General features: G+C 52.0%; 3 protein-coding genes across 3 annotated transcripts; 2 read left to right on the plus strand and 1 right to left on the minus strand.

Moving 5' to 3' along the window:
- Positions 1-1,337: 1,337 nt before the first annotated feature.
- On the plus strand, positions 1,338-30,025 carry LOC144946465 (protein TBATA-like). Its single transcript, XM_078875357.1, has 10 exons — positions 1,338-1,484; positions 8,136-8,198; positions 20,170-20,492; positions 21,189-21,443; positions 22,637-22,722; positions 23,230-23,394; positions 25,782-25,863; positions 26,808-26,952; positions 27,734-27,783; positions 28,822-30,025. The coding sequence occupies exons 1-10, from the start codon at positions 1,366-1,368 to the stop codon at positions 29,136-29,138; spliced, it is 1,605 nt and encodes a 534-aa protein (XP_078731483.1). The 5' UTR covers positions 1,338-1,365; the 3' UTR covers positions 29,139-30,025.
- Positions 30,026-31,519: 1,494 nt separating this feature from the next.
- Positions 31,520-46,169, minus strand: TRMT10A (tRNA methyltransferase 10A). The gene is made up of 8 exons (XM_078875368.1): positions 45,997-46,169; positions 44,282-44,377; positions 43,864-43,996; positions 42,005-42,218; positions 40,270-40,344; positions 39,285-39,434; positions 37,681-37,786; positions 31,520-35,070 (listed from the first exon to the last, which is right to left on the minus strand). Exons 2-8 carry the CDS (start codon positions 44,367-44,369, stop codon positions 34,583-34,585), a joined length of 1,254 nt encoding a protein of 417 aa, XP_078731494.1. The 5' UTR covers positions 44,370-44,377; positions 45,997-46,169; the 3' UTR covers positions 31,520-34,582.
- Positions 46,170-46,293: 124 nt separating this feature from the next.
- On the plus strand, positions 46,294-80,783 carry LOC144946593 (microsomal triglyceride transfer protein large subunit-like). The gene is given in 20 exon segments (XM_078875608.1): positions 46,294-46,335; positions 46,338-46,426; positions 49,692-49,867; positions 54,229-54,461; positions 56,440-56,586; positions 60,362-60,469; positions 63,014-63,136; positions 65,385-65,524; positions 66,924-67,080; positions 68,873-69,030; positions 70,085-70,259; positions 71,462-71,569; positions 72,273-72,509; positions 73,532-73,803; positions 75,559-75,656; positions 76,630-76,754; positions 77,445-77,774; positions 78,133-78,257; positions 79,825-79,995; positions 80,543-80,783. Coding segments are annotated over 20 exon segments (3,198 nt in total). The 3' UTR covers positions 80,727-80,783.
- Positions 80,784-103,130: the final 22,347 nt, after the last annotated feature.

Here is a 103,130-nt window from a genome sequence, read left to right on the forward strand (position 1 = left end):
ACGTGAAGTGACAGGAGGAGGTCACGGGACAGACCCAGCAGGTGCCATGGGTTGGCTGACTGAGATAACTGGCCTATGCACCAGCTGTGCCCCCTTCTGTCCCAACTTGCTGTGAGCGTCACTCTTCTGCCCTCCGTTGTTGTTGGAGGGCGACTGCCTTCAACTGACCAGCAGCGTCCTTCATGAGCCTCCTCCATACACATACACGCAGGTCACTCACATATACACACACACGTCTCACAGTTTATACAGGAAGACAACTGTTGTAAGAACACTGGAATTGACACCGTAAACCATGGGGTATTGTCGGTATAAACTGAGCTAAAGTTCCAGAGTGACCGTCTCTTCGCTTCACAATCTGTACATAAGCGTACCATACCGTTTATCTAAACTAAACAATTTTTTATTTTACTCTAAACGCGTGATGTTGATTCTAAATTTGACCATGGAGAGAGATACACGCAAACTACAAATATACAGGCTTCGTCAGGGTCGGGATCGAACCCACGACCTTCTGTATACCAGGTGAGGTAGTTAACATCTCGCCACCTTCCCTTGAGTTCATAGCCGTGCAGCGGCGTCAATATGTCATCGTGTTTATGTTCAAAAATTCGGGTGGTGATAAATATAACCATGATCATCCATTGCCGATCCACTGCTGGATAAAAAACTTCCCAACACTACCTTGATCATCATCATCCCAATCACCAGTGAGTGTATTTCCATTGCTGGATGAATGAATACCTTCAAAGTATCTCAAACGATGATGAAAATAATCACAATCAAAAAATGTTCAACCATCATCGCGATCATGAGTTTATTGTCATGGCCATCATCATCATCATCATTCTTCAATCAATAAAAATAATAAAACATGATTCTTCTTAAATCGTTCATTATTTAGTAAGTATTACATCACCAGCACGGTAATAATAACGCTAGTAACTTTCCGGTACGATGTATGACAAATGAACGAGTGTGGTGCCCTCTTGTCTCCCCGTGTCTGCACGAGACTCGTCGTGTGCGCTGCAGTTAAAAGTGGTGGGGAGCGGTGGCGCAGTGGTTAGCGCGCTGCGCTACGAATCGGGCGACTCCAGCTCGATTCTCGCTCACGGCCAACACTAGTGACGATTATCTGAACCGGTCCTAGGTAGACTCAGCCTTAAAACGAGTACCCGGTGCGGCGTCGGTAACTTCAGCACCGATGTGGTGCCGGCTGCCCACCGGTCTGGTAGAGGCTACACGGGTACCTTTGTCTTTGTGTGCTGCTACCGCTGCTGTATGGGGCACGGGTTCCCGTGGTGACCTAGGCGCGCACACACAAACGCGCCGCCCCCTCGCCCCCCTCTTAAATGCGGCTGCAGAATGAGAGGTTTGGAGGGTGGGGGGAGTCGTGACACGGATCGAACCGGTAGAGGCCAAGGTGAGCGGCGCCTGTGGCCGCTCGTGACGCTTCTCCCCGTCGCGACATCTCTCCTTTACAGGTGAGTTACACGCACGTGGGTTTTTTTACGGGGGGGGGGGGCGCGGGTTTTCGGAGCCCCCCCCCCATCCAAATTTCTTGGGTAGGAGCATTCATGCTCACCCTCCCCCCCCCCCCCTTTCTTGATACTTGGCCCCCCTCCGCCTCCAATCGGTAACGGGAGCGGAGGAGACGCGGTGGTTTTCGCGTCCTGCGTCTGCGAACCCGGCAAACCGAGGTTCGATTCCCGGCTACGGCCAATTGCGGCGGTGGTGGCGGCTGATATCTGACGCGGGTCCTGGGTTCTCAGTGAGCCAGACTCAGCCTTAAACTAGGGCGCTGTGATTGACAAACGAGACGGCGAACACCAGCACTGGGGGAGACAAAGGCGGTCGGGCGTTGTGCTGGCTACACCGCCCTCAATGTGCGCTGTTTTATAGCCATAATAACTTAATAGGCACTCGCTAACCGCACTTGGCCCACCAGTCTAAATGTGTATCGTTAAGCGGGTTGTGAGCACTACCAACAAACCCCCTCGTACCCATTTTGGCCAAACAACTTACCTCCTTAATCACTATGGGTATGCGGACGTATTTATGTGTATGTAGTAGCCTGTGTGTGTATCTTTGTGTGTGTGTATTTGTGTGTGTGTCTTTGTTTGTGCTGTGTGTCTTGTGAATGTATGTATTGTGTATGCACGAATGAACATGTATATTTGTATGCATATGTGCGTTGTATGAATTGTATAATGTATGTGTTTTGTGTTTGCGCAGTGGGTTTTGTGTTTGAGCCGTGGGTACGTGTTGTGTGTATATTCCCTGTTTATGTATGTGTTGTGCGTGTGTGTTGGTGCGTGTAGCCTATGTGTATAGTATATAGGTCTACGTTCTGTGTATGCATGTGCGTTGTGTGCTTATGTGTTGTGTGCTGTGTGTGGTTGCGTGTGTGTAATGGGGAGCGGTGGTGCAGTGGATAGCACGCTGCGCTACGACCCGAGTTCATTTCCCGCTCACAGTCACCATCAGTGGCCTCTCCTAGGTCGACTCAGCCTCAAATTAGTACTTAATGCGATGAGTAAACATCGCCACTCGGGAGACAAAAGCGGCCGGGCGTGGTGCTGGCCACCCAACCCCCTTCATGTGCCGTGCCGGCCTTCATAGGTGTTACTCGCTAACAGCCCTTGCCCTCAAAATTTGTCAAAGCTAGACGGGTGATCTTTGCCCTGTACACAGCACTGTGTGTTTTGTAGGTGTGTAGTGGATGCATAAATGCGCGCACGTTTGACCTCAGTTTAATGGTCTCAATAGGCGCTTGCCAACAACACGCGCCCCAAACAACCCTCGATTGACTTTCGTTGGGGGTTGTCCGTGTGGCCTTGTGTGTATTGCGCCGCGCGTGGATTTGTGTGGCTGTTGGTGTGACAGGCAACGCCGTGCCGATGATCTTCGGAAGAAGGCGAATGCTGCACGCGATGTACATTGTTTCGTGCCATTCTCTACAGGATTGCATCTCCTGGGAAACTTGGATTTGGAAGGGTAGTTACGCGGCGAGAGATTCAATGTTGTTTACAGGGACTCCTCTACTTACGAACGAGTTAGGTTCCACAGGTCTGTTCATAAGTCGATTTGTTCGTAAGTCCAACTTTACTCCTGTCGATTGCAAACACGGTGTACGGCGTGGACACTAAACACGGGGAATGGCTTTAAAGTTGTATAATCTTCTGTAGATGTAGATGTCCACTGGTTCTTCACGTTCTGCAGATGTAGATGCCACCTGGTTCTTCATGTTCTGCAGATGTAGATGCCACTGGTTCTTCACGCTCTGCGGATGTAGATGCCACTGGTTCTTCACGCTCTGTAGATGTAGATGCCACCTGGTTCTTCACGTTCTGTAGATGTAGATGCCACCTGGTTCTTCATGTTCTGTAGATGTAGATGCCACCACCGCCATCTATTGCGCGGCGGTTAAAATTACGACTCTCGGTCCAAATAGGCGGTTGGACATACGTATCAGGTTTGTTCGTGTCTCTGAAAGTTCGTAAGTAGATTGTTCGTAAGTAGAAGAGTTCCCGTACAGAGATTAAAAAGCCCATTCCTCACCTGTCATTCCATATTTGATGACCATTGACAGGCCACCACAATTTACCTACAACCAAATCTCACGGAATGCGCCAGGTCTCGTAAGAGATCTAAAGCTAATCAGGGGGTGCGCCTAGGCATGCGCTTGAATGACCGTGTTATGCATGGGGGCATTACCCAGTAAACGTGGAACCTTGGGGCAACGTTGGCATTTTAACGTTGGCTCAACGTTGGGATATTTACTGGGTATGTGCGCGCGTGTAAGCGTGTTTGTGCATTTGTGTGGGTAGTGTAGCGGTTAGCGCGCTGCGCTACGAACCCGGCGACCCGTGTTCGATTCACGTTCACGGCCAACATCAGTGACGATTATTATCTGAACCGGTCCTGGTCTTCCCCTAGGTCGGCTCAGCCTCAAATGAGTACCTGGGTGCGGTGTGTAAACTTCACCACTCGGGGTACAAAGGCGGCCGGTCGTGGTGTTGGCCACCCACCCCCTCGTGTGCCTTGCCGGCCTTCATAGGTGCTCGGCTAACAGCGCTTGCCCCAACAGTCTGTTAAGGCTACACGGGGGGATCTTTGTCTTTATCTCTGAGTTGCCAACAGCGAGCGTTGCCAACTTTGACACGGATCAAACCCCCGGACCGATTTACAGAACAAAGGGGATGACACTTCCCAGACTACCCGGGTAAACCCAGGACAGGTGGTAACCCCCCCTCCCCCTATTGATGGCACTCGTACGACACGAAGGGCGACCATCGCCATTGTGCTTGTGTGTGCTTGCGTGTGCGAGGATGCAAAACAACGGAGGCGGATCGCCGAAACCCAAACAACGCGCACGGCCGACGCACAGCCCACTTCCGTCTACCAACATTTGTCTTCGCAGACATTTGGTGACTCGCTGTTGTCCACCGTGATGCACGCACTTCGCGTGCACAATACGTGACGCGCGTGTGTGCACGCGTCACGTGCACGTGGTGGAATGGTCACAGCACAATGGCCTTTTTGCGAGCCAAAGGGTTGTCGTTTTCAATTCCATCTCTAGCCCCTGCGCGGTAGTTAAAACGCAACTGGGCGAATTTCTTAAACCAGGCCGCCTTATTGTAGCTCGTGCGCGGGGCTTCTCAGCGCTCCGCTCCTCGTCTGCCAACCTCACCCCTCCAATGTGTGCAGGCATATATACAAGAGTCAGTAGATACTAGTGTAGAGTCAGTAGATACTACTGTAGAGTCAGTAGATACTACTGTAGAGTCAGTAGATATTACTGTAGAGTCAATAAATATTACTATAGAGTCAGTAGATACTACTATATAGTCAGTAGTTACCACTATAAAGTCAGTAGATACTACTGCAGAGTCAGTAGATACTACTATAGAGTCAGTAGTTACCACTATAGAGTCAGTAGATACTACTATAGAGTCAGTAGATACTACTATAGAGTCAGTAGATACTACTGTAGAGTCAGATACTACTGTAGAGTCAGTAGATACTACTGTAGAGTCAGTAGATACGATTGAAGAGTCAGTAGATACTACTATAGAGTCAGTAGATACTACTGTAGAGTCAGTAGATACTACTGTAGAGTCAGTAGATACTACTGTAGAGTCAGTAGATACTACTATAGAGTCAGTAGATACTACTGAAGAGTCAGTAGATACTACTGTAGAGTCAGTAGATACTACTATAGAGTCAGTAGTTACCACTATAGAGTCAGTAGACACTACTGCAGAGTCAGTAGATACTACTATAGAGTCAGTAGTTACCATTATAGAGTCAGTAGATACTACTATAGAGTCAGTAGATACTACTGTAGAGTCAGATACTACTGTAGAGTCAGTAGATACTACTGTAGAGTCAGTAGATACTACTGAAGAGTCAGTAGATACTACTGTAGAGTCACTAGATGCTAGTGTAGAGTCAGTAGATACTACTGTAGAGTCAGTAGATATTACTGTAGAGTCAGTAGATACTACTGTAGAGTCAGTAGATATTACTGTAGAGTCAGTAGATACTACTATAGAGTCAGAAGTTACCACTATAGAGTCAGTAGATACTCCTGTAGAGTCAGTAGATACTACTGTAGAGTCAGTAGATACGATTGAAGAGTCAGTAGATACTACTATAGAGTCAGTAGATACTACTGTAGAGTCAGTAGATACTACTGAAGAGTCAGTAGATACTACTGTAGAGTCAGTAGATACTACTATAGAGTCAGTAGATACTACTGTAGAGTCAGTAGATACTACTATAGAGTCAGTAGATACTACTGTAGAGTCAGAAACTACTGTAGAGTCAGTAGATACCAGAGGTGGGACAAAGTCATTGTTATGCAAGTCCAAGTCGAGTCGCAAGTCATCAAATTCATGACTCGAGTCTGACTCGAGTCCAAGTCACATGACTCGAGTCCACATCTCATAGGTGGGACAAAGTCATTGTTATGCAAGTCCAAGTCGAGTCGCAAGTCATCAAATTCATGACTCGAGTCTGACTCGAGTCCAAGTCACATGACTCGAGTCCACATCTCATAGGTGGGACAAAGTCATTGTTATGCAAGTCCAAGTCGAGTCGCAAGTCATCAAATTCATGACTCGAGTCTGACTCGAGTCCAAGTCACATGACTCGAGTCCACACCTCTGCTAGATACTACTGTAGAGTCAGTAGATACGATTGAAGAGTCAGTAGATACTACTATAGAGTCAGTATATACTACTGTAGAGTCAGTAGATACTACTATAGAGTCAGTAGATACTACTGTAGAGTCAGTAGATACTACTGAAGAGTCAGTAGATACTACTGTAGAGTCAGTAGATACTACTGTACAGTCAGTAGATACTAATATAGAGTCAGTAGATACTACTATAGAGTCAGTAGATACTAATAAAGAGTCAGTAGATACTACTATAGAGTCAGATACTACTATAGAGTCAGTAGCTACTACTATGGAGTCAGTAGATAGTACTAAAAAGTCAGTAGATACTACTACAGAGTCAGTAGATATTACTAAAGAGTCAGTAGATAGTACTAAAGAGTCATATATACTACTATAGAGTCAGTATATACTACTATAGAGTCAGTAGATACTACTATAGAGTCAGTAGACACTACTACAGAGTCAGTAGATAGTACTAAAGAGTCATATATACTACTATAGAGTCAGTAGATACTACTATAGAGTCAGTAGATACTACTATAGAGTCAGTAGATATTACTATAGAGTCAGTAGATAATACTGTAGAGTCAGTAGATACTACTATAGAGTCAGTAGATAATACTGTAGAGTCAGTAGATACTACTATAGAGTCAGTAGATACTACTATAGAGTCAGTAGCTACTACTATGGAGTCAGTAGATACTACTATAGAGTCAGTAGATACTACTATAGAGTCAGTAGATACTACTATAGAGTCATATATACTACTATAGAGTCAGTAGATACTACTATAGAGTCAGTAGATACTACTATAGAGTCCTGTTGGATCAACTTTTTACATCCACATCTGGAGCGGGGGTCCATTTAAAAAAAAACTACTCTTTGACTCAGTCCTTGTGAAAGGCTCTTATAATTTAGTTGACGGACGAACGGAACGTCGGGCTTTATTAATAGACCCCCCCCCACCCCGCTCCACACCGCCTCTGGCCACCCAACAGTACACATCGGTTCACCGCAGCCAGTCGACGATCAACAGGTCGCGTGCGGTGGGGTAAAGCGTGGGCACTTCCATCGTGGCAGGGTGCATACCAAGTAGACGTACCCTCAACAGGGGCTCTTTCTCGCCTAGACCCTTTGGTGTGGGTCAGAGGTCGCAACCGGGTACCCGATACCCGTACCCTACACGATACCCGGCTACCCGTACCCGGTCAGGTACGGGTACGGGTACCCGTTTGCGACCCTGGTGCGGCCGGGTACGGGTACGGGTAAGGAATCAAAACCCGTTTGCGACCTCTGGTGTGGGTAGAAAAGTAAGGAGGCACTGCAGGGCACATTGATGGGGACACGCGGCTTCGGTTCTCAGATGTGGAGTGCCGGGTCCAGAATAATTTTTCTGGATGAGGATTCGCCCCCACGCCACTGAAAGGTTGTGGGGGTTATGTGACCATACTTCCCCTCGCTGGGCAGTGCGGGTTGGTGAAAGCAGGGGGAGCACAGTCGTGCCAGCATAGAAGTAAAACTGGAGCCTGGTTGATGCTCAGATGTGGTGACCTGCACCGCGGCTTGCCAGGTGTTGTAGGTGTGCACTTGCGCGGACGCGTGATCTCAGAAGATGGCAGTGGCTGGGTGGGGGGTGGGAGGGGTGGGGCTGGGTGGGGAGGGGCTGGTCACCCCGTGGTGCCCTTATAAAACTCAACGTTTAACCTACTCACGCCGGCTTGTGCCCGCCCTCACAGTCGGGCATATTTGCGGAATACACCACGCCGCCGTTGACCCTGCCCATTGAGCGAGCAACCGAACGTTCCTACCAGCTCCCTCCGCAAGGAATGTGTTTCACCATGCCTGACACATTTCAATTACAGCGAATGCACATCGCTTGAGCTTCCAGATCTCTACGAGAACGAATGGATTTCACCGCGGCTGACATAGATCTCAATGTTCCCCGCAGCTCTCAACCTCTCAGGGCCACAGTGATGTCTGCAGACGTTGCAGCCGCGCTCATGAAAACCGAGTGAGTATTGCTGATGATGCTGCTGATGATGCTGCTGCTGATGATGATGATGATGCTGCTGATGATGCTGCTGATGATGCTGCTGATGATGCTGCTGATGATGCTGCTGATGATGCTGCTGCTGATGCTGCTGATGATGCTGCTGATGATGCTGCTGATGATGCTGCTGATGATGCTGCTGATGATGCTGCTGATTGATGATGCTGCTTGTGCCTATCGATGCGAATGATTATGCAATCGTTGTGCTGTTGATACTCGCTACTGTCGCTATCACCGACGCTGCCTCTGTCGCCGTTCACGCCGTTCGTTTATTATTCTAATCAATGTTGACATTGATTTTGCCTTTACGTAATGTGTTATATTGTGGCACCGCGTGTGTTTTATTGCGCTGAATTCTATTCGCTTCATTGCCACACTTTGTTTGTTTGGTTGGTTGCTTTTGGCATTTTTTTGGTGACCCCCACGTGGCTCCTGCAATTGAGACTCATCCTGGTCTCTCGATTCCTCGCCTGGTTACAACAAATCTACAGGTGGTATGAATGATTCACCGTGGCAGCGAGATGCCACGTAGGTGTGCAGGAGGTCGTGGGTTCGATCCCGACCCTGACGCCTGCTGCTGTATATTTGGAGTTTGCGTGTCTCTCATCATCATCACTGTGGCTAGGAAATGTTAGCTACCTCGCCTGGTGTGCAGGAGGTCGTGGGTTCGATTCCGACCCTGACGCCTGCTGCTGTATATTTGGAGTTTGCGTGTCTCTCATCATCATCACTGTGGCTAGGAAATGTTAGCTACCTCGCCTGGTGTGCAGGAGGTCGTGGGTTCGATCCTGACACCTGCTGTATATTTGTAGTTTGCGTGTCTCTCTCCCCGTGGTCGCCTGGATTTTTCTTCGGGTCCTCCGTTTTTTCCACCTCCTTATTTAGAATCGTGCGTTTAGAGTATTTGGCTGCTATAAATTTCCACACGATAAGCCACTTCGTTCGTGCGCAAGTCGTTTCTGACAAAAAAAATAGCTATACAGCTCAGTGGGCCTCTACCTGGTAAAATAAAATTAAGTTTTAGTGTATTGCCTCACACTCTTTGGTTCTTTCGGTAAAGTCACGTAGGTAGATCGTAGGTAGGTTCTAGATCGTAGGTAGGTTCTACCTACGCGACTTTACCGAAAGAACCAACGAGTATGAAGCAATACACTAAAACGTAATTTTATTATGGATTCCTGCAGTCACGAAAGCTTCAAATCTGAATTGCATCAGCTGCTGTTTGTTCCCATCAATGCGACTGCTGCGGCTGCTGCTGCTGCTTTAGTAGCTGCGCGTGATGACGTTGCTGCCACCGCTGTGTTTGCTGCTGCGGTTGTGCCGCTGCTGTTGCTGCTGCTACTGTTGCTGTTGTTGCTGTTACTGTTAATGATTATGCTCCCATTGCAACTGCTTCTGCTACTGTTAATGATGATGCTGCCATTGCAACTGCTGCTACTGTTGCGGCTGCTTCTGCTACTGCTGCTGCTACTTTTAATGATGATGCTGACATTGCAGCTGCTGCTACTGCTTCTGCGACTGCTGTTGCTACCGTGCCTGCGTCAGGCGCGGCTAAACGCGTGCAGGAGGCATCACAGCCTTTACTGATGATTCATGTAGCGCAGGAGGATGGGAACTCGGTGGTGTAGTCGCCTGGTGGGTGGGCGAGTACAAGTTCCACCCCCCTCCCAATGTGGACAATCTTTTGCCCCTCCTGTGTGCTGTCCCGTTCTCTTCGTCGAGTTTTCGGATCGTGTCTCGCGTCGTTCGCCACGATTACCCGACGTGCGGCGAAAACCAATTCGGTTCTTGCGGGAGGCTCCTAGAGCGTGGAGCGAAACGTCGGACACGGGCGGACGAAAACAGGCCGGAGAAGGTTAGATGGCTGGACATCTGTGGATACTGGACATCTGTGGAAAAAATAGCTTTATAGCTCATCGGATTCCTCCAGATTAAATGAAAATTCGGATTCTGGAACCCATTTTCTGCAAGGTCCGATGCCTCAAGTTCAAGTTAATTTATTAGGTGTAGCCCTGTGAGCCATTCGGCTCTTGAATCGGGTGCAACCGCAACAAACAAAAAACAAAAACACGAACAAAAAACATCTTAAAGTGACTATGTAACTGAGTGCAAACAGAAAATTCAAGAAAAGACAGCAAAATATTGCAGACAAAACACCGTACACCAACGCTGTGTGCAAAAATCCCAGTGGGATGCCTCTATTCGGCCACCGCTGAACTCTGCCCGGTATTTTGAGGACACGCTGTGAGTAGGTAGACCGAGGGGGGGGCAGGGCTCTCGTTTGAACACCAAAAAAAACAAACAACGTGGCTCGTGCCCATGAAAGTCACCGCCGGCTGCGCTGACTTCCACGAAGGTTTATTGACTCTGTGGGCGCGCTCGGTGCTCGGAGTACGCCGCAGAGAGAGAGAGAGCGAGCGAGAAGCCGTGACCCATCTTTGCTGAGAGCAGAAGAAAAAACCGACCGCACACAGACCTCCTCATCCTGTGCAAGCCGCAGCCTGCGCGTCCTCACGGCGAAATACCTCTCGCTCCCGCAAAAAAAGTTTAGTGGGGGCGCAAGCCGAAGGGTGGGCGGCTCATTAGCAGCGGAGGGCCCTTAACGGCTCCGTTGCCGTGGAAAACGTTACTTAAGGACGCGCGCTAAGACAACTTGCAGCGGACGTGTGAATTCCTGCGGAATTGTAAACTCTGCCACGGTCTACGGGACACGGTTTCTCATTCCCGTCACTCTGCGCTCGTTCTTTAATTCTATCCCGGGTTTTTGTTACGGATTTTTTTTAAAATATACATAACTCCTTCCAGGACACCGTTCGAATTTCAATCTGCCGCTACGCCGCGGGCTTTCTTCTTTGCGTTGTATTAGTGCCGCACGTCGATTTCGGGTCGCGGCCGCGTGTTAATTGGGCCCTATGGACGACGCTGGGCAGCTTCTTGTGGGTGGTGGGGCGTGGGGACGTTGGGTTTTTTTTCTTTCAGGAAATTAATTCGGCTTTGCGAAGAAGCTGCAGGTACGCGGAGCGAAACGTCGGTACGTCGTGCCAAATAATTCGCGGCGCAATACTAAAGTCCACCGGAGAGAGCTATGATTAGAAGTTTAGCGAGCCGCAACATATATCTTTTTTTATATCACTGAAGCCTTTGCACGTGGATTAGCGGATCACAAGAGATGTTTTGAAACTCTCATGCCCACTGGGGTGCAAGGTGGCCTGAATATGGGACACGTTTTGCAGGGTGTAGGAGGGGAGGGCAAGCGATTTCAGGGTTCGGAATAGCACGTGGCGTGGATGTGTTGTAGTTGTGACGAGGAAGAGGAGGTTGTGATGGGTGGGACACGTGGTGAGCGGGGTGGTGGTGGAGGAGGGCAGGGCAGGTCACCCAGACGGGCATCGGCCTGGCACCCAGAGGTCGGCGACTCGTGTGAAGAGAAGACCTAAACTCAGTTGGTGGTGATAAGAGTTTAAAAAAACTATTCGGTATCGACCCAGTCCCAGGTCATCATCGTTTTAATAACCATTTGCCTGCAACCGTAGCAGCATACATTCACACGATCTCATCATATCTTGGGGGCTCTAAGCAAGCTTGAGCCTGGTTCGTGCTTGGATGGGTAATCACCAGGGCTAGCCAGTCATTGCAGTTGTGGGACGACGACCAATGGTAACGAGACGTCCGTGCCCCGATTAGCACGGCGCAAACGAAGTTCAACATACGTACATGCATACGGAGTGTTACCCCCTCGTCTGCGTTAGTGGCTTTACTCGGAGTCTCTGGTTTCCGCTCAAACGAAGCCTGACACACGCAAACCTTACTAATTGGTTGTGTCGGGTGGTGGCGGGTTTAACGACACATTTATATATTTACGCGTTATAACCAAAAGCACCTACACGATGGAGCCTGACACACATTGAAAGCATCGAGCAAACATCTCAACGCGACAGGACTATCCTGAGAAATACGTAATATTAAAAAAAAAACTTTTTTAAAAACACGCTTTTATGAAATGTACGAGTAATGGAAGAACTCCACGACTCCAGCAAGTGGCCCCGAAGCTTGCCATAACGTAAGGGACCGTGGCCAATTACAGCCAACGTCAGTTGAGCGTGGACAATTAGACCCAAGCCGAAACATGACATATAAAAAATAATGTTTATTTTGTTATTTTTTATGATAAAATATAGTATTGTCATACTCTTAGGATTTTTCGGTAAAGTCACGAAAAAAACCTAAGAGTATGAACCCTTGCAGTCACGAAAGCTTCAAATCTAGAATTATAGTATTGTCATCAGTGTGACATAAGTATACCAAGTTTGCAGTCGATACCACATTGGGAAGTGGGTTAAAATTGAATTACAAGATTTGAGGATACAACAACGACAACAACAACGATAACAACAACAACAACAACAGACAGAGTGAGTTAAATGAAAGCGTGTAAACAGAGTTCTGAGACTGGGGGACACTTTTCTCCCGCAGTGCGTGGACTCATCATTATGAGCGGCAGCATCAGCGGCTGAAGTCACCCAACTATCATCACGATGAGCAACTTGAGCACAAAGTCATTATCCCTCCATGTCCCCGCAGCGTTAACACGGCTTTGACAATTATTCGAGGTCAGTAACGTCCGCCGTTGTGTTTCAATGATTACGACCAAATCTTGTCCTCGTCACAGCAACGTGGAATGTCCCCTCTGCCGGTTTAACAGAGATGCCACGGCCCAACGCTCCACGGAGCGTGGCCCTGAGAGGTTGTCAACTCTGAACGACGCTTCCCCCGTGTGTCCCGGTGCCCTCCCCCCACCACCACCCCCAGGCCCCTGGTTGGAATAGCCGGCATCGCTTGTGCGGGTAACGTGAGATGGCACGGGGGGGGGGGCAGGTTGCCCGTGGGAACGTCGAGTCCCCAGGGTGAGACACAGAAGCGGTTCCACGGGCGTTGGGTCGTGGCCACGTGGGGGGGGGAGTGCGGAGGTGCAGCTCACTCACAGAACCTGTCCCCAACAGGGCTGTTGAAAGGCTACACCGGGGATCTTTATCTTTGGTGGCGTGGCGGTAAGCGCGCTGCGCTGCCAATCTGGAGACCCGAGTTCGATGTCCCGCTCACGGACGACACCTGTGACGATTATGTGAACCGGTCATGGGCCTCCCCTAGGTCGACTCAGCCTCAAATGAGTACCTGGTGAAGGTGTGTAAACATCGACACTGGGGAGACAAAGGCAGCCGAGCGTGGTGCTGGCCACCTAACCCTTTGTGCGCCGTGCCGTGCCGGCCTTCATAGGGGGCTCGCTAACAGAACTTGCCCTTAAAGTATGTTGAGGCTATGCGGGGGATCTTTGTTTTTGGTGGTGTAGCGGCGAGCGCGCTAATCTACGAACCTGGCGGGACGAGTTCGATTCCCGCTCACGGAAAATGCCAGTGACGATTTCATGAACAGGTCTTGGGCCTCCCCTAGGTCGACTCAGCCTCAAATGGATACCTGTTACAGTTGGTAACACATCAGTCACCCACCCGTCCACCCTCCCGTGTGCCGTGCCGCCTGCATAGGTGTTCGCTCACAGTACTTGTCCCAAAAGTCTGTTAAGACTATACGCGGGGATCTTTGTCTGTGTGCGTGCGAGGAGCTGTGGTGCAGCGGTTAGCGCTGGGAACCAGGGAGACCTAAGTTACTGGGGGGGCGGGGGGGGGGGCATTCATCCAGCAGTAGATAGACCGTGGCTCATAGCCAACAACGGTGATGGCGGCGATGCAATTCCCTGACATGGTTTGCCGTCACCTCCGATTCATTCAAAGAGGAACACAAAAGGCGACAGGCCGTGTCTGGAGCCACTGATCCTCAACAGACCTCACTCACATCCACCTCCCCATGGCTCCCACCTCTTCCTTAACCCCCAACCCCCACTCATCTCCACCCTCCGACTCCCACCACCCACCCCCAACTCAAGCCTCGGTTGCCCAGACAGCCCCGGGGCAACTGTAGTCAACAACAACGTGGGGTTAGCAAAGAACACAAACACGCGACGAGCATGCTAATCGTGCGCGCGCGCGTGTGCGGTGTGAAGGGCGTACTTGGTCCCGTCATAGCAACGTGGCCGGGTTGACGTGGGAACGGGCGTATCGAGTGGCCGCTTAGAAAAAGAAAAGAAATAACATCGCCGTTAGTCATGGTCAATCCACTGCTGGATGAAAGGTTCTGCCCAGGCCGACGTCAACTTCTCGCGTTGTCGGAACGATTCAACGCCAGCACACGAGATGATTTGATGTCTTCGTTGGACATTAACCCTGTACGCATTCCAATCCCTTGCTTGCTGTATGTATACATGTACGTTGAACTTCTTTCGCACCGTACGTAGCCAATCGTGATAATCAGAGGTGAGGGCAAGGGCGAAAAGCTGAAGACAAAGAGCAGTTGTAAAGAAATGAGTTTTCAATCAAAATGTAAACTTGCATAGCTCCAGTGGCTTTCAGTTCACCACCACTGTGGCTGTACGTACGTTGAACTTCTTTCGCACCGTACGTAGCCAACCATGCTAATCGGAGGTGCGGGGGAAGGACAAAACAAACAAACACAAAAAACACTCTTAAAGAAATGCGTTTTCAATCTACGTGATTTTAAAGTGGATAGATAAAGTGGTTTCCTAATGTCGGAAGGAAGAGCGTTCCAGACGGCCGCAGAAGCGCGCGACGCAGTGGCCATTCTGTGTTCGATGGCTCGACAAAAGTCGCTGTGATGTTGCCCGCGTGGTGGTTGATGCTCCTTAACGACATCGGCAGTCTGCCGCCGTTGTCATTCTTGACCGGTTCCTGCGAAATGAAGTCCACTCACTTTTCTCATCATTGCCCCAATCCGCGCGGTCTCCCTCCGTCTTTCAGTCGAATTCCAAGCATGCGTCTCCCCCTGTTTCGTGACTCACTTTCGAGTTTTGGTTTAATTACATGGTTTTTTTGCATACATTCCGCGCAAACATTCTAAGTGTAACCTTTTGGCAGACTCAGGGGTGGCTTTCCTGCATAAATGAGCGGCATTCAATGATTACCAATCTAAAATGATCGTCATGTTAACGTCTTGTGTATTTGATGCATTTGATGCTGATGGAGACATCGGAACACAAATACAAAGTAAGATCCCCCGTATAGCCTTCATAGATTGCCAGGGCAAGTGCAGTTATCGAGCACCTATGAAGGCCGGCGCGGTACACGAGGCTGTCCCAAGAAACGTACAACGTTGGGCTAACGTTGACTAAACGTCATCCAACGCTGGGGCCATGCTGAATGTTCGCTGGGGTGGTGTTCCGAGCACAGCAGCAGCAGCAGCAGAAGATGTCTCCCCACTGCTCGCGTTTACACACCGCACCAGGTACTCGTTTAGGTGCGGATGTGATCAGGGGAGGTACTGAATCCCTCTAAATCATCACTCGCCCATTGATGTTAGCCGCAGCTAGGAATCAACATCAGCTCTTTTACTTTCGGTGCGGCTGCTGGTTCAGCTGCAGATCAACGGCTACAACTTCACGTTCAGTTGGCCAAGCACAGACAACCGCGTCAGGAGTTAGCGGAGTAGTGGTATAATCGTGGCCGCGATGTCTCCTTTTTCGTAAAAATAATAGAAATAAAATTTCTTATTTTATTTCTATTATTTTTTTCAATTATTTTCTTTTTTACCTACGTGACTTAACCGAAAAACCTAAAAAGTATGAATCCTTGCAAGTCACGAAAGCTTCAAATCTAGAATCCTTCTTCGTATTTGTGAATCCGTGCATTGGGTCGTAATACTCGGTTACAGTTTGTTCTGGGCGACCAATGTATGTGGAGCGCGTTACAGGAACGCGCTGAAGCCAAACAAATCACCGACGACTTCGCTTGCATTACGAACAGAAGAGATCGGCAAACACGGGGCGAACCGTGGACGGACCGTGGTGGTGTGTGGGCTGGCGAGGTCTGGGCTCTCTATGGCTTCATACTTTTTGTTTTTTTCGGTAAAGTCACGTAGGTAAATAATAAAATAAAATAAATGAAAACACCAGCGATCGTTCTCTCGCTGTGGTTGTCCCCACGTGATGACGGACGCTTGTGTTGCGCCCGAAACGTCGTGATTTTAGTAGTAGGTTTTTACCCTTTAAACTGGTACAAAACTGACACCTTTATACAAGGCATCATGCTTGCAATAACCGCAACACAAGTAGTCAAAATGTTAACAAAAAGAAACAACTCCGATAATGGTAATGATATGCACTGTTCTTTAAGTCATTACCATTATCAGAGTTGTTTCTTTTTGTTTGCATTTTGACTGCTTGTGTTGCGGTTATTGCAAACATGAGGCCTTGTATAAAGGTGTCAGTTTTGTACCAGTTTAAAGGGTAAAAACCTACTACTATATTTTGCCACTGGTAAAGGAGGTCTCATAGTGTCGTGATTTTATTTAGTTATTTTCATTAATTTTATTTTTTACCTACGTGACTTCACCGAAAAAACCCCAAAGAGTATGAATCCTTGCAGTCACGACAGCTTCAAATCTCTATGGCTTGGTGGAGGGGGGAGGTGGGGTGCGGGAGGTTGCCGTCTCGCGTTGTTGAATCAGAGGCGTCAACGCCTGGCCCGGTCGCTTTGTCTCTGCCAATGGGGCGCCGGCGATGGATGTGCAATAAATATTTGTCCGCGCCAGGCGAGCGAAAGAGAGAAAGCCGCCACATTGACAGCGGCGAGTGAATGAATGCGACCACCGCAACGGCGATTGACGGAGAACGAGAAACGCGAAGCTGGGATAATAACAATAATTCAAATGGATAATTGCGCATTCCATCCTACGATCCCAAACTGCGCAACGCGTGAAAAGCAGGAAACACAAACAGAACCCAGGGACAACCGACCGAACTAAATAGGGAAGACCGCTTTCAAGAGATGGGGGTTTCAAAGCAGACTTGAATCTTTACTCTTTGGTTCTTTGGGTAAAGTCACGTAGGTATAAAATAAAATAAATCACGACGAAAGTTTAAAATCAAGATCAGTCTTGAATCTATCTACCGACTTTGATTGCCCTGATTTCAAGTGGCGAAGCGTTCCATAGCTTGGAATGCGCGTGGCTCGTTCAGCTCACCCCCTCCACTCCGCCCTGGGCATTCAACAAGCAGGGATTGTTTCATTCGGGACAAAGTCAAAGTCATTGGAATTACATGTCAATCTGCTGTTGTTATCACTTTCATTCACTCTCACAGAGATCTGTTAAAGAAGACTCACTAGGCCCCGAGCCGTGTTAGACTGACCTCCGGCAGAGATAGATATCTGGTATCTGGGTACAATCGTGCCGAGGCTGCCCTCGGTAGCGAGATGTCAACTAGTAGCCGCAGTGCAACGAATAGAATGCATCCACTACATGCCTGTCAACCCCTTCTCAGTGCCCCTAGCTTATTACAGACCAATTCAGACCTTATTGGTCACGCCGTGCCCTTTATACATCTCAACGTTCATCCTACAAAGTCCCATCACAAGGGAGAAACACAAACAAATAGTCAAAAATCTAAAAGAATCCCGTATTGAAACGGCTGTACGCCGTATGGACCTAATTTCCCTGTACAAGAATACGAGTAAACCGTGTGGATTGACAGCTATGATCACTGTTACACATTGTTACATTGCTTTTATGGCTTAATTTTGGTGATTTCGAAAAGTTTTTTGGTTTGGCCATGTTTGTTTGTTGTAGTACGGAGTTAGACTGATGGCCTTAATCTAAGTTGTCTTGTAGTTGTTGTTGTTGTTTGACTTGCATCCCACTGGGATTTTTGCACACAACGTTGGTGTACGGTGCTTTTTGTGGAATATTTTGCTGTCTTTTCCTGGATTTTCTGTTTGCAAATAGTCACATAGTCACTTTAAGATGTTTTCTTGTTCATGTTTTTGTTTAATGGTTTTGTTTTTTGTTTGTTGCGGTTGCACCCGATTCAAGAGCCGAATGGCTCACAGGGTTATACCAAATAAATGGAATTGAAAAACACTGGAACTATGCCACTCTTATACCTCCACGTCCAATTCTATACCTCTTCGTGGTTGGGGTGGGGGGGTCGCTGAGCCTCTTAACCAGTACGTGGGGCTGTGCAATTGCACTGCCTGCAACGTTGGGTTAACGTTAGCTGGAACTGTTACCCCAACATTGGCCCCAGCAGCATTCCATGTTTTGCTGGGCCTCCAGTGTAAACGTGCATTCATAATATAGGTAATTTTTTTGGGGTTAGATCGTGTAAATATAAATGTGTCGTTAAACCCGCCACCACCCGACACAGCCAATTAGTAAGGTTTGTCACGTAAACAGAACGTGCCAATTAGTTACTACTTCAGCGCACTGGTGTGTTGGAGAGTAAATCCACAACATTTACAATCTGAGTACAGTGACGTTTCGCTGGTAATTACATCCAGCACCATCGGGCGATTTTGGCAAAAAAAAACCTCACCACACTCGTCAATGACGTGTTGGCCTTAAAAGCAAAACAAAAAACGAAGTTTATTGACGTTAGATTTTTTAGGCAGTGTCATTGAACAATACGGTGGATTTTTCCCTTGCTAATTATTTTCGGAATGGACTCAAAAGGTCACGGAACCGATGGTGGAATCCAGTTCAATTTCAGTCGCGGTTGAACCCTTTGGCTCCGAGAAGCAGCAGCAGTTTGACAAATCTCACTAATTGGCCGCGTCGGGTGGCGGCGCGTTTAACGACGCATTGACATCCACGCGATCTAATCCCCTCCACCACCCCCCCCCCCAAAAAAAAAACCACCTTACTATTATGGATAACATTGGTCGTGAAAGACTACGTGGTTAACGGTTGCAAAGAAACCCTTGGGCCAACGTTGTTCGCTGTGTGGTCGGAACCGGCAATCCCCTCCCCAGCAGCGTTGGTCCAACAACGTTCCGCGGGCAATTGACCTCGGTCAAATCAAGATTGACCTCGGTCAAATCAATATTGACCTCGGTCAAATCAATATTGACCTCGGTCAAATCAATATTGACCTCGGTCAAATCAATATTGACCTCGGTCAAATCAATATTGACCTTGATGAAATCAAGATTGACCTCGGCCAAATCAAGATTGACCTCGGCCAAATCAATATTGACCTCGGCCAAATCAAGATTGACCTCGGCCAAATCAAGATTGACCTCGGCCAAATCACGATCGACCTCGGCCAAATCAAGATCGACCTCGGCGAATCGAGTGCGGAGGCGGTGGCGCGTAACCGGAGTGCGCTCACAGCGCGAAACCCATGCGCGCGAGCGTGGGAGGGGTGGGTGGGTGGGCACACTCCGTACCGTGTGTGGGGTGCGAGGAGGCGAGTTGCGTGTTTTGTGTGTGTGGTTGTTGTGGTTGTTGTTGTTGTTTCACTCCGGGGACCGACTCTACGCACGGCGAGTTGCTCCCACGGGTATATTTCTTAAGCTCCTTCTGGCCGGTCACGGGCGCTCTTAATTTGTAGTCGACGGCGATCCGAGGCGAGAGGGAGCCCACAATGCCCTAATTCGGGACACAATGATGGGGCTTTTATTGTTGTTGCAAGATGACTGGCCAGCATGCAGGAATTGGGTCATGTTACTCTCTCTCTCTCTCTGCTGAAGCCAATTCCGAGTTGTTTTTGTTGATGAAACCCGATTTAAGATGTTTTGGCTCACCAGGGTACTTCAACATAAACAGAACTGGATTGAAGCAGTGACGTCAGCAAGGAATTGCAGCGCTTTACCACCACCACATTTGCTTTACACTGGACCCACGTGTTTACTGATCGAGTTGCTGTTCTAAAGCAGCTGGGGTGGGCAGCTCTCGTGAGCTCCGTCGCTTGGAGGACCCTTCCAACAGCAGTGTCGTGATGAGGCCATTGCAGGGCTGCGCCTTCGTCGGCATAGTCCGTACCCTACTCAGCTGTCTCTCCCCCCCCCCTCTCTCTTTGCGCGCGTGCAAGGCTCTTTAAGTCCGAGGGGAAGGGAGCGGGCACCGAGAGAGGCGGACTGCCTCGCCCTTGTTCGGACACCTTCAGACCTCCTCGGGAGAGCAGATCCCAGCAGCAGCAGCAGCGGCGGCACCAGCAGCAGGAGCAGCAGCAGGAGCAGCAGCAGCAGGGAGTGGTGATGGCTCGCAAGGCGGCGGCGTCTGCGCCCCCCGCTGTGCCGGCTCCTCTGAGCCCGCGTCCCGCCACTCGGAGCTCGGCGCGGTTCGGCAACTTGAGCCAACACTCGTTCTTCTCCCGGCACAACCCTCACCCGCAACGCGTGCGGCACATCCGAGGTGGGGGTGGTGGTGGGGGTGGTGGTGGTGGGGGTGGTGGTGGTGGGTTATGCCACCACTGGGTCGGGGAGCGGCGGTGGCGCAGCGGGTAGCGCGCTGCGCTACGAACCCGGCGCCAGCCCCACGTGCGCCGTGCCAGCTTAGTAGTGGGTACTGGCTGGCAGCACTTGCCCCGACGGTCTACACAGCGAGACAGGGGAATGCCCGCACGTGTGTGGTGTGTGTGTGTGTTGAGCATGGCTAGGTGTGCGTCTACTTGCTCGTTTGTGTGTGCGTGTGTCTGCGAGGAGCGGTGGCGCAGCGGTTAGCGCTACGCTGCGTTACAAACCGGGCAACCGGAGCTCGATTCCCACTCACGGCCAACAACACCAGTGGCGACTATCTGAACCGGTCCTGCGCCTCCTATAGGTTGACTCAGCCTCAAATGAGTACCTGATGCAGTGGTGTGTAAATATCGCCACTGGGGAGACAAAGGCGGCCGGGCGTGGCGTTGGCCACTCACCTCGTGTGCCGAGGCGGCCTTCATAGGTGCTGCTCGCTGACAGCACTTTCCCCAACAGTCTGTTAAAGGCTACACGGGGTATCGTTGTCTTTGCCCTTTGAAGTAGGGCTATCGCTTGACGACTCCAGCTTGACGTCTCCATCCTTCTCCCTCTTCCCCCCCCCCACCTCGCCTTGCCCCTTACTGCGGGCCAGGTCTCAACGACGTGCCCATCTGCTCCGTGAACGACGAAGGCTTCGTGTCGAGCGCTCGCTACAGCCTCTCGCTGAGCCCCCTGCGCGCCCTGCTGCTGCGCTGCGGCCTCTCGGCGTCGTCCCCGGGGTCACCCGCCGGCCTCGGCCCCCTGCCCTTCGCCCTGCCCTTCCCGGCCACCCCCTCGTCCCTGCAGCAGCAGCAGCACGGCGGTGGTGGCGGTGGCGAACGCGGGTCCGTGCCGCGTGTGGGGCCTGGTACGTGGTGGTGCTGATGGTGGTGATGGTGCTGCTGCTGGTGGTGGTGATGCTGGTGCTGATGGTGGTGATGGTGCTGATGGTGGTGCTGATGGTGGTGGTGATGGCGCTGATGGTGGTGGTGATGGTGCTGATTGTGGTGCTGATGGTACTTATGGTGGTGGTGATGGCGCTGATGGTGATGGTGCTGATGGTGGTACTGGTGGTGGTGATGGTGGTGGCAATGGTGCTGCTGCTGCTGCTGGTGATCGTGGTGAAGATGGTGGGAGTAGGTGGTAGTGCAAGTATTTGCCTGCTATACATTTCCACGCGACGATGAGCCACTTCGTTGAGCTAACATTAGTGATAGCCAGGTCGCTTCTGAAAAAGAGCTGTATAGCTCAGTGGGCCTTACCTGGTCAAATACAAATAGATGATGTTGGTGGAGCGGTGGTGGTGGTAGTGATTATGGTGTTGACAGAGAGCACAAGGCCACCACTAGCTGAGCACGTGGTAGACCGACACGATTTGTGAACCCGTGCTCTCTGGCCTCTGCCTGCCTCGTACTCCCAACAATTCCCACTACCTCTTTTTGGTTCTTTCGGTAAAGTCACGTAGAAGGGAAATAATAAAATAATAAAAATAAAACATCATAAAATAATTCTCACGACGTTTCGGCCACAACCAGGTCTGTTGCGTTGTGGCCGAAACGTCGTGAGAATTATTTTATTATGTTTTATTATTATTATTTTATTATTTCCCTTCTACGTGACTTTACCGAAAGAACCAAGAAGATGAATCCCTGCAGTCACGAGAGCTTTAAATCGAAATTCCCACTACGTCGCACTCCCATCGTGCGAAAAATAAATAAAAGTGCGAAGGTTCAACGACTGCGTCGGTCGGCCACGCGCTCTGCCACCGGAAACCTCAGCCTCATTTTCCCTACATGACTTCACGTTCCTTGTCATTAACTTCACGTGTCAAGCGAAACACGAGTCGCCACCTTCCAAAGAATTCGCTCGCCCACCGCCTCGGCCCGACGGGCGTTAGCCGGCGACGGACGACCGCGCTCAGATCGCCCGGGTTCACAATCAGGATCTCCGTTCAGGCCGCTTTGAAACCCGATGAGCTGTGAAGCTCTTTGTCGCAAGACGTATCAGCAATGGGCGGGGGCGATTAACGGGTGTCGCTCTCCCCCCCCACCCCCCGTCCAGTGTCTCTCACGGACGCGTGGAGAGACGAACTGCGGGAGCTCACGGAGCGAGCTGGCTTCCTGGCGCGGCGGGAGAAGAAACCGCAGGTGCGACTTTCTGCAGCGAGAGGGAGCAACGCGCTCGGCGCACAGACAGCCCGCTTGCCTGACACGGCTTCTCCACTGGCACAACCGAGCCGTGCCAGGGCCGTACCCGAGCCAACTCGACGCGGCTCAGGAGGCGCCCAGGGTGGAGCGGGGCATGGCCCGGTGGCAGGGTGTGGTAGAGTGGGGCAGGCTGTGGTTGGGTGGGGCAGGCTGTGGTGAGGTGGGGCAGGGTGTGGTAGGGTTGTGGCAGCTTGTGGCTGGATGTGGTGGTGTGGGTGGGGTAGGGTGTGGCAGGGTATGGTGGGGTGGGGTAGGGTGTGGCAGGGTGGTACAGGGTGGGGCAGGGTGTGTGGTGTGTCAAGGTGAGGCACGGTGGGGCGGTAGGGGGAACGCAAGAATGACAGCTTGCGCCGGGCACCAAAAGCCTCCCTCTACATTAGGCTAACAACTTTTTGTTTCTGCAACCTTCCCCACCCATCCCCCCCCCCCGTTGTGTTTCGGCAACAGCAGCCGGAGGGTCCGGCCCTGAGACCGGGGACTCGCTACTCCCTCGCCACCGGTCGCATTGTCCCGCCACCCAGCCGCGCCGCGTCCCGCACCCCGGGACGCCTCTCCTCCCGCAACGGGGCGCGCGACCTCGCCGCCCACGGTGACCCCGACCACGAGCTCCTGGTGAGGGTCAACGGCACCGGAGACTCGGAGGTTCTGACAAGTGGAGGGCGGGGGGGTGGGAGATTCCCGGGACAAAGGACGGAAGGTCCAACCGCTCGCGCCACCGGCGCTTTGGTTTGTTTGTCCTTGCTACCGCGCCTCCGATTGGCACGGTGGGCGACGTACGGTGCGAAAGAAGTTCAATACACTATACGTACAGTACATACCAGCCAGATAAACAACTTTAATTCATCGTCATCGTCGTCATCGTCAGGCGCGACCAGGTGCTAGGTGGATCGTTACCATCGCCAGGACCTCAATCCAGGAAGTGGATTGATCATGGCTGATGATGATTACGCCCGGCTCACTCTCATCCTCACCTCGCGGCCCCCCCCCTCCCCCCCCAGTAAACATAAACATGCAAACGTTGGGCCGACGTCGAGCCAACGTCAGTCCAAAACATCAACCAACGTCTTGGGCCGACGTTTGCGTGTTTTACTCGGGTCCCCACGCGGGGGGGGGTCCTCGAGAACGCGCGGCGACGTTTTAATGACCGAGCGGTCGGGCGCGCAATGTCCAGCGTCTCTCCCCGCCCGGTCAGTAAATCGCTTCGTTAGAGAGGCCCACCCGTCTGACCCCGCGGGCGGTAAATATCCCCGCGGCGCCTTTGTCCAACCGACGCGGCGCTGTGTTTGCCGAGCTCGAACGTGCCGGCCGTCGTCGCCAAATGCGGTGAATGAAAATCCGCCGAGGCCAATGGGCACAAGCCGGTAGATTTACCGCGTGAAGATCTATTTTGTACTGCCAGACTTTCTCAAGTACAGGGGGTGCTTAAAAAAAAATGTAAGCTAACTCGTTGGTAAGTAGAGGAGTCACTGTATGTTGAACTGCTTTCTGAGCGTACGAAGCCAATCGTGCCAATCGGAGGTGCGGGCGGGGGACACACAAACTAAACGCAAATAAAAATTAACCCGTAAAAACAAAGTTTTTCACTATAAATCCTTTATATGCGTGGCATCGGTTTTATTTTATTATTAATTTCTGTTTTTCTTGAGTAAGAGTTTCATTTTTATCACATTGGTATTTTAAAATATGAAATTATTTTTTTCCTTAAAAGTGTAAAATTTTGGAAAAATGTTTTCACGAAAATAAATTGTCACGTACAACGATTCTGTGTGCAAAATGTCAGCTCGATTGCATCACGGGAAGTGGGTTAAAAAACGACTGAAAGATTTGCACGGTCGTAAGCGCGCAAGCAAGCAAGTGAACTTAATATAAAGGATTTAAAAAAATGAAACCTAACTCGTTCGTAAGTAGAGGAGTCACTGTATGTTGAACTTTTTTCTGACCGTACGTAGCCCATACTCTTAGGTTTTTTTCGGTAAAGTCACGTAGGTAAAAATAACAATAAATAATAATGAAAATAATAATAGAAATAAAATAAAAAATCACGACGTTTCGGAGGCAACACAAGTCTCCGTCATCAGGTGGGACCGTCACAGCCAGATTTACTGTATCAAGTGAGGAGAAATCCAAGAGGCAAGCTCTTAAATACGAGTTTAAGGGGGGAGGGAAGGGGGAGGGGCTTATCTGAATGTGGTAGCCAATGAATGGAACGGTGGAGGGGGGGCGGGGCTAGAAGGGAACAATTGGTGCACCTCAACTCGGGGTTGTGGCCGGTCTTAGCTGACAAATCCAAATTCAAAATAGCAGCGCTGTTAAACGCTGGGGATGTCAACACTCGGTAAAGTAGAATAGTACCTGTCAAATAAGACGGTACACATATGTGTAGTTAAATCTTTTTTACATGGTTAATAACATCTTCAGCTTCTTGGTTCTTTCGGTAAAGTCACTGTGACTTTACCGAAAGAACCAAGAAGATGAATCCCTGCAGTCACGAAAGCTTTAAATCGAAAAATAATAACATCTTTCCAATGATTACTCAGTTTGTACCCATCATCACGGTTGAAGTTATGTCTATGCTTGTATATCTGGATGGCTTCGTGTACAAATCGTGCTAATCGGAGGTGCGGGGGGGGGGACACACACACAAACTAAACACAAAAAGCAGTTTTACATCGATTACAAATCTCCAAAACGATCTGTGATATACCACGGCTGTCTAGAAAATTGATGGGTGGTTGTGAGGGGTGATGGGGTAATTCTGATAACGGTGTCATTCTGGATAGAACAGCACAATCACATGAATGGAGTATAATTCGAGGTATAACAGTACAATGACTGTGGTGTAATTCCTGGAATTACGGTGTAATCGACCGGTTTTCAAAAACGTCAACTCGGTGTGTGACTTTCGATGAACAGCGGTGTCAAAATCTGCTGTCACGTTCTGGTAAAGGCGGTGCTAGTTTGGTGATATAACGGCGTGTGCGTGTGCTCTATTCCTACAGGTGCTGGAACTGCTGTGTCAGATCCTGCAAACCGACTCCATCTCAGCCGTGAAGGAGTGGCTGCTGGCGGCTGGGCCACGCGGTGAGTCCACAATCGCGACCGACTTACAAACTCGCTGTCCCACCGTGGTCGAAGTCGTCCATGCATTCTAGATTTGAAGCTCTCACTTGATACAGCTGTCGTGCTGTGACGGTTCCACCTGAAGACGGAAGCTTGTGTTGCCTCCGAAACGTCGTGATTTTAATTGTTATTTTATTTTACTTTTATTTTACTTTTATTAATTACATTTTTTTACCTACGTGACTTTACCGAAAAAACCTAAGAATATCGTCCATGCAGTTGGACTATTGCTCTCCGTTATTTCTGTCCGTCGGTCCGTCCGAAACGCGGGGGGACGCGATGACCCTTTGTAAAGATTGCGCGCTGCCAACGAAGCTTTTGCGTGATGTTGCGTCACCATTATTGGGTTTGTCCTACGGGGGGAAAAAAACGGCCAAATCGTTGCCCAAATCTCGGGAGGCAAGGACCAGTCCTGCTGTCCCTTGGGGGACCGTGGATGACGTCCGTCAGGGTTTGGCTCTTGAGGTGTCTGAGTCCAATTCTGGACCCGCAGATCTTTGGGCTGGGGGGGGGGTGACCACGTGACATCCCAGGTGGAAGTGCGATCTGTGGTGCCGGGGGTCGGCTTCTCTTTTTCTTTCCTTCTCTTGGCGGCGAACCACTTTCCGACGAGACGTCGGGACATCGGGTCTCGAAGTGGATACATTGGCGACACCGCCTGGCTCCTCCGTCTTCGTGACACTGCTGCCTCGTGAATCGCCGATTGAAAACTCATTTCTGTACAACTGCTCCAAATGTGTTCGGCTTGCCGTCCTTCCCCCGCACCTCCACAATCGGCACGTTCGGCCACGTAATAGCCGCGAAAGGAGTTCAACGCACGCACGGTACATGAACGAGGTCGGCCGCGGGAGCCGACTGGTTGGGAGAGCAGCGTGTGTGTGTGCGCTGCCGTGCGTGTCCCGCAGAGAAGGACCTCGTGCTGGCCATGATTCGCATCGCGCTGGAGGATGAGGCGGCACCGCAGCCCCCCGCGCCGCACGTGGACCCCAGGCCCGACTCGCACGGCTCCCTGCGCAAGACGCCGCGGAGCAGGATGGGAAATCGCTCCAGGTGGAGAGGCTTCGCACGCGTGTTTAAAGTGTCTCGTAGAGCGGTGGTGCAGCGGTGAGCGCGCCGCGCCACGAACCCGGCGACCTGAGCTCGATTCTCGCTCGCCGTCAATAACCAGTGACGATTATCTGAGCCGGTTCTGGGTCTCCCGTAGGTCAACTCGGCCTTAAATGAGTACCTGTTTTGTAAACATAAGACAGAGGCGGCCGGGCGTCATGCTGGCCATCAACCCCCTCGTGTGCCGTATCGGCTTTCATAGGCGCTCGCTTACAACACTCGCCCCAAGATTTTTGGCTTTGCGTGCGAGGGTGATTGTGTGCCGTGTGCGTCACGGTTGGCGAGATGTTATCTACCTCGCCTGGTATGCAGGAGGTCCTGGGTTCAATCCAGACCCTGGCGCCTGCTGTATATTTATATTCGGAGTTTGCGGTGTCTCTCTCCCTGTGGTCGCGTAGATTTTTGTTCTCCGGGTCCTCCGGTTTTCCCTCCACATTCATACACGTGCGTTGAGGAATATTTGGCTGCTATGAATGTCCACATGATAAGCCACTGAATTGGGCTATCACTTGTGATAGCCAGATCGCTTCTGAAAAAAGAGCGACGTAGCTCAGTGAGCCTTACCCGGTTTAATTAAAAGTTAACTTGCCTTCATCTCAGAACGGGAACTGGTTAATGGCTATGCCGGGGATCTTCTGTCTTCGCGTGCGAGAGCGATCGACCGCGTGCCCGCGTTATCTGCCGCCACGAGACGCCACAACTGACGCCGCGACTCTCGTTGCAGGTCCGTCGAGGCCCACGTTCCAGAGTCGATCCCCGAGGAGGAGGAACCAGGTTCTCCGTGGCAATTTGCACATCGCTGACCGCATGAACACTGACGCTTCACGATGCTGACCCTTGCACGTCATTACACTCCGGGCTGCCCATCCAGCGCGGCTCTCGCGACGTCAAACCGTCCGGCAGTCACGGCTGCAAGTGACCCTCGCTAAAGGGTCCTTTTGGCAGAGCTCCTGAAACACACACACACTTGAAACGTGCTTGTACCCTTCACCGAACCACCTTTCCACTCATTCATTGGCTGAATACATAATTCGTTTGGACGAATTCTCCCGATTAGCACGGTTGGCTTTGCATTCATACGTAGAGCATTGCCGGATGAAGCTCGTGCGGGGCCTGTAGCATATGTTATAAAGGGGCCCTAAATAAAAAAAAAACACTTAAATTATAAAAAGCACTAATTTGTAACTTGCGTAGTAAATAATTGTGTTTTTTCATTTGCTATATAGCCAGATAATACGACAAATCGCTAAACTTAAACACCCAGTAGTTCATAAAAGTTGAAGGCGGTATAGTACTATAGTAATAGAGCAAGTGCAGAATCACTGAACCGGAATTGATAGCTTGAAAGCATTTAGCGTGGGGCCCTTGAAAGTGCTGGACCCATAGCTACATATGTAGCTACTTTTGCTACGAGGATATAATCCGGCACTGACGTAGAGGGCTGCAGAGCTTGGGCAATTGCCGGCTCGGGCTCGCTGCCTGGCTGTTGTCTTCCTTGTCTCCGATTCCTCGGCGAGTGTGAGACGCACAATTTGCACGAACGGCGCCACGAAATATAAAACGAAAAACGATGATTAAGGCTTGAATCATTCATGCAGTTTGCAAACCAGCGTGCCACCGCTCCACCCCTTCCTATTGTAGGTCAGCGTGAATGACAATTCTGGTGATTGCATTTATTTCTTTAATCACCGTTGCTTCCTCGGTTCATTGAATTGTTGCTCAACCAAAGGCGGGAACCCTTTGAGATGTTTTTTTTGACCGAGGATTTCTCCGGTCCGTCCCTCCGTTTCTTTGTCACTGACGACGATGCAGAGAGAGTCGGCGATGCCGAGGTGCTCACGATCCAGAGGTCCTCGTCGGCCGACGACATCACACGCTCCGCCGCCTCCAGGCCCCGAGCGCCGCGGGCCTCCGCCGGGCCTACGGGCGCCGCCCGTGCGGCCGAGCCGGACGTCGCGCCGGCCTCGGCGTCGGCCAAACCACGCAGCGGCAGGAAGACGGAGCAGCAGCAGCACCAGCTGGCTGCCGCACCTGCAGATGCTAAGCTCCGATACACCAAGACCCCTTACACGCCCGGCGAAAGCGCGCAAAGACCTGCCCAGCCCAAGCACAGCGCAGCTCAGATGTGATGGAGTGTGCGGGGGGGGGGAGTGGTGGCGCAGCGGTTAGCGCTACGCTGCGCTACGAACCCCGGCGACCCGAGTTCGATTCCCGCTCATGGCCAAAACAGCACCGGTGTCGATTATCTGAACCGGTCCTGGGCCTCTCCCCAGATCGGCTCAGCCTCAAATGAGTACCTGGTGCGGTGTGTAAACATCGCCACTAGGGAGACAAAGGCGGCCGGGCGTGGTGCTGGCCACCCACCCCCTTCGTGCGCCGTGCCGACCTTCGTAGGTGCTCGCTCAACAGCACTTGCCCCAGCAGTCTATTAAGGCTACACGGGTGGATCTTTGTCTTTGTGTGTGTCAAGAGCTTCGTACGACAAAATTCCACCAGGCACGGACTCCGAGCCGTCAATGACGTGTTGGCAACCACCGACTGTCCGTCTGTGTAAAACACCGATGCTTGCCGGTCAGGAGAGAGGAAATCCACGGTTTGGTTGAGAAGCGGGAAGCCGGCCCGTGCCTGTCGGCTTGTTCGGCGAATCGGCTCAGGTGTGTGTGTGTGTGTGAGAGAGATCGTTACCGTGGTCGCCAGGTGAGATAATTCCGTTGCCAGCGGTAACTACGTGTACGCGCGCGCAGGCAAAACGTCAGTGGTGCCGGTTTTCTCTCGGAAGCAAACATCTGCAGAAAAAAAAGAGGGTCGCAATCCACCCATCACTGCACAATTATAAAACGGGACCTTTTTGTCAGTATCAAAGTATGACAAAATAAGAATAGGTTTTACACTTTCTGGCTATCAACAGGTGTAAACCTACACCAGTAAAATTTTGACTTAATTTTTTTAATTTACATATTGTGCAGTATTACAAAATTAGAAAAGGTTTTATTTTTTTCTGGCAATAAAACAGGTGTAAAGCAGGTGTTTTATTGCCAGAAAGGGTAAAACGTATTCTTATTTTTTCATACCGCACAATATATCAATAAAAATTAAGTCAAAATTTTACTGATGTAGGTTTAAAAATGTTTTTTTTTAAATTGAGTCTCTACTTAATGAATCGCACTTCCGTGCGATAACCTTTTTCTGACGAGCCGGTCAGCTCATGATTGAATCTTTTCTGCGGCATAAAACCGGCACCACTAAATTATTGTAACGTCCGGCGATTACCGACACACGGCGTGGACTCTGAAGAAAGCGACGTACATTCAAAAAGTAGTTCCACTTAGGCGCGTTAATATTTGTTGTTTTAACCTTAGGTCGCGCAAAGCGAGCAAATGTGCTCGATGCGCTTGGGCGTCTCTCGACTATTTGAAACATCGAAAGACGTTTCCGCTTTTTAAGGCATCTTGATAGTTTTTTTTGTTTGTTTTCAAGGTCAATTCACGACCTCTTTGGAATGCGCCAAAAAAAAAAATAGGTCCCCGTGTGCGCACCACTCCAAAGTGCTTTCTTTAGCTGAGCTTGGCATTTTCAAAACGTAAAAACTAGCTGGCAAGAGACAACCCTTCGTTAACTTGGCAGAAACATTTCGGATAGCTCGCGATATGATGATATCCCTTGCTCAGAAGCCTGTTGCGTGAATACTCTTTGGTTCTTTCGGTAAAGTCACGTAGGTAGAAAATAAAATAAATCACGACGTTTCGATTGGCAACACAAGCAATCATCATCAGGTGGGAAAACCACAGCAAAAAAAAATTCTTGCTGAGGTTTTGCCAAAAAAAGTATTGCTGTGGTTTTCCCACCTGATGATGATTGCTTGTGTTGCCAATCGAAACGTCGTGATTTATTTTATTTTCTACCTCCGTGACTTTATCGAAAGAACCGAAGAGTGTGGATTCCTGCAGTCACGAAAGCTTCAAATCTACTGTTGCGTGAATTTAACTGTAAAACTCGAGAGGCAATGCCAGTTTTTGGTGCTTGCGTGGAAGTGCTTCTGACCCTAACTCCCCCCCCCTCTTAACCCAGTTGCAATGAAATGTACTCGTGGCAGATGCATACAGAGCACAAATTCAATATCAGCTGACATGCAGCATTATGAGTTTAAACAACATATAAGTTGAACTCCGTTGTGTCTCCACATACAAAAGCTTTTTTTTGAGCCCATACCAATATTACCAAACCGCAACTGTTTGAACAAACTCCGGACCGGTTTTGACCCTTCTGGGAATCATCAGCCGCGAAGTGCCCCGCTAAACAAACGCTGCCCGATTACCAGATGCTCTCTTTGGCAGGAGCGCTCCCGTCTAACCAAACCGAACAGGAACTCAAACAACTCGCCACGCATTGCCGTGGGGCTTTGTGGGAGGTAAAGCCTCTCGACACGGCCCCGCATGGTGGGAGGAGGGGGGCCGATTGCGCCCGCCCTGTCGAGGATTCCCAGGCTCAAGCCACGGTGGCGACGATGAGCTTCGTTGGTCGGAATTTGATGGATGCGCTGGGCCACGTAGAAGCCACGCGCGCCTTGGTGAACGTGACAGCCTTGTCGGGTGGCGAAGGGTTAACGGCGACGGCATAAAGCCACCAGCACCACCACGTGGCCCTAACCCAAAACAACAATTATGGATACTGGGGAAGAAACGAGTGGAAAATCGATGTTTTATTCAAAGTCTCTGTTGGTCTCCCACCGATCTTATTACCGCTCGATTACGTGTCCCGGCACTTCTTCGCTGTTGTCTAAAGGGCCGTCGCTCTTGCGGTTATCCGACCGCCCATTGAGAGGAACCCTCGAGCGGGCTAGTTGAATCCAGCAGGCTATCTGGAAATGGATCACCCCCCCCGTGTTTTTTTTTTCCGCGGGATACGCTCATTTGCCGTACGGTTGAAAATATCGGCGGAGAAAGAGAGGTTTCTTGCAGAGGCGTGCAAAGTTGTGTTTTGGGTCAAAAGAAGCTGCAAATACCGTACAAATTGTATTTTCTAAGCAAGCAGATGTCAGAAGCAATTTTTTGCAGACGTAAATTCAAAGTAGGTTTTATTTGCAATGGAATATTCACGTGTCAAACTTCACCGTGTGTCGGCAGATGTTCTATATCTGCTTAATAAAAACAAACGGCATTCGCAACTTTACGTGTGACTTTTGTTCCCCCCCAACTTTTATCCCGATTTGTGCCATCGGTGTCGCGTCACGTGATGGAGACCCCATTCGGAACTCTCTTAGAGCAGTGGGTCACTCCGCGTTGGGAGGGAGAGTGGCCCGCAGGAGTGGATATCGCAAAAAACACTTTCGAGATCCCTCCCAGGTGTGCACAGTAAGGGGAGGGGGGGGGGGCAACGTTTTTCCTCCCACCCTCCTAGAGAGAACATTCCTTGCATTACGGAAGGCCTCCGATATTTTAAATTTTATTTCTCAGAGCAGCAACAAATTAAAATTTGACGATTCTTTTCGCGCGATCATTGGTGACCACCAGGCCGAGACCATCAAAAAGCACTTCACGTGAGAACCGGTCTAACTCGCCGTGCGCGGTTGCAACCCAAGGATCTCGGTAGCCGCCTGGCGACCTCTTCGTATGCCGCAATTTAAAAATAAAATTCAAGCTAAAATAAATACAAAACTTTCGTAAAACATTTCACTCGCACTTCTCCAAGAAGACGCAACCTGCAGGCATGGGTGGCCCCGTGGACGTGTCAGACGCTGCGGTGAGCCCCGTGAATTGTTCACGATGGTCTCCGTCACAGCCTTTACCCCCCCCCCTTCGCCCTCCCGTCTACTCTCCCATCGCCGATTTGGCCGGAGGTTGGAGTTCCGGCCTCGTCGATTTGTTCTGTTGCCACTCGCACCGATCAGGCCACCGTCCGCACCTCCTAGCAATGCTCGCCTACGATTAATTCTGCCGGATTTCCCGTGTCGCGACTTTCCCGTCTCGCTAGATTCACGTCGTCGTCCACCGTCTCTGGGGAATTCGACCCGTCTCCTAAGGCCTCCGATTAGCACGGTTGGCTACGAACGGTGTGAAAGAATCTTCTTGGTTCTTTCGGTAAAGTCACGTAGAAGGGAAGTTGTGGCCAAAACGTCGTGAGAATTATTTTATTATGTTTTATTTGTATTATTTTATTACTTCCATTCTACGTGACTTTACCGAAAGAACCAAGAAGATGAATCCCTGCAGTCACGAAAGCTTTAAATCGAAAAGGTGCGAAAGAAGTTCAGCATACATACACGTACATTGATAAGCGAGGGCAACTTGAGAGCAATTTACAGTCTCAATAGTCACCAGCAAGTTTCTGCACCATTTGAATGATTAATGATATCTAACAGCCTTTATCAATCCACTGCTGAATGACAGCATTCCCTACACTGTGTTGGTTATGGGAGTTGATTGACCATACTTTACCACACCGGTAAAAAGAGCACGGTGAAGGGTGCGCGGTAGGAAAGGGAGGCCTCGAACCGGTGAAGATGTCACGTGGCACCTATGTTCGGTCACTTGTGCACTTACCACTGTGCCTTGGGTGCGCAACAGGGATAGCAACCTCCAATCATATCACGGGCACAGGTTATGCGGCGACCCTGGGGGTTTCTGTGCTTTGCAGACCAATCGCCGTCCATACAAAACACATTTTCAACAAACTCCCTTTTCATTGGCTGGAAAGAAATCCGTCGGCTCACCGCCACTGTCGCACCACCAAAGTGGCCACGGTCGCTCACAATGAATGCGCTGACCGGTGACGATTGCTAGCAACGGTTGCCCTAAAATTGCCCGAGCGCAGGGATGGGGGGGGGGAGCCTTTCCTTAACGAGGGCCGAAAAAGGACCGTCGAGTAACTTTGGCAAGGCGACCACACATCGGCACGCACCTTTGCCAGTTGCTCGGAAATAACGCAAACAACGTACGCGGGCTCCTCGGCCCGACCGTAACGAGGGTGGCGACGCCCTGCGCCCGCTCCCCTCTCGCCAACGCGGTGCCCATGTGGTGTCGCGGCTCCGCAGCAGACAAACACGCGGCCGCGGCGGCGGTGATGGGACACGGAGCGCCTGCGCGGCTGTTTTGCAGTCGTAGGCCTTGGCCCACGTGGTCCCGGGGGCGAATAAATGAAGCCGCGGGGGGCTGTGTATCGTAGGTTCCCCGCCCAGCCCTGCCAGAGTGCGTCACGCGGCCTTTATAGATTCAAGGAGCTTCAAGTCACCATATTGATGAGGTTTTCCTTGTTGCTGAGTTCACCCCGAACCTGCCCTCCGCCCCCTCCTTCCACGTTGACGGCATCTCTCCTCTCTGGATGCACGGCATCTCCCAATGCTGCCGAGGCCTTTTCTCGTGGATTTACAGAGCTTCTCATCGCTGGATGCACACCGCATCTGTCTGTCATCCCAGACATTCACATCCCACCTCCAGATATTACCGAGTCTCTATTCTTCACATTCGACCGGTCTTCCACTTCTATATTAATTTGATCTCCAATCTCAGGATTTAGATAATTTCCTACTTCCATATCCACATTCACTGCATCTCCAATCTCCAACGAGTCTCCCTGTTTATACATTCACCGAGTCTCTCTTTTCCAGATTCACCGCATCATCTCCCATCTCTGGACGCAACGAGTCTCGTATCTCCGCATTCACCGATTCTTTCTTCTCCGGATTCACGTCTGGATCTCCCCTAACAGGATTCACCGGGTCCCCCATCTCAGGATTCACCGATTTGCTCTTGCCCAAATCCATTCCATCCCCCATCTCCAGACCGAACGAGTCTCCCGTTTCCAAATTCACCGATTCTCTCCTCTCGGGATTCACCCCGGGACCTCCCGTCTCCGCGGCGTCTCCTCCGTCGTCTCGGCAATGGCGCTCGCGGTCCTCGACGACGACGGCGGCGGCGGTGGCGCCACGGCAACCGTTCTCGTCGCTCGTTGCCGGCGGAGAGGCCTTGTGGGTAATGGGGACGACCTGCTTGCGGTCCGGCAGCACGCGGAGGAAGGCGCCGCGCCAGTCCCCCAGGTCGAGGTACGCGAGGATGATCTCGAACACTGAGAGCGGCCGGCCGGGTGGTGTGGGGGGGGTAGTGGAGAGAGCAGGAAAACACAAGGAAGAAAAAATCACACGCATCGTCTTAACGATTCCCAATGACGGCGTCCGTCTTCGGACAGAGTGTTTAATTAACGGCGGAGAAGCTGACGGGTGCTGTCAGGACAAATGCAATTTGCATGCATTCACAAAGTAGACAAAAGCGTTTTCTACTTAGCTCTGGTTTCTTACGGCCAAGTTTTGGGAGACCCTTTCATCAATGTGGTCGGTTTTCAATCGGCTACATGCCTATAACAGTAACACAACTGTGTCACTGTTGACGTATGCACGTATATATTTTTGCAGAATCTTTTCATCAAATTGTATTGTCAGCAGAGGGGAGTGTGGAAAAACCGATTGCTGTACTACACTCCTATGGCTCTCCCTGTACTCAGCGGTCTGGTGAAGTATGGTCAAAACCCCCTTTGACCAGCATGGCATTTGGGAGGCCTTCATCCAGCAGTGGATTTACAGAGGCTCCACACGTACATTTCGCGTGGACGAGAAACATGGACGTGTATGTATGCATGTTGAATCTTTTGCACTGTACGTGGCTTAACCGTGATAATCGGAGGAGCGGGTGAAGGACGACCATTAGTGCCTTCTTCAACCTCAGCTGGAAAGCGTTTAGAAATGATTTAAATTCAGATCCTTCTGGGCCAACTGTTGTGAGTGAGCACCCATGAAGGGCAGAACAATTTCACACAACGGCAGTTTCGTGCCACGGTAATGTAATGACGTGTCCGGAGGCCCCACTGTGAACCCACTGCTGGATAAGGGCCTCTGCATGCCGTACGACTCGTGGGGCTTGGTTGACTATACTCCACCACGCCGGTCAAGATGCGGGAGTGTAGAAGTACAGTCCAACAATTGTTTTTTCCGCACTGCTCTCTGCTGCCCGCTGTGTAGCGCAGCCTCGCAGCCACCGCACGGCACCCTGTTTGAGCGCTGTGGTTGCACATCCAAGCGCTATCCAGGCTCTAACCTGCTCAGCTTCCGAGATGTGACGAGATCGGGGTGCATTCTGGGTGATTCGGTCACAGGCGAAAGATAATAATAACCGCACTTTCAACTGAGAGGTGACCCCCCCGCTTTGAACAAAAAGTCAACAGCGCTCATCGATAACACTCCACCAGAGGAAACAAAAATATTTATAAAAAGACGACAGTTCAAGAAATGGTCCTTCGGCATAACGTTTAACGCACCACAACCGCCGTTCACCACTAAGTGGCTGTAACGTCACCACGGCGCTTGTGCCAGGCTAGGTGCACTTTGGGTACTAGTACTAATACTAATAAAAAGACAAAGATCCCCCGTATAGCCTTAACAGACTGTAGGGGCAAGTGCTGTTAGCGAGCACCCATAAAGGCCGGCACGGCACACGAGGGGGTGGGTGGCCTGCACCATGCCCTGCCGCCTTTGTCTCACCAGTGGCGATGTTTACACACCGCACCAGGTACTCATTTGAGTCTGAGTCGACCTAGGGGAGGCCCAGGACCGGTTCAGATAATCGACACTGGTGTTGGCCGTGAGCGGGAATCGAACCCGGGTCGCCAGGTTCGCAGCGCAGCGTGCTAACCGCTACACCACCGCTCCCCACGTACTAGTACTAATACTAATATACACGTATACACACACACACACGCACGCTGCATGATGAATAGTCGTTGAGATAGACCCAAAGTGTGTAAATCTGCAAAAAAGATGTCAATCACGAGTTCACAGTGACCTTATAGCTCGCAGCGCAAACACGAGTGGGTCAGACTTGGCAGTTCCAAAGGCACCAAAATACAAAGATCCCCCGTATAGCCGTAGAGACTATTGGGGCAAGTGGTGTTTGCGAGCACCTATTGCAGCTGGCATGACCTCGCGATGAGGTGGTGTTGCCAGCACCACGCTTGCCCACCTTTGTCTCCCGATGTTTCTACATCACTCCAGGTACTGATTTGAGGCTGAGTCGACCTAGGGGAGGCCCAAGACCGGTTTAGATACTCGTCACCGGTGTTGTCCATGAGCGGGAATCGAACTCGGCTCGCCGGGTTCGTAGCGCAGTGCCCTAACCACTGTGCCACCGCTCGCCACACACACAGAAGCACGTTACAAAGATTCCCCGTATCAACTTAACAGACTTTTGGGGGCAAGAGCTGTGAGCGAGCAGCACCTACGAAGGTCGGTACGGCGCACGAGGGGGTGGGCAGCCTGCACAACGTTCGGCCGCCTTTGTCTCCCTCGTGGCGACGTTCACACACCGCACCAGACGCTCACTTCAGGCGCACTAACAATACCCTCAAGACACACACGAAGACAGAGATCCTCTGTTGCTTCAAGTGCTATAGCGAGCACACGGACACAAGACAAAGTTCCCCCCTGTATGAATCGTCAACTGTTAGGGCAAGTGCTGTTCGCAAGTAGCAGCACCTATGAAGGCCAGCACTGTGGCACACGAGGGGGGTGGGGGGTGGCCAGCCGCCTTTGTCTCCCTCGTGGCAATGTTTTTTGTTTTTGTTTTACAAGCCGCACCAGGTACTCATGTGAGGCCGGCCCGAGTGGGACCTGGGCATCGCCGCGGTTACCGTGGTTGACGGTGAGGACCTTGCGGCTTGACATCTTGACGTAGTCGTCGAGCGGGAGACGAGCGTGCTCCACCCGCAGCTCCTCGGCCTTCTGCAGCGTCAGGCCCTGAGAAGACAACGACGCTGAGGTCAACGACGACGACGATGAGGTCAACGACAACGACGCTGAGGTCAACGACAACGACGATGAGGTCAATGACAACGACGATGAGGTCAACGACAACGACGCTGAGGTCAACGACAACGACGACGAGGTCAACGACAACGACGCTGAGGTCAACGACAACGACGACGAGGTCAACGACAACGACGACGAGGTCAACGACAACGACGATGAGGTCAACGACGCTGAGGTCAACGACAATGACGATGAGGTCAACGACAACGACGATGAGGTCAACGACAACGACGACGAGGTCAACGACAACGACGCTGAGGTCAACGACAACGACGACGAGGTCAACGACAACGACGACGAGGTCAACGACAACGACGATGAGGTCAACGACGCTGAGGTCAACGACAATGACGATGAGGTCAACGACAACGTTGACCGGCGACACCCCCCCCCCCCCCGAGTTCGATTCCCGCTCACGGCCAACAACACCGAGTGACGATTATATCCGAACCGAATACTGGAATTGAGTGCACGCTTGAGTGTACATACAAATGACATGTATGTGTGATCACACTAATCTACACACGCACACGCAGGCATGCGTGTGTGAGAGTACGTACGTACAAATTAGTGGGAATTGGTAGTGTAGCGGTTAGCGCACTGCTCTATGAACCCGTTGATCCGGGTTCGATTCCCGCTTGCTGCCACCACCAGTGACGATTATCTGAACCGGTCCTGGGCCTCCCCGAGGTCAACTCAGCCTCAAATGAATACCCGGTCTGATGTGTAATCATTGCCGCCAGGGAGACAAAGGCGGCCGGGCGTGGTGTTGGCCACCCACCCCTTTGTGTGCCACAGTGCCGGCCTTCATAGGTGCTGCTCACTAACAGCACTTGCCCTGGCAGTCTGTCAATGTTATACGGGGGATCTTTGTCTTAGGATTTTGGTCAGCATCACCGTCAGCTTTAGTGCCTCATCCAACAACCCCTCCCCCACCCCGCCACATCGGAATCATCAGGAACGCGTGGCGGACGAAGGGTCCTCGTTGCGCCAACCAGAGTGGAGTGTCCACCGTGCCACCGCGAGGCTAGGCCGGCGTTACGGCAGACCTGACGGAGCCACGGGCCGCCCTCGGCGGCGTTTACGAGAGCGGCGAGCGGGAAAGTTCCAGCGGCGATTCAGGAGGAGGAAAGTCCAAAAGGAACGATTTGGAAAAAGGAAGGCAAAATGATCTGCAGAGTCTCATCCGTTCGGGAGGTTCGAGTCGGAGAGTGCCCGCCGTCTCGGTTCGCTTCCCTCTCTGGGTTCTGCCGATGGTGGGGTGCGATTATTATTTGTTATTTGACTCAGAGGGGAAGGCTTGCTCAAGGAAGGTCTACCATCACTCACCACTCTCCCATCACTCACCACTCTCCCATCACCCTCCCTTCACTCACCCCCATCGCTCACCGCTCTCCCATCGCTCACGCACCTCCCGTCGTCATACCTTGTGGTGGTTGTGATCGACCAGGCCGCCGATGACATACGTGCGTCCGCTCTCCACGCTCGCCAGGGTGTGCGGAGACTCGGACGTGAGGTAGACAAGTTCCGCTGTGGGCACGGCCTCCTCCACGCGCTCCCCTCGCACCTCGATTCCCTGGGTCACGGGCGGGGGGGGGGGGGGCAGCAGCCTTCCTTACCGAGGGGCCTAAAACAACTTTCAAGTACATACGCGGCGAGCGACCGCACGCAAACACGTGCACTTCGGATCGCTCCCGGCACGGCAAGAGGCTCTTGCGGTGAGAGAATTCAACGAGTGCGCTGAAATCACACGCAGTGCTGTTGTTGCCAACCCAATAAAAGTACGCGATTAGCGCGGCTAAGATGCTTGCAGTGACGGATAAATACCACGAACTTTGGCACGCCAAACGTTCGTTGATGCCGAGACCCAATTTTGACGGCTTAATCATTTTTTATTTTTCCACCGAAATTACTCCGGCTTGCCGGTTGCTGCGGGGCAACCGAATGTCTCATCGGAACCATCCTCGGCGTCGGCGGCGCTCGCAGTCACGGAGAGTCCTCAAGCACCACTCTGGTCCATGCGGGGTGGTGAAGGCGGGTGAGCAAATACGCGGGAGCTTAGAAGTACAGTACAAGGTTTGATCTGCTCACTGTGACGGGGAAGTGTCCACTTCACAAAAGACATTTCATGTCGAATGCATGGTAATGCATGGCAGCTGATGGTAGCGCACAGTAACTAATGGCAACGGATGGTGACACGTGGTCACGCATTGGAAGCGATGGTAAAACACGGTAAAGGATGGTGACGAATGGTAACTGATGGTAGCACATGGTAATCAATGGCAATGGATGTTAACACGTGGTAACGCATGGAAAACCACGGTAACGCTTGGGAATGCATTGTAACTGATGGTAACGAATGGTAACGGATGGTAACACGCGGTAAGGCATGGAAACGAGGTAGATCCCACCTTCCAGTTGAGGTATCCGCGATCGTGCATGTCCATGTTTGTCTTCAGCTGCCCGCTGTGACTGGTCAACAGCAGCTGGGGGAAAGTAACACGGCGGGAAAACAAAACAAGTTCAGCAAACAAGTAAACCCGTAAAAACAAAGTTTTTCACTATAAATCCTTTATATGCGTGGCGGCTAGAGTCATCTCGTCCTCTGGCTTGAGATGGCTGCCACCTATGGGCCAGATGATTGCATTGCACCATTAAGCAATTGGTAATTAAATATAATATTTTTGTCCTAAAAAGTGTAAAATTTTGGAAAAACATTTTCACGAACATTAATTGTCACGCACAACGAAGTCTGTGTGGAAAATGTCAGCTCGATTGGATCACGGGAAGTGGGTTAAAAAACGACCGAAAGATTTGCACGGTCGTAAGCAAGCAAGTGAACTTAATATAAAGGATTTAAAAACGACTGCGTTGGGTTACTCAACGCTTTGCAACACGCGTTTGATTGCCGACAGACGGCGGCAGCAATACTCCAGGGAATAACGGCATCTGCATTCGCGCAGGTATGTCCATTGTAGCCAGTAAATGTGGAACGTTGGCCCAACGGTGTGAAAGCAGTTCAACGTGGGCCAACAAAAGTCAACATTGGCCAATCAAATAAGTTAAACAAGCATGCGCACACACAATGGTGGCCCAACGTTGCAGGTTCACCGGCCTGCCCTGGATGTTTTACGTTTTTGTAAATGTTGTGGCTTTGCTCTCCAACACACCGGTGTGCTGTACGAGTAACGAATTGGCACGTTCTGTTTACGTGACAAACCTTACTAATTGGCTGTGTCGGGTGGTGGCGGGTTTAACGACACACATTTATATTTTCACACGATCTAACCCCCAAAAAAATAAACCTGTATCATGGATATTGGTCGCGAAAGCCTACGTGTTAAACTCACATTTTAGGCAACGCATCTTGTTAATACCACATGCTGGTTCGCACTGGGTCACGTTCACGAGGTTGATTGTGCCTCTTTGTCACTAAGACAGTCGTCGCTGATCCATAGCCCACGAAATTTAAAAAAACTCGACAAGAGAGATGCCACACGGCCGGTGAGACGCTGGTGGATCGTTAAGCAATTTTTTTTTTTTAGATTTTACAACTAAAGCCGAAAGCAATTATGCATTACCTCTGTCTGTCTGTCGTCCGGACAACCACGGGGGGGGGGGTAACTGTCGTAAAGGTGATCCAATATGAACAAAACGTTTCGATTTAAAGCTTTCGTGACTGCAGGGATTCATCTTCTTGGTTCTTTTGGTAAAGTCACGTAGAAGGGAAATAATAAAATAATAAAAATAAAACACGATAAAATAATTCTCACGACGTTTCGGCCACAACGCAAGCAGCCGTCCTCAGGTGAAAACCAGGTCCGTCGAGGCGACAGAGTCTGAATCATTCAGAGAGAATTATTTTATTGTTTTATTTTTATTATTTTATTACTTCCCTTCTACGTGACTTTACCGAAAGAACCAAGAAGATGAACAAAACGTTTGTGTAAAGTCCACTGCTGGATAGATAAAGGCCTCCCAAAGTCGCCATCGCCGCTAACGATCATGCGTTGTAACGATCCATCGACAAGGGGAACGGATTTCGTTGCTCTGTCTCACTCCGCTGGTAACCCTCCCCCCGATGCGCTCCATTCCCCTGTGCGAGCGCCCGCAAGTAGCAACGTGCGTTAGCGGCGCTGCGCTCACCTGCACGGAGTGCGTCGCGCGCCGGTTCTCTGCGTAGCAGCGCTGGATCTGCTTGTGCAGCTTCTTGACGTCTCGCAGCAGCATGAGGTCGTCGAAGCCGCAGTCGATGGCGACGCGGACGCCGCTGGGCTCCGGCTCGGCATGCACGCGCTTCCTCGCCGGCTCCTCGCCCCCCTCCTGCTTCCTCCGCTGGCGCCGCTCCTTCCGCTGCAGCCTGGACAGGAACGACACGAGAATTTTCTAAGCGTCTTCGTTTTTTTACCTCTCCCCCCCACCTCAAAATTATTATCCAATTGCGCAACTGGCATCGTGTAGTCCTGACCGCTGCACGTATAAAGCGCCGTCTAGCTGCATTGAGTCAGCGGACTGCGCCGCACTTGCAGGGGCTGGCACAAGAGGAAGCGTGAGCCTGTTTTCCACGTTCTAGATTTGAAGCTTTCGTGACTGCAAGGATTTATATTCTTAGGTTTTTTTCGTTAAAGTCACGTAAGTAAAACATTAAAATTAATAAAAGTAAAATAAAAATAAAATAAAAATCACGACGTTTCGGAGGCAACACAAGCTTCCGTCTTCAGGTGGAACCGTCACAGCACGATAGCTGTATCAAGTGATACAGCTATCGCTGTATCAAGTGATACAGCTATCGTCTCACTTGATACAGCTATCGTGCTGTGACGGTTCCACCTGAAGACGGAAGCTTGTGTTGCCTCCGAAACGTCGTGATTTTTATTTTATTAATTTTAATGTTTTACCTATGTGACTTTACCGAAAAAACCTAAGAATATGTTTTCCACGTCTCTGAGAGCCGCCACAATGGCGAGATATTAACTACCTCGGCTGGTATACAGGTCGTGGGTTCGATCCCGACCGTCACCTGATATATATTTGCACTTTACACGTCTCTCTCTCTCACCACGGTCTCGTGGATTTTTCTCCGGGTCTTCCGGTTTTTCCCTCCACATTTAGAATCAACATCAGGCAGTTAGAGTATTTGGCTGCTATACATTTTTACGTGATGAGCCACTTCGATGAACTATCATTTGTGGCCAGGTCGCTTCTGAAAAAGAGCTCATATAGATCAGTGGGCCTTGAAAATAGTTTAGAGTTTTTATAGTTTATAAGAGTTCGCGATCTAACAATGATTTGTCCGTTTCATGGAATTTGTGCGCATTGAAAATTGTGAAATGTTTCGATTACAGTATTATATAATGCTCACTGTCTCACTTGCATTGTGAGGAAATTTCGTCTCCTCAAGCGAAGAAAACACACGCACATTTAGTTTGATATACTTAAGGATAGTAGTCTATTTTCAGCAACCACTAAAAAATATCGAAACGAATTATGATCCAGAATATTGGTCACGGGAGTCTACGTGTAAAATTCACCAAGCCAGGTTGTGGAAGCAGAGTAAAATAAACCCCACACCCGCACGACATGATTAGGCCCTCATTCAGCAGTGGATTTCCCAAACGGGCCGTACATTTAGACATGTAAATCAACATATCAAAATCCTGTTTGTCATTGAAATGCTGAAAATGTAAAAAATTATTCGCATGACTATGCAAACATCCAAAGGTCTGTTAACGTTATCACAGAAACGCTGGATCTGGAACGGCCACAGACCAGGATGCCCTGACCTTGGCTGCTACGTGTCGTGTTTGAATACCGTGCGTTCACTTGCGCTTATCAGCAAAAATCCTGGATCCATCGGATATTTTTCACTGGAAAGTCACTCCACCGTAGTGTAGCATCCACGCGGTGGCGGTTGTCGAGTTGTACGACGGGCATACATCGTTCTAAATATTAAACCTTCGTTAAGTTTTCCTGCAGTGCAAGTGGTTGGCTTTAACTTTGCAAACCTGCGCTGTTCTCGGCCATCCTCCCACTGCTTCTGTCGCAGCATTTTCTTTCGCTGTCGCTTCGAGACGCCACCATCCCCGGGCTCCTCCGTCACCGCCGCCGCCGCTGCCTCGAGCGACGACGACATTTCACCTGCCGGGTGAAAAACAACACCGCAAGTTTGGCACGTCGAGTTCACCAGCAGTTCGCATTACCTCGTGACCTTGTCGCTCAAAAGAGGGGGGGAGGGGAAGCGTCGAAGACTTGTCAAGTATAATCTGGTTTCCAAGTAAAATTAGACATTGCCCGCCTTGGCTCGTGTGCATGGCGAGCACTGGGAAGGCGACCCAGCGGAGAATCGCCCAGGAAAAGGTGACGCTTCCAGGAGATTTGGTGCCTTGGTCAAGGTGAGTGGACGTGGCGTGAGGTTGACCTCACCTGGAACTCCGCGCAAGCAGCTCCCCTCCTCCACCTCTTCTCCTCCCGACCCCGGAGTTTCTCTCAGATGCTCCTCAATTTCGTCCATCGCAAAGTCTGAATTCACGCGAAGCGGTCGACACGAGTTATGGGCCCATCCGCGTGCCAGTTCACCACACCACAATCATCATCATCAAAATTATCACCACAATCATTACCATTGCCAACATCACATGTATTTGCACGGGCATTTGTCAATTCACTGCTGGTTGCGGACATCCTGTCATGCAAGTCGTGGGGGTATTTAACCATACTTCACCAAGCTGGTCAATGTGAGTTCGTTAAAATTAAGCATAATTCATTAACTCAATAAGTCACTCACCTATCCATTAATTACATACCTGTCAACCCGCATTTTTGTATAAGGGAATTGAGTTTTCAGGTCCATACGGCGGATAGCCGTTTCAATTCGGGCAAAGTGTTTTTGTCTATTTGTGTTTCTACCTTGTGATGGGCTTTGTAGGATGAACGTTGAGATGTATAAGGGCACGAGGTGACCAATAAGGTATGAATTGGTCTGTAATAAGGTAGGCACTGATAAGGGGTTGACAGGTATGCAATTCAACACATATCTCATTAACCCACCTTTGCCCACGCAGCCAAAAATTCTCCCACTCACTTTAATTTACTCACCGACCCACCAATCCCATTCATCGACTCGCTCAGCCACCTCAATCTCCTCGTCACCAACACACCCACACGCGTGCCATTATCACCATCCCTATCACTTTTACCATCATCACAATCACTTTGATGTCACTCTCACTACTCACTATCATTAGTACCACGATTATAATCGCGACTGTCTTTTCACTATTATCGGAACTACCACAGTGGATAAAATAATCAACATCTAGTGATTATTTTGTAATTCTAGATTTGAAGCCTTCGTGACTGCAAGGATTCATACTCTTAGGTTTTTCGGTAAAGTCACGTAGGTAAAAAAATATATAATTGAAATAATAATAGAAATAAAATAACAAATCACAACGTTTCCGTCATCAGGTGGGACCGTAACAGCTAGATTTACTGTCTCAAGTGAGGTTATTATTTCACTTATATTTATTTTTTACCTACGTGACTTTACCGAAAAACCTAAGGGTATAATTTAGGATGTACTTTTCCCCGTCATATGAACGTGGAATTTAAACAGTCGCGAGCATCAGCGGAGACGGTGAGGGGCTAATGAAGCCAATGGTACTTTTATTGAGAGCGAGATTCCAGGGGTGACGAGCTGGGGTTGCGTCGAATGAGTTGCGCAACACTCAACTACCGTTCAGTCCTTTTCAGACGATGGTTGTCAATTCCACATTCGTATGGCGAGACACACACACACACGCCACTACCACAGCACGCGTGCGTGCAGAGACACATTTGATGAACCCCGCTCTGGTGGACTGAGGTCCTTCCCAAAAGCCTCGCGAATCGTGGCGATTCATTTGCACGTTTTTCACCACGTCGGTCAGCTCGCGTTGACAGACACGGGGAGCATAGAAGTGTAGTACAAGCGAGATTCGCGCACGTTGCTCTCCGCTGTCCCCAGGCCCGTAAGCGGTGTACGCACGGCGTTCGTCAGGTGATGGTGGTCACCCATCCAGGAACGAGCCAGAACGCTGCTTTAGACAACTTTGGTGAGCTGTTAAAAGCACGCACCGTGCAAACATCGTAACATTTACCGCAGCGCGCCCCGAAGTAACGTCGAGCTTGAGCGTGTCTCCCCCGCCCGCCGGTAACTCGCCGGTCAATGCGAAACGGGTAAACAAAAATATTATAATAAAATTAATTTTAATAAAAATAACGAATTATATGACGGACAAAATGTAAACAAATCGTGTGGGACACGTGCGGATGTGAGGAGGGGGGGTGGAAGAGGGGGGGGGGATCGCGGTCCGTTCCCGCTCGTCGTTTCCGGGCGACGGAAACCTCGACAATTGCGCGTATAAGGTTCCTGCCTCGGCGAGTTTGGTTCCGCTATGTCCCGTGACGTCACTGCCCATGAAGCTTGTGCCCCTCCCACCGTTCCAACCCCCGCCCCTCTCCCCCCCCACCCCCCACCCGCCCCTCTCTCGATATCAAACACGTGACCTGGGAGGATCCCATCCAAATGTAAATGATTTTGTAATGATTTTCAATGCTTCCCCGCTGCTCGATTTGGATTAACCAGGGCAGCAGGGAGCAGCGTGCGGGGTCCTTCCGTAAGCGGCGGAGGAGGCGGGCGAGCGGGCGGCTCACGGAGCGAACTGAGCTGCTAGCAGCTCTGCAGCGCAGCGGGAGGATGATGGGATGATGCTAGGACAGGGATGGTGGAAAGATGATCATGATGGTATGATGATGCTAGGATGAGGATGATATTAATGGGATGAGGATGATGCTATGATGAGGATTATGGGATGCTCATAATGGGATGAGGATGCTAGGATGATCATAATGGGATGAGGATGATGCTGGGATGAAGATTATGGGATGATTATAATGGGATGAGGATGCAAGGATGATCATAATGGGATGAGGATGATGCTAGGGTGAAGATTATGGGATAGTGATGATCATAATGGGATGAGGGTGATGCTAGGATGAAGACTGGGATGAGCATAATGGGATGCGGATGTGAGGATGATCATAATGGGATGAGGATGATGCTAGGGTGAAGATTATGGGATAGTGATGATCATAATGGGATGAGGGTGATAATGATGGGATGAGGATGATACCAGGATGATGGAATGAGGATGATCATGATACCCGTATAATGATGATAATCATCATGATACTAGGATGAGGATGGTGCATCAGAGATGATGGTCTTGATGCTAGGATGAGAATGTTGGGATGAAGATGATGCTAGGATAATGATGGGATGAGGACGATGTAGGAATAGCAATTTTCTGAATAATGTTAAGTAGGGATTAACCGACCATAATAGAGGTTTTTGGGTTGGATCGCGTAAAAATATGGATGATATTGGTCGCGAAAGCCTCCTACGTGTTAAAAAGGGATTAACCGAGTCAGGTATAAATGTTGAACTTCTTTCGCACCGTACGTAGTCAACCGTGCGAATCGGAGGTGGAAGTCAGGATGAGAGATGGGATTCTGGATGAGGATTAGAATGAGGGATCAAGGTAATTTGTAGGTTTGGGGGAAGGTATAGGCGGCATCGGTTCCAATGAGACCCAGAAAATTAATATACTTTTTTTTACAAGATAAAATGTATTTATTCACTAATGTAGCGTCCTATTTAAATAGCCAGACTACATCCCCGTCGTGAGAAGTTACTAGATCCGACTGTGGGGATAGGTATAGGTAAGAAATAAGGATTAGGTAGGAGTAGGATTATTGGTAGGACTAACATCATTAGGATATTTGATTAGGGGTAAGATAAGAGGATAAGGGAAAGGGGTAGATATGGCATATAGGGGTAGATTTATGAGTAGGGATAGTATTATAATTTAGCCTATGGCTAGTGTTACGGATGGAGGTAGGGATAGGGGTAGTGTTAGGATCAGGGACAACATAGGGTATAAATGGTTCGTGACAGTATTCGGATAATGGAGGGGATTATGGCTATGGGTAGGTAACGGTACTAAAGGACTCGATGTAAGAATCAGGGTAGGGATAGTGTTAGGGGTATGGGTAGGTTTTGGGTATGACTAGGAATAAGGTTTGCTCCGGATATGGTTTGGGGGGTAGGGATAGGGTTAGGATTATTTGGGTATGGTTATGGGTAGTAGCAAGATCAGGGTAGAGTCATATGAACAGCGCTATGGCAAGGCTAATCACCAGAGCGTTATGGTAGAGTTAGGGTCAAGGGTAGGGCTGTGGTCAAGGCTAGAGACGTTGGTAAGGTGTTGTTAGGGCTGGCCTACTGTGTTATGGCAGGACTACCGTGTTAGGGCAGACATCTTTTAGATCAGCATTAGGGTGTTGTTATAGTTATGGTCGGCATTTTTTTGGGTTAGTGTTAGGGCAGGTAATTGGTAGGTTAGAATTAAGGTGGTTGTTTGTTAGGGTTAGTGTTAGGTTAGCAGGGTTCCGCGGTGGCTAGGAGATGTTAACTACCTCGCCTGGTATGCAGGAGGTCGTGGGTTCGATCCCGACCCTGACGCCTGCTGCTGTATATTTGGAGTTAGCATGGGTGGTCGCGTGCATTTTTCTCCGGGTCCTCCGGTTTTCCCCTCCACATTTATTAACGTGCGTTTAAGCGTATTTGGCTTCTATAATTGTCCACACGATACGCCACTTAATTGGGCCGTCATTTGTGGCCGGGTCGCTTCCGCAAAATAGAACTGGGTAGCTCAGTGGGGCCTTACCTGGGTAAAGTAAATACATAAAATAGTTTATACGTTTCGTTTAAACTGCTGGAGTGGAGCGGCGAACGCCGCGGCTTGTCTCGCCGCGCTGCGGGACGAGACGGGGCTCGCCGGAGATCGTCCCCTCCGGGGAAACGCGGCCCCCTCTGCGATTCAGAATCCCACGTGGAGGCGCTGCCATCTCATCGCATCTCGCACGCGTGGCCCATCCTACTCGCCCTGTACATCAACCCGTCCATCACACCCACGAACACATTAAATCACCCACCCGTCCATTAACCCACCCACCCATCAACCGACTAGCCTACCCCATGAACAAAGCAGCCAACAACCTACCCAACTCATTCAACATTAATCCACCCATCCCATCAAATCTGTACGTGAATTTTCATGCCCATCCACCTACCCACCCCATCACAGTATCATCCCACCCACTCACCGAGCAAACCATCCACTCACACACCCATTCCCTAACCCACTTATGCACCGACCAACCCACACACTCATCGCACTATCATCCCATCCCTCAATAACCTACCTACTCATCAAAACACTAACCCATCCTCACGCCTACCAAAGCTGCTCCGACAGTCCATCCAGTGAATCGTACACTCAAACTACGAATTTACTGGCCCACTCACGAACCCATACAACTATCAATCCAACACATAGTAGCCGATTCACCCATCCAAAACCCACCCATTCACTCCATAATTCACTCGTCTACCTACCAACAAATTCAACCGCTCACACTTCCACCACCCGCCCATTGACACACGAATTAAAACCGTTCAATCCACCAATCCACTCACTAACCAAGCCACACATCAACCCATTCGCTCAATAATCCACTCACTCACCTACCAGTCCATTCACCCACTCACACATCGAACCCACCTATCCACCTGTCACACCCCCCACCCACATCCACTGTGTGCTCACAACCATCCGTCCATCACCTGTCCAACCATCAGCCACTCCCTCCCTCCCTCGCGCTGCACTGCCGCTACATTTTCGCGTTCCTCTCGCCGTGGCTTTCTTCGTGCGCTCCTCGGTAACTGCAGGAGCCGCGTCACCGCTCGCGAGCGGAACGGAGCGACGTCAAGTTCACGGATTCATAGCGAGCGCAGCCTCCTCCGCCTCCTCCGCCTCCGCTGCCGGTCCCGTGAGGCCATGGGTCCCACGCTGGCTCTGGTCGCGTGCTGCACGGCGCTCATCGTTGCAAGGGCTCCGATGACAGGTGAGGTTTGCCCAGCGAGATCGTGGTGTTTGTCCGTGTGTGTCAGTGTGTAAGGGGTAGTGTGGCGGTTAGCGCGCTGCGCTATGAACCTGGCGACCCGGGTTCGATTTCCGCTCACGGCTAACACCAGTGACGATTATCTGAACCGGTCCTGGGCCTCCCCTAGGTCGACTCAGCCTCAAATGAATACCTGGTGCGATGTGTAAACATTGCCACTGGGGAGATAAAGGCGGTCGGGCGTGGTGCTGGCCACCCACCCCCTCGTTCGTGTACCGTTCCGGCCTTCATAGGTGCTTGCTAACAGCACTTGCCCCTACAGTCTGTTAAGGCTATACGGGGGATCTTTGTGTAAAGGGGTTTGCGTTAGCGCTACGAAACAGGTGACCCGGGTTCAATTCCCGCTCACGGCCAAAATCGGTGACGATTATCTGAACCGGTAATGGGCCTCCCCTAGGTCGACTGAGCCTCAACTGAGTACCTGTGTGTGATCATCGCCACTAGGGAGATCAAAGGCGGCCGGGCGTGGTGCTGGCCACCCACCCCCTACTGTGCCGTCATAGGTGCTCGCTAACAGCACTTGCCTCAACAGTCTGTGCAGGCTATACGGGGGATCTTTGTCTTTATCAGGGGTGTGCATGGTGAGCGCAGAGGGTGCATCCGTCCGTCATCTCATTCGATGATGGGTCTGTCCCGCGACCTCCTGCCACGTGGAATAAAAGTTTGTCACTTAGCGTGGCATCAAAGTGCACCTAGCCTGGCACAAGCGCTGTGTTGTTGTTCTGTTCGGTGTTTACGTGTGGGTTCTGTGTGGTTTGTCCAGAACCGGGGTGGGGAACCTCCTCCTCACTGAGGACCGAACTTTCTAATTCTGTACCTTTGTTGGACAACCACACATTCATGCACGCGCCTCACTCACTGCTGTCACTGCACTCCTTGCAGCGGCATTTATGCGTGAATGAGTCGGCTAAAATCAGAAAGTGATTCTCAGAGCGAAAATATTCCCCTCCTCGACCCGATTATTGCGACTTAGACGCGTGTCTGCTTCATTTTCAATCGTGTGGCCCGTATGATCATGATCTTGATTATTATGCAGTCACAACGGGGGATGATGATGATGATGATGACAAGATCAGTGACAGTGATTACGATGCCATTATATTTTGTGCTTAGAGCGCACGTATTGAGCTTCGTGTGTGCAGGAAGAATGCACGCCTGCAAATGATACGAAGCAATGATCCATAGACTCCTTGATTGTTACAACGGTGAACAGCATTAGCTCCATGCTGTTTTAATTTGTTGTCAATTGTCTCGAGTGGATTATGCTATTCTGCACTGGTCAGCACACTGGTCTTGTGTCGAGACACTAGTGCAAGTTTCTTACATTCTACCAACACTCCCCCCCCCCCCCCCCAATGCTTTTGTCCACTCAGCAGTACACAGTTGATGCAAGCATGGTTAGTCGATCGGCGAGTCTCGCGTGGTGGGGTAATGTGTGGATAATCCGATTTCTCCCAAGAGATTTGACCAGCGTGGATGAAGAGTGGGTCAAAATTGTCCCTCTTGGGGGAGCTCTTTAGAGTGGAGGCCATTCCTTTAGCAGTGGCATGAGTAAGCAATTTCAGGGCAACACTCTTTTTCAATCGTGGCAAATTAAAATGTATTATTATTATTGATCATATAAATAGGATGAATCGTCGCAGCTAGGGCTTTTATTTTATCAATAATAATTACATTTGGGGTTGTTGGTAGAATGGAGCAAGGTGGCATGTGACTAAGCACAGCAGCTATGGCGAGAGGAGAAATTCTGGATGCGGTGTGCCGGATGCATGAAGATTTAACGAGTTAACACTATGAGACCTCCTTTACCAGTGGCAAAATATAGTAATAGGTTTTTACCCTTTCAACTGGTACAAAACTGACACCTTTATACAAGGGATCATGTTTGCAATAACCACAACACAAGCAGTCAAAATACAAACAAACTCTGATATAAAGGTGTCAGTTTTGTACTAGTTGAAAGCGTAACAACCTCTTATTGGTTCTTTCGGTAAAGTCACGTAGAAGGGAAATAATAAAATAATAAAAATAAACGCTGTCTTCCCGACAGACCTGTTCTTCACCTGAGGACGGCTGCTTGCGTTGTGGCCGAAACGTCGTGAGAATTATTTTATTATGTTTTATTTTTATTATTTTATTATTTTCCTTCTACGTGACTTTACCGAAAGAACCAAGAAGATTAATCCCTGCAGTCACGAAAGCTTTACATCGAAGGGTAAAAACCTATTACTATTAACGAGTTGCCAAGCCAGACAAACCCACCTGCAATTCAGCCCACTTCTCACATACAGATCCACAGACTCACGCAGAGACCCACGGTCTAGCCACAGGCCTTAATTTCTCACCCAATATATCCCCTGGATCGCTGCTAGAGCGCAGTCAGCTGCACGTGGCTAGTACCCGCCGCAGTCACTGCGAACGGGATTCTGGATGTGTCATATCTTGGACGTGGAAATATTTTCCGGGCCGCTGACCTGGAGAGACTTGAGAGCACAAGTGGCAGTGCAAGTCCGTTCTGTCGCTTGTCACCACTGCCGGCGGATGCAAGCACGGTGGATCACAGGACACGATCGTCTGGTTATGTGGGATTGCGGTGCGGGGATTGCATTCCGTTAGTTGTGCGCCACGGGCGAATTCCAGCTGTAACGTTAGTACTGTAATTGCCGCTCACCCCCCACCACCACCTCCTCCTCCTCCATCCTTCTGTGCATTGTCAGGTTACACAATGACTTTGCACCGTGTATGCTCAAAGCAATACATCTGCCTTCAAGCCAAGAGAGGTTGAATTTCATGCCGCACAGCACGCGGTACAACTCACCGCCCCAACCCCAAAAAAATTAGCAAAGAGCGAGTAGATTCCCACGATTAGCCTGGGGTCAGCTGCTCGGAATTCGTTTCTCCACGTGTTTCTACCCCGTGCATCTGCGCAGGTCACAGGCACTGTCCTTGTTTAGAGACCCGTAGACTCACGTACACTTACAAGGTCCGTAGACTTGCATAGAGACCCACACACTTACATAGAGACCCGTAGACTCACGTACACGGTCTATAGACTTGCACAGAGACCCACACACTGACATAGAGACCCGTCTACTCACGTACACTTACATGGTCCATAGACTTGCACAGAGACACACACACTTACATAGAGACCCGTCTACTCACGTACACTCACAAGGTCCATAGACTTGCATAGAGACACACACACTTACATAGAGACCCGTCAACTCACGTACACTGACAAGGTCCATAGACTTGCATAGAGACCCACACACTTACATAGAGACCCATCGACTCACGTACACTTACATGGTCCATAGACTTGCATAGAGACCCACACACTTACATAGAGACCCATCGACTCACGTACACTGACAAGGTCCATAGACACAGCAGTCCCTCTTGGGATCTCACAAGCGTAGCAGCACCTCGTGCGAGCCATTCTGTAGCACGTGGCGATGCACCGCTTACTGTGGGCGAGAGGTTTCTCGTGGACGAAGGGGGACCCATTCAAGTTCCGTGACATCATCGCCTCCTGCGTCATCGTCTGACGACACAATGCCAACAACAACAACAACACACGAGGCGAAAAATCGGGGAAAACGGTGCCCGGTGGAAGAGGATTCAGTTGAGAAACAAGGAAACCCGTAAAAACAAAGTTTTTCACTGTAAATCCTTTATATGCGTGGCATCGGGGCGGCTAGAGTCCTCTCGTCCTCTGGCAGCATTAAACAATTGGTAATTAAATATTTAAAAAAATGTCCCTAAACAGTGTAACATTTTGGAAAAATGTTTTCACGAAAATGCATTGTCACGCACAACGAGTCTGTGTGCAAAATGTCAGCTCGATTGGATCACGGGAAGTGGGTTAAAAACGACCTAAAGATTTGCACGGTCCTAAGCAAGCAAGCGAATTTAATATAAAGGATTTAAAAAAACGACGGGGAAGAGAATCGACGGTAAGAGAGGGGACCACATTAAAAAAACTACTGAAAATAAATTTTAAATAAATGAATAAATATGTCCAGTTCGGGGGCGGGGGGGGCATTGCCCGCCCGCAAACTCCACCCACGGTCCATCTCCCGCACCGCCGACTCGCACGGTTGGCTACGTACGGTGCGAAAGAAGTTCAACGTAGCACAACATCTACATACCTGCACACGTACGTGCATAGAGCTCGAGAGAGATTTCTCGACGCTCCCCGCCCTCCATGAGTAGCGAGGAGGACGAGGGGGGAGGAAGAAGGGGAGGAGGAGGAGCGACGTCGCAAATCTCGCCGCGTGTTTCTGCGTTTGCGGTGACAGCGGCGGAATTGGTGACGAATGCGACGGCGGCGACTGTGGCGACGGTGGTGGTGGTGGACAGCCCTCCACGTGGCACGGCGCACACCTTCAGCTACGAGGTGGACGTGACCATGGAGCGCAGCAAGGGAGCCCCGAAGACTCCCGAGCCGGACCTCCGCATCTCCTCGCTGCTGGAGGTCGTGGAGGTGTGGAGGCAACCCGACCGGGAGAGCGTGCGTCTCCTGCAGCTACTCGTGAGTGGGAGTGGAGGGAGTGGATGTGGAGTGGAGAGAGTGGAGGGAGTGGAGAGAGGGGAGCGAGTGGAGGGGAGGGAGTGGAGGGGAGTGGAGGGGAGTGGAGAGAAGGGAGTGGAGGGAGTGGAGAGAGTGGAGGGAGTGGAGGGGAGGGAGTGGAGGGGAGGGAGTGGAGAGAGGGGAGGGAGTGGAGAGAGGGGAGGGAGTGGAGGGGAGGGAGTGGAGGGGAGGGAGTGGAGACAGGGGAGGGAGTGGAGAGAGGGGAGGGAGTGGAGGGGAGTGGAGAGAATGGAGTGGAGGGAGGGGAGGGAATGGAGGGAGTGGAGAGAGTGGAGAGAGTGGAGGGGAGTGGAGGGAGGGTTGGGGGAGGGTTGGTGGTGAACGTGCATCTCCTGCAGCTCCTCGTGAAGAGTGAGAGTTGAGGGAGTGGAGTGGAGGGTGAGGGATTGGAGGAAGTGGAGTGAAGGGAGTGAAGTGGAGGGGAGGAAGTGGAGGGAGTGGAAGGGAGTGGAGTGAAGTAGAGGGGAGGGAGTGGAAGGGAGTGGAGGGGATTGGAGAGAGTGAAGTGGAGTGGAGGGAGAGAGTGCGTGAATGGGGTGACCGTGTTCACGAGGCGGTGAGCTGTCGTGCAGCTGGGCTGGCACAAGCGCCCTGGTCACACCACCTCCACCACCACCACCACCACCCACCACCACCACCCACCACCACCACCACCACCACCACCACCCACCACCACCACCATCACCACCACCACCACCACCACCCACCACCACCATCACCACCACCACCACCACCCACCACCACCACCACCACCCACCACCACCACCCACCATCACCACCATCACCACCACCACCATCACCACCATCACCACCACCACCACCATCACCACCACCACCACCCACCATCACCACCACCACCACCCACCATCACCACCATCACCACCACCATCACCACCGCCACCACCACCGACTTTTGTGGTCGTCGTTGTTGCTGCGTCTTGAAGTGGTTCTGTTCATGGGCGGAGTTTGGTGGGGGGGGGGGGGGGGGGTTTACGGGGGGGGGCAATGCACCCCCAAACTGGCCACCTTTATTAATGTATTGTCAGTAATTTACCATTAAGTTGAAAACAAATGTAATTGTATGCACCCACGATTCCGAATGTGGGGGACAAAGCGAGCCCCTGCCCCCCCCCCCACCATAAATAAATAGAGAAGTGAAACTCTGCCTCTGGTGGTGTCTACACGATTTGAGTTCGCTGGTTCTGGGTCTCCCCCTTAGTTTTCAGTCAGTATCTGAGGTGAATCGCGTGAAATAACAAATACAATATCCCCCCATGGCTCCTATTTCAATCAGTCTCAATTGAGGTCAAATGTTTGCTTAACACTGTTTTCATTCCCTCCAGCTGCCCATTGCTGCGGTGTGTTAACATCGGCACTGGGGAGACAAAGGCGGCCAGGCGTGGCGCTGACCACATCACCCCTTCATGTGCCATCTTGACTTTCAGAGGCACTCGCTAATGGCACTTGTTCCAACGGTCTGCGTCGGTTATACGAGAGATATTTTTTATCCGTGTTTCATTTGCATGCCAAAGATAAAGATCCCCCGTATAGCCCCAACAGACTATTGGGCCAAGTGCTGATAGCGAGCACTTATGAAGGCCGACATGGCACACGTAGGGTCGCCGGCACCACGCCCGACCACCTTTGTCTCCCCAGTGGCGATGTTTGTACACCTCCCCAGGTACCCATATGAGACTGAGTCGACCTAGAGGAGGCCCAGGACCGGTTCAGACAATCGTCACTGCTGGTGGCTGTAAGCGGGAATCGAACCCCGGATTGCCGGGTTCACAGCCCGGTGCGCTAACCGCTGCACTACCGCTCCCCACTCATTTGCACATACGTACTCGCGCGCGCGCACGCATGCTGTTTGTATGTACACTCAAGCGTGCATGCTATCTCTGTGTCCACTTGCCCGCAGTTCGATGGGTTCACCGTCCATGCGGGTTCTCTTTCTGCCGACTCCAGTTCTGAGGCCGACCCTATGGGGACTCAAGCGGCTGCCCTGGGCCCCAAGGTTCAGGCGGCACTGGGGACCCCGTGGCTGATCCTGTGGGATAGCGGGAAGGTGACAAACGCGAGCCCACACCGCCCTCACACCGCCCCCACACCCCCTTGCGATGTTAGGAAGCCGTTGGAGCCTCGCACTTTGAAATCGTCATCTAGATTGGAAACGAATTTCTTTAGAACTGCTTTTTGTGTTGAGTTTGTTGCCCTTCCCCCTGCACCTGGCCACGTACGGTGCAAAAGAAGTTCTACGGACATAAATGCATACTGTATTACCGGTGCAGTGGCAGACAGCGGCCCAGGCGCTGCTCATATGCGGTGCTTGCCACAAATTAACCCACAAAACCTCGCTGATCACGTCAAGCAGGATAAACCATCACGCGAACTCCGGTCATCCTCGCCGCAGGACCTTTCGGCTGCTGGCCATCGAACAAAGACGGCGGTCACCGCATCGCGCGCTGTCAGATGCGCTTCTGTGGCCGTCTGGAACGCTCTTCCTTTCCGATAGCAGCAAGCCTCTGGGAGCTACGCACTTTTTAATAATTTAGATTGAAAACGCATTTCTTTAGGACTGATTTTTGCATTTAGTCCAATTGTCTGCGTACGGTGCGAAAGGAGGTAAACATGCAAGCATAACACGGGTGGCTACGTACGGTGCGAAAGAAGTTCAACATATGCACGCGCAGTGCTTCTCGTCCACCCAACCGCCGCGCCATGTGGCCCCGCAGGCAATATCGCAGCCTGCCGTGCGTGATGGTCACCCATCCGGGTGCTATCCAGGCTCCGAGGTCTGATGAGATCGGGCGCATTCCACGTGATTCGATGATTGGTCATCGTGGCCATTTAAGAGGAGTGAGGCGGCACTACTCACTGGCGGAGTCAGTGGGGGGGGGGGGGCACGTACCCCCCCAATGATCCGACTGCGGTGACAGCGAGCAATGCACAATCCAGAGGATGTCAGTGATCTCGATGAAATTTACGACCCGGCGTATTTGAATACCACCATCTTCGACTCTCCCACCGATGCTGCCGGGGCGCGTGTGTGCATGTGCACGTGTGTGCGTGTGCGCGTGTGTGCGTGTGTATGTGTGTGTGCGTGTGCATGCGTGTGCGTGTGTGCGTGTGTACGTGGAGCTGATCTGACCTCTGACCATCGACTAGTCATCTGTAAGATGCGCCTGCCATTCTTCCACTCCGGTGGTGGGTGTACACCCAGGACCCCATTCCAACCAAAAGTGGCCTGGTCTCAGCTAGCTGATGAAAGTTGCAAGCGAGAATTTCATCATTGCTTGCAGCTGGGGTTGGCATCGTCCCCCACTCCACCTGATGTCGAGGGTAAATGGGCGAGGTTTAAGACTGTGACTCATGCAGCTGCAATGGCTGCTTTGGGTACGCGGTCCAGACCTCCCCAGAAACCCTGGCTGACGGAGGAGGTGTTCAGGTTAATTGAGAAAAAGCGACAGGCCCACTCTCATCGTCTACAGCATCCCACGTCGGAGAATGAGGAGGTTTACCGCAGCCTTCGCTCGGAGGTTCGGAGAGCCGTAAGGCGCTGTAAGGATGGGTGGTGGTCGCGGGTTGCTGAGGAGATGGAGTCTGCCTCAGTGGCCCGCGATCACAAATCACTATTTAATTCCATCAAAAAAGTAACCTGCAGCGCCACACCTATTACCATCATTAGAGGAAAAAACGGTGATCCAATCTCCGACCCCCAGGAACAGGTTTGCAGATTTGCTGAGCATTTCTGCGAGGTCCTGGGGGAGGGAAAATCTCTCAGCCAGGAAAACATCATGGCACAAAGTGGGGATAACCCTGCTGAGGCTGCGGTGCCTCAAATATTGGAAGAGGTCACCCCCTGTGAGTGGCTGGCTGAGGTGCCAGCTGTTGAGGAAGTACTGAGGGCGATCCGGAGTCTGAGACCAGGGAAGGCACCGGGCAGAGATGATCTCCCAAGCGAAATGCTGAGGGAGGGTGGCGTTTGTGCACAGACTGCCCTATATGACATCATAACAACAGTCTGGACCACTGGACGGGTTCCGCAGGACTGGAAGGATGCCCTGGTGGTCCCCCTCTTTAAGAAGGGGGACCGTACCGACTGTAACAACTACAGGGGCATCTCACTCCTCAGTGTGCCGGGTAAGGTCCTGGCAAGGATTATTCAACATCGCCTTGCTAGGCACGCTGAGGAGAGGCTTGCGGAGCCCCAATGCGGTTTCAGGAAAGGGCGGTCCTGCACAGATGCCATATTTTCTGTCCGTCTGCTCCAGCAGAGGTGTAGGGAATTTCAAAAAGACCTACATCTCTGCTTTATTGACCTGGTCAAGGCCTATGATACCATCAGTAGGACTGGGCTCTGGGTTGTTCTTCGTGCTTTCGGAGTCCCTGACCCTCTGCTCACGATCATTAAGGACCTTCATGATGGTGAGCGGGCCCGGGTAAAACTACGTGGCCGGGAGTCGGAGCCTTTCCCTGTACACCTTGGGGTGCGACAGGGATGTCCTCTGGCTCCCACATTATTTAACATCTATTTCGACTGCGTAGTTCGTGAAGCCTTCAAAAGCTGTACCGGGGGAATTACCATTTGGTACAGATATAATGGGAGGCTGATCGACGCCCGGGTGCGATCAAGGGATGGCTCCCTATTGGTCAACCACGTTATGTATGCCGATGATTTGGTAATAGCTGCTCATTCAGAAGAGGAGTTGGAGACGCTGCTGCTGAGACTGGAGTGTGCCACCAAGAGGTGGGGCCTTACCATCAGCCCCACCAAAACTAAGCACCTGCCTGGGTATTTTGTACCATCGGGCACTCCACCCCCACAACTCCCAATCGGTGATGGGGCAGTTGTGGAGAGAGTGGAGAGTTTCCCATACCTGGGCAGTGTGCTTATGACCGGCTCCAGTTTATCAGCAGAGGTCTCACTCCGAATCAGTCGAGCGGCAATATCTTTTCATCGGTTGCGTAACGCTGTGTGGAAGCTACCTGGTCTGTCGCTCCGCACGAAGCTTCAGGTCTTCTCGGCCACGGTCATTCCCTCCCTTCTCTACGCTTGCGAAACGTGGACCCCCCTAGTGGAGCATCTTCGCCGGTTGGAAACATTTAGGCTGGCCTGCCTACGATCCATCCTGGGTTTAACCAGGCTGGATTGTGTGAGGAGCTCACAAGTCCTTGAAAGATCTGGGCAAAGTCCCATCAGTGAGCTCCTCCGGCAGGCAAGGCTGCGTTGGCTGGGTCATGTAGCCCGCATGCCCAGCCACCGCATGCCTAAACAGCTTTTGTTCGGCCGGATCGAGGGGGCTAAACGGGCGCGGCACGGGCTAGAGAAGAGATGGAGTGATGTGGTACAGGAGGACGTGGAGCTGAGTGGACTTGCCGATGACTGGTACCAGCAGTGTCAAGATCGGCCTCAGTGGAGGAGGCTCGTGAAGGACGCTACTGGGCAGTTGGAGGCAGTCGCCCTCCAACAACAACGGAGGGCGGAGGAGCGACGCTCACAACAACGAGCGGAGCGCCGGGTGGCTAAAGCACAGCAAGTTGGCACAGTAGGGGGCACAGGTGGTGGATCAGCCAGTCATCTCGGTCATCTCGGTCAGTCGACCCGTGGCACCTGGGTCTGCCCCGTGACCTCCTGCCAGCGGGCGTTCGACACTTCACGTGGCCTCAGGGTGCACATGGCCTGGCACAAGCGTCGTGGTGACGTCACCGCCACTTAGTGGCGAATGGCGGTTGTTGTGTACGTGTGCGTGTGTGTGTGCGTGTGTGTGCGCGTGTGTGTGTGCGCGTGTGTGCGTGCGTGTGTGTGTGTGCGCGTGCGTGTGTGCGTGTGCGAGCCGCAGGTGCCGGAGATGTACGTGGTGAGCGGGGAGCCCACGGAGGTGGTGAACCTGAAGCGGGGCGTCTCCAGCCTCCTGCAGCTGCAGCCCCAGACCGGCAACGCCACCGAGGTGCGGACAACTTGGAGGCTCTCTCTATCTCTTTCTATCTCTATCTATCTCTCTATCTCTCTCCTCACCTTGTCACAGCGTGCCGTCAGGTCGACTACGACCTCGAGGTTCACGATTCACTGCCAGACTCCGCCACGCACAGCCACCGTGTCTCGCTGCCTCTCGTAGCTGGGTCCGTGCGCGAGGCCAGCCGGTGTCCTCGTTGTCGTCCGTCAGAGGTCGCAACCGGGTACCCGATACCCGTACCCTACCCGATACCCGGCTACCCGTATCCGGCCGGGTACGGGTACGGGTAGCCGTTTGCGACCCTGGTGCGGCCGGGTACGGGTAGGCCGTGAGTCAATGTGAGTAACCGTTTGTCACTCATTTCGGGTAGGGTACGGGTACGGGTAGGGAACGGGTACCCATTTGCGACCCTGGTGCGGCCGGGTACGGGTACGGGTAAGGAATCAAAACCCGTTTGCGACCTCTGTCGTCCGTCCACCTCCTCCGAGGTCGACCTCTGTCCCTGCCACCATCTCCATTCACAAGCAGAGACAGATTCCTCCGGTCCGGAGGTCCTCACAACGGTGTCCTGAGTTTGTCATTTTGCGCTTCGCGAATAGGGCCTCGTGTGGCAGAGTGGCACCGATCTCTCTCGGGACGGACGCGTTTGATGTTATGGCTGTCCGTGGTATACGTATCATTCTTCTCCAGCACCACATCTCTCCCTCTCTCTCTCACCGCTGCCGATTAATTGTTGATCGGTAAATCTTTTGATAATTGGTTTTTTACCCTTTTATCTGGCAACAAAACTGACACCTTTTTTTACGAGGAGTCATGTTTGCATAGACCACAATACCTGCAGTCATAATTCAAACAAAAAACATAACTCTGATAATGTATGCACTTTCCTGTGACAGTACATACTTTATCAGAGTGTCAGTTTTGTTGCCAGATAAAAGGGTAAAAAACCAATTATCATATCTTTTACTGGAAAATGAGGTACCAATGGCGGTAAATCTTTATCGTATGCGGCCAATATCGCCCTCAATCAAGCGGGCATCGTCGGTGCACATTGCAGCGGAACGGGAGCAGCACAGCGGCGCAGAGCGACGTTGCACGCCGATTACTCACTTGGGAAGCCTCGTAACGACATCGCCGCCTAACTGACAGACACATGCCTACTTGCAGGCCGCTGCTGCGTTCACCGCACATCGCAGAGGGGGCACCTGCCGTTGGGTGGTCCCCTACCGCAAGGCGGCCCGAGATATACTGGATGGGAGGGCTCGGTCTAAATAGTTAGTGACGTTGATTATGATAATATTCATGGGACTTTTTTTCCGGTATCCGAGATGATGAAATATAAGAACAGGTTTTACCCTTTCTGGCAATTACAACGGCTGCTAAGATGTTCGAACGCCAAATAGGTACCTTTTGCAAGGCATCTAATCGCCAATAACCGCACATACGTGTGGCAAAAACATTTAAACAAACATGCTCTGATAATAGCGGGCATTGCCTTTGCAACTGATTGGCCTACACCAGAGACGGCCTTATGTAGACTAGCCGTAGTCTCAAGCCGCACCTTACCATAATAATAAAAAGTGGGCCGTTCCTGTCCCATCCCCCCCCCCCTCAACCAGTATATATACGGGGTAGTATCTCTTGGAATCTCTCATTTACTTTATACAGCAAGCGTGCTGTGACGGTTCCACCTGAAGACGGAAGCTTGTGTTGCCTCCGAAACGTCGTGATTTTTATTTTATTTTACTTTTATTAATTTAAATTTTAAATTTTTTACCTACGTGACTTTACCGAAAAAGCCTAAGAATATGAATCCTTGCAGTCACGAAAGCTTCAAATCTAGAATCTTCTTTAGGGCCTTGAGTCACCGGTGTTAGACCTGAGAACAACGGCGATATGTGAACAGCACAAAGGCACAGCAAGTATCAGAACACTTGTAGATATAAGTGAACGATATGTCATTGATATAGTTATATCGTGCATAGCACCGCTCGATATCGTGACACCTGTGTTATCGCCAGAAAGGGATGAGGATAATGATAGCGCTGACGGCCACTTAACATGGAGGACTGTGAACAGAATGATCCATCCCCCTCCCTCCCCCCCTCCCTCCTCCCCCCCTCCTCCTCCCTCCTTTTACCCCTCCTCCTCTCTCCCTCCCCTATTTCTCCCTCCCCCCTCCTCCCCCTCCCTCCTCCCCCCTCCCTCCTTCCTCCTTCCCCTCACCCCCTCCCTTCCCCCTCCTCCTCCTCCCCCCTCCTCCTCCCTCACTTTACCCCCTCCTCATTCCCCCCCTCCTCCCACCTCCTCCCTGCCCCCTCCTCATTCTCCCCCTCCTCCTCCATCCCCCGGCCCCCTCCTCCCCCCTCCCTTCCCCCTCCTCCTCCCTCCTCCTCCCTCATCCTACCCCCTCCTCATTCTCCCCCTTCTTCCTTCTCCCTCCCCCCCCCTCCACCCCCTCCCTCCTCCTCCCTCCTCCTCCCTCTTTCCCCCCTCTTCATCCCTCCCCCTCCCTCCTCCCGGCCCCCTCCTGTGCAGGTCGACGCCTCGGGCGAGTGCCAGGTGACGTACACAGGGGCCGCCGATCGGCTCATCAAACGGAAACTTCCGGGAAGCTGCGTCCACCCGGAGGATCGCGTCGTGGGTTCGAGCGAGGACGACGTGAGGCTCACCTCCTCACCTCGACAAGTCCGAGGGATTTCCCCCCCCCACCACCTCCTCCCGCCAGCCGAGCCAGTGGTGGAATTCCCACGTTCCTATTGGTGGAGGCACATTCTGCCAGCAGTGTCTTCAGCAAGGCATTTCAGAGCCGCACCTTTGCCTCCTATCTTTGTTGCGGTAGCGGACATCACGAGGCACCTCGCCCGTGAATTAGGCCAGTGTTTTAACAACACAGTTCGTTTAAACGTTTGTTATTAAACGGTGGATGGGTGCCGTGAGTGGCGTGCGTGCGTGCGTGTGCCCTCGGAGCGCGCTTGACCTCGGTGTGCGTGTGTGTGACCTTGGCACCCATGTGTGACCTTGGCGCGTGCGTGCGACCTTGGCGTACTTGTGTGACCTTTGAGCGCGTGTATTTGACCTTCGCGAGCAGGTGCGTGACCTTGGCGCTCTTGTGGGATCTTGGCGTGCCTGTGTGAGCTTGGAGCGTGTGTGTGACCTTGGATTACTTGTTTGACCTTGGCACGTGTGTGTGACCTTGGAATACTTGTTTGACCTTGGCGTGTGTGTGTGTTACCTTGTATTACTTGTTTGACCTTGGTGCGTGTGTGTGACCTTGGATTACTTGTTTGACCTTGGCGCATGTGTGGTCAAACAAGTAAACCAAAGTCACACACACGCGACAAGGTCAAACAAGTACACCAAGGTCGCACACGCTTGTGTGTATGACCTTGGTGTACTTGTTTGACCTTGTCGCGTGTGTGTGACCTTGGTGTACTTGTTTGACCTTGGCGCGTGTGTGTGACCTTGGTGTACTTGTTTGACCTTGTCGCGTGTGTGTGACCTTGGTGTACTTGTTTGACCTTGTCGCTTGTGTGTGACCTTGGTGTACTTGTTCGACCTTGTCGCGTGTGTGTGACCTTGGTGTACTTGTTTGACCTTGTCGCTTGTGTATGACCTTGGTGTACTTGTTTGACCTTGTCGCGTGTGTGTGACCTTGGTGTACTTGTTTGACCTTGTCGCGTGTGTGTGACCTTGGTGTACTTGTTTGACCTTGTCGCTTGTGTGTGACCTTGGTGTACTTGTTTGACCTTGTCGCGTGTGTGTGACCTTGGTGTACTTGTTTGACCTTGTCGCGTGTGTGTGACCTTGGTGTACTTGTTTGACCTTGTCGCTTGTGTGTGACCTTGGTGTACTTGTTTGACCTTGTCGCGTGTGTGTGACCTTGGTGTACTTGTTTGACCTTGTCGCTTGTGTGTGACCTTGGTGTACTTGTTTGACCTTGTCGCGTGTGTGTGACCTTGGTGTACTTGTTTGACCTTGTCGCTTGTGTGTGACCTTGGTGTACTTGTTTGACCTTGTCGCGTGTGTGTGACCTTGGTGTACTTGTTTGACCTTGTCGCTTGTGTGTGACCTTGGTGTACTTGTTTGACCTTGTCGCGTGTGTGTGACCTTGGTGTACTTGTTTGACCTTGTCGCTTGTGTGTGACCTTGGTGTACTTGTTTGACCTTGTCGCGTGTGTTTGACCTTGGTGTACTTGTTTGACCTTGTCGCGTGTGTGTGACCTTGGTGTACTTGTTTGACCTTGTCGCTTGTGTGTGACCTTGGTGTACTTGTTTGACCTTGTCGCGTGTGTGTGACCTTGGTGTACTTGTTTGACCTTGTCGCTTGTGTGTGACCTTGGTGTACCTGTTTGACCTTGTCACTTGTGTGTGACCTTGGTGTACTTGTTTGACCTTGTAGCGTGTGTGTGACCTTGGCGAGCGCGTGTGTGACCTTGGCGCGCGTGCGTGACCTTGGCATGCACGTATGACCTTAGCAAGCGTGTGTGACCTTGGTGTACTTGTTTGACCTTGGCGCGCGTGTGTGTGACCTTGGTGTACTTGTTTGACCTTGTCGCGCGTGTGTGTGACCTTGGTGTACTTGTTTGACCTTGGCAAACGTTTTTGACCTTGGTGTACTTGTTTGACCTTGACGCGTGTGTGTGACCTTGGTGTACTTGTTTGACCTTGGCGCGCGTGTGTGACCTTGGTGTACTTGTTTGACCCTGGCGCGCGCATGTGACCTTGGTGAGCATGTGACCTTGACGCACGCCAGTGTCCTTGGAGCGAGCGTGTGACCCGAGCGCGTGTCAACTTGACACGCGAGCGGGTTACCTTGGCGTACGCGTGACCTTGATGCGAGCCTGTGACCCCGGCGCGCGTGCCGTGACCTTGATGCGAGCCTGTGACCCCGGCGCGTGCGGCTCAGGCGCTGGGCGTGCGCCGCGTGGTCTCCGCGCACGTCGAGCTCTGGCTGGAGGGCGACGCCGTGGCTCGCGCTCGCTCCATCGAGCGACACGCGATCACCTCCAACCTCCAGCCCGGCGTCGGGGTGAACGTCACCAGCAGGTGCGTGCGTTCACCTGCACAGGAGGAGGGAGAGGCTGGATCATTCCGTTTGCGGAACCCTCGCGTTCAGTGCTCATCATCTCTGTCATTATCATCGTGATGATTTATTGGCTGCTATCAATTTCCACGTGATCAGCCACTTTGTTGAGCTTTCATTTGTGAGCAGGTCGTTTATGAAAAAGAAGCTAGTAGCTCTGTGGGCTTTACATGGTAAGACAAAAAACAAATGTTTAGTTTTATTTGTGTGATGTCTTAAGTGATTTGTTTACTTTTGTTGTACTTTGCACTCCTATCGTGTTTTTCTATTGTTTGTTTTCGTAACGTTCTGACCCGTTGACTGGACATCTATCAAAAGAGCTTTAGAGCTCATCGGATTCCTCCAGTATAAATAAATATTGTGTTTGTGACAGCTGTGGTGACGGTGGTGGTGTGGGGAGCGGTGGTGTAGCGGTTAGCGCGTTGCGCTACAAACCCAGCAACCCGAGTTCGATACCCGCTCACCACCACCACCACCAATACCAGTGACGATATCTGAACCAAATATACAACAGCAGGCGTCAGGGTCGCGATCGAACCCACGACCTCCCGCACACCAGGCGAGGTAGTTGACATCTCCTAGCCACCGTGATGATGACGAGAGGGAGAGAGACACCGCAAACTCCAAATACACAGCAGGCGTCAGGGTCGCGATCGAACCCACGACCGCCCGCACACCAGGCGAGGTAGTTGACATCTCCTAGCCACCGTGATGATGATGAGAGGGAGAGAGACACCGCAAACTCCAAATACACAGCAGGTGTCAGAGTCGCGATTGAACCCACCAGGCGAGGTAGTTGACATCTCCTAGCCACGTGATGATGACGATGATGAGAGAGAGACGCGCACACTCCAAATCTACAGCAGCAGACGTCAGGGTCGCGATCGAACCCACGACCTCCCGCACACCAGGCGAGGTAGTTGACATCTCCTAGCCACCGTGATGATGACGAGAGAGAGACGCGCAAACTCCAAATACACAGCAGGTGTCAGGGTCGCGATCGAACCCACCAGGCGAGGTAGTTGACATCTCCTAGCCACCGTGATGATGACGAGAGAGAGAGAGACACGCGCCAACTCCACATACACAGCAGGCGTCAGGGTCGCGATCGAACCCACGACCCCCCACATACCAGGCGAGGTAGTTGACATCTCCTAGCCACCGTGATGATGATGACGAGCGGGAGAGAGACGCGCCAACTCAACATACACAGCAGCAGGCGTCAGGGTCGGGATCGAACCCACGACCTCCCGCACACCAGGCGAGGTAGTTAACATCTCCTAGCCACCACGGCGCCCCAACAGCCCCTCCGAAGGCTTCGCGTGGGGACCTTCACCTTCGCCGTCTTGTGGTGGAGCGCAGGCAGCAGCTGCGACTGGTGAAACGCAGCCGCTGGAGCGGCGTCGCGCTCACCGCCGCCGTCGCCGCGGACGCGGCGCGGAGCCTGGACCCGGCGTACCGCGCCGTGGCACTGCCGCTGCACCACGAGCCTCTGCCCAGCCGGCAAACGCCGCCAACGGTAATGCGCAGCGCCCGGTTAGCCCTGTGGTGAGTCTGTGGGTCTCCACGTGTGCGGTCTGTGGGTCTCTGCGTGAGTCCATGGGTCTCTAAGTGCGGAGTCTATGGTTTTCTTTGGGCGGAGTCTTTGGGTTTCTGTGTGTGGACTCCACACTGTGGAGTCTATGGGTTTCTGTGTGTGGAGTCTATGTGTCTCTATGTGCAGAGTCTATGGGTCTCTTAAGTGTGGAGTCTATGGGCCTCTTAAGTGTGGAGTCTATGGGTTTCTATGTGCAGAGTCTATGGGTCTCTTAAGTGTGGAGTATATGGGTCTCTTAAGTGTGGAGTCTATGGGCCTCTTAAGTGTGGAGTCTATGTGTCTCTATGTGCAGAGTCTATGGGTCTCTTAAGTGTGGAGTCTATGGGCCTCTTAAGTGTGGAGTCTATGGGTTTCTATGTGCAGAGTCTATGGGTCTCTTAAGTGTGGAGTATATGGGTCTCTTAAGTGTGGAGTCTATGGGCCTCTTAAGTGTGGAGTCTATGGGTTTCTATGTGCAGAGTCTATGGGTCTCTTAAGTGTGGAGTCTATGGGCCTCTTAAGTGTGGAGTCTATGGGTCTCTATGTGCAGAGTCTATGAGTCTGTAAGTGTGGAGTCTATGGGTCCCCTCCCTCCTTGCCCTGCAGCGCCACCTGGTAACAGCAGGCTGAGTGTCTCACTCGGGATCGTCCGGCTCATAGACTCACACAGACACCCATAGACGACTCACACAGACACCCATAGACTACTCAGGCAGACACCCATAGATATCCATGGGCCGCAGTGTAATTGCACCGCCAAAAAAACTCGGCAGTTATGCCACAGCCATGCCACACATGCGTTCAGGCATGGAGCACTTTAAAAAAAAAATTATTGATCGAGTCCTAATTAGGCATTTAATCTCGGTGCTGTGGGTCACTGACGCAGTGATTCGTGGGTGTTTCTGAACCTGCGGTGCTCCCCTAACGCGATTTGATCTGCGGTATTGGCCCACTGAGAGGCGGGGACCCTGTATGGGCAGTTGTAGGATGCAGGTCAGAGGCTTCGGTACGCAGTGAAGCCAAAATAGTTAATTTTGTTTGAACAAAAATACGCGCCCTGCAAGGGAAATCGTACCACCGACTTCTTCGCCGGCTACTGATGCCTTAACCTGCTGACGATAGCATTGAGGCATGGGTCCAGAAAGGCTTTCTAGAGCTTAGACGGCTAACGGCGATGTTCTGTTAATGTGATAAACCTTACTAATTGGCTGTGTCGGGTGGTGGCGGGTTTAACGACGCATTTATATTGACGCGATTTAACCCAAAAACCTCCATTGTAGACGATGATGACGATGCTGATGATGACGAGAGTGATGATGATGCTGATATTGATGATGACGATTATGATGACCTTGATGATGATGTTGATGACGGCGATGATGACAATTATTATGATGACGATGATGACGATGATGACGGCGATGATGCCGATGACGATTATAATGACGATGATGTTGATGACAGTGATCATGACGATGATGATGACAGCAATTACGACGACGATTACGATGACAGTTGTGAGGATGATGTTGTTGATGCCGATGACGATTATGATGACATTCATGACGTTCGATTATGATGACGATGATGTTGTTGATGACAGCGATCATGACGACGATAATGACAGCGATTACGATGACGATTACGATGACGGTGGTGATGATGATGAAGCTGTTGATGACGATTATGACGACGACGACGACGACAACTTAGACGATGTCGATCCTGCGCGCAGGTACCGAGCGTGCTGGCCGCGTCGCGCCGCTTTCTCCGTGGCGACTCGCTGGCCTCACGAGACGCGGCGAGGGCCTTCCTCTCGCTGGGCCGGGCGCTGGCCGCCCTCCCCGCGTCCACGCTGCTCTCCATGCTGAGGGCCGAGGAGGCCGAGACGCTGTGAGTCGCTCCGCCGCCGTCGCCGCCACGCTCAGAATCGAGTGCGGTGTGCGCGCGTGCGTCTGGATCGCTGATCAACAACAACAACAAACAACACCGCCACCGCCGATGCGGCGCTGCTGAAGCAGTCCTACATGCGCGCGTTTGTTCACGTGGCGACTTTATTGATTGGCTGTGTCGGGGTGGAGGAGGGTTCGCAACACGCATTGAACTCGCGCGATCTGACCAGAAAATATCGGAATGAGAAATATTTATTCATACCGGAGGAATGGTGATGATCATCGTCATCATGATCATCACCGTCGTCATGATGGTGATCATCATCATTTCCCATGGGCCCCCCTCTCTCTGCTACAGCCCCGGATTTACCGCCGTTTTTTCTGTCAACATCTCCCCACACTGCACGAGATGTTAACTCCCTCGCCTGGTGTGCAGGAGGTCGGGGGTTCAATCGCGACCCCGACGCCTGCTGTATATTTGTAGTTTGCGGTGTCTCTCTCTTTCCGTCGTCGCGTGGATTTTTCTCCGGGTTTTTCCCTCACATTTAGAATCAACATCACGCGTTTAGAGAATTTGGCTACAGCTATACATGTCCACGCGTTAAGCCACTTCGTTGAGCTATCATGTGTGGGCAGGTCGCTCCTGAAAAAGAGCTACATCGCTCGGTGGGCCTTACCTGGTAAAATAAATGAAATACTTAATTTTATCTTCTTGGTTTTTTCGGTAAAGTCACGTAGAAGGGAAATAATAAAATTAAACATAATAAAATAATTCTCACGACGTTTCGGCCACAATGCAAACCTGAGGACGGCTGCTTGCGTTGTGGCCGAAACGTCGTGAGAATTATTTTATTATGTTTTATTTTTATTATTTTATTATTTCCATTCTACGTGACTTTACCGAAAGAACCAAGAAGATGAATCCCTGCAGTCACGAAAGCTTTAAATCGATACTTAATTTTACTCTCTTCCCCACTCTCATTCCCCACTCTATCCACTCTCTCCGCTCTCTCTCCCCCCAACTCACTCCCCCACCACCACCGCCCCCCCACCAGGCCACAGCTGCTGGACGCCGTGGTGTCGTCGGGGACGCCGGCGGCACTGGAGGCGACGCTCGACTTCCTGGACCTGGGCGGGGACGAGGAGCGCCCGCGGGAGCTGTCGGAGCGAGCGCTCTACGGCTGGGCACTCGCCCCCAGCCCCTCGCCGCTCGCTCTGCAGCGCCTCCTGGTACCCTAGACTACGTGCATAGAGACCTGTAGACTACTCGCGTAGAGACCCGTAGACTACTCACGTAGAGACCCGTAGTCTACTCACGTAGAGACCCGTAGTCTACTCACGTAGAGACCCATAGACTACTCACGTAGAGACCCGTAGACTACTCACGTAGAGACCCGTAGTCTACTCACGTAGAGACCCGTAGTCTACTCACGTAGAGACCCATAGACTACTCACGTAGAGACCCGTAGACTACTCACGTAGAGACCCGTAGTCTACTCACGTAGAGACCCGTAGTCTACTCACGTAGAGACCCGTAGACTACTCACGTAGAGACCCGTAGTCTACTCACGTAGAGACCCGTAGACTACTCACGTAGAGACCCGTAGACTACTCACGTAGAGACCCGTAGACTACTCACGTAGAGACCCGTAGTCTACTCACGTAGAGACCCGTAGTCTACTCACGTAGAGACCCGTAGACTACTCACGTAGAGACCCGTAGACTACTCACGTAGAGACCCGTAGTCTACTCACGTAGAGACCCGTAGTCTACTCACGTAGAGACCCGTAGACTACTCACGTAGAGACCCGTAGACTACTCACGTAGAGACCCGTAGTCTACTCACGTAGAGACCCGTAGACTACTCACGTAGAGACCCGTAGACTACTCACGTAGAGACCCGTAGTCTACTCACGTAGAGACCCGTAGTCTACTCGCGTGGAGACCCGTAGACTACTCACGTAGAGACCCGTAGACTACTCACGTAGAGACCCGTAGACTACTCGCGTAGAGACCCGTAGACTCACACAGCGACCCATTGACTCACATAGAGACTCATAGACAAATACAGAAGCCCATTGACTCTCATAGAGAAACCTCGATACTCACCACAAGGCTTAGATGATCGAAGTGGGTGGCACGTGACTTGTCGCCTCCACAGTATTTGGCTGCTGCTAGACATTCCCACATGGTGATGAGCCAGGTTGCTTATGAAAAGCCATATAGCCCAGGGGGCCTTAGCTGGTAAAATATAAAAACACGTGGTTTAGTTAATCGAAGTATCTGGCTGCACTAGCCGTCTGCTGACAGCGTTGCGGTACGAGTAACAACAACAACAAGTGTTGTTGTTGTCGCCGTCGTTGTTGTTGTTGCGAGCGGTGCATAAGCCGTGATGAGAATCGCCGTCTCGCCGGGTTCTCACCGCCGGCTAGGGGCTGGCCAAGGACGAGACGGTGGCGGCCGAGACTCGGGACGCGCTACTCGTGGTGCTGGGCGCCGGCCTGGGGAAGCTGTGCCGTGCCGGTCGCTGCCAGCAAGCGGTGAGCGCAGCCGCGGCCATCGGTCCACCAAGCCACGGGGGCCCTGGGGGCGGGGGGTGGAGGAAGGCCTTCATCCAACGGTGGATTGATCAGGGCTGATGATGATGATCAGTGTTCATGTATACTTAGAGATCTCTTCTAGATTTGAAGCTTTCGTGACTGCAAGGATTCATGTTCTTAGGTTTTTTCGGTAAAGTCACGCAGGTAAAAAATTAAAATTAATAAAAGTAAAATAAAAAAATAAAAAAATCACGACGTTTCGGAGGCAACACAAGCTTCCGTCTTCAGGTGGAACCATCAATTGACTTGATACAGCTATCGTGCTGTGACGGTTCCACCTGAAGACGGAAGCTTGTGTTGCCTCCGAAACGTCGTGATTTTTATTTTATTTTTTATTTTACTTTTATTAATTTTTATTTTTTACCTACGTGACTTTACCGAAAAAACTTAAGCATATACTTAGAGATCTGCTTCTTCTCCTTGTTCCGTGTGGCATTTTCTTTGGGTATTGCAACGGATTACAAATAGATTTTTAGAGATTTGATATCCGTCCGACTGCTTCAGGAGCAGCCCTGTATAGCCTCTTGAAAACTCTCCACTCTAAACTGACCTTTAACCCCGCCTCATCCTGGCCATTTACCCTGCGCTGCTGTTGTTTATCCCCCGGTGCCCCCCCCGCCTCGATTCGTCGTTGCCCCGGCAGGCGGCGAGGGAGACGCTGGCGCTTCTGATCTCGACGCTGCGGGGCTCGGGATCGCGGGAAGGACGCGCCGGCAGGGAGACGGAGCGGCGCGTGGCGGCGGCGCTGGCGCTGGGCAACGCGGCGCTGCCCGAGGCATTGGAGCCGCTGCTGAGCGCCGCTGAGAGCCCGGAGCGGCGCGTGGCCACGGCGGCGCTCGACGCCCTGCGCAAGTTCCCACCCGGCGGCTTCAGCCCACAGGCAATCTCCGCTCGCTCGCTCGCTCACTTGCTCGATGGATAGCTCGCTCAATCGCTTGTTCGCTGGGTCCCTGACCCACCGACTCACTTGCCCATCTACTCGTTCACTCACTTACTCTCTAGCTTGCTCAATCGCTTGTTCGCTGGCTCTCTGACCCATCTACTCACTCGCCCATCTACTCGTTCACTCGCTTACTCGCTAGCTAGCTTACTCAATCACTCATTCACCGGCCCACTGACCCACCGACTCACTCGCCCAACTACTCATGCGCTCACTTACTCTCTAGCTAGCTTACTCAATCATTCGTTCACCGGCCCACTGACCCACCGACTCACTCGCCCAACTACTCATTCACTCACTCACTCTCTGGCTCACTCAATCACTCATTCTCTGGCCTACTGACCCACCTACTCACTCGCCCAACTACTCATGCGCTCACTTACTCTCTAGCTAGCTTACTCAATCATTCGTTCACCGGCCCACTGACCCACCGACTCACTCGCCCAACTACTCATTCACTCACTCACTCTCTGGCTCACTCAATCACTCATTCTCTGGCCTACTGACCCACCGACTCACTCGCCCAACTACTCGTTCACTCACTTACTCTCTAGCTCGCTCAATCACTCATTCTCTGGCCTACTGACCCACCGACTCACTCGACTACCTACTCATTCACTCACTTACTCGCTAGCTAACTTACTCAATCACTCGTTCACCGGCCCACTGACCCACCTACTCACTCGCCCATCTACTCATTCACTCACTTACTCTCTAGCTCGCTCAATCACTCGTTCACCAGCTCACCGACCCACTGACTCACTCGCCCATTTAGTCGTTCACTCACTTACTCTCTAGCTAGCTTACTCAATCACTCATTCTCTGGCCCACTGACCCACCTACTCGTTCACTCGCTTAACCGATAGCTAGCGAGCTCAATCACTCGTTCACCGGCTCACTCGCCTCCTGCATCCTTCTCTTGCACCCCCGCCCCCCTTCCCCCCCTGGCCGTGTGTCCACAGACAAAGCGGCGACTGAACCGACTGTTCCACCACGGCCCCGTGGCAGGGGGCCGCCGGGGCGGTCACGACGGAGTGGCGCGCTCCACTTTGGCGGAGCTGCTGCTGAGCGCGGAGCCGTCGCCGCAGGAGGTGCGCAACCTGCTACTCTCGGTGGGCAGCAGCGGCAGCAGCAGCAGCGGCAGCAGCAGGAGAAGCAGCAGAGTCCACGCCGAGACCGGACGGCTCCTGCTGCGCCGTGCGCGCGCCATGCTCGCCACGCAGCACCCCTCCAGGTACCGGTCAAGGGATCCACGCTCGCTCGCATTCACTCACTCGCTCTCGCACCCGCTCACCCACTCTCGCTCTCATTCACTCACTCATCTTCGCACCCGCTCACCCACTCTCGCTCGCATTCACTCACTCACTCTCGCACCCGCTCACCCACTCTAGCTCTCATTCACTCACTCACTCTCGCACCCGCTCACTCACTCTAGCTCTCATTCACTCACTCACTCTCGCACCCGCTCACCCACTCTAGCTCTCATTCACTCACTCACTCTCGCACCCGCTCACTCATTCTCGCTCTCATTCACTCACTCACTCTCGCACCCGCTCACCCACTCTAGCTCTCATTCACTCACTCACTCTCGCACCCGCTCACTCATTCTCGCTCTCATTCACTCACTCACTCTCGCACCCGCTCACCCACTCTCGCTCGCATTCACTCACTTAAGCTCACACCCGCTCACCCACTCTCACTCTCATTCACTCACTCACCCTCGCACCCGCTCACCCACTCTAGCTCTCATTCACTCACTCACTCACTCACTCACCCGCTCACCCACTCTCGCTCTCATTCACTCACTCACTCTCGCACCCGCTCACCCACTCTCGCTCGCATTCACTCACTTAAGCTCACACCCGCTCACCCACTCTCACTCTCATTCACTCACTCACCCTCGCACCCGCTCACCCACTCTAGCTCTCATTCACTCACTCACTCACTCACCCGCTCACCCACTCTCGCTCTCATTTACTCACTAACTCTCGCACCCGTTCACCCACCCTCACTCTCATTCACTCACTCACTCTCTCATTCACTCACTCGCACCCGTTCACCCACTCTCGCTCTCATTCACTCACTCACTCTCACACACGCTCACTCACTATCGCTCGCATTCACTCGCTCACTCACCCTTGCACCTGCTCACTCAATCCCACTCACACACGCTCACCCACTCTCGCTCACTCTCATTCACTCTCACACACGCTGACTCAATCTCACACATGCTCACTCAGTCTCATTCACATTCACTCATTCACTCTCACACACTCATTCATTATCATTCACTCTCACTCACTCTTATTCACTCTCACTTAATCACACTCACTCTCATTCACATTTACCCACTCTCATTCACACTCATTCGTTATCATACTCACTCTCATTCACTCCCACTCTCAGGACTCATTCACTCATTCTCACTCGCCGTCATTCATTCTCGCTCCCCCGTTCGCTGTCTGGTGTCTCACGATGAGGTCAGACTCTGGGCGTGCTTGCCCGGGCAGCCAGAGGGGGACACGTGCAGACATGGCAGTGGTGGTGATCTCAGTAAGGGGAGCGGTGGCGCAGCGGTTAGCGCCTGCGCTGCACTACGAACAAGGCGATTTGAGTTCGATTCCCGCTCACGGCCACCGACACCACTGACGATTATCGGAACTGGTCCTGGGCCGCCGTGAGGTCGACGCAGCCTCAAATGAGCACCTGCTGTGGTGTGTAAAAACATCGCCACTGGGGAGACAAAGGCGGCCGGGTGTGGTGCTGGCCACCAACCTCCTCGTGTGCCGTGCCGGCCTTCATAGGTGCTCGCTAACAGCACTTGATCCAACAGTCTATTACAGGCTATACGGGGGATCTTTGTTTTTGGTGATAATAGTCATAACGACAGTGATGATGATGACCATGCAGCTTCTGATGATTATGATGCAGTTGATAATGATTCGGTTGATGGTGATGAAGATTATGACGTCACATGGTGACGTTGCAGTGCAGCCATCAGGGAGGTCCTGCGCGACCCGCTCGTCAACAACTACGACAGATTCTCTACTGCTGGACTGTCCTCGTCCCGCTCCGGATACGTCTCACGTGCGTCCCACCACCACCACCACCACCACCACCACCACCACCACGACCACCACCACCATCACCACCACCACCACCATCACCACCACCACCACAACCATCACCACCACCACCACCACCACCACCACCACGACCATGACCATGACCACCACCACCACCATCACCACCACCATAACCACCACGACCACCATCACGACCACTACCCCCACCACCACCCCCACGACCACCACCCCCACCATCACCACCCCCACCACCACCACGACCACCACCACCACCACGACCACCACCACCATCACCCCCACCACGACCACCATGACCACCACCACCATCACCCCCACCACCACCACGACCACCACCCCCACCACGACCACCACCACGACCACCACCACCATCACCCCCACCACGACCACCATGACCACCACCACCACCATCACCCCCACCACCACCACGACCACTATGCTCGCCGGCTTCGCCATTTCGCATCGGCCAGCGTGGAGAAGGCCGATCGGATTAACCCCCCCGGCCCGACCCGCCCGGTGTGGGAAGGCCTTCATCCAGCAGTGGATTGGCAAAAGGCGTGTGTAGATGCAAAGCACATCAGCTGAATGATACCGATTGATATCTGCATTGTGTCATCGACAAACAACGCCGTGGGTTCACCTTGTAGGTTCCGGCTCCGACGGACGGGATCTGTAGGCTAACATTGGAGAGGCTGACGGAAATTTGTCTTGAGAGCCAGTGAGGCTTTCCCTTGTCAAATGAATGCATCCGCGGTCTAATCACGCTGGAGCTCGCCCAGCTCGCGAGATCGTGCGACACATTCCCCAGAAGGGGGCTGTCCCAACATCCCGACGGAAGACCCTCCTGAGAGAGAGAGAGAAAACTTGCCTTGTGGAGGAAACTATAAGGAAAAGGAAAACACGTTGTCATTAGTGTTCATTTGCTCCACGTTCTCTCGCCTCCCCGCACCCCCCAGGAGGGCGAGGATCGACGGTGACCTTTGACCTGGACCTGCTGTTCTCCGACACGGGCATGCTGAGGCGGAGCGACCTGGAGGTGCTGGTGCGAAGTGGCGCTGGGCAGCAGCTGCCAGCGCTGCAGGTGAGCGTCAGCCTCCTCCGCCCAGCGCTACCACCTAAACCAAACTATGAAACTCAACATTTTTTTTCTTGGTTCTTTTCGTAAAGTCACGTAGAATGGAAATAATACAAATAATAAAAATAAAACATAATAAAATAATTCTCACGACGTTTCGGCCACAACGCAAGCAGCCGTCCTCAGGTGGAGAACAGGTCTGTCGAGAAGACAGACCTGTTCTTTTCGACAGACCTGTCCTCCACCTGAGGATGGCTGCTTGCGTTGTGGCCGAAACGTCGTGAGAATTATTTTATTATGTTTTATTTTATTATTTTTATTATTTCCATTCTACGTGACTTTACCGAAAAAACCAAGAAGATGAATCCCTGCAGTCACGAAAGCTTTGAATCGAAATTTTAACATTTTTTCTTATTTTGCCAGGTAAGTTCCGACTGAGCTGCGTAGCTCTATGTTCCAGAAGCGACCTGGCTATCACAAAATGATGGTTCAACGGAAGTGGCTCATCACGTGGACATTTATAGCTGCCAAATACTCTTAAAAGCGTGATGTTGATTCTGAATGTGGAAGAAAAAAGCGGAGGGACCGGAGAAAAGTCCACCCGACCACGGGGAACAAAATATACAGGCGGCAGGGTCAGGATCGAACCCATTACAACTGTGATGACGCCGCCAATCTCCGCCCCGGCCCTCGCAGGTTTCCCTGGAGGCCGAAGGCTTCGACTCGTTCGTCGGCGGAGATGCGCCAGCGGAGGACGACGCAGACAGACGCAGCGACGTGGGCACAGACGAGGAGATGGACAAGAAGGTTGACCGTGATCATGAGCAGCAGCAGCAGCAGCAGGAGGAGGAGGAGGAAGAGACGACGGACGTGACGGCTCGCATGGCGGCCGCACTGCTGGGCGTGTCGCTGCGCCCCGTCACGTTCTTCCGCGGCTACGCCGACCTCCTCACCAAGATGTGGGCCTCGGGCAGCGAGCCCACGAGTGTGGCGCGCGCACTCGCCCTGCTGCAGAGACACACGCAGGTGAGGCCCTGCTTCGCAATGGATCTATGGGTTCGATCGTGTCAGTAAAATGTGTCGTACACCCTCCTCCGGCCAACGCGACCGTTGTCACGTGAACAAACGTGCCAAGCGGGTACTGCTTCAGCACACGCGGTGCGGTGAAGAGCAGTCCCCGGTAATTAAAATTTGGCTGCGACGTTTCGCTGGTGGTAACTTTCCGGCTCATCGTCACGAATACCACAGGTACCCGGCCACTTGTGTTCACAATGAGTTATTTTCTTGGCTCCGCAATGCAAACCACGACGGGTACGTGTTGCCTGGACAGACAGCCTGACGGACAAGTGCCACTCCGTTCTGTCCGTCCGTCGCGCACGCACAGATCTTGAGGCTGCAGTCCGGTCTCCCTACCGTGGTGGAGATCGAAGCGGCCATGGGGCTGGACATCACGGGGGTGATGGAGGTCAGCTTGTGGAGTGCCCAGTCGCACACGCGCATCAACAGCCGGTGAGAAGCGGAGCTCCTAAACCCCCCCCCCCCCCCAAACGCTGGCACTATCCTTCACAAAATTCTCTGGCACGTGTCGTGACGTCTACTGGTCCGTCCGGTGCTCGCCGAGCTGCAATGGCTTTCGGTTACAATGTCGCACTCATCGCACAGAAAGTCCTCGCCACAAATGAACCGCAGCAGCTCGCTCATCTCGTCAAGGAGCGTGAACCCGTCACGCGAACTCCGGTCGTTTTCGCAGCGGCTTTTGGCTCAGCCATCGAATGAAGACGGTCGCCGCATCGCGCGGCGCTTTCAGATGCGCTTCTGCGGCCGTCTGGAACGCTCTTCCTTCCGATATATTAGGAAGCCACTGGAGTTGCGCACTTTTAAATCTCGATTAAACACTCGTTTCTTTAGAACTGCGTTTTGTGTTTAGTTTGTTGTCCTTCCCCTCCTACCTTCGATTAGCATGGTTGACTACGTGCGGTGCGAAATAAGTTTAACTTATATAGATATATAAATACCAAACCTCCCAGCTTGCACCCAATCCCACCAGCGAAAACACGGCAAGCTAAGCAGGGTCTTTGAGCCTGGATAGCGCTCGAATGCGTGACCCCCCCACCCATGCAAACGGGTTGCCGTAGGGCTCGCGGTGTCACGTGGTGGGCAGCGGAGGGCAGCGCAAGTTGTTGGACTGAACTTAACGCTCCCACGTTCACCAGCTTCACAATTCCGCATCGACCAACACACTTACAGTCCATACCCGAGGTCACCCAGCTGGGTTTTCAGTGCTTTGGAGGCAAGGGTTTGGTAGATCACGCAGAGATTCATGAAAGTCGCAATCCTGCTGGGCTGGGAGTTGGCCACGAGTGAGGAATTGGTGTTGTTTGCAATAGATTCACATCAGCAGCCCCTTCAGTCAGTGCGGGATTATCCTAGAAGCAAAAGTAGCTACATATGTAGCTACGGGCCCCGCACTTTCAAGGGCCCCACGCTGCATGCTTTCAAGCTATCAATTCCGGTTCAGTGATTCTGCACTTGCTCTATTACTATAGTACTAGACTGCCTTCAACTTTTACGAACGACTGGGTGTTTAAGGTTAGAGATTTGCCGTATTATCTGGCTGTATAGCAAATGAAAAAATACAATTAATTTACTGTGCAAGTAAAAAAATTGTGTTTTAATATTTACGTGTTTTTATTTTATTTCGGGCCCCTTTATAACATTTGCTACAGGCCCGACACTAGCTTCATCCGGCACTGCCTGCAGCACCACTCGAGGAGCTACCTTGCCTTTTTGAACGATCTCTAAAAAGTGACTTTGATTCTCGAATGAAATCGCGATCGTCAATTACGACAATTTACTTAATCCGGGGGAGAGGGCTGGGGGGTTGTCACGGGCGTGGTGGTGAATCGTTTCATGGTTTCACCCCTGCGAGGTGACCAGCTGGTGGCAGTACAGCAAGCGGGCCCGTGGCCTCATCTCAGCGGGCCTTCAATCTCGCCCCGTCTCCGCTTGGCTCGCGAACGTTGCGGCGGCGGTCGTTGCTTGTTGACGTTGTGTTCGTGCGGTGCGGCGAGCGCAGGGGAGCGGTCGTGGTGACTGCCGGGGCGGTGGTGGACGTGGGGGCGGTGAGACGGGAGCTGCGAGTCTCCTGGGACGCGGTGTCCCGGTTCGACTTCCTCACCGGAGTCTACTTCTCCGACTCTCCCAGCGTCTTCTGCATGGAGGTGCAGCGCGGGGAGACGCCCAGCAGGTGGGAGGAACGCCCCATCGTCAACCGCCACCGCCACCACCACTACCACCGCCATAGCCACAGCCACCGCTGCCACCGCCTCTACCGCCACCGCCACCACCGCCACCGTTGCCACCGCCTCATCACCGCCACCACCACCACCGCCACCGCCACCACCGCTGCCACCGCTGCCACCGCTACAGCCACCATCGCCACCACCGCTGCCACCGCTACAGCCACCATCGCCACCACCGCTGCCACCGCCACAGCCACCATCGCCACCACCGCTGCCACCGCCACCACCGCCACCACCACCATCGCCGCCACCACCGCCACCACCGCTACCACCGCCACCATCGCCACCACTGCCACAGCCACCACCGCCACCGCCACCGCCACCACCGCTACAGCCACCACCGCTACCACCGCCACCACCACCACCACCACCGCCACCACCGCCACAGCCACCACCGCCACAGCCACCGCCACCGCCACCGTTGTATTTCCCGTCCCCTTTGCGTGTCGCTCAATCGCCGGCCGCTGCCGCCCCCCCCCCCTTCCCCCGCAGGACGGAGGTGGTGGCGTCTTCGTGGGCGGCGTCGGACGACGAGGAGGGGCCCGAGGAGACGTCGCGCCGCTGCACGGGGTCACGCGTCGCTCCGGCCGCAGGGCTGCCGCTGCACGCCGAGAACTCGCGCGCCTGCCGCTCATTCTTCCCCGACGGCGTGGCCGCGAGCGCCGGCTGGGTCTGAGCAGTGGCGATGTGTTTAATCCCCACATCCCATCACCGCGTCTTGGCCTCGCTCATCGAAGGCGGGGGGGTGGGAGGGGGGTTAGCTGGTGGGTTGGGAAGCTGCGGCGCGTGGGGTGGGGGTGGATCAGACAGACGCGAGTCTCCCAGCACCATTTCAAAATCGGCCCATGAATCGAAATTTGTCCGTCGCCTTCTTGGCCTCGCTAATCGGGTACTCGAGTATTTTAACAACCGGGCAAAAACGCCACTCCCTTCAGCAGCACAAACTCAACATGCTCGTCGATAATGCTGCGAGTGTTCAATGGAATAGTAATTATAGTAGGCGGTGACATTTTGGACAACGGCCCTTCTGGCCTCTCTTGTGCTGTGAGCAAGAAAGGGGCCCCATTGCCTGACTCGTCGCCTGTCGCAAGCGCTCTCCGGCTTACGACGCCCCCCACGTTTGCGACGTTTACGTAACGCCGCCGTGGATCGATTTCACGACGCAGAGCACGTGATGCGCGGGACGCGTTCGAACAGAGTCGGTCCGGTTTTCCGATGCGACCTTGGCGTGGAGGCTTTTGTTATTTTCTCGAGTGTTTGTGTGCGGATGTTTACCCGTCAAATCCCGTTACGCGTGGCCGATAAAGAGGAAGATAAAACCACACACACACACATCGGCAAGTGCTGTTCCTACCGTTTCTACCGTCTACGGGAAAATAGGGTCCAATTGACAAAGGCGGCTTACAGCGACGTATTGCGACGTCGTAAAAGCGGGGACCGCCTGCGTATACCTGTCCACTTGAGGCCACGGTTTTATTGAGGAGTCGTCAACTGCATCTGTGCCCCTCACTGCCAACGCAGCAGCAGCAGCAGCTGCGTCCCCACGGGATGCGTGGAGGAAACGGTGGTCGATGGGAAGTGTTCTCTTATTGAATGATGTGGGCGACTCAGAGGCGGTCACATTGGCTCCTTTGAGGCGACAGGTTCTAATCCAGTGTTGGAGCCATTTCGTCGTTCTCATGTTTACACAGGATTGTCAAAAAGTCCGGTGGGTGGATGGTCTCAGCCCGGTCACCAATGACCGCGCCAAAAACAAACAAAAAAACAACTCACCCGAATTAATAACAATTGGATTTTAATTTAATTTGGCTGATTCCAGCCCCTGTGGACCCAGTTAACGTTGAACCGTTGTGTTTTCTATTTAAGTGCCGTAAGTCCTACGATAAGCGCGGTTGGCTACGTACGGTGCGAAAGAAGTTCAACGCCGTACGTACGCACAAGTCGGTGTCTGCGTGTCGTGCCGGGCGTGTTTCCCGATGGGTGCCGTGAAATAAAATTCTCACTTCAGTCACTTGGCAGCGACGCGCGGGAGCGGCTCGCGGGTGATTGCACGGCGTAGACGTGACCTCGGACGCAGGGAGCGGAGAATGCGGCGCACATCGTGTGTGAACGCTTAGCGTGGCGATCGCAAAGAGGCCAAAAGTGTGGACCTCGCTCTGCACGGCCACTCGACGAAGCTGAATCGGTCGCAACAGTTCAGATGCTAACGGGTAAAGGTGCAGCCCTGCGATTGCCCGAACGAGCCACTGCTGGCGGATATCGCCTCCACAAGAGGGTGTTTTGGCCCACTCTTCCAGACGTCTTTAAAAACGGGGTACCCGCACTTGACCCCACCACACAACCTTGCCGATCCACTGCGAGTGCTCTGCCCGTTTATGCTGCTGGGTGGACAGAGCCAGCCGGGAGCGGTGGGGAACTCGAGACACTTGGCAAGTTTAGTGTTTACCTGGCACGCCGGGAGATCAAACGGCCCAGCATTGGATTGCGAGTTCGGTGTGGTAACCGTTACACCACGGTAGCATCCCACACCAAGACACATGCCGTCATATGTGCATAAACAGACAAAGACAAAGATCCCCAATATTGTTGGGGCAAGTGCTGTTAGCGAGCAGCACCTATGAAGGTCGGGAAGGCACACGAGGGGTGCGTGGCCAATACCACGACCGGCCGCCTTTGCCTCCCCAGTGGCGATGTTTACACTACACCATGTACTAATTTTAGGCTGAGTCAACCTAAGGGAGGCCCAGGGCCGGTTCAGACAATTGTCACTGGCGTTGGCCGTGAGCGGGAATCGAACCCCGGTCCACGGGCTTTGTAGTGCAATGCACAATCTGATACACGACTGCTCTCCACACACACACAGACGCACACATGCACACAACAACAACCGCCATTCGCCACTAAGTGGCGGTGACGTCACCACGACGCTTGTGACAGGCCATGTGCACCTTGAGGCCACGTGAAGTGTCGAACGCCCGCTGGCAGGAGGTCACGGGGCAGACCCAGGTGCCACGGATCGACTGACTGAGATGACTGGCTGATGCACTACCTTCGCCCCCTACTGTGCCAACTTGCTGTGCTTTAGCCACCCGGCGCTCTGCTCGTTGTTGTGAGTGTCGCTCCTCCGCCCTCCGTTGTTGTTGGAGGGCGACTGCCTCCAACTTCCTAACAGCGTCCTTCACGAGCCTCCTCCACAGAGGCCGAAATTGACACCGCTGGTACCAATCATCGGCAAGTCCACTCAGCTCCACATCCTCCTGTACCACATCACTCCATCTCTTCTCTAGCCCGTGCCGCGCCCGTTTAGCCCCCTCGATCCGGCCGAACAAAAGCTGTTTGGGCATGCGGTGGCTGGGCATGCGGGCTACATGACCCAGCCAACGCAGCCTTGCCTGCCGGAGGAGCTCACACACACACATAAAGACGCATATACATCCATACATGTATCAACACACTCATAAACATATTCTAACAAGTATTAGCATACACACACACGTGTATACGTACAAAGACTCACGCTCATTCATATATACACGTATGAACACCCCAAGACACACACCGCACACATGCATTCACACACATTCATATATACACACACGTCAACAAACACCCCAAACACACACACTCATTCACACATATCCGCATACACATTCACTCATATCAACGCAAATACCTCTGAGCACGTAAACACTTACCAATAACACATATACTCATTCAAACATGCCCACAGAGACAAATATTCCCCGTGTAGCCTTTAACAGACTCTTAGGGCAGATGCTGTTAGCGAGCACCTGTGAAGGCCGGCACGGCACACGAGGTGGTGGGTAGGAAACACCACGCCCGTCCGCCTTTGTCTCCCCAGTGGCGATGTTTACACACCGCAGCAGGTACTTATTTGAGGCTGAGTCGACCTAGGAGAGGCCCAGGACCGGGTTCAGATAATCGTCACCAGTGTTGACCGTGAGCGGGAATCGAACTCGGACCTTGGGGTTCAGAGGAGAGCGCGCTAACCACTGCACGACTGCTCCCTCCACACAAAAAGACAAAGATCCCCTGTATAGCCTGAAGACTTTTGGGGCAAGTGCTGCTAGCGAGTAGCACCGATGAGGGCGCGGCACGGCACACGAGGGGGTGGGTGGCCAGCACCACACACACACAAAGATCCCCCGTATAGCCTTAACAGACTGTTGGGGCAAGTGCTGTTAGCGAGCACCTATGAAGGCCGGAACGGCACACGAGGGGGTGGGTGGCCAGCACCACGCCCGACCGCCTTTGTCTCCCCAGTGGCGACGTTTACACACCGCACCAGGTACTCATTTGAGGCTGAGTCGACCTAGGGGAGGCCCAGGACCGGTTCAGATAATCGCCATTGGGTGTTGGCCGTGAGCGGGAATCGAACCCGGGTCACCAGGTTTCGTAGCGCAGCGTAGCGCTAACCGCTACACCCACCGCTCCCCACTCCACACACACCCACCAGCATACACAGGACACACGCGCGCGCGCGCGACCTGAGACTCGAATGCCACTCGTGTATCTGTTGTGTCGCATGCGGGACGAGAGTTGCACCCGCGATCTGTGGAACCGGTCGCATCCGGAGCCGGGCCCAGCCTCGACCTGTTCCGAGGCTCGGCAAAAAATGTTTCCCGTCGCGTTTTCCGTGCCTCTCGGCCACGTGTCCTGACGAGAGTGTGAGCAACCCGCTTGCGGCTGTGTGAACATCGCCACGAGGGAGGGAGACAAAGGCGGTCGGGCGTGGTGCTGGCCACCCGACCCCGTCTTGTACCGTTCCGGCCTTCATAGGTGCTCGCTAACAGCACTGGCCCCAACAGTCAGTGAAAGGCTATACGGGGGATCTTTGCATTTGTGTTGCCTCTACAGTTTGTTAAGTCTATACGGGGGATCTTTGCATTTGTGTCTTTGTGTGGGGCGCGGTGAACCTCCCCTAGGTAGACTCAACCTTAAAATGTGCACTTAGTGCGGTGTGTAAACATCTGCACTGGGAAGACAAAGGCGGTCGGGCGTAGTTCTGGCCACCCTCCCGGCCTTCATAGGTGCTCCTTATAGCACTTGCTCCTAACAGTCTGCTGAAGGCTATACGGGGGATCTTTGTCTCTGTTCCACTGAAACAAAGCACCTGCCTGGCAGATCTTGTGTCATCAAACGCTCCAGCGCTTCAGCGCGCTGCGGAGTAGTGGGGGACAGTCTGCGTAGAGAGTGAGGAGTTCCCGCACCGGGGCAGACTGCTCCGGCTTGTCAGCGGACGTCTTACTTCCAACTGGTCGAGCGGCATTATATTTTCATCTTCATCATCTTCATCATCTTCATCATCATCGAGAGAGAGAGAAAGAGAAAAAGTCAATTTCACAACAGCTGTAATGCACGACAAGTCAGAAACAAAGCACTCGCAGTAGATGGCTAGGAGATGTTAACTACTTCGCATGGTATGCAGGAGTTCGTGGGTTCGATCCCCGACCCTGACGCCTGCTGTGTATTTGAAGTTTGCGGCGTCTCTCTCTCCCCGTGGCCGCGTGGATTTTTCTCCGGGTCCTCCGGGTTTCCCCCTCCACGTTTAGAATAAACATCACGCGTTTAAGAATATGTGGCTGCTATAAATGTCCACATGATAAGCCACTTAAGTTGAGCTATCATTTGTGGCCAGATCGCTTCTAAAACAATATCTATATATCTCAGTGGGCCTTATCTGATGAAATAAAATTGTTTAAATTGTTTAGGATGTTTAAGCGAACGCGTTGTCAATCGACATGGCCATCATGAACACAGTGTGCCACCTGGCAACCTCGCTACACTGCCCCCTTTAATCAGTGCCGTTCCATCAGAGTCAGTGCGTTGTTGTTCTGGAAGACCGGGAGATCGATGATGATCGATGCTTGGTCGTTGATGGAATTCGTCATTGATTTTCTCACTTAACAACAGAATGGGCCCGCGTAAAGGTTTGCTGAACATCTTCCACTACACCCTAAACAGCATCCACTTGCACAAACCATTGGCTGCAGATACCTGATGCACAAATGGAATATTAAAAATCTCTCCGCGAGCAATGTGCGACTGTGGTCATCCAGAACAGACCGTACAAGGGATAACGACGCGATGCCCCGATGCACAAACACGAAGGAGACATCACAGCGATGATACCACTACTCCGCCGGCTCCTGGCGCGGTTAACCTGGGCTTGACCACGTGCATGTGAAATTGCAGTCGATGTTCTGCATCTCACATCAGCAGCCGTACGACAGAAGAAGAATAAGACGAGTCAGTGTGCCACCACTCTCGCTCTTCTACCCACCTACCCTCTCGTCGATGATCTCCCCGTCTCTCTCTTTCTCTGCACGCCTCACATCCTCCCCATCCCCACCCCCTCCCTCTACCCACTCTCTCTACACCTCACCGACTCTGTGTAGCGAGTCAGCAAATATCCCACCGTGATGCTGCACGGTTCATTGCGGATGACGTTGCTCTACTATCGCGGAGCCGAGGGTGGTTGATTGTTGCGTGGTAGTGTCGTGACAACCTGTGTGTGTGTCTTCTACCTGCATAGCTGCTGCTCGCTAACAGCACTTGCCCCTACAGTTTGTGAAGGCTATATGGGGGATCTTTGTCTTTGTTCTACCATTAGCGCGCTGCGCTACGAACCCTGATGATCCTAGTTCGATTCCCGCTCACGGCTAACACGAATGACGATTATCTGAACTTGTCCTGGGGCCTCTCCTAGGTCGACTGAGCCTCAAATGTGTACCTGGTATGGTGCGGTGCGTAAACATCGTCACTGGGGGAGAGAAAGGCGGTCGGGCGTGGTGCTGGCCACCAACCCCCTCGTGTACCGTTCCGGCCTTCATAGGTGCTCGCTAACAGCACTTGCCCCTACAGTTTGTTAAGGCTATCGGGGGGATCTTTTTGTTGTTGTCGACCTGCATGTGGGGAGTGGTGGTGCTGTGGTTAGCGCACTGGGCTTCGAACACGAGCAATCTGGGTTCGATTACTGGCCACGGCTAACATCAGTGGCGAGTAATATATCGATATTTATATATCGGTTGCCGGCCTCCCTCGCCTAGGTCGACTCAGCCTCAAATGAGCACATGATATCGTGTTTGAACACACCCAAAACATGTATTCACGTTATTATTTGCAACGTAATTTGCAGCTGTCAACTGAAATCAGATGAAATGACTGGGAAGAGACTTTGTAAATGTGCAAAATCTCGTAAGATCCTCAGAGTGTAAAACTAAAAAAAGCTCAATTTCTTTGTCAACAAAGGTCGTGTTTCATACCTCGACTTATTGCGAATAATATTAGGAGCTCCTTGGCTCCTTGCGGTCAGATCGAACTTTGACTCAATTGTGTACGACGAAAGTGAACTCGTCCAAGTGCCGTGACGTTGTCAGGCTCACTCGCAGAGAAAATTCCTTTACGTGGCGATTGTCTTTCAGAACAAGATTCGGTTAAATGTTCTGCTGCCCTCTGGCGGTAATATCCTAGAATACAGCGATGGTAATTGGTTGCACGAAACCGGCCGCTAAAGCGAGTATAGAGGAAATACAGTCACACCAATAACACTGGTCAACACACTTTTTCTGGCATAAGGTATTCCAACGGTGTTAAGGTAATGTTGGGGTGCTGATTCCAAATCTGGCGTCAGTTCTTGTCTATCACAAATATTGCATTTTCAATAAAAACTGTAGAAGAAAAATATTAAATAAATGTGGATATCTACATAAAATTATATTATAAACACACTATCCTAAAAATACAACACCATATTTTAACACTAAAGCAGTCACTGACTCGCAACAACTTGCAATCATAAGTGACAGAGTTAATTTCGGGTAAAATCAATGAAAATGGGGTATGCCGATAGCATAAAAATGAGATGTGATAGAGCAAATCTGAGATCAGATTTGGAATCAGCACCCTGAAATTAGTCTAAAACAGCTGCAAAAGTCCAGGCCAGAAAAAAATGATTTTTTGTTGTTGACCAGTGCAATTCAAAATAGTTGTTTCCACTTCGAAGCGCAGAAGACACTGACCTCTAAACAATGCCCCCAACGCTCACGAATGGACATCGCTGATTGGCCGAGGCCTTGTCAGGGCACTTTGGAGCTCGTTGATTGGCCGAAATTGGCGGTCACGTGGCTCGTTGTCGCGAGCCCGTCGTTAACGGGGGGGAATGGTCGCTAAGCGAACACATTGGGCTCTATGGAGGCCCTTCGAGTACCTATTAAGTCCAGCACAGCACACCAGGTCAACTTCATGCCCGGCCGCCTTTGGCGCCGTCCATAAATGACGTCACGCACCTATTGGGGGGGGGGGGGGGGTCAGACATTTGTGACGATGTGTGACGAGGGGGGGGGGGGGGTTGAGAAATGTGACGTCACATCAAAATGCGCAACTTTAAATAAATATAGATAATACGTTGTACTTAATTAAATAGGCTTTTTAATCAATGTTTTCTCCTACAACATCAGAGTGCAGCGCCACATTAAATACGCACTACAATGACAATAGTTTAAAGCGATTTGAAGCATGTTCTATTTTGGGGGGGGGGGGCAGAGCTTTGTGACGTCATATTTGAGGGGGGGGGGTCTGACTTTTTGTGACGCCGTGTGACGAAGGGGGGGGGGGGTCAAAAATCGTCCAAAATCGCGTGACGTCATTTATGGACGCACCTTTGTCTCCCCAGTGGCGATATTTTTACACACCGCACCAGGTACTCATTTGAGGCTAAGTCGTTCTAGGGGAGGCCCAGTACCGTCTCAAATATCCGTCACCGGTGTTGACCATGAGCGGGAATCGAACTCGGTCGTCGGGGTTTCAGAGCGCGGCGCGCTAACTACTGCGCACTACTGCTCCCTCCACACACAAAGATCTCCCCTATATCATTAAGACTTTTGGGCCAAGTGCTGCTAGCAGGTAGCACTTATGAGGGCCTGCAAGACACAAGAGGGGGTGGGTGGCCAGCCCCACGCACACACACACACAAATATCCCCGTATAGCCTTAACAGACTGTTGGGGCAAGTGCTGTTCGCGAGGACCTATGAAGGCCGGCATGGCACACGCCGGAGTGAGTGATCACATACATACAAAAGACAAATATCCCCCGTATAGCCTTATCATACTGTTGTGGCAAATGCGGTTAGTGAGTAACTATGCAGGCCAGGCACGGCACACAATGGGGTGGGTGGGCACATACATACAGATACACACACTCACCCGCATACACACACACACAGGCACGCGCGTGCCCTGAGACTCGAATGCCACTTGAAAAAACACCAATAATTCCAAATAGTTGTTTCCACTTTAAAGCTCATGAATGGACGTCGCTGATTGGCCGAGGCCTGGTCAGACCACTTTGGAGCTCGCCGATTGGCCGAAAATTGGTGGCCGCGTGGCTCGTTGTCGTGAGCCCGTCGTTAACGGGAAAATGGTCGCTAAGCGAACACATTGGGCTCTATGGAGGCACGTTAAGCGGATTATTCGTTAACAGGGGTGGTCGTTAAGAGGTGTTGTACTCTACGCTACTATACTCTACGCTACTATATACTACACTACTATACACTACACTATACACTACGCATTGGGCTCCATGGAGGCCCGTCGTTAAGCGATTAGTTATCAGGGGTGCTCGTTAAGAGGGGTACTACTGTGTTCATGCTTTTTTGACCACGGTAATCAGGACCGCTGGCTCCCAGCTTAGTTCCTTTCAGTCAGACGGATCCCCTCGACTCTTCTTCTGCTAAGACATGGGGGGTTAACCCGTCGCAGCCTCCCTTACAGTGGTGCGGCATGGTTGGTGTTTAGTTTGTTGATTTGCACGGTTGGCTACGTGCAGTGCAAGCTGACTCCCCTGTCATTACCTCCCGTGGCCACCAGTCCCTTCGTACTGCAAGCTGACTCCCCTGTCATTACCTCCCGTGGTCACCAGTCCCTTCGTACTGCAAGCTGACTCCCTGTCATTACCTCCCGTGGCCACTAGTCCGCTCACACCATAGGTTGGCGCTACTGTCATTCCACAATGGAATTTGGGGGCCCCTATCCAATGTCCCTCCAGCCCTCCCCAACCCCCACACACCTCTCCGTTAGTCGGCACCTGCATGGCCCTCCCGCCCATAGGCCCTCGTGTAGGGGTCACCACCACCACCAACAACCACCGCCTGTGCACCCGGCAGCTACGCCACTGTGCGTCCCTTACCCCCTCGAGACTGCTGGTAACCTGAGCCCTCTCTCGATTCTCTGCGACTAATATTACCCAGCAGGGTGCCGTGACAGCCACACCGACTTGCAGACGGACAGACACCGTTGTTGTGTTTATCGTTTGTCGCTGTTACATAACGATTTGGGACTCACTGCTTCATTCGAGTCACTCGCATCATGCGCGTTTCAGTCGCCCGCTTGTCAATCGTCTATCGCTAGCTACTACAATTGGTACTTCGACCCGGGAACTTCACTCGCTGACTTCTTCTGGCTCGGAAAGACGAGCGTACGACAATAACGACGGTGCTACGTGGATTCCTCTACCCATGTTGACGGCTCAGCATGACCACACTCACTGCGTCATCTCATCCATATTGTGTTCAACCACCACACACCGAAGGCTACAACACTCACTGGCACACTCACTTGCCCGCTCACTCACTCGCTCGCTCATTCGCTCACCCACGCGCTCACCCACGCGCTCGCTCGCTCACCACACTGTAGGTCAAAGCAAATTCCCCTTTCGCTTCCTCTCTCTCTCTCCACCTCCACTTGAACATTCATAATAAGAAAGTGTCTAAAATAAAATCAGAATCTCTATAAATAGATTGGAAAAATCCGATGAGCTATGAAGCTCTTTTTCACAGATATCCAATAAAAAAAGTCTCAGCAAGTTGTAATTCCCTCTCATCATCGCCATCACCGTCTTCGTCGTCTCTGTGGCCAAGTAAGCGCTTAATAACCTTGCCCAATTCAAGAAGCGCGTTGTCAACTCGCCTTATATGTCACGCCTTTTAAATCGTGCCCTTTGTTGCTGGCCGCTCGCCGTTTTGTTGGCCCCTTTGGGCCCCTGCTCAGGAACCGTGATTCATGGAGATTGAGAAAAAAAAGTTAGTTATACAGCGTTGGCACAAAGCTGCAGGTTGGCAAAACAATGACCGTTGTTATCGGGGTTTTTGTTGTTGCTTTGTTTCAAAAAAGGGCCCATCTTGTGAAAGCTCCCTCCTCTTACAGACCGTGCCCTTTGCCTCGTTATCAGCCAGAGCCGCCGCCACCACCGCCGCTGTCGCTGTCGCCGGGGTAGTTGGGGGGGGAAGTGGCCACGCGAATCAGTTTCTGTCATCGCGCACACGGTGGGGGGTGCGGGCGGGGATGGCCCAAAATGAGACTCTTTCAAAAACTCCACGGCGATGGAGAACGACAAAAAAAAATGCAACACCCACAGCAGCCACGAACCCCACGCCCCGTTGGTGCAGAGCCTCGCGGTTTGTGAATATCAGCACCGATGAAGGCCGTCGCGGTACACATGGGGGATGGGTGGCCACCACAGATGAAGGCCGGCACGGTACACGAGGGGGATGGGTGGCCACCACAGATGAAGGCATGGGTGGCCAGCACAGGTGAAGGCCGGCACGGTACACGAGGGGGTGGGTGGCCAGCACAGGTGAAGGCCGGCACGGTACACGAGGGGGTGGGTGGCCAGCACCTATCAAGGCCGGCACGGTACACGTGGGGGTGGGTGGCCAGCACAGGTGAAGGCCGGCACGGTACACGAGGGGGTGGGTGGCCATGCACCACAGATGAAGGCCGACACGGAATACGAGGAGGTGGGTAGCCAGCACAGGTGAAGGCCGGCACGGTACACGAGGGGGTGGGTGGCCAGCACCACGCCCTAGTTGTGGTTGTGAGACGCGCACACGAGGGGGGACAGGTCCAAGACAATAAGAGGTTGTGGTGGACGCGGAGTGAGTGCGAGAGTGCGTCTGGCGGTCATCCCAGTCAAGACAACCACATGGCACCTGGCTCTGTTCCGTGACCTCCTTGTCAGCAAGCGAGCCTTCAACCACGTCACGTGATAGCCTCAAGGTGGTAACCTAGCTTGGCACAAGCGCCGTGGGTAACGTCATCGCCGCTGAGTGTCGAACGGCGGTTGTGGTTGTTGCGTCTCGTTGAATTGGGAGCGTTCGTGCAGCGGCTAGCGCACTGCGCTACGAATCCGGCCACCCGAGTTGGATTCCTGCTCGCGGTGCCGGGCCTCGACTAGGTCGACTCAGCCGTAAATGAATGTCCGGTGGGGTGTGTCTAAAAGAGTAGTGCTGGGGATACAAAGGCGGCCGGGCGTGGTTGTTGTTCCACCCGCCCCATTGTGTGCCCTGTTGGCTTTTGTAGGTGTCGCTCGCGAACATCACGCTTGTTACAAGCGTCTGCTGGAGGCGATGCGGGGCATCTTTGTCTGTGCGTCGTCTCGTCGGGGTCACATTTCCTGCAGACTTGAGAAGCGGTCTGATCCGGCTTTGGCGACGAACATTGCGGATTAATCCGGTTCACGGGAGGTGGCGGAGAGGGGGTTGTGTGTGTGTGTGTTGTAGGGGGGGGAGGGAGTTGAGTGGGGTCGCCGAGGGTACACACAGAGCGGTTATGTTTGCCTCTGCAATTTCACTTTGCGTCTAGTTGTTGTTGCTTTTGGGTCGAAGCGATAAATCTTTTTTTCGCAGGCTCGCTCTCGGGCCGCGACAAACGCGTGTCCACAGCGAGCGAGACCTGCCAGCAGCCCTATAAGGTGCACATTAACCCCCCAGCTCTCCGTCAAGCGACAGCTGGGGTTAATGTGCGCGCGCAATTGGGATTCGTGTTGGCCATGCGTAGAGCCCAGGGTCTCCCTTTGCTACGGGCGTATTATGCGTGGGGAGGGTGGTGGTCCGTTGAAGTGGGGGGGGGGGGGGGGGGCTCTGAGGGTGACACGGAGCGGTTATGTTTACCCGTGCAATTTTGAAACTACTGCATTACTATTTTTTGTTTGTTCTTTCGGTAAAGTCACGTAGAAGGGAGATAATAAAATAAAAAAAATGAAACATAATAAAATAATACAATTCTCACGACGTTTCGGCCACAACGCAAGCAGCCGTCTTCAGGTGAAGAACAGGTCTGTCGGAAAGACAGCGTCTGAATGAACACCACCAAGCTTGGCAGCGTATATTTAAGCTGGGTTAGGGGAGGAAGAGCGCTTTGACAAAGGAATTTGCATATCAACTTCACCTGAGGACGGCTGCTTGCGTTGTGGCCGAAACGTCGTGATAATTGTATTATTTAATTATGTTTTATTTTTATTATTTTAATATCTCCCTTCTACGTGACTTTACCGAAAGAACCAAGAAGATAAATCCCTGCAGTCACGAAAGCTTTAAATCGAAATTTACTGCATTACTATGTTTTATTTTACCGGGTAAGGCCAACTGAGCTCCACAGCTCTTTTTCAGAAGCGACCTGGCCATCACTCAACGGAGTGGCTTATCGCGTGGAAATGTTTCGTAGCCAAATACTCTAAAACGCGCGATGTTGATTCGAGATGTGGAGGGAAAGAAAACCGGAGGACTCGGAGAAAAATCCACGCGACCACGGGGGAGACACAACGCATTGCTAACTCCAAATATATCGGCGTCAGGGTTTGGGATCTAACCCATAACCTCCTGTGTATCAGGCGAGGTAATGAACATCTCGCCACCGTGGCGTCTTGGTTTCTTATATTCGTTATATTAGTCGATGTGACGGTGAATCGCGCGTTCGCTTGCCAGCTCAGAGACCATCCGTCGAGACATTGCGTGGCGATAGTACGGGAGGCAGACCGGGGTTGCAAATGCGCACACAGAACGGTCGAAACGCAACTTGAGAAGTGCCGTAGGTAAAAAATTAAATAAAAATTAATAAAAAATAATTATTTTTATTTTTTATTTTATTTCATTTTTCACCTACGTGACTTTACCGAAAGAACTAAGAGTATGAATCCTTGCAGTCACGAAAGCTTCAAATCTAGAATTGAGAAGTGCCGGCATGAATCCCATCACCGTCCTGCAGTAAAGCACCACGCTCGCTGCCGTTTCCCCCGACTCTGCGCAAACGCCAAGGCGTGTGAATGAACAAAAACAACGTTCTGGACACTGCTACACGTGCTTGGAATCCCCACGAGTTCACCGGTTGCAGCGTACGTGGAGTTTCCCTGTACCGACCCTGACCCACCGACTGTGTTGTGCTACCCACGCACAGCCGTTTTGTTGTTTAACTCCACTGCTGGATGAGGGCATTTCTCCCTCGCAAGGTGCGGGTCGCGGAGAATTTGCTTGACCCATACTTCACCTCGTTGGGGCAGTGCGGGGTTGGCTGAGGACGCAAGGGGGGGGGGGGGGGTAGGGAGCGCAGAGGCTGCTGCACTGCCCACTCGCTGCTGTAATTGCGGCGCCCAGTGACCACCACCGTCACTCAGCCACGCAGGGCACGCGCTTAGGCTCATGCGCCTGCTTCGCTTCCGAGATTTCACGAGATCGCACAGACAGGCTAGGCGGGTAGGCGAGCGGAGAGGCACCGGTTTGAGTCTAAGTGGTGGGGAGATCGACGTTGGCCTCTCCGTCTACCCGTCTCTTAATCTGTCTCACCCCGTGCGTCCATCTGAACAGCTGCTCAAACAAAGAGGCATGAAAAAAACACGAGAATAGATTTGACCCTTTTCGGCAATAACCCCGGAGGCGTCAAGATGTATGAACACCGGTTGTAATTATTACTGGCGAAACGTCGGACTCAGATTGTGAATGTTGTGGATTTGCTCTCCAACACACTGGTGTGCTGCTGTACTAGTGACGAATCGGCACGTTCTGTTTACGTGACAAACTCCTTACTAGTTTGCTGTGTCGGGTGCTGGCGGGTTTAACGACACATTAATACTTACGCAATCTAACCCCCCAAAAAAGACTGTGTTATGGAAATGCGGGGCATTGCCGGTAACTTTTGTTCGAGGCTTTTCTCTCATTCAAGATTTGAAAAACTAATTTATTTTAGAACTGCTGCTTGTTGTTGTTGTTGTGTTAAGTTTGTTGTTCTTCCTCCCCGCGCGCACCTCCGGTTGTCACGGTTGGCTACGTACGGTACGAAAGAAGTTCAACGCATGTTCGCACATTCACCGCATCCGAAATGCACACCTTTAAAACGATACATAATAGTGTCGTGTAAAGGGTTAGTGTCGTTTTGTTTGTTTGTTGGGATACATTTGATTTAAGAAAGCTACGCGGTTTTTTGTTTGTTTATTCCCGTGAACTGATGGTCGGGAGTTAGCGAGAGATGCAGTGCAGCCGGGAATCCGCACGTCCTCCGCAGAGATGGAGTGATGAAATCCGCTCCCGTGCAAGCGCTCGATGGATCGTTACATCACTGGATCGCGGGGGGATGGCGGCGGCTTTGAGAAGGCCTTCATACAGCGGTGGATTGACCATGGCTGATAATGATGATCACATCACTGTTTATAACGTAAATGTTTATATCCACCCAATCCATTTTACAATCCCTTATCGATTTCAAACAGATGCCATAATTGCAGCGAACAGACGGATTGTAAATCCACTTCACGTGTCTACCCGGGGGACTGGAGCTCTCAACGAATTGTCCAATAACACTTCGATATGTAGAGGACCGCAGAGCTGGGGCAATTGTTGGTAGCGCCGGCTCCTGACCACCCCGTGGCTGCTGCTGCTGCTGCTGCCTTCCCGCTGCTCGTCCGTGCTTCCTCCTCATGCGCCTCTGAGTCCTCCCTCCCTCTCTCCGACAGCGAGCGACTAACTGTGCAGTGCAGCGTTACAACTTCACATTGGGATTCCAGACAGCGATCACCGCGCCCCCATGACAGCAGACGAATAGCCCGGGTCACTCGTCCTACACTCTGGCGTTCTCATCTTGTGAAGCAAAACAATCTTGAAATGCGAGCGGAATGGCCCTCACGAGAATTAACTCGAGAGAGAGAGAGAGAGTCCTGAAATAGTGTTTTGTTTTTGGCCTACTCTTCCTTTGCTGACCAGACGTCTTCGGACGAGGCGGGAGTGCCCACTCTTTAGCCCCACCACGCCGTGACATGTGTGGTGCACACACTATTGCTGGCTGGTCAGAGGTGATCTCGGGCGGGTATTTCATTGACTCCCCGCATTGCCCCAACTGCCGTGCCGAGGGGTCATAATGAACGGGCGACCTCTGGATTGCAAGTCCAATGTGCTTGACCATTGCCCCATTACGCCCCAACTCCTTAACTCATCTGCCGTGTTTATCCCATTGTTTCTACGTAATTTAATTGCATTGTTCCCGGAGAAAGCTGTGGCACAGTGGTTAGTGCAGTGCGCTCCGAGTCCCGGCGACTCAAGTTCGATTCGCGACCACGGCCAAAATCAGTCACAAGTGACATCTGAAACCAGTTCTGGGTCTCCCCCCTCCCCCCCACCACCATCCCATGACCAACCTGCATTGACCAGCGTGGTGAAGTATGGTCAAACAACACCTTGACCGCATCCAGCAGTGGATCGACCAAAAGTACCCGGACCCATCATGTCCGTGTAGAGATATATATAAATACACACACGGTTGAGAAATCCTTAGATCGATATGTGGATAGACGGACGGACGGACCGATATAGAAGCGCCGTGTGTAGGCGACAATACGCATCATCATCATCATCAGGTGTGTGCACGACATCTCTCACACACACACACACAGGTGACACCGATGATGATGGAGGAGGACGCCTCGCATGGCTTGGCGGAATGTACGGCATGGCCTGCGGCGAGCCACGACGTCAAAGGGCCGGGGAGTGGCCAAGCCGGGGCAGCCAGAGGGCAGGGCGTGGGGGCAAGCGAGGGTGAGAAGAGAGACCCCTCCCTCCACCTACACACACACACCCGCCTGCCTGCCACCCCACCCCCGCATTATCAGAGACATCCCGGGCCGCTGCGTCGGCCTCCCGTGTGGCCCCCCCATGTGCCCCACCGTTCGGCCCCCCCATGTGCCCCCCCCCCGTGCGGCCCCACCCTTGTGCCCCCCCCCCGTGTGCCCCCCCCCCGTGCGGCTGCGGCGATTTAAGGGGGGGGGGGTGGGGGGAAAGGGGCCGATGTTCGTTTTCGTGCTCCACACAAACGTCAAAGTCAAAGTGATTTCCAGCGCTCACGATGAGCATCGATGCGGTGTTCGTCTTCCATTTACAGCCCTGAACTTCCACATTCCTATGACGGGGGCGGCTGTTGACTTCCCTCTAACGTGGGTCTCGCTGCATTGAGCTTCCTTGCTTTTGCGCTGAGCCCTCTGGCCGGTTGTCAATGGGTGAGATGGATGAATTACAATATTGTTCATAGCACCGTACTTGATATCTATCGGAAGACTTCATTCAGCAGTGGATAGAGCAACGTGTGTGCAGCACCCTCCTTCACATCATTGAGACTCACAGACTCGACTGGAGGCGTAGAGACTCACACGGGGACCACATCCTCAAATAAAGTGCCACAGACTACTCACACAGAGCCCCATAGACTGACACAGAGACCCATAGACTGACACAGAGACCCATAGACTCCTCAGATAGAGACCCATCAGCTCGCATACATACAGAAATTATACCCATCTGGCCGAGTGGCTCGGTGGCAATTGGAAGGTTCAAATCCTGGTCGGGGCGTTGACTAAACCCATTATTCCTGCAGGGTGTTAAACAAGTACTATTTTGTGGGGAAGTTAAGAGCTGTTATCCAGTGGAGAGACTCGCTCCCGCCATAGGATCGTAGAATTTCCACCACCGGCTCAGGGCTGCAAACAAGAGGCGAATAGCGCCTCCGAAAGTCGTTCGAGAAAGGAAATAACTTAGAATTGTGTTTATCTCTCTCTTCTCCTGACTCCACTCGAACGGCACCAGACAATTTTAGGACATTTTTGTATTTTTTTGGAACTTATCTCAGTTCCCTTGTCCGCACGCAATCACGAAATGTATATCGGTGCAATCTGCGCAGCACTCTCCCTTTGCTTCCGCCATCGCCACCGCCAAAGACAAAGATCCACCCGTGTAGCCTTGACAGACTGTCGGGGCAAGTGCTGTTAGCGAGCAGCACCTATGAAGGCCGGCACGGCACACGAGCGGGGGGAGGGGGATGGCCAGACACCACGCCCGGCCGCATTTGTCTCCATAGTGGCCGATGTTTAAACACGGCACCAGGTCCTAGGGGAGACGCAGGACCAGTTAAGATAAATCGTCACTGGTTTTTGGCCGTGAGCGGGAATCTAACTCGGGCGGCCGCGTTCGTAGCGAGGTGTAGCGCTAACCGCTGCACCACCGCTCCCCGCACCACCACCACCGCCAGCGCCGTAGCTCTCTCGCGGTCCACCGCCACACGTAGGCCCCCGGGGAGGGGACCCCATCGCATTCCTGGCTGAAATCGCGTGCGGGCGGCGTTAGAGGTCCCACAGTCGAAAAGTCAAAAGCCAAAAAAGGAGGGGTGGGGGGCGGTTCGCGTGCCCGGCAATTGTCTCACTTTTGGCCTTTCACGAGATATTTGTCTCCGTGACCTACAAGTGACACGTGGCTCGAAGGGACGATGCCCCATGGTCAAGAATATTAACGGAGTGGCAGCCACGAAGAATGGAACGCGTCGGAGGGAGGAGATGGAGCAATGTCATCGGTTTTGTGCGCAGCTGCTGCGTGGATCGTTAACATCGCAGGGTCGTGAGAGGTGACGGCGGGCGGCTTGATGATGCCTTCATCCAGCAGTGGATTGACCATGGCTGATTGTGATTATGACTTCACTAGGTACGGGTAAAACTTAAGCTTTAGCTCGGGCTACTGATATTTCAGAGAAGGTAAGGGAGGTGAGAGTCGGATGGGAGGCTTGACTTGGTGGCGAGGAGACAAGGAAGTGGTCATTTGACGTGTGGGTGGGTCCCCGTTTGATCCCTTGCATAAGGGCCCCCCTGCCAACCACGCTACGCCACTGCTTGTAAACTCAGGCCCGAACTGGCCATAGGATAGCAGTCCGTAGGGCAAATGCCCGGTGGGACCGGTCCATTCCGTGGGCCGGTTGGGTGTGGGGAAATTGCAAATGTAATCAGAATTGACAAAAAAGTCAATGAAAATATTTTACGACCTCGAATGTGTACGCTGCATTGCTTGTGCATGCTCTCAGTTGGCGTTAATTGCATCGTCCCATTAATGGTATCGTCCCATGCATGGTATGGTCCCATTAATGGCATCGTCCCATAATGGTATCTTCTCATTCATGGTATGATCCCATTAATGGTATTGTCCCATTAATGGTATCTTCTCATTCATGGTATGATCCCATTAATGGTATTGTCCCATTAATGGCATCGTCCCATAATGGTATCTTCTCATTCATGGTATGGTTACATTAATGGTGGTCCCATGAATCGCATCGTCCCATAATGGTATCGTCCTATAATGGTATAATCCCATTAATGGCATCGTTCCATAATGGTATCGTCCCATTAATCGTATCGTGCCATAATGGTATCATCCCATTCATGCCATCGTCACATAATGGTATCAGCCCATTAATGGTATAGTCCCATAATGGAATTATCCCATAACGGAATCGTTCAATTAATGGCATCGTCTCATAATGGTATCGTCCCCTATTAGGCCGCCCCAAAGATGATTCCTTACCGGCCACCATTGAGCTGTTTTGGACCCAGCTCTAAAGTCTCAAAGAGGATCGCACGGCAAGAGAGAAATGACGCCAATAACGTCGCCACGCCGCTTGTCTTACCACGCTACCTCCAGAGCCCGAATTTATTGTCGGTGTGTTTACAAATGCCTGGGCAGATTTTTGTCTGTTTTACTCCCAATCGGTCACCGGCTGCAAGGGAGGAAAGAGACCTTGGCTGGACTGGCCTCGTGTTGAAGTGAGACGGAGAAGGTGCCATGAGAAGGTGCTATCAAGATGGCATAGACCGGGACGAAGGAGCCTCATTTTGCATGAGTGGACACCTGGGTCACCACAATGACAAAAGCGAAATAAGCAGAAATCTGAAAAACAAAAACAACCGCAGCACACGACGAGCAATACGAAATTTTGCACGAATATAATTACCCGGCTCGGGGCAGACTTACCTCCAGATCACCTCCAGATTGATCACAGCACAGAGTACGAAACTTCAGAAACATTAAACATTACACAGATGTAGGATGACTATAAACTCCACGCACTCGTAAACAACACTACCTTAACAAAAAAAAATTGGCGACGTTTTGGGCAATATCCCTTGTTTATGAAGAAAGGCCAAACATATAATCAGCGAATCGTCGTTGATTATATATGCTGTACATATTTATTTTACGGCCAGTGTTGTTGACGAGTGTGTTGACTACTTTGTTGTTGTTGATTAATATTCTTTGCTTTTTTCGGTAAAGTTACGTAGGTAAGAACCAAAGAGTATGGATTCCTGCGGTCACGATAGCTTCAAATCAAGATTGTTGTCGCTTTTTCTTCTTGGTTCTTTCGGTAAAGTCACGTAGAAGGGAAATAATACAAAGTAAAACATAATAAATAATAAAATAATAAACATTAAACATAAAACATAATAAAATATTATTATTAATAAAATATTCTTGTTTTATTATTTATTATTTAATTGTTTCCCTTCTACGTGACTTTACCGAAAGAACCAATAAGATGAATCCCTGCAGTCACAAAAGCTTTAAATCGAAATTGTTGTTGATTGTTCACCACCGCCAATGCCCGCAGTAGCATCAGCACGCCCAATTAATCACCATGCTCGCAGCACCCCGAAGCGCATTGTGGGTTCGCTTGCCTTCCGACTCAGATCATCGTCATCAATACATGTTGACGAATCGTGGATTGACGAACGGTGTGCAACAGTTGACCGACTGCTAAAAAGTTGATGATATAAACTGCAGGGGTGGGGAACGTCCGGCCCGCGGGCCGTATAAGGTCCCGCGAAATCATTTGATCTGGCCCTGCCAAGGCAACCGCAGGCGGGACTCGAAATTCAATAAATCTAGGAGCAAACCTGTAAAAAGCAGTTGCGAGTAGCAGCATCATCAAAACCAGCTAACATCACACGCCTCGCCAAAGAGAAACAGTTCCAGCCATCTCATTAGGGGTGAGTTAATTAAACGTTTGACCAAATATAACAGGCACATTTTTAAGTTGATAATTTTGTATGACCCGCGAATGATGTTATAAATATCCAAATGGCCCTTGGCAGAAAAAAGGTCCCCCATCCCTGATTATAAAGGGATACAAGCAACGTTACTCGCCGCTTCAAATGAACCTGATGTGCCGTGTTTGGAAGTCTGAAATAACGGGGGGTGCATGCACGAGGTCGCCCCGAGTAAGCCCGGTGTTTCGAGGACACGCTGTCTCTCTCTCTCTCTCCATGGGCTGGTGGCTGCTTTCAATATACTTTAGACGCGCGTGGGTGGAGTTCCACAACCGACACAAAAGAAATGATTGAAGTGAGCACCGCGGCATTTAGAGGAACTCATCCGTCTCTATACACCGACGAGATCACTGAGATCTATGGATCGCATCCTTCTAAGGACTCCGAGGTCAAGGCTCTGTTCCTGGGGTGATGGGGCTGTTTTCCGCAGCGCAGCTCACAATCTTTGGAACAACACTTTGCCGTTTGCTAACACGCACGTATGGAATCGTTCGCTATATTCAAGTCCTGTCTTGAAAACTCACCTCTCTAAACTGCCTCTTTACCCCATCTGCCCAGTTCTGGCCGTGTACTCCCTGCAAGGTTCTGTTAGTTTGCGGACTTTCCATACACCACGGCGCCCATTGTGATCTACAGATGAAGCGCGCCGCGTTACAGACGTGAACTATTATTGCCATTAACCAGAGGTGTGGACTCGAGTCATGTGACTTGGAATCGAGTCAGACTCGAGTCATGAATTTGATGACTTGCGACTCGACTTGGACTTGCATAACAATGACTTTGTCCCACCTCTGCCATTAACCGCACGTCCGCAAGTTTAACTTTCGTTCGCGCCGTGCGAATTCGCCGGCAGGACACAGCGTGGCCACGGCGGTTGCCCAAACCGACGGCGATCTTGAACAGGTCGCGCGCGTGTCACATACGCGCGGTGTGGGGAGCGGTGGCGCAGTGGTTAGGGCGCTGCACCACGAAACCCTCCATCCCCTATTCTTAGGTTTTTTTCGGTAAAGTCACGTAGGTAAAAAATTTTGAATTAATTCAAATTAATACAAGTAAAATAATATCATATTATATTATTTTATTTTACTTTTATTAATTATTTTTTTTTGCCTACGTGACTTTACCGAAAAAACCTAAGAATATGAATCCTTGCAGTCACGAAAGCTTCAAATCTAGAATTAATACCCTCCCTCCCCTCCCTCCCCCAGTTCGATTCCCGCACACGGTCACCGCCGTAGCTCAGCATCTCGGCCCACGGTGCGTGGACGTCACGGGCGCTGGGGAAACAAAGGCGGTCGTGCGTGGGGGGGGTACTGACCAGCCCGCCCGCTTCGCGTTGTCGTGCCGACTTGAACAGGTGCTCGCTGACAACGCTTGCCCCCAACGATCTGCTACGGGATATGGGGGGCGGAGCGGAGGGTCACCTTTGTGCGTTGGCTGTGTTTGTTTACGCGCGTGATAGGAAGCGACGAGGAATATCGGCTCGTGATCGCATTGTGGCATCACGGCTGCGCGATGCTTGGTAACGGCTGTGGGCGAAAGCCTTCATCCAGCAGTGGATGGATGATGGCGGTGATGATAAGTGAAGCCGATTTGGTTGTTCTTGTTGTTGTTGTTATCATGGCCATAGTTGGAGACGTCTGCTTTTGTACACTCATCACAACAGGCATTTACGACACTCCAGTTGACTCCGCCTGCATGGACTGCATGCAGCGCATCGGACTTTTGTCGATTCACTGCTGGATGAGGCGCCCCCACACATCGCGCGGGTTGCTTGTCCACGATTCACTTCGCTATGCTGTTGGGGAGCATAGACGCCGGGCTATAGTGCAGTACAACAATGGATTTTGATCAATTTTCCTATCCCCCCACCTCCTTCCCCA

The sequence above is a fragment of the Lampetra fluviatilis genome, chromosome 41 (genome assembly GCF_964198595.1).
Source record: "Lampetra fluviatilis chromosome 41, kcLamFluv1.1, whole genome shotgun sequence".
NCBI classification, from domain to species: Eukaryota; Metazoa; Chordata; class Hyperoartia; order Petromyzontiformes; family Petromyzontidae; genus Lampetra; species Lampetra fluviatilis.

Coding starts and splice junctions, on each gene's coding strand:
- LOC144946465 (XM_078875357.1), top strand. CDS start 1,366: ATGAGAGGTTTGGAGGGTGGGGGGAGTCGTGACACGGATCGAACCGGT. Junction 8,199..20,169: donor GCCGCGCTCATGAAAACCGA/GTGAGTATTGCT, acceptor CGCGCGTGCAAG/GCTCTTTAAGTCCGAGGGGA. Junction 27,784..28,821: donor CCCCGAGGAGGAGGAACCAG/GTTCTCCGTGGC, acceptor ACGACGATGCAG/AGAGAGTCGGCGATGCCGAG.
- TRMT10A (XM_078875368.1), bottom strand. CDS start 44,369: ATGGACGAAATTGAGGAGCATCTGAGAGAAACTCCGGGGTCGGGAGGA. Junction 39,435..40,269: donor GCGGATACCTCAACTGGAAG/GTGGGATCTACC, acceptor CCCGTGACCCAG/GGAATCGAGGTGCGAGGGGA. Junction 35,071..37,680: donor GGTCCTCACCGTCAACCACG/GTAACCGCGGCG, acceptor GGCCGCTCTCAG/TGTTCGAGATCATCCTCGCG.